The sequence below is a fragment of the Akebia trifoliata genome, chromosome 2 (assembly GCF_017979445.1).
Source record: "Akebia trifoliata isolate Shusen 1 chromosome 2, ASM1797944v1, whole genome shotgun sequence".
NCBI classification, from domain to species: Eukaryota; Viridiplantae; Streptophyta; class Magnoliopsida; order Ranunculales; family Lardizabalaceae; genus Akebia; species Akebia trifoliata.
Genome location: NC_141376.1, coordinates 8,350,088 through 8,453,366, shown reverse-complemented (window position 1 = coordinate 8,453,366; position 103,279 = coordinate 8,350,088). Strand labels below are relative to the sequence as shown.

The window sequence follows — 103,279 nt, the reverse complement described above, 5'->3', positions numbered from 1 at the left end:
TTGTATTTGCTTCTTGCACTGTGGTTAGTTATTTCAACCGGTCAGTTTATTTTAATATAATTGATATCTATAAATAAAACAATAGAAAAAAAGAAGATAGTGACAACATATATGAACACAATTGCAATGAAGGAAGAAAATTGATGAATGCTGTAAAATGTGGCGGGATAATAAAAGAGTGATGCTAAATGCATGTTGTTTTTGGACAAAGCCCCTGACACCCTTTTCTCTCTCCTACCCATAGTGAAAAAAAAAACTTTCTGATTTGATCACCTTGTGACATTCAAAAACATGATCAGATGCAATGAAGTTGTAAAAGAAAAAATTATATGAATTTTATTTTTAAATTTGGGTGCTCGGTAGCCATCCATTATCAACACCTTAAATCAAGTTCGGAAAATAATACTTTTTTAATTTCTTTTTATTTTTAAATAGGAATATTTTCATGGAATCTAAAAGACTGTGTTGTTGGATTGTCAATGTGATAGTCAATGTGGGCCCGACAACCCTTTTTAAGATTTGAAATATAAAAAAATAAATATGTGGGCAGAGGGCGAAAGAGAGAAGCTCTCTCTATTGCTGATGGCATTGAACCACATGTCCAATATTTGTTGGGATGTGAGCCAACATGTCATAGGGCGTTGGCCAAAAATGGCGTCCATTTAGCATTTTTAATAAAAAAAATGGAAGAAACAAATAAATAAAAAACATACCTTAGTCCATGAGTAGGGGTTGAGCTCCAAAGTTGGTAAGCTCCCATTAATTGGAGCAATCTTGAAATTCAAAGGACCTACAGGAATCAATATCAAACCCATCGACTCTTTCAACTGGTTCGATCCAGCATAAATATAATACCCCAAACTTGCACAATTTAGATTCACCCCCATCACTAATTAATATGGGTTCTTTACTTCTTATATACTCATCCTCTAATTCTAAAAACTAAAGTTACCTCCCCTTCCTATTTGACTTAATTAGTCAAATTTGAAATAAAAAAAATACTGAATTTACAATTTAGTGACAAATAATTTCGGAAAGGGTCATGAAAGCAATTCTTAGGATTGTCGATGGGCGGGTTTGGAGAGGGCTTGCTTGAGTTCTATTCCGATCCTGAAGAACCACTAACCAGCCTTGCGTACCTATCAGGTTGGCTATGCTCTAGTTGGATTATAATGGGTCTTGATCGGGCTTGGGTTGATTTCCAGATCCTATAAAATTAAATAATTAGTACATTTATTAAAATCATTTGGTAATCACTTGATATCAGTTCTTTTTCCCTGCAACTCCATATAGTATATGATCATGATTTGGATTAAATTTAAAAAAAAATTAAAAGAAAAACTTCTTTTTAATCAAACTAGATGGATTGAAAATGAATAGGCAGTGAGTACCCCAACATTTCAACAAAAAAGGATGTTGGTTTTATACTACATGAAGCACTCTTAGCTGTTTAACTGAACTCCAGAAAACAAGCACCATAGAGGATCCGCTCCCATAATATGTTGAGATCATCCTCACAAAAAACTGGCAAATTCTGAAACTTCTAACCCACATTGTGAATAATGTTTGGCTTTCTTTAGGGCCTCCAAACGCTTTCCTATATATATGAGTCACATTGGAGTGACCTCAAGATTGGACCTCATATCGCACATCTTTACATAAAAGTCAATATGAACCATAGATTGTTTTTACTCATATCTCGATGAAAAATCTATGGTTCCCATATACGTTCTCGTCAGGGTGAGTGATGTGAGGTCCAATCTTGAGGTCACTCTAGCATGACTCATATATATAGGGAAACCCCAAGGGGTTGACCTAGTAGCAAGCCGTGCACTTGACAAGCCATTGAGGTAGGTCATGTGATCGAAACCCCATGAAGCTATGAATTTCTCGAGGCCACCCTCTAGGGTCATGTTGACCCTTGACTCAACTTGTTGCATGAAGGATTCTTTGAAAGGGTGTTGCGTGTGACCGTGGGAATAATACCATCCGAAGGGTGGGGACACCCAGGATATATATATATATATATATATATATTATATATATATATATATATATATATATATATATATATATATATATATGTTAACGTCCAATACTTCATGGGGATATTAGCATTGTCCAACACTTTTTTTTAATAATATCAAGTCTCATTTTGTCTTTTAGTGAAAAAGACAAAGGTATATTGGTCTTTCATACAATAAATACTTGTTTACATAATAAATGTAATAAGTATTTAAGTATTTTGAATTAAATACTTTGGCAATCAATGTCAACATAATAAAGGCATTTATTAATTTGTAGAAGACTAAAATGCTCTTACCTTTTTTTACTAAAAGACTAAATGAGGAGGGATATTATTGAAAAAAAAAGTGTTGGACAATACCAACGTCCCCATGAGGTCTTGGACATTAGCATTTCTTTTTTAATACTAATGTTCAAGACCTCATGGGGGCATTATATATATGTATATGTCCTATGTGGCTTAAAAGTTTCGGATAAAGCTAATTATTGGTGAGGATGATCTCTATGGTGAGAAGATCATGTAACAATTTCTAATTTATAGTGAAACGGCTTCTCGAGCCTATGGACATAGACACATTTATCGAATCACATAAAACCTCTTATTATATCTTTTTTCCTATGTTTTTTCAATTATTCTATAGATTTAATGATGAAATCGTAATCGATTTCAATTTATCACAAAATCAACTTCTACAATTGACACCATTTGTGAGAACGAAGAGGAAGAACCAAAAGAAACCATATGGTATAATAGGGGTCTCAATCAAAAGAAGGGGTTGTCGTGGATATTGGCCCTTGCGAGTTTAGGGTTTGAGATCTATTTTGTTTTGTGAAGGGGAAACTCACAATCAGATCAAAGAAAAGAGAAAATCGAGATAGGGGAATCATGGATCAGGGGTGATTGTTAGTTCGGTTGGGTTATAGTTTCTTTTATTTTTCTGAGTTGCAAAAGGGGGTGTAAAAAAGGGAAAACACAGTGGAGATGAGTGGTCCATCATTTTATATGGTTTGGGGGACTCGGATGAAACCCTAAATTGGGAAATGGATGAAGGGTTGTTGTCCAAGAAAGTCAAGGGGAGAAGAAAGAGAGGTCTCCATTCCAAAAAAAGAAAAAGGGAAATTAAGAGAGGGTGAGATTGTGGTTGGTGTGGGTTGGCCGAAAATGTAAGAAAGGAAGGAACTGAGAGAGGGAAGTCGATAGTGGAAGGAGAGTAAGAAGAAGGGATTATGCTGGTTTAGAGGCTCTATAAGAAAGAAAAGGGGACATGCATAAAGCAAGAGAAACAGAGATAGACAAATGAAAGCTCGAGGTAAAGAAGTTTGAATTCGATTTTGCCATTCTCTTTCAATCGATTGGTGAGATTTGTTCATGATTTTTACAATAGAAATCATGACGATTTTGGCGGATTGTTTAGAATCTAGGAGGATTTCAAGCTTGAAATTGGTGAAAATGTCAGATAGATTGAATTTCTCGTAGACATGTAATTTGTTGAATCAGTATTTGAAGGTGAAAGGGAGTTTTAGAGACCTGAGGTTTGGAATGATTAGCGATCCAGAAAGCATAGGGAAATCCTCTTTAATTTAGTCCATTGTTGATGGTCGATTCATATGGCCTCCCCAATACAAATCATGACGCGGAAAATTGTGGCAACCGTCTATCATACGCCTTTGATGCTAGATTCTTATTCGGCGCACACCCTCCTAACACGCCCTGTACCCTCAATATAGATGACGAAGAAGACTCTTCTCCCCCTACGAGTTCTAACTCAAAAAGTAGTTATTCGTTGGGAGAGTCAAATAGGTGGGCGAATATGTCTAGCAGCATCCGAACGTTCTTGGGATTGTTGTTAAGGATGGAGTTAGCAAATATAGAGATGTTGAAGGCGAGGGAGGCTTCACGTGTGGAAGTTGAGAGCGGAGAGTGGAATCGGAAGCTAAGATGACTCAGATGTTGCTAAAGACACAATTACATATCGCATCTTTTATTTCAAGAAAGAGTCAAAAGTGATAGAGAAAGAGAGTCGAAGAAGAAGATTCTTCAACTAGTGAAAGACAGTGATTGGGCCTTCTCCACTTTGGAAACTCCACTTTTTTCGTCTACAAAGAAGTGGAGATAAAGGTAAAGAAGCAAAGAAGATGAAAGTAAGGGAATAAGGATAGGCTCAATATGGACATGCCTTTTATTCTAAAACCAAGTTCAAAGCAAGGTATTTTGTCAGATTGGTGTATATGAACATTGATATCGTCAACATGGTGATCTTATGCATCTAAGTTAACTCGGAACACCTACGTTTACTACTCAGAAAATACATTTGTCAAACCACGTAAAAATCCTTGTGTTATCTTTTTCTTATGCTTTTTCAATTATTCTATAGATTTAATAATGAAATTGTGATCGAGGTTGATTTACCACAAAATCAACCTCTACATGTTATATGCCAATATTCAAAATCTCAATAGTTAAATACCTATCTCGTAAGAAAGTCCAGTGAAAGCAGAGCAACCAGGACCTCCTGAGGTCCAAAGTATGAGAGGGTCCTCTCTTGGGTTTCTCTCAGATTTGATGAAATAGTAGAACAACTGCACATCATCATTATCATCTACACCCACATACCTGAAATTAAGTAAATTAATAAAACCCATCACCAAATCAGCAACTCTTATTAGCTAAGGATTAGAATTGACCGATACAATTAAGCTCCCTGAGAAAATATTTTTCTTAGAAACGAATTTCTGGAAATTTTTTGAGGAAAACTTTGTTAAGATCTATGTAGGAACTAAAGGTGCAACTTGGCAATGTTTGGCACCAAATGGCCGGCCTAAGTTGATTCCACTTTTAAGAACCACTTGGACCGAACTGACCTTAGAACCAAACCAAACAAAACAAATTGGTCGATTCAATATTTTCTCTAATCCAAGACAGAATCGACTTCGTTTGCTTCTTGGTTTGAACCGGACCAAGTTGCACACCTAGGAGTAACATAGTAGTAGTAGTAGCAGCAGCAGCAGCAGCAGCAGCTAGATGACTAACCCAGTTTCTAACTCGAAGGGGAGAGGCCCATTAAAACCCGGAAGAGTTCTGATTAGTGATCCAGATACCAAGAAGATCCTTGAAGTAAAAAGCAATAAAACAAGCATCTGGAAACTAAGAGAGATTGAATACAACTTCTCCGTAGCTGCTGCCATAATTTAAAATGCACTTAGAAAATAGGGAGGGATGGGGGGTATTTATACCAACGAATGGTCAAATCATAGATCAATTGGAACAATATAAAAATACTCTAATGTTTTAAGCCACTTGTGTTTTAAATATTATCAAACCTAACCTATTATTATAAAATCATATCATAAGAGAAATTATTAATTTTTTACAAATTTATATAATCTCATTGTCAAAATTTTGTTATGTTTGAGAATCAGCGAACTAATTAGGAGATTGTTCTTCGCCCTGTATCAATTGGTATCAAAACTTGTGTCAATCGCATAGCTTGTTATTCTCATCGAGATGCCTTCAAGAAAATGATTGATTCAACGCAATGTTATATTAGAAGATGTATACAAATTGAAGAAGTTTGTTGGTTCACTCTTTACAATCAAAACAAACTTCATATATAGTAAATCGTGTAATGTGGATGGTTTTTTTAACTCTGATCGTGTCTATGATGAGTATGATGATGAAGTTGAGGAAGAGGAAGTTACTTATGAATATGTACAGGAGAATCTTACACCACAAAGTACTTTTTTACATCCTAATAAATCTAGTGATGGTTGGCTTTGCAACAATGTCTTTCACAATGTGCATAATAGGCAAAGAATTAGTTTGCGATATAGTGTTTGACAGTGGAAGCTTAAAGAGAGTTATGTCAAATAAAATCATTTCAAAATTATAAATAGGATCTCAAATTCATCCAAATCTTTACACTCTTTTGGTTCGAGAAAGGCGGAGAGAAAACAGATTTCAATTATGTCCCAACTATGATCATAATCCTATTAGATGAGTTCATTGATGTGTATCCCAACAATCTACCACTCGAATGGCCTCCAGATTGATGTACAATTTTTAAGTACAACAAGTTGATCCTAAAAGCAATTTGATCATATGCTTCAAACAACGACGTCTTGAACTCGAGGACGAGTTCTTTTCAACCCGGGGATAATGATGTAGTGCAACAAGCCCAAGTGAGACCACAAATCTGAATGAGCGACGGATTTGGAATAATTCGAGGAGACCTATTCTTGAATGAAAACATCAAAATCTTCAAGATCCCATAACAATCTATGGAATTTTCATTTTTAGCCCCGATTATTTTGTTTATCTACTTTTTAGATATTTTTTCTATTTTAAAAAAGTTTCGTTTTGTTAATAACTTTAGTTATAGAAGTCAAAATCGCACACTGTTGATTCTCTCTTATTTCTAAGGTCAAATACTATCTATTTTCATCCCTAGGTCATTTTTTCTATTTTTAATAATTTTTCTATTTTGGCTATTTTCATGTTCTTCTAGAAATAGAACATTTTTTTATTATTATTATATAAATAGCATTGTAACTCCAATATGGGGGAATAACCTTGAATTAATAAAATTTCTATTTTTTAGAGATTTTTCTCTTTCTTTTTCCTATTACTTGGTATTCTGTGTGAATCAACAAGATTTGATGCTCAATTCTTCGATATTCTTTTGAGAATTAGTGAATTAATTGGAAGATTATTCTCCATCCTGCATCAGAAGAGAAGTTATCATCAGCCATTGGAACCCAAATGAATTTATACTTTTCACCAATCTTCGGAAGTCTCTGAGAATAAATTAAAGGAGCCATTGATCTCATATTTGCATTATGTTGGTGACCCAAGATCCATCAATCTTCAGTTGCTATTGAAGCTACTCTAGCACTTGAATGTCTCTCAAATTGGTGAATAATACGATTACTAAATTAAGGTAAGCAAACTTCCTTCAAGCCAGGGATTTTTCCAAAGAAAGATTGAAGATCCATCTCCCACAAGACATTTGATATGATTTTTTTTGCTAATTCTCTGCCATGAATAATACCTCTCCAAGCCCATGAAGCATTTTGAATAGATTGATAAGTTCAAATATTGTTATTTCCAAAATATTTTCGACGAGTCCAACTTGCCCATAGGGAGTCATTTGTCAAAAGATTCTAAAAGACTTTCATTTTTCCAATATTGCTCCAATCCTTTGGTCTCCTTGAGCCAAGACCCCCCTCATTTAAGGGTTTGCAACAAGAATCCCACTTAATCAAATCATGGGAATGCACTAGGGAAGGTCCACTCCAAAGAAATTTAGTGAGACTGGATTCAATTGTTTTTATAGACTTTATTTATCTTTACCTGCAAATACCAAAAACAAAAAAACAAAAACAAAAAATTATAAGTAATATGGGTTAAAAGATGTTCAATCCCACTATCATATTCTTATTTAAATAATAAAATTTTAATTATCAAAACATTAGATATTTTTAGCAAAAATGCAAAAACAGTTGACTCTAAAAAGTTACATTGACGCAGATGACTTGACTTGAGACAATATTTAAGTAGCATTCCCTTTTTTTTGGAAAAATTACTTAAAAGGACCCTCGCATAAGGGTTTCTTTCTAAATAATCCCTAAGTTTTACATTTTAGCTTGATAGAACATTTAGTAAACTTCTTCTTTCTTAATGGTCCCTCGTATTGTTGCGTTCAAAATATTTATTATCGAATTCGACGCTTTTTTATTTAGTGTCGATTTCACATTTTTATTGTCAAACTCACCACTATTTACGGTCGAGTTCACCACTTTTTAGTTATTGTCGAACTAGAAGCCTTTTTAATTATTGTCCAATTCACCATTTTTTAATTATTGTCCAATTCACCATTTTTTAAATAAAAATTGGTGAACTCGATATTGGTAAAATCCACCCAGTTTCAATTTTCGAGTTTTTCTGACTGAAATACATGGAAAGATTGACTAAAAAGTTGAGACAACGACTTTTTAAAATGATTTCAACCCAAAAGAACCATTATTGATCTATTTTCTTCCCAAAATTAAGAAAAAATAAAGTGAAAACCCCCTAATTTTTTACATACATCTTCAAAATATTTGAAAAAAAATCATTGAAAATGATTTCTTCTTCTTTCTTAAATCCTTTATGATAGAATGAAGTCTCCAAAACTCAATTAGGATATGAAAATTTTAATTTTTGGATGAAAATGATGAGTTCTAATGGTTAGGGCATTCAATCATGAGAAATGTGAGAGATGAGGTCCAAGGACCATTTAGAAAGAAAAGGTTTATAAAATGACCTACCAAGCAACTGCTGAAAACTTAGGGGCTATTTAGAAAGAAGTCCCTCCGTAGGGTCGTTTAAGTAATTTTCCAATTGTTTTTGTGTATCCCAACGGGAGTGGTGGGAAAGATTGAAATTGAATTTAAAATTAGGATCTAGAACGATGTCTAAGTGGCAATGATTGGTTGGTGTTTAAAATGCGTTGGACTCCTAAACAAGTTGTCTATGTAGCCTATATGTTTTAAATCCAATCAAAAGGTGCCATGTAGGCACCTTAAAACGCGTTGGACTCCTAAACAAGTTGAATCTCATTCCTCTGAGATTATCCAATCCTAGTCCTTAGTAGGGGTACAGTCCCTCCTTGAGAGATTATAAATAATCCATCCCTAGTCAAGAGATGGTTCACAACGTGAAAAAAGCTTATATTTGACGGCCCAAGGCCGTCGAATTTCATAAAATTTGACAGACCATGACGTCAAAATTTTCATTGCCAATTTTTTTTTTCAAAGGACCAAAACCATTAAATTAATGGAGGATGAGAGAAATTTGATGGTGATAAGGTCCCAATTATTCGATTTTGGGACCGTAATTGCATTAAGATTACCATTGCATAAATGTTAGTTCCTTTAAATAATTGCAAAATTATTTTATTTATCCAAATTAATAAAGTTAATGATATATTAGTGTTAATTGTAGCGCACGTGGAAGCCAACAAATCGCGAAACAATTACGGTTACAATACACGAGTCGAAGGGAAGTTTCCAGAAAAATCTCAGTCGATTTGGGCGCCACGTCACCGCGCCGCGGCTAGGCATGACCGCGCCGCGGTCATCTCGAAGAATTTGTCTTCAAGATTTTTACAGAAACTTCTAGAAGCTTCGGTGGTTGTAACTGATTGGGTAGTTCGAAGCAAATCATCCGAAAAGTTGACCTGATTACCCGAATACAAATGTTATAAATTGGGGGCTCTTCTCTTCTTCTCTTGTTCCATAAGTTTTGATTTTTTTCTTCTTTTAATTTTCTATAATTTTTCCTTTTGGTGAGATCTTGAGAGTAGTGAGAACATCAAGAGTAAGCCATTGGCTCTATTGTAACTCTTTTGAGAGATCCATTCAAGAAGGAATCAAGTTGCATCTTCATCTTCTTCTCCCATCTTCTCTTTGCTTTTTAGTATTGTTGCAATATGATCCTTGCGATGATCGGCTAGATCCTCTTTAGAGAGATCAATGATGCCGAAGCAAGTTTATCCCTCTAATGTAGTTTTAATTCCTTATTTTGCTTACATGTTTACTATTCTAGAAATTCTACTTTGATTAGATGATCTACTTATATTTTTTATTCAAACTTTGATAGCCATTACTTAGATAAGCTCAAGAACGGCTATGCTTTGTGAAGAATCTGAATATAAGCTAGGCAATCTCAATTAAATCTGAATTTTCATGAATGTCTCTTGGTTACCTTTAATAATTAAACCGCTCCACCTTCCGATCCATGAGCAATGACTTGCTACATGGATTGAGTTATTCTTGGAATTGATCTACATTATGGATAGTTTGCAAAAGCTGATTTGATTTCTCTAAACCTCCTTTCTTATATCTTCAATCTCTACTTTCTGTTTTTATTTCAAATTGCAAGTTAATTTCCATTTCATTTATGCAACAAATCTGTTTTGTTTTTAAGAAAAATCTGTTTTCCAATTCTGTTTTGGACTTCTAACCGAATGAATCTTTGAATCTTCATTGTCCCTGTGGAACGAATTCGACTTGCCCAAAGTCTTAATTCACCTCTTAATCTCTGCATCTCTATTGCAAGCTTTACAACCGATCAAAATGGCGCCGCTGCCGGGGACAGCGAGTTGATTCATTCTTCAATTCGGAAAGTATCCGAAACAGAACCGAATGTGTTTTGCTTGAAACAGAAGCCAAACGAATAGAAAAAAAATTGAAAAAAATTTTATTACAATCCTCAGCATATCAGAAACTATTTCCAATTTGAAAAATCGATTTTCATCAAAATTTTACCGCGCCGCGGTTGTCCCTTAGTGCGCCGCGGTGACGTGGCAACATTTTCTGCTGATTTTTGTTGGACAAGTTTCTGACATCATGGACATTGTAATGGTCATATTTTTTTTTCTTAGTATTCTGATTTGAATAATTTTGTTCTGTTCAGGTGAAGGACTCGACGGAAATTGACGGAAGGCGACACGTGGAATTTTTATCCACTAAATTTGTTCTATCACCAAGAAGATCAGAAATTTTCAATTCTCTGCATTTTATTTTTTTTTAGAAACCAACTTGTATTAGGAACTTGAATTTGTATTAAATTTTAATTGTATCCGAGAGGGCTCGGATTGTAATAGAATTAAGGACGGACGATAGTGGGACGAAACTATCTCAGCCCCTCGGGTTCGTACACCAAGTTTGGTGTTGGTGGCCCGAGTCGACTCAACTCGATCATCCCCCGTCTAGAACGGGAGGTAAATTTCGAAACACTCACGCATCACTCGCTAGTGAGTTTCTGTATTGCTTTTGAGTGACTAATTTGTACACATTAGATTGCACTTAGTAACAAGAGCACCCTTACGAGGATGGCACCATAAGATAAGAATCGGAGTTCATTACCGATTTCTTGCCCTTCTAGGAAAATCAAATTTACAGCAAATTAATTAATTAAAATTTGATTAGACTGGACTCTAGGTTCCATCGAGCTCATTAAGCAAAGTTAATCAAAAGTTGCACCAATTGCACTTCTTGATCGTGAACAGTGCCTAGCGCAATCTTGCCCTGTAGTTCTACGTGAATTCAGGGGATAGACTACGTCTATTCAAGACGAGAGGTGATCTAAGAGTGCCCTTGCTCAGCATTGTGCGCCACCTCTCCTCTGGAGATTAAACTGGCTGTTCCGATTTCAGAGATTTGGGTTGGAGGCTTTGATTAATCCTTTGAACCAGTTAGGAGCTGTCTAGTACTAGGCACCCAGTTCTCACGTGTGAATTTCTCCCTCCTATTGTGTGCAATTTGGTAGTGTATGTTAGGTAGGAGATCGCAGAAAAATCCAATTGTATTTGATCCGGAGATCACAAGGTCTCACCCTCTACCTAAGGTTAGAAGAGAAAGCAACACCGTTCTCACTCCACCAGTCCCAGAAATGGATCCACATCCACTTCCACCTCATCACATCCATGAGGATCAACGAACGCTCAATGAGTTGTTCGCACCTATTACTGCCAACCCTCTCATGTATAATTCTACCTGCTGCTAACGTGGCACAATTTGAAATTCGGGCAGCCACCATCAATATGCTGCCCAAATTCCACGGTTTTGAAAGCGAACAACCGTACAATCACCTCAATAAGTTCTTGACCTTATGCCAAACATTCAAAAATGGTCACCTCGACGATGAGAATGTCAAGCTTAGGTTATTTCCTCTTTCCCTCGAAGACCATGCTGCGGCTTGGTTAAATTCCTTGTCCTCCAACTCTATCACTACATGGGATGAGTTGTCGAGAAAATTCATGGCCAAATTCTTCCTATGGCGAAGACGGAACAATTCAAAAATGCCATTCGGAACTTCAAGGGAAGACCGGATGAAGAATTCTCCCAGACTTGGGAAAGGTTCAATGACCTTCTTGTCAAATGTCCGCATCATGGGATAGACAAAGCCCAATTAGTTAATTTCTTTTATCGAGGTCTCCCCACAGCCCAGCGTATTCTTCTCGAGTCTATGCATCAGGGTAAATTCATGAATCAAACTCCTAATCAAGCTTATGAATTCTTAGTCGAATTGGCTGAGAATGCTCGAAATTGGAGCACAAACATAGGGGATTTTGATAGAGGAGATTTAGGAGTCAAGAAGCCGGGCATGTATGAGGTTAAGTCTGATCCTGAACTTAAGAGTGTCATGAATAGCCTTGTGAGTAGCTTACAAAGTCTCAATAAGAAGTTCGACGCTTTTAGTGTCAAATCCAATTTCCACGAAGCCACTCCAATTCTACAAGTTGCCACAGAGACATTTTCATCATGTCAACTGTGTGAGAATTTTAATCATTCTACAGAGAATTGTCCCACCTTGACTCTCTCGCAGTCAGAGCAAGCCAATGCTGTTGGAAATTACAACACGTATAGGAAACCCACTCCTAACTCCTATAGTCAGACGTACCATTCCGATAATAGGTTTCACCCCAATTTCTCCTATCGACAAAGTGAACCTATCCAATCAGGAGGTCCTCCAGGGTTTCAGAAAAATTTCAATCGTCAAACTCATGCCAGTGCGAACCTATCTTTGGTTTCGCAGCCATCCTATTCTTCACCTCAAAATTCTGATCAACGGGCGATCGTTGTCGACCCTATGACCAATTACTCTCCTCCTGTTGCTCAACCAAACTCAGCATTGGAATCAATGATGGCTGAGATCTTAAAGCAACAACAACAACTCATACATCAACAAATCCAATCTACCCAGAACCAATCTCAGACCAACCAGGTCACTGCGCAAGCAATCAAAAATTTAGAGGTTCAGATGGGTCAGTTAGCTTCATCCATAGGAGAGAAAAACAAAGGCCAGTTTCCCAGTCAAACTGTGCCTAATCCAGCAGGAACTGTTCCAAGAGGACAGTATGAAATCAATAGTCAGGCAGGTCCCTCTAGTTCTGTCCAAGCCGTCCACACCTTACGATCTGGTAAATTGGTGGACAATAAAGTTGAAATGCCTGAGGAGGTTCTATCCAAAGAAACAACCTCTAGTGCACCTTCCACAGAAAAAGAAGACCAGTCTAAGGAAACACCTCCTCCTCTCGAAAGTCGAGTAATCATTCCCAAAGCTCCGTTCCCTCATAGACTTCTAGACAACAAAAAGGGAAAACAATTGAAAGGAATTCTAGAAGTATTCAAAAATGTTCAAATAAATATTCCCTTCCTTGACGCAATTCGTCAAATTCCCTCATATGCCAAGTTTCTCAAAGATCTCACCACAGTGAAGCGAAAAACTCATGTGCCAAGAGAGGCTATGATGACAGCCCAGTCTTCCTGTCTGATTCAGCAGACAATTGTTCCTAAATTCAAGGACCCAGGCTGTCCTACAATTTCTGTGCACATTGGAGAAACGATGATTGAGAAATGTCTATTAGATCTTGGGCTAGTGTGAATCTTCTTCCTTTCTCAGTCTACCAGCAATTAGGTTTAGGTGAACTTAAACCTACGGATATCACTCTGAGTCTAGCAGATAGATCGGTGAAGATTCCCAAGGGAATAGTGGAGGATGTGATTATCAAAGTGAAGGATTTCTACTTTCCTGCTGACTTCGTGGTTCTTGACACTGAACCTGTCATTAACCCAAATTCTCATGTTCCAGTCATCTTAGGAAGACCCTTCTTAGCCACTTCCGATGCAGTCATCAAGTGTCGCAATGGTATCATGACCCTATCATTTGGGGACATGAAGGTCAAAATGAATGTCTTCCAAAATAAGTTTCAATCTACTGACATGGATGATTTGGAAGAAGTCAACATGATCGACACCCTAGTCAGTAGCACTTTTGAGAAAGTGGAGAACAAGGATCCGCTAGAAGAGTATTTTGGCCAATTCGGCCTTGAGTTCGATACTGAGAAATCCATCCGGGAGGTGAACTCTCTTCTTGAATCTGTCCCTATGACGGATTGGCAGCCAAAAATTCAGAGTCTGTCCTCTCTCTCGTCATCTCCAATAGTGGAAGAAATTCCAAAGCTCGAGTTAAAGCAATTGCCTGATACGCTGAAATACGCATTTTTGGGTAATGCTGAAACCTTTCCTGTCATTATCTCCCCTACTCTAGAAAAATCACAAGAAAATCGGTTACTTGACGTTCTGCGCGAAAATCGAGAAGCTATTGGATGGACCATAGCTGATATCAAAGGCATCAGTCCTTCTGTGGTCATGCATCAAATTCATCTTGAGGAAAATTTCAAACCATCGAGAGAACCACAGAGGCGACTCAATCCGGTGTTACAAGAGGTCGTCCGAAAAGAAGTCATCAAACTTTTAGATGCGGGTATTATATACCCCATCTCGGATAGTAAATGGGTTAGTCCAGTTCAGGTTGTCCCTAAAAAGTCAGGTGTCACAGTTGTGACAAATCAGGATAATGAACTCATACCTACTCGAGTCCAAACCGGATGGAGAGTGTGTATAGACTACCGAAAACTGAATACGATGACACGTAAGGATCACTTCCCTCTTCCATTCATCGATCAGATGCTTGAACGTTTAGCCGGTCATGCTTATTACTGTTTTCTTGATGGATATTCGGGATACAACCAAATCCCAATTGCTCCTGAAGATCAAGAAAAGACAACGTTTACTTGTCCATTTGGGACCTTCGCTTATCGACGTATGCCCTTTGGGCTATGTAATGCTCCTGCCACCTTTCAAAGGTGCATGTTGAGTATATTTTCTGATATGGTCGAAGACTTTCTTGAACTCTTCATGGACGATTTTTCTGTATTTGGGTCGAGTTTTGATGACTGTTTGAATCATTTAAAGCTAGTTTTGAAAAGATGTCGAGAGAAGCACCTCGTGCTAAATTGGGAAAAGTGTTACTTCATGGTTACCTCTGGGATAGTTCTAGGGCACATTATTTCCCACAAAGGAATTGAGGTAGATAAAGCCAAAGTCGATCTCATCGCAAACCTCCCTCCACCTAGAACTGTGAAAGAAGTTCGTTCGTTCCTAGGGCACGCAGGGTTTTACAGAAGGTTCATCAAAGACTTCGGAAAAATTTCAAAACCCCTGTGTGATCTGTTAGCCAAGGACATTTCTTTCGAGTTTTCTACCGCTTGCTTATCCGCCTTTGAGAAACTGAAAACTGAGTTGACCTCAGCACCTATTATCCAACCACCCAATTGGGATCTCCCATTTGAGGTGATGTGCGATGCATCCGATTACGCTATAGGTGCTGTATTGGGGCAACGAGTTGACAAACTCCCCCATGTCATCCAGTATGCCAGCAAGACGCTTAATGATGCCCAGCTCAATATTTTCCACCACGGAAAAGGAACTACTAGCAGTAGTTTTTGCCTTAGATAAATTCCGTTCCTATCTTATAGGGTCCAAAGTAGTCATTTTCACTGACCACGCAGCGCTGAAATACCTTCTTGCCAAGAAGGATGCAAAAGCGAGGTTGATACGATGGATCCTTCTTCTTCAAGAGTTTGATCTCGAAATTCGAGACAAAAAGGGATGCGAGAATGTGGTTGCAGACCACCTATCTAGGCTAGTAGTTGAAACTCTCTCTGACTCTCTTCCGATTTCTGAAAATTTTCCTGACGAGCAAATCATGGCAGTTTCTATTTCTGACACACCTTGGTACGCTGACATTGTCAACTACTTGGTGACAGGTCAAACTCCCACCTCTTGGAGTAAACAAAATCGTATGCGCTTCCTCGCCCAAGCCAAATGGTTCTTCTGGGATGATCCGTATTTATTCAAATACTGTCCAGACCAGATAATTCGTCGGTGTATTGATGAGAGAGAACAAAGTGGTATTCTCGAGTTCTGCCACAATCATGCTTGTGGTGGGCATTTTGGAGGAAAGAAAACAGCAGCTAAAATCCTACAGTGTGGTTTTTATTGGCCCACAATCTTTCGTGACGCTCATCTCTTTGCTAAATCTTGTGATAGATGTCAACGTCTAGGAAAAATCAGTCGAAGAAATGAGATGCCCCAACAACCAATTTTAATCATCGAAATCTTCGATGTTTGGGGCATTGACTTCATGGGTCCTTTCCCCATTTCACACGGATTCCAATACATTTTAGTTGCAGTCGACTATGTGTCAAAATGGGTTGAAGCCACAGCTTGTCGAACAAATGATCATAAGGTTGTTGTTCAATTTCTCAAAAACACAGTGTTTGCCCGATTTGGTACCCCTCGTGCTATCATTAGTGATGGAGGGAAACATTTCTGTAACCGAGTTTTCGAAAGCTTGATGCGCAAATATTCAATAACTCATAAGGTAGCTACTCCGTATCACCCACAAACCAGTGGGCAGGTCGAAATTTCTAATCGTGAGATCAAAACCATTCTTGAAAAAACCGTCCATCCGACTCGTAAAGATTGGTCCTTACGATTATCTGATGCCTTGTGGGCTTACAGAACAGCGTTCAAAACTCCAATAGGAATGTCCCCTTATCGGTTAATCTTTGGTAGAGCCTGTCATTTGCCAGTCGAACTGGAGCATCGAGCTTATTGGGCGATCAAACATTTAAATTTTGATCTAGCGAAAGCCGGCGAGCTTAGAAAACTCCAACTCACTGAGTTGGAAGAATTAAGGAATGATGCTTACGATAGCGCAAAACTTTACAAAGATCGAACGAAAATCTGGCATGATAGGCACATTCAGAGAAAATCTTTCCACGTAGGCCAGAAAGTGCTTTTGTATAACTCTCGCCTTCATTTATTTCCAGGGAAATTAAAGTCTCGTTGGACTGGACCATTTTTGATCCACAATATTCACCCTCATGGAAACATCGAGGTACTCAATCCAGCCAATGGAAATATCTTCCAAGTCAATGGCCAAAGGCTGAAGCCATTTCAGACTCTCCCTCATTCATCCGAAAAAGATTCATTTCTGAGTAATCCTGTGTACCAGGATTAACTCCAGTTCTAGGTCTGGCTGAAGACATTAAACTTAGCGCTACTTCGGGAGGCAACCCTTGATTTCTGTACATATTTTTGCATGACCATGTAGGATTTATTTTTCAATTCTTTTTGCATTTACTCACTTTCTTTCACGTGTACACCCTGTGTAGTGTGCTTTTCACTTTTACACCTTGTGTGGAACACTTCTTTTGGTTGTACCTACAACTTTTACAACGTAATGACATCCGCCTTCAGGTGTACTCTAAACCTCTACTCTTTAATCATTGAGGACAATGTTAAATTTAGGTTTGGGGGTGTGGATAGCACATTTCAATTAAAAAAAAATTAATTTTACATTGTTTTCGGTACATTTTTCAAAAATACCTTCATCAAAATGTTTATATGTACTGTCATCATACAAATTTTTAAAACTAAGCTCATGTCCAATTTGTTTATAAATTCTTATTCCTCAAAAATAAGATATTTTGAAAAACAAAATTCACGTCACTTCTGATTGTAGTGAAAAAGTTATTTTGGATTAAGAGTTGTCTTCTTCACTGTCTAGAATGAGAGGGAAAGCTTGAAAAATAATGAACTTTGACCTCCTTGTCCTTTGGTTGGCTGAATAGAAGAAAAACAGAACTGTAGTTGATATTTTTGAAGACAGCAACCATAGGATTAGACTGGGTACCTTGAAAAGGGCTACCTGCTTTTTGAAAAAAAGAATATCAGAAAAATGATAAAGCGTGAAAATTTGAAAAGAAAAGCAGAAAGATGTGAAGGTTAGAACTGAAAAAGTGCAAATTGTAAAAAGAGTCCAATGGGACCAAAATAGTTCAGTAGGGTGAAAGCCGTCAATGGTAAAAACGTGAGTACACTGGAATATCACAGATAAAACCCCTTAGAGGTATTAAAGTGAACATCCATACTTCTCACAATCCCAGACAGGAGGCTCAGTTTCGAGTTAGAATTTAGGCAGACCCATACATTTTAGTAGTTAAGAAGGGAAACCTTGTTCCGAAAAATTTATGTTACAATCAGAAAAATTTGTGCACACACTCAAGATATTTCTGAAAATGAGGAATAAAAAGAATTTTTACTCAAATAGACCTTTGACTGGATTCTGAAAATTGGTGTGAGGCATTATATACAATAATTTTGAAGTTGTTATCTTTTAAAATGTTAGAATTTTGTGGGTATATTCACTGCAAACCCTCACGAGTCAAACTCGTCCACTAGGGGTAACCTAGGGGTTTAAGGGCTTACTGCATAAGCTAAATGCAGTCGGGAACCTCACGAAAGAGGAGTTGTTTACATTTAAGTTTTGCTCGGGACTAGCAAAATTGAGGTTTGGGGGTGTGATAAGGTCCCAATTATTCGATTTTGGGACCGTAATTGCATTAAGATTACCATTGCATAAATGTTAGTTCCTTTAAATAATTGCAAAATTATTTATTTATCCAAATTAATAAAGTTAATGATATATTAGTGTTAATTGTAGCGCACGTGGAAGCCAACAAATCGCGAAACAATTACGGTTACAATACACGAGTCGAAGGGAAGTTTCCAGAAAAATCTCGGTCGATTTGGGCGCCACGTCACCGCGCCGCGGCTAGGCATGACCGCGCCGCGGTCATCTCGAGAATTTGTCTTCGAGATTTTTACAGAAACTTCTAGAAGCTTCGGTGGTTGTAACTGATTGGGTAGTTCGAAGCAAATCATCCGAAAAGTTGACCCGATTACCCGAATACAAATGTTATAAATTGGGGCTCTTCTCTTCTTCTCTTGTTTCCATAAGTTTTGATTTTTTCTTCTTTTAATTTTCTATAATTTTTCCTTTTGGTGAGATCTTGAGAGTAGTGAGAACATCAAGAGTAAGCCATTGGCTCTATTGTAACTCTTTTGAGAGATCCATTCAAGAAGGAATCAAGTTGCATCTTCATCTTCTTCTCCCATCTTCTCTTTGCTTTTTAGTATTGTGCAATATGATCCTTGCGATGATCGGCTAGATCCTCTTTAGAGAGATCAATGATGCCGAAGCAAGTTTATCCCTCTAATGTAGTTTTAATTCCTTATTTTGCTTACATGTTTACTATTCTAGAAATTCTACTTTGATTAGATGATCTACTTATATTTTTATTCAAACTTTGATAGCCATTACTTAGATAAGCTCAAGAACGGCTATGCTTTGTGAAGAATCTGAATATAAGCTAGGCAATCTCAATTAAATCTGAATTTTCATGAATGTCTCTTGGTTACCTTTAATAATTAAACCGCTCCACCTTCCGATCCATGAGCAATGACTTGCTACATGGATTGAGTTATTCTTGGAATTGATCTACATTATGGATAGTTTGCAAAAGCTGATTTGATTTCTCTAAACCTCCTTTCTTATATCTTCAATCTCTACTTTCTGTTTTTATTTCAAATTGCAAGTTAATTTCCATTTCATTTATGCAACAAATCTGTTTTGTTTTTAAGAAAAATCTGTTTTCCAATTCTGTTTTGGACTTCTAACCGAATGAATCTTTGAATCTTCATTGTCCCTGTGGAACGAATTCGACTTGCCCAAAGTCTTAATTCACATCTTAATCTCTGCATCTCTATTGCAAGCTTTACAACCGATCAGATGGCTCTAAGCTGTTGAATTGGGGATCATCAAAAATTTCAACGGCCATAGGCCGTCAAAATTTGCTTTCTAAAATTTGTGGACTTTGGGCCATTGAATTTTCTTGTCAAAATTGTCAATTTTCACATAGTGGTTGTTGACCGAGTACCCGAATTCCTAGTTGTGCACTGAAGGTAGAGGTGTACATTAGGGCTTACCCAAACCAATTTTTCAGATTTGGTTTCGATCTAGGTTTTTATACACAACCTCAAACAAAACAGACCTAACCCAAAAATTTCGGGTTTTCTTCAGATTAGGGTTCAGATCTATTAAAACATATTTTTCAAAAACCTCTAAAATATAGTTTTTAATTATTATTCAAGTATTTAATGTTATTTTTTGATTTATGAGAATTTACTACCATAAAATAATAATTTTGTTCTTCCCAGTTGTATAAAATATAAAATATAAAGATAAAAAAATGATCAAAGCATAGATCAATTGGAATAATATCAAAATACTTAAATAATTCTAACCGCGCGTGTTTTAAATATTGCAATGTTACCACACCTAACCTATTATAAAATCATATCATAAGAGAAATTTTTAATTTTTTTTAAATTTATATAATCACATGCACCATTTTTTTTAGGACGAACCTACTGCACCATTTATTTGATTCTGATTCTGATTCTGATTCCTTATGTTGTTTGTTTTTGTTTTTACAACCTTTACTGCCATACCAATATTTTATCATAACAAATCAGTTATATTGTCACTCAATTAACTTGAAGATTAGATATGGGCATTTCATGTCTTCATTCATCTCAAGCTCATTTGTCTGGATTTTTATTATTTTTTATTTTTTTAAGATAAAAATGTTTTTTAAATATCAAATCTAAGCTGTAGTGTTCCGAGGGTGGCCTGTAGTCATGTTCAAAATGAAGGGGGATATTTCTAATTTACACCTAACTAAACACCATAGGCTACCCCAAAAAGAACCCAATCATCAAATTTAATAAGAAATTTATAATCTTAAACTAACTTTGAGCCCCGATGATGAGAAGTTTTATAGGAATTCCTAGTGAAATTGACGAAGACTTACTGATCCCAAGGAAATTTGTGTTTTCCACCAATATCAATTCTCAATTGTAATTTTGATGCTGTCTATTGAGATTGAAAAAGTGAATTTAATACATAATTTAGTCACACTCTCACCCTTACTAAGGCTTGTGGGGTCCACATTGATTCCAACCTCCAAGGCCTAAATTAGAATGTTTTGAAGAAAAAATTCAAAACATTTTTTAAGGTTTATCAAAAGCTTTCAAAATAGACGGCTATGGAAGTTCCAAATTAATTGTTCGATGAAAAAAAAAACCTTATAAGTTTTTTTTGGAAGTTCTTACAACTTTGGGCTCTACATCCCATGGCATCCGTTAGGGGTACAACTTGGGTTGATTCTATTCGGGAACCAAACCAAACCGATAGCTTTAGGTTGGTTTTTTCTATTTAGAACAAGTTGCAGATCGGTTTAGGGTTAAGAAAGTGGATAAACAATTAATTTGGTTCAGTTCTCAGTTCAAAGCTTGTATAGAACTGAATCAAACTGAGAACTGAACCTCTTTAGAATAAATATAAATATATGGATTTATTATGAATTATTTAAGAGTTAGGACATAGACTACTGATTTTTTTTAAGAATAGGTCAATGACATTTTTATGGAAAGATTAGTGATTTATTATATGAATTATGAAATTTTATTTTTATTATTTATTTTTTGTTATAAATGCATTGCTTCCAAGCAACTTTATAGGATATTGGTGTTGAAATTTTAGGGTTGAATTTTAAAGTCCATTAATATTCATTGGATATTAACCTTAGGGTAAAAACATAATCCCACTTTTTACTTTATACTTTATGTTTTTTGTTTTAGTTGTTAGTGTTGTTTTTTATCTTGTGTAATTTTAATCCCACATTGACTAGGAGTAGAATTGATTTGCAACTCTTAACTAGTTTACTTTTATTAGTTTTAAAGTTGATAGAGGTAGTAGACATATTTACGCACACACGCGAGAGCTAAGAATAAAACTCAATGTTCCAATTGGGATTTAAATCCACTAATCTAAAAACCTTAATGCATGCACGTAGGGGGTGCAAATTTTAGATTTAAACCTCACGTAGGTGAACAGTTACTTACTTTTTTTATTCTGAACTAATACATAACGAAGAGGTTTGTGATTATTTGAACAGTCACTTCCTCTCTTTATTTAAACACTTTGCTTAGTCGATTTTAATATACAATTATTTGATCTCCTCCTCTTGAATTCTCATTGTTTAATCGTTATTACTATATATTTACTGTATTGTGAGAGCACACAATTTTGTCAAGTTCGAAGTTACGTTCTAATTAGAGTACCATCATTGAACATGAATTATTGTTTCATAGACAGCGAACGCTTATAAACTGTGGTACCGTAGCAGAGGTGAAATTTGCTTTAAGATAGTGCTTCATGAATGCCTCAGTCTTCAATTTACAATTAAGTATTTTCTATTGGATCAAATTTCGAAGTCAGAATTTTTTTCAAACTTCTTCTCTCTTCTCATAGAAATCAGTATCCAATTTTCAATAATTAGCAACCCATAGAATTAAACAAAACCAACTTTAATTCCATTTTGTTTTGTTCGGTTCTAATGAAAATTCGGTTCGATTCCAATTCTAATTTAGTGGGACTGACCTATGTTGGTTCGATTCCAATTTTCCCTTGAACCGAACCAAGTTACACCCCTAGCATCGACGATTTTAAAACTCATATCTTGCCTCTGAGTCATCTCATCTTGAATTAGATGGATCAATTAATTCAGTTATAATTTTCAAATATTTATAATTTTTTTATAAAATACGGTGGATTAATACTAATAGATGCTTTAATCAAAATATCATATTTTTCTAAAACAATAAAATTTTAAATTTTCAAAAAATTAGATATTTATTTATAATAAAAAAATACTACAAATTAGGAGACCGACTTTGAAGTAGATAGGCCATTTCAAAATTTTAAAGGAACCCTCCTTGTTACAAGACACGTGGCATTTTGAATTTATTTCACACCCCTATACTTTTACCAAAATTTGGAATTCCTCCTTGGAAATGCCACTTGTAATCCAATGGAGACGGTTCCTTCAAGATTTTGAAGGGGTCTACCAGCATCAAAGTTTTTTCCAAAAATTAGTGTAGTAGGAGTTGCATTTGCTTGAGCATATTTTCAAAATATTAGACGAGTCATCCTTAAAATCAGACAAGTTAATCCGAAGATGTTTCACATTGAATCTCTCTTTCCCTCGTTTAAAAATGATAAAGAGATGACTTGTGACAATATTTCAAGGGTTAGGATTCGTATACACATAAAACTACTCTTATCGGCACAAATCACATCCTTCGTCAGATTAAACATAAATTCAACAGTTGCGATTTTGCACTTTTTAAAATACAGCACGTAAGTTATTTCTTCACTTAATTTTGATATCTACTATTATCTCTCTGTGTTAAATAGCTCGTGAGTTATTTCTTCACTTAATATTTTCGATATTTGCTATTACCTCCCCATGTCATAAATACGAGGTCGTCTTTTTCATTTGTTGCCCGAGCTATTTTCTTCAAGCTGAACTCGTTCTCTCGCTTACAGCAGCTAGCAACCAACAGCCATCGATTTCCTTCGATTTTTCATTTATTCATTGAGTAAATCCCATGGAATTCTTCCATTTGGATTATTAATTCTGTACTTAATTAACTTATGGATAAGCTTGCTGAAATCCTAATGAAACATTGTTTCTTGCACTTCAATCGTGTAAGCTAACAATAGTGAAGATATAGCTATGGAGTAGTTAAACGTTAAGAGGAAAACACACAATAAGATCCAAGCCTTGAGAAAAATATAGTATCCATTGTTAAAAAACAAAAACGGTGAAATAAAATATGTCCATGGAATTGAAACACCAAGTATTAAAATCTAATTCTTTACCATCATTAATGTAATAAATAAATAAAAACTAATTCATCCACATTGATTGGAATTGCAACCCTTATTTCAAGCATTAAAAAACATCCCAAACACACAATAAATTAAAAAATCATGATTAGGCATGAAAGTGGATGGGAAGAGGAAAAACGGAGGAAGAAGAGGAGGGGTTGTTGTTGTGTGGTTTAGGAGATTGATGGAAAATGCGAAGTTGATTTCGTTTAGTGTATAAGACGAGTGAAGAAAGGTCTGGATTTTGTTTCGTTTATGGCTCACACTGGGAGGAATAATCAAATACTGAAAATTTTAAGTAATGAAATAGAGCATGTTGCTCTGTTTTAGAAAGTCTTAAATCGTGACCGTTGAATCCATATTTAATCTGAGGAAGGATGTGATTTGTGCAGATATGAATAGCTTTATGTGTATATGGATCCTGACTCATATTTCAAACCATGATAGCATCCCACTGATAGAAAGAGTATATATAGGGTTCGTTCAGCAACAAACATTTTGGCAAAACATTTTTCAAAACATGGGTTAAAGGTTTTGGAATGGGCTGATTTTTTGTGAGGATGATCTCTACGGTGAGGAGATCATCCTCACCAAAAATCAGCCCATTCTAAAACTTCTAGCCCCAGTTACAAGTTGAAAAATCGTGAACCGTCCATTTTTTGTAAATCATTTTTTATGGGGTTAGAAGTTTTGGAATGGGCTGATTTTTTGTGATGATGATCTCCTCACCGTAGAGATCATCCTCACAAAAAATCAGCCCATTCCAAAACCTCTAACCCATGTTTTGAAAAATGTTTTGCCAAATGTTTGTTGCTAAACATTTCCCATATATATATGTATATATATATTTCTTCTTTTTCTTTCTGTTAAAATCTTTCATTCATAATGACCCCTCATCCCGTTAAAACAATGAACTCAAATCATTGAGACCAACAATTTCCCTTTTTCCTATTTTTCTAATCCTCCACTAATAAATGTTACAAAGAGACAAAGACTATTAACTTTAATTGATCCCCTCATAAATTAGGTTCACGAGCTTCGAAAATCTGTGACGTGCTCTATGCCTGTTTCCACTCTTTGGGGCATGCAAAAGAGGTTATCCAAGCTGAATTAATTTCTAAAATAAGATTTTGTATGTTGGGTACCTAGATATTAGCACTAGGGAGTACAATAATATAATAGGTCATGTTACATAATAGTATTATTAATTGATATTTGGAGTAATAATTCCAACGCATGGTTTTAAAACTCGGTTTCGTGTCTCGCCTCGTCCATGTCAGATATAGAGTCGTCTCTGGCGAGTTTCCCGATGCAATTGAGGCGTCTCGTTCAAAAATAAATAAATAATTAATGTGAGGTTTATATATTTTGTTCGAAAAATTGACTTGTCCGTCTGTCTCGCTCATGCCTGATAGCGAGACAACTCGAGCGATACGTCTCGATCTCGGATAAGTTTCGAAATCATGTTCCAACGACTTGGAGATGGAAACAGTTCCGATGACTTCGAGTAGCTAAAATACCTATTTTAGAAAGGGAAAAAAAACAAATTGAATTCCATCTATTAACATCTTTGCTTGCCAATCTGGATAATCGCTATTTGCAAACATATTATAAACTGCCAAAATTTCATTTTTCTTGATCAATGGGAAGGCCATCAGCTTATTCTCACCAATCCAATCACTTATTGCAAATCTCTTTGAACATCTCTACAAGTTGGAGCATCTTTAAAATTGTAAGACCATAGAAAATCAATTCTACATAAATTTATTTTCACTCTTTACAATACTAACAAGATTGATTAGAATACGTATCTTGAAGAATTTTTCTAACATGTAAACCTCAATTTAAAAGTTGAGGAAAGGATTCCTTGTGCTATTGAGTCAATTAACCGGGCAATAGAAAAACCTTTTAATAAGCACAATGTGAAAAAAGGCCTAAATTTGACAATCTTGAGCAGTCAACTTCCATAAAATTCGACGGACAATGGGGTTGAATAGACGTCAAATTTGTCATTGTCAAACTTTTTTTTTTACGAGTCGAAACTGTCAAATTAATGAAGGATGGGAGAAATTCGATAGTTCTAAGCCATCTAATCTAGGAATATCTAGAATTTTGACTGTCCTAGACAATCAAATTTTAGTTTTTAAAATTCGTGGGCCTTGGCCTATTAATTTTTTCCATCGAATTTTTTAGTTTTTCACATAATGAAATTTCAATACCCGAAACATTTTAATCAACTTGATTCACCCTTTTCCTTGATGCTAGACACACATCTCTCTCTCTCTCTCTCTCACACACACACACACACACACACACATACAGTTTGGACTTTGGAATGGCTTTAGAGTATTAATGTCTTCAATGATCTATGATTTTCTGATTAATTGTATGATAGGAGTATCATTCCACTTAAATAGATGAAAGGAAAGGACCTAAAGTTCTTCTTTTAGTGGGATTCTTATCCATCAAGGTTTCTTTTAAAACTTCGACAAGAATCTTTCTAGTTGTGACTCAACTAGAATTAGTTAATTATTGATCTTGTCTTTAATGTATAGAATCCAGTCAAAATAAAAATATCAAAACGTGAAGCCATGGGTCAATCATTGAAAAAGGATGCACTACCTTCTACAATTTTTTTAATTTTCTATCACAAAATTGTGGCACGATACAAACTAATGCAATTAGAAAACTCTCATCATGTTATTTACAGCATTCTATATTCTATATTTTTATTTAAATATAATTTTTTTGTAATACCTTAAAATTTGATTTTTTTTGTAATACCTTAAATTAAAAAAGCTATCTTTCAAATAAATGATGTGGGAAATACATTAAAATATTTAAAAGATTCAAGCTATGTATTAAATATTACACAGTTGCCAATACACCTACCCCAAATTTACAATACAGTGACTGACCATCTATTATGAAATGACTTCATAAGAGAAATTTTTAATGAAGTTTTATAATCACACCGTTTATTTATATATACTTATATAATCACATCATAAGCTATGTTATGTCGATGTGTTTTTTTGTTTTTACCACACCAATATTTTCTCTTAACATATAAATTATATATTCTAACTCCAATATCTTGGATGATCAGCTTAGAACACAATTTTAGTCGATCTAAATTCTCTACACCACAAAAAATAGTCCAGTACGAAACTTTTAACCCTATCAAAAGTGGTTTACAAATTAATAATAAAAATGGATGGTCTACAATTCTTTCAATTGTAAATCACTTTTAACTGGATTACAAGTTTCGGAATGCGCTGATTTTTTATGAGGATGATCTCTATGCTAATGACCACTAGTAAAATGGGTTGTAGTAGTGCCAATCTAAAACTTCGACGTCATATATATGTGGGCTTTATGGAGAGAGATTTATGAAGAAGTGATCAACTTTTGAAGAATTTACAATTTTGGCTCACTATTCATATTAATTACCAAAACATGAACGATAACAAATTCGGAAGTTTTTAAAATGACTAATTCCGTAGGTTAAACATGACAATTTTACTTTGAACCTACGAAATGTCATTTTAAACCTGCAAAATAGTAACTTCGCTCCGAATTTTTTAAATGAAAATGTGATTGTTCACGTTTTGGTAATTAAATGATAAGTGGCCGGAATCATAAATAACTCAATTTCAGCTCACAAAATAGTAATTCACTCGTATATATATTTCTTTACTAATATAATGAGAGAAGGCGGAGTAGAAGTGGTTGGACACTAAAATTTGGATAGCAAAAATACTAGTACCTTAACTTTTACATTTAATATAATCAGAGTTATTTTGGTCAAAAATCAATTAAATTGCATCACACATCCCTAAAATCACATGGGTAATTAGTCTTCAAAATTATAAAAATATCCGTATTACTATCTAATGGTCACACACCCTGAAAATATTGTTTCAAATTACAGATAAGCTCTTTTGATACATGTGCGCTCGCGCATGCCACCTTCTAGTAAATTTATAGGGAAAGAAAAAATAGTTTGATTTGAAAGAGAATGTTAAATATTCTTAAAGAGAAGGAACAATTGAGCATGTTATTATTTTCATTAGATCTGGGCTGTTCATCTCCTCATCATCTAAAGTTCGTACTGTTCTGAGGGTGGTATGTCATCATGCTCGAAACCAAGATAATACTTCAAGAAGAACCCAAAGAAAAGAGAAAAGATAATAGTAATCTCCAATCATCAAATTTAATGGCAATTTATAATCTTAAAAAAAATGTTCAAGATTTATACTTCTTGATGAAGCTGTATTGCTCCATAAGAAATTTGTGTTTTTCCATCAATGTCAACTGTAATAATTTTGTCGTTTTCCATTGAGATTGGAAAAGTCAATTTAATATTAGTGCGACTAACTTTAGCCGAACTCCCACCAAGTCGTTTTTTGTCAGACTCCTCAGTGTTTGCAGTGTCAAGTATACAAGGGTAGTATTGTAACTAACAAGGGTACTTTTGTAAATTAAGAATGCCATTCAATACATGTGACTACATGTGATTGGTGGATCCTGGATTTCTGTGAGCAAAATAATTTTCATGCCATAGAAAAAAAAAAACAAATTTTCTTTCAAAGATTTATGGAAAGCTTTGAAAATGGATAGCTACAGTGGTACCACTTCCATGTCCCTATGGTGTATGACATACACCTTATTACAATGATTTACATCTAATATTCTATTATTTTTCCTCAAATTTGTTGTGATCAAAGATCAACATAATTTTGTTGAAAACATCCCAAGGCCAACAATGTCTCATCCCTAGCCCTAGACTCCTAGTCTCAAGGATACTACATCTAAAAACGTGGGCCTAAAGCCCTAGTCCCATGAATCCTAGTCTTTGGCAAACAACATATTCCTAGTCCAAGAGATCAAATTAGCGTCGAATTTTTCATTTTTCGAATTTTTTTCGACAAGACAAAACTATCAAATTAATGAAGGATGGGAGAATTTTAACAACTCTAAGCCATCAAATTTGGGAAAAGAAAATTTGTTTTTTTTAAAGCATATATGACATCATGTACATAAGGTATATCACAATTGCACCTGATCCATTTTGGTATTGTCCCCTATTCATCACCATAAACATTATTCTAATGAGTTATTTGTTGTTGTTATTTAAATGAAATTTTCATATCTTACATATGTTAAGTGACTTTTTGAATGCTTCCTTCTCTTGCCCAGTAATAGGAGAGGACATAACCACAAGTCTGCAACAAAATGGAGGCATGGTACATGTAAGTGTGGGTGTGTGTGAGCGTCACAGAGAGAGATAGAGAGATACCCTACACTCGAGCCCGGGAATGGGGGATGGTGGAAGGATAATTTTTTTTTTAATTCTCAACAAGTGAGCTCTTATCTCCGGTCATCTCTTTTCATTTCGGAGATGCAAACGAGCATTGGGGCTCCAAAATGTGTGAAAAATTGTTGGGAAAACTATCATACAATGTGTAATATAATCACAACGAAAAATTAAACCCTTTCCCTCTTTGACTGACAAAAATGGACTAAAAATATCCAACCAATATCAACACCACCATTATACCGAATAATGTCAATCTAAGTGCAAGATAATTCAACTAAGTAAAATAAACAATTATAAGCAACACAAGATTGTTAGCGTGGAAAACCCTTCAAAGTGAAGGTAAAAACCACGGGACTTGTCTCGGTAGTCCACACCAAAATCTTCCACTATCAACAATAATGGGTTACACCAAAGTTTTCTCAAGATCAATCTAGAGGCTCACAAGGCTACAATCATCATCAAGAATACCTATTCTTGGTTCAACAATACAATAAACATCATCTAATAAAGATAGATTCCATAGGAAAACAAAAAAAAAGAAAAATTTAGGTCTCACCAATGAAATCTGTCAATAGAGATGAAAAGAGAAGCTAATCTGAAAATATAAATCGATAAGGTTGTACAGATTGTTGCAAAGATTCTCCATATCAAATTTGAGCCAAATCGAATAAAGTTTGCCCTTTAATCTTCTTTCCTTAACTCTCCAAAGTCCACCCATTTTCTTTTATCTTTCTTTCAATCTTGCTCTTTTCTTTTATCCTTTTTGTAACCCAAAAACAACAGCTCCAACTAAAGAATCTGCCCCTTTTCTTTTTAATTTTTAAGTTGAATGGGCTTTTGCCCATATTTCTCTTGGGTGGCCCACATGAGGTGGACCCAGCCCAACAAAAATTAATGTCCGAAGTAGACTGTAAATGCAAATCACTACAATTATCAACTAAACCCTAATATATTTTTGATAATAGAATTGTAAGTAAAGATCTGTTATGGTATGAGCAACATCTACCAAAGATGGATAAATTTTATGCTTTGAAGTATAATATGTTGACCTCCTCTGTTATGATATTTGTTTATAAGCATCACATACATACCTTAAGGTTGATGATTGGTTTGTGCCCAGCTTTGATTCCTGTAATACCATGAAAACTTCAAAAGACTTTAGATGACAAAAACCTCATGATATGCTCAAAAAGGCATTAATTCTTTTTAGCGGGGAAACCCCATAATTCTTGATGAAGATGGCATTTTGTTTATTAATCACGAAGGTGAATTTATTTGTTTCTATATGTTTCATGCCTAAGCTAGTGATTGAGTTCCCTGGAATGATGAATAGTCGTATATGCGATTACCAATTGTTGTGAGGTTCGGATGTAAAGCCCTTGAAAGAAATTTTCCCAAGGTTATTTTTGTAATTTCACTGATATTATGTAAAATCCAAGTTAAGTTTCCTTGGGCCTATTTTCAGTGACAAGATGTAATTTGTAACTGCAAATTTTCTCTTCATAGTAGAATCAATGTGATATGTAGACGTACCTCAATCTTGAGGTATGTGCACATAAAAATCTCTGTGCTTTGTATGTGATTACATCTAACTTTACTTTTCTTCATATATTGTTCTTGGATCAATTTCTCTACAACAAATCCACTAAATTTCAAAAAATTAATTAAGAAATATGTGATCTTTGAGTAGTGAAAACAGTTTCAACAAATTCTAGTAATTAATTTCAATATCCATGGAGCTAAAGGTTTCATAAAATGGAGAAAGTAACTTCTGTTTTGATTTAATTAAATGATCACTCCCTTCTTCACTACTTAATGTTTAAGTTAATCAATTTCACATAAGGAAGGGCATAAATCATAAATGGAAACAAATAAGATATTACCAACCTAGAAAGAAACACAAATTTGATCAAACATTTGATAAAAGAGATTGGATTGAAGGATTAATTACCATCTGATATATCTTGCACGATGACTGGAATTGTCCTGCTAGAATAGGAATCACCACCAATGTAAAGAGGATTTGAGAGGAAATCTGGGTGATCAATCAACCACTGCTAACACCACAATTCAAAACTGGTGATGAGAATGATTATATTCTTCATTTGAAGCTATCCAAATTTTGATTGCATGGGCATTTGGTACTTTGATCGTTTGCTCTATATATCATAGTTGGACCTTGGTGAGAAATGGGCCCCATAAATTCCACATGTTTTTTCATCGCCCCAATAGGTCTTTGCTTCCTTACCTTTCTAAGAAAATTGTAAACTTGTTTTTGCTGATTGTGTGTTTCCAGTTGTGGAACCTTTCAAGCTTTTTGAGTACCAGAATCCAGTTCATACAGGTGTGTCTAAGAAGATTATGCTGGAAACCTGAAAATTCTCATAAAATGTAGTAAAAAAAATATAATATGGTTAAAACCATTTGATTTTGTTGATTTTTATCTAGGAAAATATTTAACAGGGGCCCAATTAATTAATAATAGATCACCCAATCACCTTGAAAAAAAAATACATTGGGCCTTTTAGAAGAGGTCTCCTAATCAATGAAAGTATTATTCTCCAAATTATCAAACTATTCTAGATAATTCATTCATTTTAAGTTAAAAAAGAATAAAATGCATTTTTTTTACGAATTTTATAAAACTCAGTGGAAAAAACAATGCTACTGGAACTTGTTGTATGATGCAAAGTGTAAACTTGTAAGTTGTGACATGTAGCACAAGTCGGCTTTGAGGCGACCATGCTTCAAATTTTTTTAGGAATCAACCTTTTTACTTCACAATTGTCTCTTTTATCTTAGAAAGAAAAATTAATGACATGACCCTCTATAATTATTTGAGATTACACCTTAATTTTCTAAATTGATGATTTGTCTCTCGACTTTGGTCTTATTTTGTAAGCCAATGGAACAATAACTTCAATGCCCTCATTATCACTATCATCATTATTATCATCACTATCAACATCACCAATTTCATCATCAATATCATTAACATCACTATCATAATACACGTATGAAGCATATGCTGCATATTTTCTATTTATCGAATTTTTGACCGGATTTTTGCAATCCAAAATCAAATAGAACTTGAATTTTTCACTAATCGAATTTTTGCCGTCTTCCGAATTACAACAATGGCTTGACCATACATTTGTTGGCTCAAGACCAAGGCCTTAACTAGTGGTGCAACTTGGTTCGGTTCAAACCAAGCACCATATAGCTTTCGATTGGTTTTGAAGAAGTTGTGGTTCGATTTTGTGTTACGAAAATAGAAAATTGATCAATTTGGTTTGATTCTTAGTTCTAGACTGTATAGAACCAAACCCTTCTTATGTAATAAATAAATATTAATTTATTATGAATTATTTTAGGAGTTAGGAAATAAATTAATAATACTTTTTTTATGGATAGATTAACGATTTATTATATAAAATTAGAAGCTTGTACGTGCAAGCAAACATGTATCAAAGGGCTTAATTGTAATTTAAATTATTAATTAAAGGGTTTTGAAGTTTACATAGTAAAAAAGGATAGTTTTGTAATATTGAAAACTAACCGTGATTACAGCATCGCGCGATTGCAATTTTCTTAGTTCTTGACTAGAATGACCCTATTTATAATAAAGATTTAAAGTAAAAGTGGAGGCATCTGTGAGATTGAAATTTTGGAGTCAAACCACTTCTACTCTGCCTTCTCTCATTATAATAGTACAAATTTTAGTTTATTATATATATGGTGGCGGTTAAAGACCCCAAAGAGAACCAAACATTGTGCCAAACATTTTTTCAATGTATGGGTTAGAAGTTTTGGAATGGGCTGATTTTTTGTGAGGATGATCTCTATGATGAGGAGATCATCCTCATCGAAAATGAACACATTTCGAAGCTTCTAAACCCATCAAAAGTGGTTTACAAAAATTGGACAGTTCACGATTATTCAACTTGTAAACTAGGATTAGAAGTTTTGAAATGGACTATTTTTTGTGAGGATGATCTCTATTTTAAAAAATGTTTGGCTCCCTTAAGGGCCTTCGAACGCTTCCCATATATATTCATTGAAAATATGTTGCTTCCAAGTAGGTTTATAAAATATTTGCAGTTCACAAAATCTAAGCAAATTGATTTTACTTCGGTTTGGGATTATTTGGTTCTATTGGTATTTTGATTCAATTCTAGTTCTTATTTAGTGAAACCAACCAACCTATGTTGGTTCGATCCCAATTTGGCCCCAAACCGAATCAAGTTGCAACCCTAGCCCTGATGGGTGTAAATTGGATCGAGCCGAGAATCGAACAAAACCAAGGCATTTTAGATTGGTCTAGCTTTTTAGCTCATCAATTTGGTTCTGGTTTATAATTTGGAAAAATCGATTGATTTGATTTTGCTCTTGATTTAGGGAATCCAAGAACCAAACAAACTGAGAACCAAACCAAATTCATTATATAATATAATATAATATATATACATTTATAATAAATAAAATTAAATATAACCAAAAATAGCTCTCACTATTTGTTTTCTGTATTCTAACAAATTTAGTCACTAATCTAAGTGGTCCAAATGACATGTTTCAATTTTCAAAAAATCACTCATGTTATTAAGTAGATAATTGAGATTTTAGATATATTAATATTATATTGCCAATGTCATTCTCTTTGTTACACCTTTTAACTGAAATCATTAATGGTCGTAAATATTTTACCTGTAAGATTTGATAAATAGCGTCTTGATATCTATATTTAGGAGACCTGAGAGCTGAACCAAATCAAATCGAACTAAGATTGATTTGGATTGGTTTGATTCGAGGGAGGTAGTAGGTTCGATTTCAATTCCTGAATTGTAGAACCAACCAAGATTGGGTTATTTCCAATATTACCCCAAACCAAACCTTCTTTTATTTTTTATTTTTTTTATTTTTTTTTTTTTGGAGGTGGGGGTTGGGGTTGGCGCGGGCCAGGTTGCGGGCTAATGGGCTCATTTGACACCCCCTAACTGGAGATTCTAGATGCGCACCTAAAGGGACACGTGGTTGTTTGTTATTCAATTAGCCTCTTCATTTGTATACTACAAAACTTGATTGGGATCTAAGCAACCAACGTCACACGTCACAAAAGATAAAAAAGCAGTGGAGACAAAAAGGGAAGCATCGTGGAAGCAACGAACTAGCAGTTATTGGCAACCCAATCTTCTCTCTCGCCAATAATTGTTACAAAGACATTGGCTTTGAATAACTGATCCGATCCCCTTGTAAATTACAAGGGTTGAGCTACCCTTTAATAAGAAGAAGTGATCTTAGAATTACATCTCTGGAAAGATAAAAGGGTGCATGGGATATTAATTGAAAAGGTGGAGATATGTTGATGAAAATCTGTGATGGGTTGAGACTCTGTGTTTCTGCTCTTTGGGATCTGCAAGAGAAGAGATTTTCTATGGTTTTCGAATCTGCAATTTCTACAACAAGATCTGTGGTCATGGCTCTTGCATTTTTTTTTTATAACTATGAGCCACACCAGAACTAATGTAATCTTTCTTTGATTTTTTTTTTTTTTGTTTTTTTAACTTTCTGCTCTGTATCTTCTTTAACATTATATGAAAAGGCGAAGCTTAGAGACAGAAATCTATGTGTTTGTTTAATTGCATTTTCTTTTTGGTTTTGAATTTGATTAAAAGAAAAAAAAAAAAAAAAAAACCCCCAAATTTTGATAACTTTTGACATAGCTGATAGTGTGTAATTTATCTGGGGCAAACTACAATTTGACCCTTATAGTTTGGCATAATTTCATTTTAACCCCCTAATATTTTGATAATTGCACTTACCTCCCATAAGCAATGTCAAAATTATTGTCAATCTAATAGTTAAATTCCTTTTATAAAGATCATTTTCCCTTTTTTAAAATGCTTTTTCTTTATAAATAAAAACATGCCCAGTGAAAGAATGGGTTCAATGAATGCTTAGATTGGGGCATTTTAATTATTATTTAAAAAAAATATTAATATAAAATAATAGGATAAAATAGTAAAATAACATCTGAATTTTAACACTGTCAGTGAAAGAGGAGGTAAGTGCAATTGTCAAAATATTAGGGGGTCAAAATAAAAAAAAAATTGTGGGGACACAACTAACCGTGAAAAAAAAAATAGTTGTGGGACTAAGAGTGGAAAAAATATTTGTAGGGCAATAGTGATAGATTTTTTTATCCACTGCTAAAATCTGTTACAACAGTTCACTAATCGATATACTTTGAAAAATTCTTGTTGGGGCAAGTGCCCGCACTGTAAATCCATCCCTAACACGAGGTTATAGCTTGACGTCACTTCAGCATATTCTCGTTGGTTTTTGAGTGAAATTTTTTTTAGATCCCTACAATTGATGAGATAAAAGGCATGTGTATCCTGCGGGTTTATGAGTAAAAGGTAATTTTCCATTTTTGAGTAAATTTTTTTTTTCAGATAACTATAAAACCTGGAATTGCTTGCATGTGTCAAGATATAATAAAACTTCAATTACAACAAAGTATATGCATTATTTTTATAATATTTCCAATTCAACTTCACACTAGTAGTTCGGCCCCACAAATGAAATTCTCTAGGTCTTTTCATGGTGCCAATAGAAGCTCTCTCTCTCTTTCTCTCGCTAAATTTCTATACTTTGGGGTTGAGTCTGACTCTCCCGTACTCATTTGTGTGGGAGAGAAGTATAGAGACAAGTGTGGGAACCATTGGATTTCGAGGCATTCCACTTCAATACAAACACTCAAGTGATAGTTCCCAAATCAATATGTATTTTCTCTTAATTTCCTTCTTCCTCTTCCTCCACCAAAATCTTAGCACTTAAACCCTCAAGAGAAAATCCCCAAATCAATTTATATTTTCTTTTTGGGACTGACTAGTGGCACACCACCCACAGCCAATTGCACTTCGTGACTTTAAAATTGCCCTTTACACTCTATTTGAATGACTACACTCAAAAAATAATTTGAGCCAAACTTTGTACTGTTGGAAGAGTGTGTTTTAATCTTCAATTGGGATGTGATAAATAATTCAAGAAATTGTGGTGTAATAAGTAAAAATTGGGGTGACAATAACAACTTCTTTTTTTCTTTTGAGTAAGTCAGATTTTTGTTGTTGTGATCTTCCCACTCCATTATGTTAAGAAGAAACATCACAAGTGATTTTATTGTAAAATCACACCATATATATGATAAAATCAATTAGGGTGTGTTTAGTAATTCATGATAAGTTGGTGGGATTTTTATTCTTCATATGTTTGATTATTTTTTTTATTATTATTATGAAAAATGATTTTTCACCCTCGTCCAAAAATCCAACAAATAATGGACATCATTTTTCCATCTATCCATAAGGAAAAATGAAATTCAAACATAAAATTCATCTCTACTTCTTCTTCTTCCTCCTCCTCTTCCCTTCATTGTTGTTGCCACCCTCTACCACTTTCACCACCATTGTTGTCCCACAAGATAACCATTTCCATCCTTATCTCTCTTCTTCTTCCCTTTACCTTTGTTAATTGTAACTAGGGTTACACAACTTGGACTATAAGACTTTCTCGATTGGATAAAAATATTGGAATATTTGGTTTTCTCTTCTGTAGGATATTGTAATATTTGGTTGTAATCTTATCCTTCGTTTTTTCGTAAAAGAGAATATCTTGTTCATACTTTAGGGGCATATTTCTCTCATTATAATATATATATATATTGTAAATACATGGACTTCACAGTCTTTAAGGGTTCGATCTCATCTACATGGGTTTAGGAGTCGTCACCATTTAATTAATGTGTGAATGGGCACCATAAAAATATTTTAAAATCTATTTTTCTTTAGCTTGTAGCGACTCATACATCCAAAGATAATAGGGAAAGGTCCACCTAGAGATTCTATGGTAAGAGAGTTCGTTTGAGGGACAAGGAAGGTGTTAGAAACATTGTCCATCTCATCCTAAGATGGTTACCAATGATTGATCAAAGGTGAGATTAAAATTTCATTTTTAGGATTTTTAAAAGTAGATGGAATTATATAGAAAATTAAGCAAAATCAACTATGGTTTAATTTTGAAAAATGAGCAAATTAAGACAATAAGCAAGCCACTACTAGAAGTAGGTACTTACTGGATTTTTTGTGAACTTGGGAGTTTGATGAAAATCCACATGAATTTCATCATTTGGGGTCACAAAACTTCAAAACTAGCTTATGTGCTCCTTAAGAAGACTTTATTTGTTAGTTTGATCCTTAAGTAATGTTCATGGATTGAATAAAATCATATTGGAACCAAACACATGCATAAAATTTTTATCGATTTTTAAACTATTTTTGTTGGCTCTAAAGGTTGGACATAAGCCTATGAAGACCTACATCCTAACTTGTAGTTATTTTATAAGTGAGTGTGTGTACAAGATATATGCATGTGATGGACTTATCAAAAGAAGTTTACATCCAATGAAGGTTTACTCTCTAGTTCTATTGCCATCAAAGAAAGCAAGATAAAAAAAAAATTATTCTAGAATTAAAATTTCAACAAATTGAAAGCATCTATGCTATAAAAATTAAATTTCATAAGAGAAAATAAATATAAACAACCTAATTTAATACTCTCAAGAAACTTATTGAGGTCTTATTGGAAGAGATAACCTCTAGGAGAGATTACTCTCTCGCTCTCCCCAATCATCTAAATTAAAAATTTAGGAAATTATATTAGAAAGCATGAAATTAAACTTGTAAATAGAAAAAGTGTTTATAACAAAGATAAGGGGGTAATAAGAAAAATGAAATTAGAAGAGGAGAATGGAGAGTTTAACCCCACATTGGTCTTCTTCTTCTTCTTGAGTTTTTTTTTTTTATATATGAATTTTGAGAGAGGTTTGAGATAATTGAAAAGCTAAAGAGATTTGGGAGAAACTTGGGTATAATTTTGAACCACCAAATGAGGTCTTTTATTTTTCTTGAAAGGATCTCCTATTTATAGGATTTTGGGAGAAATATGAGATCCTTGGGGATAAATTAATTCTAATTTTTCAAGTTTCCAATAATTTCACTAAAACCTTCATAAAAAATATATTTTCCATTTTTTAACTTTGGTCCTGATGGTCTTTATCCTCTTGTTGAGTCTCACCAATCTTGATAATCAATAGCTAGGATGATAAAAATCCCAAAAATTCTAAAGAATTCTTGATGGAGATTAGAATGGTCTTAAGACTTTGACCTTGAGTCAAATAAGAAAAAATCAAGTTAAATGGCATGTAATTAGATGATAGATTTTTTGCCTCTTTAATCACTTCCCTCGAAAGAATCTTTAACAAATTAGGGATTAAAGGGTCAATAGGCAAAAATTCCAGAAAATTCTCTTGGGTGGAAAAAAATGCCATAGACTCTGAAAATTGGTCAATTACATTGAATGCCATAGGAGTTATGTGATCTTTGAAAAATGTTAAAATGGTAGAAGATGGATTAAGAAGGGATTTCTTGGAAAATAAACCACTAAGAGAGAGGGTTAAGGAGTTATTTTTCTTAAGAAAAATCGAGTGTTCATGAGCTTCCAAAACTGTTCTAACTATCTAGGCTAAATTCAAGGTTCGGCCAAACTAAATTTAACCCTGGCCGAACTTGGGATTCAGCCAGGCAAAACTTTAACCCTAGTCGAAACTTAGGTTTAGCCAAGCTAAAAAATGGTAGTGCCGAACTTAAGGTTTGGCCATACCAACAATTTACCTTTGGTATGGATGAGGTCATCATTCCAAGATTAAATATGGCTTGGCCGAAGGTAAGGTTCGGCCGAGCTTAAATTTTCTCTAAAAATGACCTTCGAGCCATCTGATTTCTTGAAAGCTGGGTTTTAAAACTTTTTCAAAATTCATTAGGTCAAGCCTATTTTCATAAGGTTTTTAATGCTCTCGAGCTCAGCCTAGAAAAAAATGGGGTGTCTACATATATATATTCAATACAATCTTTTATTCTCTTCCAGATTGAGGAATAAACCTTAAAGCCACGTTCAATATTTTATATGGTATCAGAACCGACCTATTGTTCAAAGTATTCCTCCTAAACCTTTTCTCCAATGGTCAAAATCCAAATTGAATTATCTAAGTCATTTGAGAACAACGAAAAGCAAGAATCAACTAATGATCCTCCTTATCTTCGTCACTTGGATAATTTGACCATGATGCTTGTTGCACCCCCTCTATCAATTGGGGATAATTACAACACTTGGATTCGTGCCATTATTATGGCCTCACGTGCCAAAAACATACTATGTTTTGTGGATGGTACTTTGAAGAAGTTAACTACACCCAATGAACTCTCTCAATGGCAGAGATGCAATGATTTGCAATATTATTTCCTATGTTGATACTGCAAGGGAGATCTGGTTGGATTTTTATGAACATTTTTCACAATCTAACACTCCATAGATTTATCAATAGAAGTAATTACTCTCCCCTCTCAAACCAGAAGACATGCCCATTTCTTCTTATTTACAAAGCTTAAATCATTGTGGAATGAACTTATGTTGTGTTTGGTAACATTTCTGAAGTTTGAAGTCTTGAAACAAGAAATTAGACTTCAGAAATTTCATCCAGCTTCCCCCATCACTAATTCAAAACTTCTTAATCTCAGTTATGAAGTCTGAAATCTGAAAAAACAAATAAAACAAATGAAAATAAAAGTTTTTGAAGTTTGAATTTTAAAGGTGGACCACCTTCATTCAAACTTTAGAAGTATTACTAAACACACACTTAATTCTTTTGTCAATATCTGACCATGCACTTGCAAAAATGGTACAACCTTGTGGAACGACTCCAGAAAGATAGGATGATGGAATTTTTACAAGGTCTTCATAACCAATATACGGCATTTCAATGTTAGATTCTTCTCATGGAAATATTTCCTAATACCACCAAAATTTATTCACTTGTCCGTCAAGAAGAAAAGTAACAAAAGATACACTTTTTATCTTCTCTAATCCCAGATGTCACAGCTCTTACTATCAAACCCACGAACCATGGAGATAACCTTACTCTTGGAGGTTTACATCTTGGGATAGTGTTAGCAAAAGTTAATGTGACAATAGAAACTCTCTGATTTTATTATGAATTATTAGAGGAGTAAGATTATAGATTAATGATTTATTATATGAAATTTTATGTTTATTCTATATATTTATTTTTTCATTAAAAATATGTTACTTACAAGTAGGTAAATAAAATATTGGCAACCCATGGGACTAAATTGAGCCAAACCGATGTAATTCAATTTGAGCTGATTTGGTTCTAGTAGCATTTGGGTTCATATTTAGTGGAAGCCGTCTTTGTGGACACAATTTCAATTTAGCCGAAACTGAACCAAGTTGCGCCCCTAGCCCTAACCCTTCTTTTTAGGCGGGCTAACTGGCTAAATTTACGCACCTAAGTGGAGATTCTCCAATAAGCACGAAAGGTATAACTGCTGGGACACGTGGCTGTTTGCTATTCATTTTACTGCTTCATTTGTCAACTACAAATCCAACGTCACGAGTCACAACAGATAAAAGAGCTTTGGAGTTTGGAGACAAAAGGTTAAGGAAGCATCGTGGAAGCAACGACCAACCAATTATTTGCAACCTTCGTCTGTTTCTAATCTTCTCTCTAGGTAATAAATGTTACAAAGACATTAGCTTCTAATAACTGATTCATTTGTAAGTTAGGTTCATGAGCTTTAAGAAGAAGAAGAAGATCTAGAGATCATAGAATTTCAAAGAACTTAAAGAATTCTCTGGAAAGATAGAAGGGTGCATGGGATCTTAATTAAAAAGGTGGAGATATGTTGATGAAAATCTGTGATGGCTTGAGATTCTGTGTTTCGACTCGTTGGGCTTTGCAAGAGAAGAGATTTTCTATGGTTTTCGAAGCTGCAATTTCTACAACAAGATCTGTGGTCATGGCTCTTACATATTGTTTTATAACTATGAGCCACACCAGAACTAATGCAATCTTTGTTTGATTTTTTTTTTTTTTCTTCTCTGTCTCTCTTCTTTAATAAGATATCTATATGTCTGTTTGTTGCATTTTCTTTTCCTTTTGGTTTTGAATTTGATAAAAAAATAAAAAAGCCAAAATTTTGATAACTTTTGACATAGTTGATAGTGTGTAATTAATCTGAACACTTCCCTCTACGCTAAACAGTAACGAATTGGAATTCGGAACTCACCACTAAGCCAGGGACTTTTCTAGCCTCAATGCACTGGTGAGGAAATATATCAACCCAATGGTTATGATAAACCGAATAACACAGATTTCCTAGAGATCTACACCAGCTTTCTAGTGATTATTTTCTCCTAGGAATACATTTTTCAGGGGAATCCCAAATATCTCAACAGTCTATTTGAGGGAGAGCCTCAGCCAATGTTTTTCCCTTTCCTTATTCTAATCGTATGTTTGGATACACTTAAAAAACAAAAAAACAAAATTACTTTTAAAATTTTAAAAAATTAAAAAGTTTGTTTGGATTAACTTTAAAAAATAAAAATCTAATTTTTTTGAAAAATAAAAGAAAATTATTTTCTATTTCCTTAAACGCACTTTCTCCCAAAGTTACATTCTACTTTCTATTTTATATCCAAACAAGGCCTTACCAAGTGACAAAAGATGAATGTGGTCGAAGGGGCATTATTAGTAATCGATTCATTTATAAATTATGTAAGTGTTTCTTGCATGGGTGGGTACATTTTCTCGATTGTATTTTATTTTTAAATTTGAGATTTTGGTAGCCCTCCATTTTCAAATGTTTTGATCATTACAAAATAAGTTTTTTTTTACTTCTTTTAAAATCAGATGTGCCGTTAAATTTAAAGGGCTGTGCTGGTGTTATATGAACATGGCAGCGTAATGTAAGTGACAGCTTAACTTAGTTGGTAAAGTCTTTAGGTGATGATACCAAAGACTTGGGTCCAAAACAATTTATGGTTATGTATATCCCAAGACTAATGATCTACGATTTTGTGATGCCGGTGTAGGTCAAGGGAGGTGTCAGAAAATCATTATTCAAAAGCAAAACATATGCTTCACTAAAACGTACATTTAAAAAAATAAAAGGCAAAAACATGTGGTTTTGATTAGAATACCAAATTGGTACTTCTTAAATTTGCTCCAATGGCGAGCCACAAATCACTATCAATTTATAGGATTTGACACATGTATGCCCCTTGTTAATTTCAACAATTACACGTAATGCCCTGATCAAATTTTCTCTTCTTGTTTCTCTCTAACCCTACCACACAAAATGTGCTTCCAACAAACTCTATCAATCTCTCAAGATAAAATCTATCATCTTCTCTTCATTTTTGTTAAAATCTCTCAAGGTAAAATAGATTAATTTTTTTGTGTTAAAATATATTGTTGATCAAGAGACTCTAACCCTAACACAACCATGGAATCTCTCATCTTCTCTTCCAACTTACTTGTAGTTGCTCTTACGGTTGGTTTGGATTGAGAGAAATGAAAAGAAAAGAAATCTTGTTTCTCTCCAACCTCTTTGGTTTAACCATAGAAAAACATAAGTTTGGAGAGAGAAAAAGGGTAGAGCTGTAGTTTTAAATGTTTTATCTTTTATGAACTTTTCTTTTGAGCCATGATAAATTAACTTGCTTAATGTGTGCACTTGATGTAGTTTGACGTGGATACAAAGTGTAGAGATCCAAAACAGTGTGTTGTACCTAACAAAGGTCACGTTGCATCCCATTTCATACCACGTGGTATTTTTGGGACCCATAGACCATATGGATATGTAGTCCATCTGTTATTAAACCTATCCACAAAATATCAGTTTAATTGGTGATGTGCATCCATTGATTTTAGTATTGTCTTATGAATGATTTCAAATTGTTGAATTCAAACTCTTTTTCAAAAGCTAAGATCCAGTGGATACAAGTTATCAAATACTATGATTTTTGGTATGTAGATTCACCAAAAGATGGATCTGATGCCTATTAGGTCAGGGTCCCACAAATATTTTATGGCACAAATGAGGTACCACCTAACCTTTGGTAGTTAGGACACACTATTCTAGATCCCTACCCTTTGTATGCACCCCAAATTGCATTAAATGCGTGCGCAAAAAATGAGTTAATTTATCACGACTCTTTTCTTTTCTCTCCATTTCTCTTTGGTTAGGAGAAAAAAAAATGAGAAGAAAAACTGGCCCATTTTTCCTTTTCTCTCCCCACTTAACAATCCAAACAATATAAGTAGAGAGAAAGTCACGTTTTTTTTGTATCTATTCGTTTCAGTTCTCTCAATCAAAACACACTGCTAGTCTGGGAATTGGGGTTTGTTGGGTTGAAATGTGGTTGGATCTTCATTTAGAGAACAAAAGGGTTTGAATTTGAGTTCTTCTTTGATTGATTTTTGTGGGATTCACATTGGGTTTTCTACATGAAAAAGAAGGATGGGTTTTGAAAGTAAAAGGTCTGGCATTTAATCGTAGGTTTCGACTTCTCTTTAAAGGGGGGGTGGAGGGGGGAGGGGTGGTTCCCCAGAAAAAAGAGTATAAATATTGATTTTCAGAGAAAGAGAGAGAGAGAGAGAGAGAAACCAGAGATTTTGAAAATCTGAAATGGGTTTTAAGGGATTTTAAAAGATTGAAGATTGAATTTCCGAAACTATGAAGTGGGGATTTAAAGGATTAAAATAATACACCACCGCCCCCGCCCCACCCCCCCAAAAAAAAAAAAACACAGAAACAGGGGACTTTCAATCAGAACTGAAAGGGAAGAAATAAAGATAATTTCGCAAGTTCTAAACATGAAATTTCATGAAAGAACAGAAAAAGTTAACTTTATTTCTCAAGTGGGTTTTCTCGTCCCATGTGCCAGAAATCATCAAGAGAGAGAATAAAATTGAGTCTTGAATCCAGGATGACCTTGCATTTAAGCATTCTATTAGTATAAAAAGTTTCTATATGTACAGGGTTGTGATTGAAAGTAAAGTGTGACGCAGGATTGTTTGTTAATGGTGTGTTTAAAATTGGTTGATCTATGTAATTGGTTGTTCATTGGGTGTACTAAGAGGGGATTTGATGTTTTTATTGTCAAATATATCTCCTTTTTAGTATAAAGGTGGAAATTTTCCAATTTACTCTTCAATATTTTAGGAAATCCTTGTCTCCGGTCCATTTGATTTGTGAGTGGTTTAATGTAACATGTGACTATCGTATGGACTAGTTTAACTAATTTCTTTTACTATGTTGGACTAATTTTTGTACAATTTTCCTTAGCAGTCTTTACTTTTACCTAGCTCATCTATCTTCTTACTAGATCAATAATATTTCTACAGGTTTTTTTTTATTTTTAATATATCCAATTTTTAGGTGAGGTTTTGTCCAAATTTTGTAAAACAATAATTATAATTTGAGTTTAAATGAGAGCATATGTTTTTTTAATGGTTAATGACTCATAAAACATAGGGATATTTAAAAAAAAATGATCAACTTTTGACGAATTTACGATTCCAGCTCATTGTTTATTTTAATTATCAAAACGGAATAATAATGAATTCGGAGGTTTTTAAAGTGACTATTTTACAAGTTTGAAGTAGAAATTTTGCAGGTTTAAAATGTCTAATTGGAAATAATCACTTTGAACCAGCGAAATAGGCAGTTTAAAACCATCAAACTTGTTATCGTTCTGAAATTTTTTTAACGAAATCGGGATCATTCACATTTTGGTAATTAAAATGAATGGTTAGCCGAAATCGTAAATAACTCATTTTCAACTCACAAAATGGTAATTCACCTTAAAACATATTTTAGGGGATAATTAATGGAGTTAGAATGTTAAAAATGGTACACTACCAAAAAAAAAAAAAATTGCAAAAATTGGGGCGTTTTTAAACAACCTGTGAAGGGTATTTAACCGCTATTGAAGTGGATGCCAACAGTTTAAAGAATTTCCATTAATTTCAGGGTCGGTAATTCTATTTGGGGGTAATTTTTTCGACAAGTTTATGACCTACTACTAATATTCTACCTATTCTAGGTCTTGAAAAATCACCCGTAAAGAAATGGTTCCAATTGTTTTTTTAACTGTTGTGGCAATCATAAAACCACCAATAAATACAATATTCAAATATTATAAAATGTTATTACAGGCAATTTAATAACAGCCCCTAAAGTCATTTTTTTAATTAATTAATATTATTTTAAATACAGCTAGTGGTTGTTTCAGAACCACCGGTAATGCATTTTTTTATAAATAAATAAAAAAATGAATTTCACACCCCAATTTCTTATATTTTTTATCAACACCAATTAAATATTAGAACATACTAGTTGCTTATAATTGTGTCAGATTATAATCTAAACGTTACAAAACTTTTTAACACTCTGTTCAAACAATTTCAATAGTTGCTTATAATTGTGATCAGGATCATATAATCTTGAACCAAAAATAATTTATAGTGGAAAATTTCAAGCTTCATACACAGTAGTAATCTTCTTTCCTACATCTATAGTCAATATAGAGGTGTGCTTGAAATCAGTGAGAGATACAAACCATTGAACGCATCCTTGTTTTGTTTCACAATTCCATTCAAACAAGTTGAACTTGGTGCTGGCGGCCGACCATTTGAGACACACAAACTCTTGGAAAGCAAAAACAAAATCTTTATATAATAAAATTAATCTTGCTTGCTTAATCGGAAAATAAATAGATAGAAATTATACAACTTTAAAACGAATATATGAAAATACAACATTGATATCATAATAAACAAAATGAACCAATTTAAACTTAAATATTTATTTTGACAAATGATACAAAAAAATGGGAGTAGTCCAATCTGAAACAATAAATGTAAGCTCAAAAAATTTATGACATACGACAATCATATGTGATTTAAATGGAGTAATATAAGAAAAATGCAATGTGCAATGATATTTGATAATAAAAATGTGAGTATAATTCTGAATTAATCAAACATGAAACAAATGAAATTGGATTGTTTTTTAAAATAATCCAAATGTTAAGCTTTGAACATTAGTAACTATATTACCGTGCAACAATAGTTAGAAGGGCAATAGATCTTCCAAAAGTGCCATTAGGAGAGCCTTTGACCTGACTTGTAGGAATCTAATGCATAGAGTAAAAAAATCTAGTTTATTAAAAAAATTGTAATCTGACAAACATGAAATTATAATAAAAAAAATTAAAGTTGACTCCAAATGTCACACACGTTGCAAGCAAATAAGTGATCCCATAGGCGAGACAAACACACTTAGAATGATGAATGATCAAAAAATTTCAAATAAAGAACAAGCTTCTTTTAACGAACCACTAGTAAGATTAGACCATGAGCCCAAGATAAAAAGAAAGAGAAACCCTAATAGAGCTTAGGAACCATAAACAATACATTCAAGAGAGTATTCTAAAGATTCTCGTTTAATTAAAGCAATGGATAGGCGAGCTATAAACGCTTGAACTTAAGGGAACACAAATTAAAAAATATAATCTAAATCAAACAAAAAAAATGGGTGGAAAATTATTGCAATTGGGCTCAAGTAAAATTAAGGAAGTATAATACCCGAGCAAGGTTACTACAGAATTTGGAAGGAAAAAAAATTAAGTCTATGTTCCTCATCACTCCCATCCTTTGGGAGAATGATTTGTTGCTTATTCCCACATACCCTCCATTGACTAATGATTATTTAGTTGGGAGTCATTTTGCCTATGATCCCAGTTGGTTTGCTCTTGTGTATTTTGGCACTTGGAGAACAATATTAAAAACAAGAAATATATATCCAAGATAATTAGCATATATTTTCTCTCAATATCCACTATCAAAAGAGATTAAGTAAATAACACTGCATTAATGCATTAATCAACAAATGAACATTTCATGTCAAGTTATAAGGAACTGACTACTAGATTTGATGAAATGATTTTTGACCAATTTCAAATCATAAATAAGGTGAATAACTTCCTCTTACAATCCCCTATTGTTCTAATAGAATGTAGCTTTTGAATTTGAATCTCATTGAGACTAATTAGTTTCTTAGCAAGATGTTCCAATGCAAACCACCACAAAGAAAACTGCAAGATCTATGTAATAATTTAAACAAAATCTTCAAAATCACACATTTTATTTGAGAAGTGAGCGGATTAGAAATTAAGAAGCATTACAGCTTTACATAAAATCTCTTCTCCAGAGTTCAACAACAACTTTATAGAAATCTATACTCCAGATTAACTCCTTTATGTTCTCTTCATTAAATAATGGTTCTCTTCATTAAATAATGGTTCTCTTCAACTACTCGCAAAATTTTAAGATAGGTTTATGAGACCTATCTAATCTTAAATTTGAAATCAACTCATGATTATAAATTCCAAAATTTTTTGTGAAGTGAACTATTAGGATCCAATCCAATAGACATCACTTATGCCTTTACAATTACACAATAAACCATGATTTAAACCAATGTTTTTAAAGGCGTATGATACTTAATCCTCAAGACACGACTCAATTTGAACCAAGACTAATGTTTTGGATAGGGAATTCGAACTTTTGTATTAATCTCTTGTAGTAGTAATGTAAAATGCTTGAGCTCAACTTAAGTGAAAATTTCATTTTACTTGAACTACGATGAAATAATAAGCGTAAATCTAAGTCATATGTTTTAATCTCTTAAAAAATTAGAAGCACAAAGAAGCCAATTAAAATTTCCCGATAATTTCAATTCCTCTCTAAATCACTACCAATATACACTACGTGAAAAAAAAAAAAAAAAGTTATTAAAAATAAACAAATCTTGTTTCAAAAAAAAATATAAGATAGTAAGGAATACTTTTGTTGGACCTTTAACTTAAAATTAATTAGAATATTAATATTGAAAAGAAATAGTATGTGTCAATAACCAAATAAGTTAATCCATTAATCAAATTGGATCTCAGAATCAATCAACAAAGTTGGCACTAATATTTCCATAAGTATGAAGAAATATAATAAAAATAGTGATATCAAATTTTATAATTAAAAAGAAGAAATTTCTCTTGCATTATTTTTTAAGAAATATCTTCTTGCCCCCTATAAATGACATCAAAACAAGTTTTTACACGAATTTCATTTACAATTTAGTTGGTTGACATGTTGCAATTCAACTTGTTGAGTTGATTCATTTACCTAAAAATATTTAAATTAAAATCCGTATTACAAAATCCAAATGAATCAACAAAACAAGTTTATATTAATAACAAAGTTATATAATTCTACAAATAAATTGAATTAAACAAGTTTCCTGCAACTATAGTTGCAGTATTTTATTACCTATATATAAACAGGTCAATGATTCTAGTTTTTTTTAATGGGAATGGTAATTCTATCGCATGTTGCTTGATCATATTCAGGCACAAGGGTGATTAGAAAACCAACATTACTTAGTTTTATATATATAAAAGAAGGCAAAAAAAAAAAAAACATCTGATTAATAAAAAAATCAAGTAAGAAATTATTTTCATTGGAATTGAAGCATGCATAATTAAAAAAACTACTAATGCATTAAACATAATTAGGCAAATCAGCACTATGTAACATATTATGAGTGTTTATATAAGATGCCATTACCATCTCACAAAAAAGTAACCATAGAGGTTACTTTAGATTAGGCAAATCAGCACTTTTTTCTTCTTCTTTCTCGTCCTCCTCTCCCAGGCTCCATCCCTGCTCGTCTTCATCCTCTCTCTATCCCATGCCCCCAACCTTGCTCTGCTCTCTCTCTCTGATTTCTTTTAAGACGTAATCAAACATCAAAAATCATTTTTTTCATGCAACCCATTTTCCCTTGGTTTTTGATTTTCATGGAAAATGGATTACCATATAATCAAACAAAGCTTTACAGTATTTATGCATGTCATATATAATGGTGTTTTAATATCAATGTCCTTTTTAAAATCTTCTTTCACCTGTTTCTACTCCAATTTTGGACACATATTATTGAACTTGTGAAGATTTATTCCATAAGTTCAAGATATCGATTGGCATCACAAAGATCAAGTTTTGGAGGTATCACAGAATTGACTTTCGAATAAGAGTATGCTTGTTCTTGTTGATAAGATTCTACATTATGGTGAAGATACTTTAAAATCCAAGAGTTATTTTTTCTCTTGATATTGGTTTTCTCTAACTTTATTTAGAGAGAATTTTTGTAACTCAATTATTCACATAGTGAAACTTGTTGACCAGACTAGGTCCAAGGATTTTTTTTTTCCCTCCATTTTGAAGGGTTTTTCACTTAAAAATTGTAATGTTTTTCATGTGATTTGTGTTATTTTGATTTCAATTTCTTTGAAACTTCATATTTTGCATTTACAAATGGAGAGAAAAACGTCTGGTTTCCTAACAAGTGATGTCAGAATATGTTGATTATGGCATTCACAAATCAAGGAGGGAGCACAACTCGTATGATTAACTTAATGGAATCAATTGGATGATTAGAAAGTCAAAATTGACTTGTTATATTGTAAGAACTTGTCTTCAATCATAGAAGTTGATGAAGTCAAATTGAGATTATGGATGACAAAAAATCATTGGATTTATCAGACAAAGATTTGTTGGTATAATATTTTTCATCCTGTTTCTAATGAATCATCGATACATGGTGAAAGTCCGCAGGTTGTGAGTTTGATACCCAGTATGAGTAATAATTTATCGGGGATGAGTGCACTCTCACTTACCCGGTGAGTGTGATGTCCAGGCGTTGCACGTGCCCAAAGAATGGAATCCTCACGCCTTGGCTCAATCTCTAGCTCTTCCAATCCCGCTAATCAAATGTAAATTCAGATACCTCAAACTTAATAAAAAAATAAAATAAAATAAAAGGTTACATAATAGGAAGACGGAAAGTAATAAAGGATTTTTAGAATAGAAAGCCAATGAATTTGAAATCTAAAGATGATATCTAATTCTATTACAATTTTACAAAACATTTGAATATAGTGTAAAGTATTGTGAATCAAATAACATCCGTGAAGATGGTTCTTGATGATGAGTTTCAATTCTTAATACTTCTTAGTGTGTGTTTTTATCCCCGTATGTGCATAAAAGAATTCAAAACTTAAGACTGTGCTTATAATATTAACCACCACGACCTTGTTGGATATTGATAGCCAAAAGTAATGTTGGATTTCTTGTTGGACCTCCATTTTAATGACGGGTATCCAAACTTAGGTCCGACTAGTGGGATTGAGTGAGTCAGGCACGTGCAACTCCCCCACATCGTACATACCAAGTAAGTGAGGTTATGCAATGAAGAACAAAGTCCTTAAGGATTTTCTTGTTTTTTATATTTTACATTTTTTTCAATGAAAATGTTGAAAGTATTTACTACAATTCTCACAAGACTGACGTGAAATATGTACATAATTATAGATGTATTTTTTTTTATGATACAAGTAAAAATCATCTACGATTATGTATGCATGTCCACATAATCGTGGGAATCACAATAAATCCTGTGTCATTCCACCACGACTCTTTTTTCAAGTCAAAAGGAATCTTGATGGAAAAAAATAAAATGACGCCCTAACTTTGAAGGCATTACAAAGGAGAAACCCTACAAGATATTAAATAAAAATAAAAAATTCTTATTAATGTTAAAATGTCTTCATGCATACCATATTTGGGCCCACCATCCCACTCAAGTGGTGTCCTTTATTGCTTACTTGGACTTCAAAAATGTCAAGAGTCAGATCATGATTATATAATTTTTTTTTAATGCAGATAGAATATTCGCCACTGTAGAACTTCCAGATTACCTCAGGAAGACTTTTATCAGGTTCAGCTATTGTCACAAGATCGGAGTAAGGGTTTAAATCAGTAAAAAGAAAATTATATTAAAAAATTATAAATATATATATATATATATATATATATATATATATAATATATATATATATATATATATATATATATATATATATATATATATATATAAATAAAAATTCATAAAATCAAATTAATATCATCAAATCCCTTATTTTTACATTTATGAATTATCAAATTTTAACGTTTAAAAAACGAAAGAAAATATTTAAAAAAATTTTCCTCATAAAAAAATGAAAAAAAAAAAGTAAAAAAAAAAAAATTTGAAAAAAATCGACAATTTTTATTACACAAGGAAAATTTGCATTTTTTTAATTTTTTAATCGTTAGGGATGCTAGTCGAGTTTTAAACGTGATTTTTTTTTTTTTTTTTTTTAAATTGGGAATTTTTGTTACTATGATTTCAGCTTCGTCAAACGTAACACTAAATAGGAGCGTTGGAGGAGTCGACACATTTACTCATCATTGACATATGGGATGTGGAACACATGTTTTGACATTTTAGTTGGGAAATCCCTTAAATATCTTACTATCTCAATTGTCGTTGGTCACTATCCGTCAATCGTCCCCGCAGATTAAGAAAGTTCTTTGGCCTATCTAGCTCCACTAGAAGATGTTCACTTGGTCTATCATCTATGTAGAATTCTTGTTTGTCTAGAAAAACCCTTATTCATCATTCTAATCCTTCGTTGGACACTAATTACGACCATCAAGACTAATTACAAATTCCACGTGGAGCATCCCTTGGTCCAACTCTCCATTGGTTCTAGAAACCCAACAAACAAGAGTCAAATCTCTGCTTTAGAGCTTCTATTAACACACCATTATTTACTTATAACACACCAATCTATATAATTATTAATTTGAAAAGGATTGGTGTGTGTTAGAAGTAAAATTTAGTGCGCCAATAGAATATCTCCTTTAAAAAGGGTCGACTGAAACAACAAGAGAGAGTCAGTCACATATCATCAAGAGATGCCAACAATGGAGGTGACGAGCTCTACAGCATCACCAACAATGGAACCTGAAATATGGAGCCAATTGCCTGAAGAGCTTCTAGATCATATATTGGTTTTTCTTCCTCTCAAAACCTTTTTCAATCTCCGCTCCACTTGTAGACGATTCAACTCTCTCATCTTCTCTCCATTTTTCATCTCTAATCACACCTCTTCATCTTCTCTCGCACCCTTCTCTTCATTTCTTCTCCTTTCGCACCCACAGTTCCACCACAAGTTCCCACTGTACGACTCTATCCTACGCCGCTGGCGCATGTTAGACCTCTCCCCATCCTCTTATGGATCTCCAACCAATCTCCTCTCTGCCTATAATGGCCTCCTCTGCTTCTCTCTCCCCACCTCATCTTCCTCCTTCCTTGTTTGCAATATTCTTGCCAGATCCTCAAGACTCATCAAATTCCCAATCTACCCTTTCTCTTTCGATTCAATTTCTCTGATCCCTTCTCCACATGGGTACAAAATCTTTATCCTCTGTTCTGGGTCTCCATCCAATTCGGCTTTCGTTTACGACTCTAGGGTTCAATCATGGACTCGATTCTCTGGATTCCGCCCAATTTTTATCGAAAATTTTCATCAAGATGGGGTTTTTTCAAATGGTTGTCTATATTTCACAACTCCTGAGCCCTTCTCGATTGTGGGATTTGAATTAGAGACTGGAAATTGGGGGAGACATTCAATAGATGATCTTCCAGGTCAAGGAGAGTTGACTTTTGTTCGATTGGTGAGTGGCGGTGAAGGGAAACTGTGTTTGATTGGTGGAATTGGAAGACATGGGATATCAAGGTGTTTGAAATTGTGGGAATATGGGGGAGAGAGGAGGAGAGAATGGGTGGAGATTGGGAGATTACCAGAGATGATGTTTAGGAAGTTTATGTCTGTTTGTTACCATAACTATGAACACGTGTACTGTTTCAGTCATGAAGGGATGGTGTGCGTTTGTTGCTACACGTGGCCAGAGGTGCTTTACTATAACATTTGTACACAAACCTGGTCTTGGTTCCCCAAGTGTCCTTATTTGCCCGAGAAGTGGAGCTGTGGCTTCAAATGGTTCTCTTTTGTTCCCAATCTCTATGTTTCGGTTTGAATCTCTTTCTCTTTTCTTACTTGTATTGTAAGCGAGCGACAACAAGGCTAGCGTAACTGCTCCGCCTTCGACTTTGATCTGACGTGGAGGTGTGCTTAGAATCAGAGATGCATTTACTCGTATCTGGAGGGAAATCATCTATGATTCAGAGGACACCTTCACGTCAGAACAGTGGAAGTCACTTTAGCATTTTTTATTTTTTTTCCTTTTTCTATTATGTTTGGTTGTTAATATAATATTATGAATATTATTTCGTTTCATTTGGTTTTTATTACGAGAAGTGCTATTGGCACCCCAACTTTTACTTATTACATCCCAATTATAAAAAATAGAACATGAAGAATAAGTAAAAATGTTAAGCTGCCAATAGAATCTTTCTCTCCCTCTCTGAGACTCAGATTTCTATTTGTTAGATTTAAGATTTTATCTGAGTCTAATCCTAATTGTAAACAACTGCTGGTTGTTTGAATGTGTTATAATACTTTGTAATATTGAAGTAATAGCTTGAATCAAACTTTTGTAATGTTTAAATGGCGTGTTTTAATCTTTAATAAGGGTGTGATAAATAATTTAAAAAATTAGAGTGTAATTAGTTAAAGTTGGGGTGCCAATAGCAGCTCTCTTTACTAATTCTAATAACTTACAAGTATGGTGTTAGAAAGAACTCTTAGATCCGAAGTATAAATCAATAAAAACACAAATAATCTCACTAGACAAAAGATATACGTAGTTCGGTCAAAGCATCGACCCACGTCTACGAGCGAAAACGATAATTTTACTATAATAACTAAAGAAGAATAGGATTACAATTTCTCTGCCTCTCGTATATTTTTCTAATCTTTTTAGGATTTCATATCTTACCTTTTATATATTTAGGATTACAAAGAGAGTAAACGGGTTTGATCCAAATCAATTAGGTCAAATATTTTGTTCAGGACGATTCCTGGTATTAAATAAGTCATTAACGGATCATCAAAATATCCAGATTGAATTCATGACAACTCTTCATATATCAAGAATAAAAGACATAATCCAACACATGGTTTAACACCTTGTTTCTTTTCGTAAAATCTTGTATGATTTCAATTTGTATCAGTCTAATAATGCTTTGTAATTGTTTCGAAGGAAACCTTTAAATGGTTTTCGAGCAATTTTGGCATTAAAAATAAAAAATTGAGTCGAATTTGAGAAGGAGACTATTTTGATATACCTCACCCCTGTTAACTCACCCCGCCCTGCCTATATATATATATACATTTGAGGATGTAGAACATCCTCTACAATCTTATAAAGATGTACTTCGATTGAAAAATTTTAGATTTTTCAATTTGATTAAAAAAACAATTGTGTTAAACAACAAAACAGGGGCAGGTTTTAGAAATACCATTACGGGTGGGCATGGGTTAAAAATTCACACCCGAATCATGGTCAGAATAGGTTCGGGGCGAATAATTTTAATCAAGGTTGGATTAAGCTAAATTCGACTCAAATCCGCCATGTAGCCATTCCTAATTTAAGAAATTATAGCGCTCTGTATTTTGTTGGTCAACTGATTCTAGTTATTGAATTAGAGTTTTATGTTTTTAAGATTTCTCAAATGAAATTTCACATCCTACATAAAACATATAGTTGAGATTCGAGAAAAAAAAAAATACAAGTTCACTAACGATGAATAATTGTTTTTAGGAATTTGTTTCATCAAGAATCCTATATAAATATTCTTTCATCTCAACGGCCATCAGAAGACCAGAGAGCTTCAAATATGGTTTGAGGTTAGTAATTTTTTTCTCTTTTAATAATAAAATCTAAAGATTAAAATAGTCAAACACCAAAGAAGTGAACACAGTTGGTGTGGCGTTAGTAAAAAAAGTGTGTGTGCAATAACAACTCTCTTATTTTAAAGTTGACCAATTCTTTCAGCATTGAAAATTGCGTGAAGGAGAATGCACTTAATCTAAAGATGAGATAACGTGAAAGGAAAATGTCAAAATCATGACAAGTGGTTGGAAGAATTTAATACCAAATAATTACAAACAATTAATATATTACTTGCATTGTTACATGTAATCTTCCAAATACATTATCTTGAAAGTAGTATAGAGGTGTAATAAGGACATAAACGAATATAGAGCAACTAAGAGTGTTTTTAAAACGATAACTCCGTTTACTGTGACTCAGCCAACAATAGAACAGAGTCGATACAGATTTATTTGACCCGACTAAATCCAGGTGTTGATAAGAACACATTTAATTTGCTAAGTCAACACCCAATAACCATAACTAGGAAACAATCAAACTAATATAATTCTGCCCCACTTGAGTATTTGAAACATGAAACCAAAGCCTTCCACCTAAATAGTGATGTTCAGCCATGTGTAGTAGTACTGGGGCCTACTTAATAGAATCCTTCATGAAATCAAAAGATGAGATAGTACCTAAGATTAAGGCTCTAAGATCAGTTTGGATAACCATTTCAAAGTTTTGTGATGATTTAAGCTCGCATGCAATTGATGAATCGAAACCCACATATTTTAGAGCTCAATTAGGATTTGCCAACTTCAATTTTTTTTTATAGCTTGTTGAATCAAGTTTCAGTGTGTTTAATGTTGTGAAACATGTTGATCTCAAAGCTGGTAAATTTGATGTTCTTTATAAACCTTATTAAAACGATTTTTAGATCGTATTTTAATTTAAATTTTTTTTGTATGATTTTTTTAAATTTTACAATGCTCAACCAAGAGATCACAAAATTTTACATTGACGTACTGAAGGGTCTACCAAACATTGGAATCATGATATCCCACGAAAAATAGGAAATGTAAAGTTTTGCATTTCCTGTCTTTCACGGGATACCAAGCAAGGCCATGTTTTAGAAATGGTCAAATATTACTTGTAAAATTTATCAAAAAATAAATAATGCAACATTTTTTAATTATTTTTGAAGTGTAATCAGTCAAGTGGAAAATTTTTAAGTGATGGGATATAATTAATAATTTGTGGTGTGCAACTAGTCGATCCCTTTTAATTTGGATATTGTTAACCTGTGCCTAAGGGCTCACATTAAAGTGCATTAAATACACTTAGGAAAAAGGTTTTCCTACCAAAGTTACCCTTAAAAAATAATTTCTTATCAAAAATACACTCAAATGCTTATTCTCAAGGTGTATTTAATGCATGCTCTCTTGACTCAAGAATAACACAAAGATCCCGATCGTGCAAGTAAAACATCCAACGGTTGGAATTTTACAAAATCTCGATGACTATCTTAAGAATTTGACTTTTACGCATATAGAATACTGCGATGCCACATGTGCATAAAAAAGAGTAAAATACAATCAATTAATTGTTTAACTTGTGTTTCAGCTCACTACCATTTTTTATAGAAGGCAAATTTTTATTTTTAACTTTGTCACCAATGTTTCATAAATGCACGTTCGTGTGGCATTCAAAAACATGATTTGATATCACACTTATGTAAAGTATAAAATTTGAAATTTTCTAAAAAGAAAAGAAAGAATTTCTCATAAATGTCTTTAAATTTTAACTTTGGGAAGTCAATGCTTTCCATTTTAAAAGCCTTTAATCAGGAAGATAATAAAGTCTGGAGTGACCTCAAGATTGGATCTCATATCACACAACCTGATATGAAAATGTGTGTGGACTATAAATGTTTTTGACTCATATCTTAATGAAAAACATTTATGGTTTCTACACACTTTCATACCAAGAAGTGCGGCATGAGATACAATTTAGAGGTCATTTCATTATTATTCAAAATAAAATTATTATTTGGTGATGTGATGCCCTCAGTGGGCTGATGTGATTGTCCATATGAGATTATGTGAAAATTCAAAATGAATGTTTTTTACAACCAATCATAAATATAAATATAAATATAACCAATCATAGCAAAACAGCTGGAGGTTTTTTTTTTTTTAACTTCTTCCAGTTGTATTTTTTTTATTGGTTACACATATTTCAGTTTATTCCGCGTGGTAAGCATGAGCTCAACTTGTACGATGTTTGTGGGCAAGGCCTGGGCTTAATTTGTAGTAATTTCAGATTTGGCCTGACCCCGAATCTCAATCTTAGATAATCCAAACTAGGACCATGGGCCCAACCCATTTAAACCCATATCCACTCAGGAAAATAATTTGTTTTGTGGGCACAAATAAGGACACATGGCTCAGCATATGCCACATGCCACACCTTTTGTATCAAAACTACTTGAGAGCTGTTCATGCATACAATGTGAGGCCCACATATAACCAATGTCTCTCTTTGCCACGTGTCTTAATTGGTAAAAATTAAAATATCAACAGCAGTACAGCACTGCAAATCATCCCGCACTTTGGGTGCCAAAAGTAAAGAAAAATGGCAAATCTGTACATGGTTTCAAGTTCAAGAATCTCTGTTTCAAATCCAATACTACTCCAAGGGAAAAACCACTTCAATTCTACTTCTCATAAAAACCCAAATTCCCAAATTTTACCTCTTTCTTCAACACCACAACATCCCAACCCAATTACATTAAAACCCCATTTGAATTCTCTCACTAAAGCCAGTAATAGTGAAGTTGAAAGAGATGACATAGAGACCATCATACCAACCATGTCTGAAATCATGGATTCCTCAAGATCCCAAAACCTTCATCTTCAACTCCAAACATTGGGACCCTTCTTCAGAATCACAGTCAGAAGCTTGGAAACAAAGAGTGAGCTTGGGAGAGCAGAAGGAGTGATAAGGGTCTGGTTGGGAGGAAGAATTCTACATTTGGATTCCATTAGATTGCGAAAAGAGACGCTTGGCATGGAGAAATCGATATTCGGTATTGGTTTGTTCGTTGGAGCCGTCGCTATACGCCATGGGTACGACTGTGGTTGCAGAACAGCTGAGCTTCTTGCCATCAATGACACTGATCTTTACCATTCCAAGGTTCTTGCCTATCTTACTTTCCTCTTATTAGTCTCTTTTTTTCGCTATTTTTAGAATTACCATACTAGAACTAGAGAGAGGTGCTATTGGTACCCAATTTTTACTTATTACACCACAATTTCTAAAATTATTTATAACACCCTAATTAAATATTAAAACACACCATTCCACATTACAAAAGTTTGGTTCAAGTTATTACTTCAACATTACATTGCATTATAACAAATTGAAACAACCTCAGGGGTTGTTTACAATTAGGATTAGGCCGATCTAAAACTCTAAATCTAACAAATAGAAATATTAGAAATAGAAATTCTATTGGCACCCCAATTTTTACTTATTCTAAATCATTGCCTCTTTTTATTTGGGTGAATCTCCAAATTGTGTAGTGAATATGCCAAAATTCCAGTTTCAGTACACTGTCCATTTTAATTCCCAAAACATGCCTGGTGTACACTGTTTACGCATCTACGAACTCTTAAGTTCATCACTTTTAATATCTACGAATTCGTAAGTTCACTTTTAAACTTAGGAGTTCATAGATGTGTATAAGTGAACAGTGTACTGTGTGTATGTTTTCATAAATAAAATGAAGAGTGTACCAAAATGGTAATTAGAACAAAAGTTGTGCATGTTTTCGTAAATATCTCTTTTTATTTTTATTGGGGTGTAAAAAGTAGAAGTTGGGGTGTCAATGTAGCTCACTTGGTTTTTAATCACAGAACACCAATATTTTGATTTGATCTTCTTCTTTCTTAGATAACAAACTACATACAGTACACATCCATTCTAGTTTTTGGTAACTAAGTCACCAAAGTGATTTCATTTTTTTTAATGATTCGTTTGGTATTGGTGTTTGGAATTCATTGTACTGGTGGTTCGAAATTGGGAATTCGGTGTTTCAGCTTGTTAGATTCTATAAAAGAATAGGATTCAAGGCAGTGCATGAAGTGTCTGGATCATCCTTAGAAGATCTCGCTCACATGTTGGTCTGGGGAGGCAGGGGCACTCGAATGGATGCCAAGATCAAAGAGCTGATGATTAAATGGTGCAGAAGGTTTAAAGCGCGGAATTGACTTCTTCATTTTATCTGGACTCAACAGACCCAAACCAAGAAGTCTCTACTGTTGAGTTTGTTCATGGTGGTGTATAGCTCCTAGCTTTCCTCGGCTCGGAACAACCCATACAAGAGTGCTGAAATTGTGAACCGATGCAGGTTTATCTCAGCATGGCTAAGGGGTTCATCCACATCAGACAGTGGTAGTAAACCTGTGTTTTTTTTCCCTTATAAAACTAAACCAACAGCATTGATCTCTACTTGTACAAAAAAACTTATTTGTTTGTCATCCCACTATGAAGACCTCGGTGCCGTCAATATCAGATTCTTCTACTTGTGCTATTGTGCTTATGTGTAGAAATAATGGCTGTCCAGCTTCAAAACTTTAGTTCACAGCATCAAGGCAAAGAAAAGGTAAGAGCTATAATTTGGGCCACCTCAATTCCAAAATACATTATTAGATTCACTCTTCATTTATCTTTTTTAGTGAAACTAACCACTAAATTGAGAAGTAGGTCTTAACTGTGTTTGGGGCCTGATTGAACAACAATGACATTAATGAGGATACACAATTAATAATTTCTCAAACTAACTAAACGCAAAGCCTCCCTAAAAGGTATAAGGTATTAATCTCTAACAAAAATACTCCAAAAAAAGAACAGTACAGGGCATAAGCATTCAATCAATCAACCCACAGTCATCAAAACCCAGAAAAGAGCTTATCTGTGGAAACATTTATCTCTCAACGAGGGTACATGAGTCCCAGCAATTGTATTATCCTTGACACTAATAGCTAAATCATTCAAGGCTTGAGAGCAAGGGCCAACCCAAACTTGGGATTCTTGTCCAAGGCCTTGGTGTCAAACTCGCCAGAGATTGTCAGTATTGACTTGGGTTTGAGCTCATGTTGAAGTAGGGCCCCAAGCTTCCCATGGTTGTTGAGCTTTGCCTTCACAGTGGTAAGAGGATCGACCGCGAAAGACCCTCCAACTGTGAATGTGTTTTCATTGGTGGAGAACCTTCTGACAATCTCTGCCACCCCAGCACTCTTCTTCAGTTGATCGAGATGGTGCACATATGAAGCCTTCAGAGTGTCTCCCTTGTCAGCCCTAGAGGGGGTAAAGACAAGGCGAACTAGGTGTTAGAACGCAATGTAGCTCTTTTCTTTTTCACTTCCATGGAATTTGAATTGCTATGAACATACTTACAGAATAATGGAAGCATTATAATCTTGATTTGTGACGCTAAGGCCAGCATTGTACTTTGTAAAACTACCTGAAGAGGTCTCATAACCAGTTTCTGCACCAAATGCAAAGCTAGGGGTGCCAATGGTTGCTGAAAGATCAACTGCAGGGGACTGGTTCAAGGCAACTACGGTCATGAATGTTCCATGTTCATGGAAGTACTGCAGATCCACCTGTAATAGAATAAAAGGATTTAAGTGTCTTATATTTCCCAGTTATATTTATTTTTATAAAATTTGCGTCCAGTTTAAAAGCAATGAAATGTTACCTTGCCAGATTTATAATCCGGAAGCTTGAGTGAAGTGATAGCCTTTGTGGATGGCAGAATATCTGTGAAAGTAAGGGTTGTCGAGATCTGCTAGATCAGGAGAAAGGGAGGGGAGGTGCTTATTATTAGAAAAATTAAAATGTCACTTGAGGTTTTTGAGATTGAAAAAGGAAAGAAAAGAAAAAGGCAAGCAACGAACACTTGATTCAGTATCAACTTTCACATCAATGACAGTATTCTTGTATTTGTATTGCACCGCGACATCATTGGTATAGAGACTTCCCTTCTTTACTGCAGTTGATGTAAGGGCCTGAATATAAATCAAAGATGAAAAGGAGGTAAGCGCTTTGACAAAGACAGCTAAAGTTTACCAATCTGCATGTACAAATGTCTGTCAAATACTACCTTTTTTTTATTTTTGAATGGCAAAGATAAATTCATTAGAAAATAGGAAAAATAATACAATAAGAGCAAATCATGAGAGATCTCACTGCCTCTTTGGGTAGAATTCTTACATTGGATAATTTGATCAAACGGGGGTGGATCACTCCAAATTTTTGTTTACTTTGTTCGAGGGATGGGAAGTCTGTTAATCATATTCTTATACATTGTTCTTTCTCCTGTGTTATTTGGATGTTCTTTTTATCCCGTTTCCAAGTGGATTGGGTTCTTTCTTTATCTTTTTTTCATCTTCTAGAGAGGTGGAGTTTCAATATCTTCTTTTCTACAAAGAAGCATCTTTAGGATATCCTTCCATCAGCCATTGCTTGGAGTCTTTGGAAAGAGCGCAACAACAGGGTATTTCATAGCAAGGAGAGCTCGTCCCACACAGTGATTTTAGAAATTATTGGCCTTCTGTTCTTTTGGTCAAAGATGAACAAAGCTTTTAAGGGAGTGTGCTTCCAAGATTTCTTGTTTAATTGGGAAACCATTTGTGATTAGCTCCCAGCCGTGTAATTTTATTTTCTTTTTTCTTTCTGCTGGTTCTCTTGTCGTGTTGTTGGGGGCTATCTCAGCCTCCCCTTCCTTCTTTTCTTCATTAATAATATTTTATACTCATAAAAAAAAAAAACAGTAAAGGACACAAAGGAAGATTATAGCATTTAGGTCTTCCAAAACCTGCAAGTTTCCTTCTGTCGTTAGCCTATACAGACCCAACAAAAGACAAGCTGACATATGAATACTTTCTTCAACCAGTGAACATCACAATTTCTAACCAAATGCTATTAAAAGATCACTAGAACCCTAAATGCTTGACAATTTGATCACTTAAAAAACCCTTCAATTTTCCTCATCACTTAAAAAATGGAGTAGAAACTAGAAAGGAGCATGGCACTGATGAAATACACATATCAGAGTTGCTTCCAGCTTTTTCCAATTGCAATTACACCTTACCAACATTTCCTTCTGATTTTCAAGTTTTTGAAAAGAAAATTAAAACTAATTAGGAACTAGCCATAGAACAATTGAGATAGGCTAGGTTCCGACTTCTGATACAGCATTTTTTTCACTCAGCTAACATTCAACATTTTCATACAAACTTTGAAAAACAAAGGCATAGGAAAGGAGGGAAAACAGATCAAGAGGTAATACTAGGGACCAAAGGCACTCCCAAGTGCCTTTGAAAACTAAATCATTGATGCTTGAAAGTATTCTGGCCTATTACTTTTGGATACTTGAATAACTAGATCATACCCAAAGGTGCAACATTTCCATGACATATTTTACCTTTTTTTTTTTTTTTTTTTTTTTTTTGGGGAGGTGGGGGGGGGGGGGGGGGAGAGGGGGGAGAGATAGGCAAGAGAAGACCTTGGGTGTTGAACCCCAGGTCTGTAATATTACCACTCAAGACTTCACCAACTCACCAAGCTGGCACCTTCACATTTTCATCCACATTTGTTGCATACAAAGTGTCTTTCTCCTCAGATGATATTATTTGGTATGAATGACAGAACCATGACATTCAAAGAAACCCCAAAAAGGAACAGAGAGAACGTTTAACAAAGAAGAATTCCTCATTATGTACATTGAATTACATGTGTCTGAGATAAATGTTGATGCTCCATGCAGAGTCTCTTAACAACTCAAATCACAAGACTCATTAAGTGGTACTTGGAAGAATAACAAAGAGCCACAAAGGCAATCCGAACACTAAAAATTATTCAATATCATTAAAAGATACAAACATACCTAACCTTAGAAAAGAAAAGAAAAAAGATAGGAAATGTGAAAATAGTCAAAAGAAACAAGAGAATGACACTTTTGATCATGAGTGAAGGTCTCAAAGTTGCATCTCCAAACACCAGGTTACATAGAAGCTCTACTGACAATTTTACCACACCTAAAACAAGCTCATCAAAACATTGCCCCTAAATTTACTCAAGATAGAAATCCATTAGTATAAAAGTGTTTTGTTCTAAGTTAGACGCAACCAAAGAACACTCCTTATTGTTAAAAACACAATCAGTTGTCTATTCAAATTGACCGTATGGAAAAAAGGAGAATTATCCAAAGAATGTTGCCTCTAGCCAAGGAAAATTTAACCCACTATCCTTGAAGAGAATTGAATAATTATCTTGGAAACACCCAAGACATCCCAAAAAGTTGTAAGAATGTGATCCATACTCCACTAGCAAAAGGACAATGGATTAGTAAATAACAACTCTTGCACCACTTTACACAATAGGAACATGTTAGGAAATTGAAAATCCCTAGTACATATATAAATATGGAGGATGCTAGGTCAAACACAAGCATTAGATTAGCAACCTCCAATATCCTTTTTCTTCCCATAAAAATACCTTTTTTTTTTGTCTTCTAGTTGAAAAGACGAGCTTTGTTATCATTGTACAATGACATTTTCATAAATATCACAGATCCTCAAAAAGTTATGTACAAAACTGCTATTGCATGATGACATATCTTTCTTTTTTTTTTGATAAATAAAAAAATTGTTTTTTGCCACGAAAAGACAAAAAAATAAGAATAACAATTGCAGTTATACTTGAACTTCTTCTCGCTGTTCTATTGGAATTGAGTTTCTTCTTATTATTATGTTTCAAACCCTTATTTTATTTGCGAGCCCTCGGGTTGAATTTGAGTCATAGTTAAGATTTAGTACCTTGCTTATGTTTTTATACTTTTTGTTTGAGATACGGGGACTTCATTGTTGATGACATATCAATTTCCAATACCACTTTTCTTGCTACCTGATTTGGCCTCATTGGACAGCCAAGAGGGGCAACTACTAAAAAACTATTACAACATAATCTATTGGTTAATATCTAGACATCCATTTCTTGTTTTCACTTATTTGTTGTTGCAGACAACAAGTGATAAACGGTACTAATTGTTCCCCATGTTTGAATAGAAAACCTTAAAAATTAGGAAAGACACTAAAAAGGAGAATAAAAAGAAATCCCTATAGATCTCATAATTTTCAACAACAAAAAAAACTCAAATTTATTAAGTATGGCCCACTTCTAATCCGAGGTCATATCAACCTAACCCCTTCATATAAAATTGAATCCCTAAATCACACTTGCTGCCAGCAATAACTCGTTTAAAAAGTTGTTTTAAACCACAATTCTCTGTTTGTTATTATTGTTCTGTTTTTTTTCTTTTTTCTTTTTTGGTGGTGGTGGTGGGGGGTAGATTACACTCCTTCAAGTCATTAGAAAATTCCCTTGACCATACCATCAAACAGTGTAAATTAAACAAATAACATACAAAATAAAGAAAGAATATCAAACTCTGAAATTTAATTAGAAACAACAAATCCCCATAATCCAAAATTTACATTATGAGACAGTAATACACACACAACATAACCAGTTGCACCAAAGCACAATGCACATCAAACAGATCTACAGTATAAAAAAATTGAATAAATAGCTGGATTGGGAACAGAAATCTGTAAAATATTTCAAAGCATACCACTCCTGCATCGCTGTAAGTAGAGACCGAGAACTTCTGATCGTAGATGTAGTCCTTCGTAAGCAGATCTGCAAATCAAACTTGATCATAAGTTATTAGAAGTATACAAAATCAAAGAGAAGAATCCGAGATTCCTAGAGAGAACGATCCATGAAACAGAAGGTGAGATCAATTACAGATGAAATTACCTTTCGATTTCTTCCCGATTTCGGAAAACAGTCCCGGTCCCTTGGTCATGTTGAGAGAGAGAGAGCGAGACCAAACGAGTAGACTTGTAGAGCTGCTGAGAAAAAGATTGTATCTTCTTGCCTGCCACGAAAATGTAAGGGCCGCCCAAAATTTGGGAGAGTTCTTATTATCCTCTACTCCTGGTCTTGACTAACGTTACCCAACTCCACATCTGCTTTTTGACACGTGGTATGAATTTATTTATTTTCTTTTAAATTACTTGATTGTATAGTTGAAACGTTTTAAAATTAAAACTTAACTGCCATGTTGGCTCTTTAAGACCAAAATGGGTGTCTCCAACGCACAACTTATCCTTTATCAGATTTAGGATCTTGACATTTTTAATATTGAAAATGGGTGGTTCCTCATTTTTTTTTTTTTTTTTTGAGGGAAACAAAATCATATAGTTGGTATATAGTTCGTCCTTAAACATTGGTTTAGTAATAGGTTTTCGATCATTGGAAGATCATTTCTCTTTAATAAAAACATTGGGAAAAAAAAAAAACTTAAACCTTCATTAAGCAATTACAACGCATGATTGATCAGAACTTCCTAAGGTCTCATTAGGCCTCCCTCTTCTGAGTTTTAGAGTTATATTGGGAAAGAAGAATAGAATTTTAAAATCCTTTCATTTCGTGGCTATTGTTGGCGCTTAGCTTTTACTTATTTACATCCCAATTAAAATTGGTATGAGTTGAATAAAAAAAATATTTAAAAAGTGATGAATAATAATTATAGGTAACACGGTTGGAGTGCATGCCTCATGTATATTCAAAGTAGTTATGGAGTGCATGCCTCATGTATATTCAAAGTAGTTATCCACAAGTACTTGATAATCTATAAATGGGTATGGATATCTTCTTTGGAGTTGCTCTTAAAACACCTAATTAATTGTCTGGCATGAATCCCCTTCTTCCATACTCACCACATAATTTTTGGGTTAAATTATCAATTGAAATCCCTAAAGATGATTCAAACTCAGCAATGCCAATGACTGACAATATGATTGGTGCCAATCTCTTGAAACTCATAGTCATCACAACAATCATGATGTTTTAAATTAAAGTAATCAAGTACATAACAATGAGAGGAGAGAAAAAAATTACTAATGCAGAAGTGACCTCAAGATTGTACCTCACAACACACATCTTCACATGAAAGTGGATAGGAATCATAAATGCTTTTTGACTTGTATCTCGATAAAAAAACATCTATGACTCCTACACACTTTCACATGAAAATGTGTGATATGAGGCACAAGCTTGAGCTCACTCCACCACCACTCACCCAAAAAAAAAAAAAAAAATCAAAGGGGGAAGAAGAAGAAGAAGAGGGATTGGCAATCATAAAAATTAGTGATTGCATAGTCAATTAACTAGATCAAATAGTTTTATATTTACAATTTTAGTTACGATTTCCATAATCCTTCTTAGTTCTTCAATCTTTACCTTGGTTTTATATTAATGTTTTAGTAGTATCATGTATATGACCACATAAAAGTATTGTAACACACTTTAGTAGTATCATGTATATGACCACAAAACTTGGATTTCATTTTCCCACTTCTATGTATGAAAAAAATAAAATTCACCCTTATTTTTCATGCCCAAATCAAAATCTTAATTTCATCTCTTCTTCTTCCCCACCACCACCATCACATTCACCCTCTCTGTCGCCACCATTTTCGTCTTTGTTTCTATCGTCAATCACCTCTCTCTCTCTCTCTCTCTCTCTCTTCTTCCTCCCCCTCTTCCCTCCACCCCAATCATCTCTCTCTCCTCCTCCTCCTCTTATTCTTCTTATTCATATTTTTTTCCCATAATTTTATCTAAATGAAATCAAACAATGGAATTTGATTTTCCAATCCTACCCATTTTACTTACTATTTTTTCATGGATTTAAAATTCCATGGAAAATCACTTTTTATACAATCAAACATACCCTATGTAATCTTCAAACTACCTTTTAAATAATATTTTAAATTATAAATAAATTTTTCATAGACATGTGCTTTGCACATGCCACCTTCCAGTTTACATTAAAAAAATATTTATTTACCATAAAACTAAACTAATATTTAGATTCTCCAATTTTAGATAAAAAGGCCAGTGATATCCGAGTCCGAGATAGTTCTCTTGAGTCGTTTCAGACTCATTTGATTTGCAAAATCACTAATAGACTTATAATGCAATTTTTTAAGTTAGATAATGGAGGCGCCCCAATTATTATCAGGAGCAACCCATACCATAGCCAAATTTTTTATCTTATATGAGTTTGAAGTTTTAGAATAAATTGATTTTTGGTGAGGATGATCTTTATGATGAGAGGAGACCATCCTAGAAAAATTATTCCAAAACTTCTAACCCCATCAAAATAATTTGTAAAATAAATAAATAAAAAAAATAAAATTTGGACGATTTATAAATACTTTTAACCCATGTAGAAGACAAAAAAATTTGTCTTTGGTGTGGGTTGCCTCTGATAATACTTGGGGTGGCTATAACAGCACCCTCTGAAAGATTGGTTCGTTGAACTCATAGGACTTTTAGTCCAGGAAGCCAGGAACCCTAGTTTTATATAGCTTTCAAGGTCCAAGAAACGAAGAAGTTTATCAAAGAGAGAGAAAAAATATAACAATGTCTCGACGAGAGGGTCGAGAATACGAAACCAAGCGCCCCAGTTCAAAGCTTGAAAGAGAACCCAGGTTTTTCTCTCTCTCTCTCTCCTCTCCCTGCATCTCTCTTCCTATATGAGATTCAATCTCCAAGATTTCATGTTTTTTTCTTCGACGCCGAATTGCGATTTCTACCTTATATTTTATTTCCTTCTTATGGATTTTTCTTTTTTATATAAATAATTCAAGTTCTAAGCATCTTGATTTCTTCCTTTTTGAGGGAAAATATGTTGAATTACGACTTCTATTGTCCCTATTTGACCCACTAAAAAAATTGATTGAAAAAACCCACAGAACAAATAAGTGAAGAAAGAGAGAAATACTGACCAGTAAATGTTCTTGAGGTGGCTTATAAAGGGAATTGTGTAATTGTGGTTCGATAAACCAGTCGAGTAAGTGTAGTCTTATGGAATTTTGACAGTAGAAAGCAGAGATGCTGCAGTGGAAATTGGCCTATATGTTACTTTAATATTAGAGAAAGAGTAATTTGGTGCAAGTTTTAGGATCTAAAAAGGATAGAGGGCGACGGAATATGAGTTTGATTGAATTTGTAAGAAAAAATTGGAGGAGACATGTGTTCTTGAAGATAATGCTCTAGATAGAGTTGAATGGAGAAATAGGGGTTATTGTTACCAACCCCAATATTTAGGGTAAGGCATAGCTATTACTGGGATTTTTATTGTAACAGAACTTGAGAATTGCTCATAGTTTTTTGCAAATATAGGCATTGGGTTTGTTTTGTCATCTAAAGATATTTTTCGCGAAATGTAGTACTGTGCAATCAATCATATATCAGCCCCTGTTGTCTTTTTATTATATTATTTAGATGAGATTTTGAATATCACACCTGACCTAAAGGAGTAGGACTTCTTCCATGTTGATGGAGGTGACCTTTGGTTTGAGTAAAGCGCATTTGTTTGAGAGGGTTGTATTTTTAGTTCTTTATTTCTTTAAGAATGAATAATGAGGAGGAGCTTAATGAATTATCATTACTTATGAAATGCAAAGTCATACATCGAATTGTCTTATCAATTTTTTATTGATGAACATTTTTTTCTTTAAATATTATTAAAATTTTCTTTGATGCTACGGGTGGAGCTTGGGCAGGTTGGGGTGGCCAACCCAAGCATAGAGCCTTGGAAGAATCAACCCAATCCCTACATGATCTGAACTCAAGCTTGGTGTCACAACTCTTGTTGAGTTGGTCAATTGGGTAGGGAAGAGGAGAATGGGAAGAGAATGACAGAAGAGAGGGGAAAGAGGAGAGAAGCAAGATGAGAGCTATAGGAGGGAAGAAAAATAAAGAACAGAAGAGAGAGGAGGGAAGAAAGGGGGGGGATATGAGAGAGTAGAGAGTTAAGATGAGAGAGGAAAGAGAGTGCTGAGGAGGAATAATCAAGCTTAAATATTATTTAGTCTTGGTGACGGACAACTTGATGATTGAGTGGAGGCATTTTTAATTTTTTTCAATAGTAACCCCAAGAAATATATTTATTGGCAGCATTTTTTTCGTTTTCTCTTACAATGTTTACGTGAAAGTTCTTAATGCCTTAGTAGCTCTAATATACACTAGAAAGTTGATATACCTTGACCTCTAGAGTCTAGATGAAGGAAATGGTTTGCAATCAGTGTATGAGATTCGTGCTATGGTTTTAATATTTTCTTCGTCTTATTTATGTATGTTTCATAAGAGTTAGATATTCTCCTTGCACTTCAAAAAGGAAAAAAAAAATAAATAAATAACAAAAAGAAAGAAAAGAAATTGTTCTTACCTCTAACAAGGTTCGCATTTGTCATTGCCCCGGGGCCCAGTCCAAAGAAACCAAGGAGAGATGGGAAACCAGCAACAGAGAGAACATCTTCCAGCAATCATAATTTGGACATAGATCGTACAGATCAGGATCAAAAGTATCGCAGGCGGTTGCAGGATGCTTTGCCACTCGAGGCTCCATTAGAACCTGAATCTAAGGTGGGGTCTGATGGTGCAATTGGGGAATTGAGCAAGAAGACTGATGGACTAATAGATGACACCAAACATTCTTCTGATCCAACCAAAATCCCTCGATCGCAATCTTATTTTCAGGTTTTTTGTCTCTTCATCGAATTCGATTCGCTAGTAAATTCCTTGTATATGTTTTTAATTAATTGTCAACGTTTTAAGCATTCTTTCTCTGGTAGTCTGGTTAATAGATCTTTGACTTGCATCTCTCTCTCATGCTTTGCTTTGGTTGTTATTTTAGTCTTGCTCCTTCGGGTATAACTATAAATTCTATAGAATTATATAAATTTTGGTTGCTGCAATTAGTGCAACTGGACATATATTACAGTGTTCATTGTAGATAGGGGTATCTATGATTTGGAGTTGGAGTATTGAGAGATGGCAACAACTCCCTATATGATTTGGTTGTCCATGGGTGTTGGAGTCATCATAGGGTCCTTAAACACAGGGTGTCCTAGGCAGCAAAGATGACTTGGGCATGGTCGCTATCAACCTAGAAAACCTAGGATTGGACGACATGGGCATGAGCAAAGTTAGGGATGGAATTGTAACTCTACCCTTTTGATGGTAGTGGCGGCAACACCAAATTTTATTTATTTATTATATGTGTAACATTTGTGTGTGTGTGTGTGTGTGTGTGTGGTGTGTATACACTAGAGTTTGCCCATGCCTGTGGCACATACATTCTCTTTGGGGTAAAAGAGCAAAGATAGTAAAGTTAGAGGGGTATTCTTGAAAAAGGGGGTAAAAAAGGAAAAATAATAAAATTGGAGGGATATTATTGTAGAGAGAGGGGGGGGGGGAAGGGAAAGGAAAGACAATAAAGTGAAATAGTGTGGACTCCACTCCACTGCAGTTGGAGTGTGACATTTATACCCTACAATTGTAGTTGGAGTGGGATTCACCATTGTGTTTTATTTTATATATATATTTGTAGGGGGGGGGGGGGGGGAAGGGAAAGGAAAGACAATAAAGTGAAATAGTGTGGACTCCACTCCACTACAGTTGAAGTGTGACATTTATACCCTACAATTATAGTTGGAGTGGGATCCACCATTGTGTTTTATTATATATATATATATATATATATATATATATTTGTAGGGGGGGGGGGGGGCTTTCTCTGTTTCAACTCATGAGAGTTTATGATTGAAATTATGAAAGTGAAATTGAGTCACAGGAGTTGCAACTCCAACTGCCTCAATTCCATCTTGGAATCATGCTTTCTAAAACCTTTATATCTATAGGCCTTTAGAGTATTTTAAAAGAGATTATTTTTCCTAGTAGCAAGAGGCGTTTACTAAGCATGACGCTCCCACTTAATTTTTATATTTTTAGGACGCTTTCGCTTCCAACATATTTTATAAATATTAATTGTATAAAGCGAGTGGACATTGAAAAGACCTACCACTAAATAACAAGAATACACAAGGAAAACCCAAGTCCCGCCTTACATGCTCTCCTTACAAAGCAAATCCCACCTAAAAAGAAAGTCTTCAAAGAAGCCACCCTTAAATTCCTTAAACACCAAGTATCAATTAAAAATAAAACCCAGCACACTAATGATGACCTATTACAAAGAGTGCAAATTCCTTTCAAATGTCTGACTATTCATCTCCTTCAAAATACCCCTACACACAGTGAAAGTAGTCAAACACCACAAAATCCTTTGTCTGAGCCTAAAGTCCCTGATCTGCCAAGTCTGGAAAAGCAAATAAGCAAAAGACGGAAACACCAAAGACCATTAAAAGGAGGCGGGAAATGAGACCCAACTTGCACAACATACAATGGATGAACAAGTGGTTAACTGATTCGCCACTGGACTTGCAAAGGAAACGAAAAACAATGGAAGTGATACCCTGATCAATTATTATTTATCAAAAAAAACAAACACCCTGATCAATTATGTTTTCCATAGTTAAGATTTTCTACCAAGGGTGGCAGATCAAAGGGCCACGAACCAAATGAAGAAATCAGCTCTTCATATCTATATGTAGATTTTCTTGCTCAAAAATGGCACAAGACTCACATTTCATATCAATGACTTATACCTCCAAAGTTTTACGATAATATATACTCGATTAACTCATAAATGTTTGCATTGAGTTTTGATTACTTGATTGTTATTCAGTGCATAGAAACTTTTCTTTTCTGGCCTTATATAGAGGGGATTCTTGTTTGGACCCGTGCGTTCAAGTGCCTCTCCTCGCTATGCATAACAATCTTAGGCCTACCTATGCATGTTTTATATACAGCACGACGAGCGTAGCGGTGCTGGGCATGGTAGTCGAAGCTTGGGTCGCAGAATTACTTCTGGTACGTTTCCTCGTTCTTTTCTCTCTCCCAGTAGTGTGGTCCCATTTTCCTACGTCTTCTCAAGAGAACCGTCTCTCTTGCTATTGTATACCCTTGCTGCATCATTCTGTTCAACTTTCTGTGTTGTTTTTCCTTATCATGCCTTTTGTCTGCATAGAGCGTGGATGGAGAGGCAATCCGAAGGACCGATCCAATGAAAGGATTGGAGCAAACAAGACGGATGTGCATGACTTGCAACAAAGAGAAAAGAGAACGCAAGCTCGGGGTGACGGCAACAACCTTTGGCGTCATGATGGGTTTTTTGAATTGGAGTCAGATGCACCACCTCCTGTAAGGAAAAGACCAGCATTTAGGGAGAAGAAGATGGAACTGGAGACTGAAAATGCTGCACGCATGACAACTGTAGATTCTGGAAGACCTAGCCGTCTTGAGCGAACTGTTTCCGGAGATGCAAGAAGAGAAGAAAGAGGTGGTCGCCACCTACATGATTCAGACAGATCCGAGAGACCAATCACAAGAGACCGGGCACCTCCACAAAGGGGAGAAACACAGAGAGTTGGCTTCCCTTCAAGGGATTATTTTGGTGGTGGTAGTGGTGGCTCTAGGGGAAGAGACGGATTCAGTGGAAGATATGGAGAAAGAAACCAGCATCATCCAAATGGTATCCGTGTAGAGAAGTGGAAGCATGACCTTTTTGATGAGGCTAATAGGAGTCCAACTCCGAAGAATGAAGAGGATCAGATTGCAGAGGTTGAAGCACTCTTGGCATCGTAGTGAAGTTTCTTGGAGGGTATCAATTCTTAGATGTTCCGATACCAATGATTGATGTTTTTGTTCTGTTTGGTTGATGTTGTTATCATTTGACAGTTCTAGCACATTTTCCTGATTGTTTTATGCTCATGTCAGTTAAATATTTACTAGCCATGTGGTTCTGAAAAACTTTTCTGTTTGCTTTGGAAAGTTGGGTTATGACACCTACAGTTGACAAGAACAAAATTAGAAATATATGGAGATATAATTAGCAAAGAAATTTACGTGACAGATGTTTGTAATAATCTGTTTGGTATGGGCTTTTGCACAGGAGATTATTATTTGTCCCAAAGACCCGAAACTCATTATCAACTTCAAGCCAACTGCACCCAGGTTCTTTTTTCATCTTTCTTTCCTTCATCTCTTCCCTAAGTTTTGCTGCTTCTTCCCACCTCCCCGTAGCTGCAAACACATTTGATAAGAGAACCAAAATTGGCGACTTAACAGGCAGACCAGCCTTCAGGATCTCCTCCGCAATTATCACTGCTATCTCCCACTCACCCAAATTCTTACAAGCAACTAGAAAGGTCTGCCATAACAACTCTCTGTGCTCTGTTGGAGATCTTTGAATCAACTCCTTGGCTTCCTCAAATCTCCGTCCTCCCGCTAACATGTGCACCATACAGATTAAATGGTCGGTCTCAGGTTCTATCTCCATTGAGTCAAACACACTCCGCCCAAAATCCAAAAGCCCACCATGGCTGCACGCGGATAAAACACACGTGTAGGTTACCTTGTTAGGCTTCAACGCTTCTCTCCTCATCTCTTCAAATAGTTGGATAACCTCCTTTGCTCTTCCATGGTTAGCCAGACCTCCCATCATAGCTGTCCATGAAACAAGACTTCTCCCTTCCATGAATCTGAAGGCCTTAATCCCATCTTCAAGACTTCCACACTTTGAGTACATATCAATCATGGAGTTCTCAACGCGAGTTCTTCCACTAAGGCCAGTTTTTATAGTTAGGGAGTGGATTTGCTTACCATATTCGAGCATTACTAGATTTGTACAGATTCCAAGAATCGATGTAATGGTAATTTCATCTGATTCTAGTCCAGATCTCTGGAAATCAGCAAAAATTTGCAGACCCATCTCTCCTTGATCACTTCCAGAGTACCCTTCAATCAAAGAATTCCAAGAAGCAACATCTTTGAAACCCAACTCTCTGAAAACCTTAATCGCGTCTTCCATGTTATTGAAAATTGAGTACATTCGGATCATCGCACAGCCTGTGAAACTCTCTGAATCCAATCCCAATTTAGCTGCAAGTCCATGTAGTCTCTTCCCATCAGTTTCATCCTCCAAACAGGCTGCAATGGCGGTGGAGAGAGCAAAAGAAGTTATTCTCTCTCCCGACTCTCTCATTCTATGGAACCTATCAAGTGTAGCCCGTAAGAAACCATTCTGTGAGAGGCCTGAAACTAGTGAGTTCCATGAAACTTGGTCTGGTTCTGGAATTTCTTGAAAAACCATCTCGGATTCTGCAACCCAACTGCAAGCCATGTAGAGAGAGACAAGAACGTTGGACACCAAGACGTGTGAAAGGAAACCTCTTCGAAGTGCATGGGAATGGAGCTGGTAGTAGGAAATAAACAACAATTAGGCCAGCATTTTCATGAGGTTTAGAAACGCTATATATTACCACACCAACTTTTTTCATAACACACCAAAAATTGACGGCCATGTTTGGTAACACTTGTGAAATTTGAAATCTGAAACGAAACAAACAGAAATAAAGTTTCTAAAGCCTGAATTTATAAAGGTGGACCACGTCCATTCAGATTTCAGAAGTGTTACCAAACACACACTATGCAGAGTCGTTAGGGCACGCACATAGTGAGGAATATCGTGTAAACGGTTTCTATAAGAACATCATTGTCCATGTCATTATCCTTTGATAAAGGGCATTGTAATCTGATCAAGATGAAGGCTCCCATTTGGCAAGCAATTCTTGATGGGAGTTGTGACTGATGGTATGTGGTTGAGAGTTACCTTTGAGTACATATTATTAAATGGTGTAAGAGAGTGATAATAACCCTTGTGTTAATGGATGTGGGCTCATGAAAAATGCACCATAAAAACACAAAATCCAACAATCAAACTTATCTTAGGATGTTATTTATGAGAATTTTTTTGCTCAGAATTTTTCTACACTATGTGCTTGTAATTTTTGTAAATTCAGGGATGCCTTCAATACACGTGGGCTAACGTGATTGATCGATCCTGGATCCTGTGAGGAAAAACTTTGAGCAAAACAAATTCACTATCCATCCTTGATTTTTTACACTGTGTTTGGATTGAGAGAAATGGAGAGAAGAGAAAATAATTGAGTTTCTCTTCATTTCTCTTGTTTGAATTAAGTGGAGAGAGAGGAGTGGAGAGAAGAGAAAAAAAATGTGAGTTTTCTATCTCTTCAAGAGTGGAGATTTCGAAACCCTTTTAAAATATTTTATAATTCCATCTACCCTAGATCTCTTTTAAGACATTTTACATTTTCAAAGTTGTCCCAATTTCTCTCCATGTCAATCCAAACATGGTGGAGAGAAATGGAGTTTCTCTTCTCTTACTGGGTTTCTCCTCTCTCAACCCAAAAATAGTGTCGGAGAGATTCTATTGGCACTAACTTTTACTAATGCCACTCCAATTCATATGCAAATCACCAAAGAATTAACACACATCTTGGGAAGGCGTTAACAAAAGTTGGTGTGGCAATTGAAGCTCTCTTTATTTATTCTATCCCAAGTCCCAATCGTGGCATTTCCAGTTTTAATGGTTGGAATTATGGGTTTTATGAGTCCACGGATCGTGGTCCTTATTAAATAGTGTGTTTTTTTTAAAAAAATTGCTCATAGAAAAATTAATTCGGATTTCATATGATCCCGGATTAACCAATCACATGAACTCACATGTGTTGAAGGCATTCCCAATTTACAAAACTACACTCGTTAGATTTTGTGATTAACCATATGGGATTCTATGAAATCCGGAATCAACTTTGCTTGTGAGCAAAAAAAATCTGTCCTGTGCCTATATCCTCATAGACATCGACATCAAAGCCTTAGCGTATGTCTATGTCCTCATAGGGTATATGTAATTTCATAAAATGGTGACTTGTAAAAAAAAGTTGGCGTGGCAATAATATAAACTATCTTATCTTATAACGGGTGGACCCAATTCTCTTTTATCTTATTTCACAAACCTGCATTCCTTGTCTCAACCACTCTTGCTTGGCGCAGGCAGTGATGGCGCTGGCGTACGTGACTTCGTTAGGAGAAGAATCCGAACCTTCAGTAACCATCAGCGAGAATATATGGAGAGCTCTATCGCCTCTGCCGCACTTATCATACCCTGACACGAGTGTGGTCCACGTCACTGTGTCCCTCATAGGCATTTCGTCGAACACTTGCTGCGCCCATTCCATTTTCTCGCATTTCGCGTAAAAGTTAACAATTTGGTTTCGCACGTATAAATCCTGGTCCCACCACCAATCACGTTTGAGAATATTAGCGTGGATTGAACGGCCAATATTAAGAGACTTTTGCTTCGCACATGCGCTTAGTAGTGAGCCCACTATTGAGGGAGTCCACTTCATAATAGCCGTGGAGGGCATTTTGGTCATCTTGATAAAATTCGAAGTGCGTCTAGTTAACACCAACTGCATTCTCTCATTGCGGGGGAAGAAAATTCGATATCCTTACGACAAAGGGAAAAGATTCGGTATTGCACATTAATGTTCGCCACGTGTCTTGGGCAAGGATTAAGGACACTAGATGCATTGTAATAAAGTGCTCGAGATGTATAATATCATTGTTATATGCATTTGAACCTAATGTACGCTAAACATATTTTAATTAAGTTGGTGGTGAAGCAATGAAGTTTAAGAAATGATGATCAAGTCAGCGATCCCCAATTATATAACATAAAGTAGGGATTTACTTTACCTTTTTATGTTTTGAAACTTAAAGTTATCTAACTTCCCAAAGCTTATAAAGGTGATATATATATATGTAACCTTTATTCGTGGTGTTAGATTTGAATTTCAAATTGTGGAGTGCGGGGACCTCAATGCCTCTTTTTCGGTTATGTGTCGTCTCCTCACCAACATTGTTCTTTTTCATAATAATTTGGTTCACCACTAACGTTTAATTTTTATTTTTTATTTTTTTTGAGTTGTGCTCAAGTAACATTAAACTTGACATCGATTCTCACATTGCTAATGTGGAAGTGCACACATGGCCATAGATGATTTTCACTTGTATCTCAATGAAAATCATCTATGATTCTATGCATACATCCACATCAGCAACGTGAGAATCGATGACAATTTTAATGTTACTACGGCATTTTCCTTTTTCTAATTTTTTTTTTTAATTTTTAATTTTACTGTAAAATTAACTAAAAGGCAAAATGAGCAAAAACACATGTATATGAAGGATTTATTTGTAATTTAAAATATTAGTTAAATGTAATTTTGAATGTTAAATAGTAAAAAAAAAATATTTTCGAAAATTAATTAATACGATTTTAGAGATCTGTGATAACAATTTTCTTAATCTTTTTTTTTTTTATTATCAAAATGACTATGATTCTATTGAATTTAAATGATAAGGTGGGGGCATTTTTGAATTCCAATATTTTACTTTCGAACCACTTCTACTATGTCTTCTCTCACTAGAGAAGTAAAATAAGTAAATAGGATCTTGTTCATGTGACATGATAATTAGATAATAGGTAACTTTTCAATCTACGGTCATTGGGTTAGTAGCTAGGACATTCCAAAAAAATGGACGAAAGATTATGAGTGAGGAAAAATAGAAGACAGAGAAGAAAGAGTGATAATAACTCAGATATTTTTGTAAAGAAATTTTTTTATGTGCATTTAGGACTTTGGGTATTTATAGAAAGATATAATGGATAATATCAAGAACAACCCTAGTTATTGCCCCTATTTCTCTCATACTTTTGGTAAGATCTAGTGTGTCAAATGCCCATGTAGATCCTTGCACATGCAACGAGCACAATTTTAACAAGCAAACAATGTATGCTTCCTCAAGTGATATGACAAGGTCTACCAACCATTTGACGGACAAACGACATCATGTGATGGCTACAATGGCACTTTGTAGATCCTCCTCATAGTTTTCAAGTACCTTTTATTCTTTGTGTTCTCCCCTTAATAATTAGTCTTACCTCTAGACGAACGGTTGAGCCTAGGTCCTTATTGTGAAAAATCAAAACAACAAAGATAATATAAATCGCACAAACACATAAAATTTACATGGTTTGACAGTGTGCTTATTATATCTACGAAATATGATAAGAACAAGAATAATCACTATTTTCTCTTGAGTTTTATAATTCTAAAGACGTCTATTTATAAAATCAAGAATTGTTAAAACATACTATCTCCCCAAAATAGAATCCCTCTAAATAAAAAATCCTTAAGAAAATATTATATAATTATTTTTTTTGTACTCCTAAAAAATTGATAGGGATCCTGTTATCTTTTTCCCCTTCTTAACTCTGCATAGTGCAACAAAATACAAGACATTTACACAACTCTCATATGATTGAGCGGCTTCCTATTAGTGGTTGCAGTGTGAAGTCTTGTAATGGTTCATATCGACCTAAGTAGATTTAAATGGTGTGTAACTCCTATTGGCTACGAGATCCCGTTAAAATATATAAATAAATAAATAAATAAATAAATCCTATTTTTCATACAAAAATATCTTCTTCTTTTTTCTCCCTCATTTTTGGCGCAAATGGCAAAAGCTAATAGGTTGGCATTTTCTTTACTCTTTCAATAAACTTATAGTTGAACTAAGGTAGTTGGGGCAATTTAGTCTATGCCTACTCCCTATTTGAATTTCTCTTTCATTGTCCACGTGATTTTCATGTAGACCAATTCAATTGTACTGTGAATTGTTGCTGTCATGAGATTGTATCCACAAAATTCTGTCCATTTTTATATTTTTACCCTATTGTAAAATTGACTTGATGTCGGCCACACTCTCACTCAGCTTTTTTTTGTTTTTATTTTTTATGATTTAGAATTGGTCTTCCACAATTTAGTGAATATTAGGCCGGGTTTAGGTCAGATATGTGTCAATCTATATTCATGTCCGAATTTTTTATTTGGATCCAAATTCGGATCTTACTAACTCAAATCATATCCGACCGAATTAATTAATTCAACTCCGAGATGAATAATTTCAAATCATTTCAAAGTAATTTATTAAAAAATGAGACTTAAATATAATTTGAACTCAAAACCTCTCCCTTTTTGTAAAGAAGCTTTAACCACTATTTCTAATACTTATTTGTTGATGTATGATATAGACTAAAAAATATAAAAGAATAACATATAACATATAAAATAATATATCATTTAGATATAGACGGATATAGGGATGGATCTGTATCCGACTCGGGTCAAGGGACATCAACCCATATTTTAATTCGGATCGGTCGCTCAAATTTTAGATAAAATCAGACCTATTTTAAATCCTTAGAGCGAACAAAAAAGTGAGTCAGATTATCAAGACTCTAATATAAAATGACATAAATGTTCCCACCTTCGACCACAACCTCACCTTTGTTCTTTGAAAGAAAAAACCTTGGATTTCCACCTAAAATACTATCTATCTTCTACATCTCCAAGAATCCAATCATGAAGGCAAAAAGAAAATATTTATATGAAAGGTGAAAGGTGACTAATTTTGAGATTAAAAAAAAAAAAAAAACTTTCAATTTACCTACAAATTGAAGATTATTTTTCATTAGTTTATTAAAGTAGACCAAAATCAGGGTACATGTTATCAGTTTGAAACATAGAGGGTATCTCAAATATTTACCAAATAATAATATTAAATTGACTCAAAAAAGATACTCAAATATACTTCACAAATGTGGAATGTGTTGAGAACCATAGATTTTTTTCCTTTGTGTATATCGAGGTCACAAGGAAAAAAAATCTAAGATTTTATGCACAGGCCAAGTCCATTTTAAATATTTTAGTATTTTTTTATAGATAATTTATTCACCAAAATATGGGGTATCTCAACTAATAAACCTATTTTTTCAATGTCCAACTAGCCTTGCTAAGTTAGTAAGGATTCCTCACTTACTAAGGGTCATTGACCTCATCTTGGTGCATCAAAAAACATGATCTGATTCCACAATGTTGTAGAGTATAAAATTCTATAAACTTTGAAAAAAAATTATTTTTCACTATTAAATTTTAATTATAAATTTGGGAGCTCTGTGAAAGTTCAGTAACTCTCCAATTTCAAAACTTTTGAACAAAGTCATTTTTTTTTCTTAGTTTTTTCATAAAATCTAGAGGAATGTGGTGTTGGATTGTCAATATGGTAATTCATTTGGGCAAACCAACCCTTACTAAGTAAAACGTTTCTCTTTTCTTAATAGGTCTATTATGTCATGGATCCTCGTTGCAAGGGATCACTGATTGGACCTCCCTAAGTTGCTTTCAAGTTCTTTTTTTCTTTTTTCTTTTCTAAGTAGGAAGTTTTAAATCATTTCTGTGATGCACGTTAAAACATCTGTTTCACAGTAATTTGACTGATAAAATAGTTTCCATACATATTATACATGTATGAGAAGAATAAAACCTTGGTGGCCACGCACCGCTCCACGTAGTGGAGTATAGCCTGAGTGCGGGGCGTAGGGACTAGTCTGGTGCGCGCAAGCTGGCCCGGATACCCTTCGTTATAAAAAAAAAAAAAAAAGAATAATAAACTAATGTTTTACTACTGATTAAAACTATAATTTTAAAACTCTGACTCGACTTCACTTGAGTCGGTCAAATAAAATAAAATAGTGAAATCCTTCCTTTACTTACGTAGTAAGATTTTGAATCTTACTAAGTGTCTTTTTACTCAAAATAAATGGATTACCACATCAGAAATTCAAAATCACAGTCTTCTAGATTTCATCGAAAAATTCATATATGATAGACTATCTAGGACACTGAGCTGACATGGAAGTATGCACAAAATCATTAAATTTTTGAGATACGAGTGAAAAGTATCAACGATTTTATGCATACCTCCACGTTAATTCAATATCAAACGTAGTGTCCTGCGCAGTCACTATGGGATGATTCTATTTTTTTTTTTTTTTTCAAAAATTGAACATGAAGAAGATTTATAAAATTTGCTGGATACGTTCCATTCGATGTGAGTAAGAGAAGAATCTGACTCGGTATTACTGAGTCCATATGACAGATGATTGAGTTCTGAATTAACTCAACGAGTTTTAAAACTATGTTTAAAAAATGCTTATGTTGGCTAATATAAAATAACAATAAAAAAACTCTCACCTCCCAGAAACATTTTTTTAAGTTGGATTGTGACGCCACAACAATACGATTGTAGGCCATGGCATTTCAAGATGATGGGATAATTCTTCTTCTCTTATCTTACCTAATTCAATAAGACCCAATTGTCTTGACGTTTCGGGGTTTCTTCTGTCAGTTTCGAAGTATCGGAATGTTACGTTACATTACGTTGCGCCCCCACTTGGGATTTTATCCAATTGCCCAACCTTGGTTCACACGCGTACAAAGATATCCTCACATGTGTTCACGTTACTGAGATTCTGTGCGATCTCCACGAATGCACGTGGCGTTGCCTCTAATTTTCTCGATCTGACTTTGTTACTTTTCGTTTGGTTTCTAGATTCTAGAAAGAAAAGAAAGCCAAAGCAAAGCAAACAGAAACTGAAAAACCAGAAGAATAAGTCATCTTCAAGCGGAGAAGTTAAACGATCCTTGATTTTTCGGGCGACTGGTTTTTGATGTAACAGCGAAATTCCGACCATGGAGAGGGAGATTCCGGAGAAATACACATACAGAGAACGGAGCTTCGGCGATCTGAGCAACGGAGATGATTCTTCTTCAGCCTTCAGTGATTGTAACAGCGATAGATCTGGAGAATTCTCGACGGCTTCTTCGCAGAGCCGACGAGTTCTGATCTCTTGTGCTTCTGAAAATTCCGAAGATCTGATCCGTCAACTTGTCTCTGATCTTGAATCCTGTTCGATCGAAGTGCAGAGACAAGCAGCTATGGAGATTCGTCTCATCGCGAAGAACAAACCAGAAAATCGCCTCAAGATTGCTCGAGAGGGTGCAGTAAGACCTCTCATTTCTCTCATATATTCTTCAGATTCTCAACTTCAAGAATACGGAGTTACAGCGATTTTGAATCTCTCTTTATGTGACGAAAACAAAGATCTGATCGCAAATTCTGGAGCGATTAAACCTCTTGTGAGAGCTCTCAAGATCGGAACAGCGACAACGAAGGAGAACGCTGCTTGTGCTCTGCTTCGCCTCTCGCAGATCGACAAGTACAAGATTACAATCGGACGGTCAGGAGCTATTCCACGCCTCGTAAATTTACTGGAGAACGGCGGATTTCGCGGGAAAAAGGATGCATCAACGACACTTTATTCGCTTTGTTCAGTAAAAGAGAATAAGATCAGAGCCGTCCAAGCAGGGATCATGAAACCTCTTGTAGAATTAATGGCGGATTTCGAATCCGGTATGGTTGACAAAGCGGCTTTCGTGTTGAACATTCTGGTTTCTATCCCTGAAGGAAAAACTGCTGTGGTTGAAGAAGGTGGTATTCCGGTGTTGGTCGAGATCGTGGAGGTCGGATTACAGAGACAGAAAGAGACCGCTGCCGCGATTTTATTGCAGATTTGTGAGGATAGCTTGACGTATCGGACTATGGTTGCTCGCGAAGGAGCAATACCGCCATTGGTTGCTTTGTCGCAGTCAGGCACCACTAGAGCTAAACAGAAGGTTCGTTAGCTTCCGTTATTAATATCTGGTTTTCCGTTAACAATTCCTGTTTTCCGTTAACAGATTTATCGTTTATGATAACTTTTTTGAATTTTTATTTATTTAAATGAAAAAATTGTTTTCTTCCTTGGCTGCTTTTGTCGTTATGTTCGATCTAAATGGCCAACTTTAACACAGGCGGAGGCACTCATTGATCTTCTACGGCAACCGAGATCCAACAACAATGCCGCAAGGATGCCAGATGTATCAGATTAGGGGTTCCAAGTGTGAATTAAATCAGAAAACTAATTGAAGAAATCAAGAAAGAAACTTCGTCTACTGTACTACATTATCGATTCGAAGATGCAAAGGGAAAACAGAGGAGGTAGTTGGATAGAAAAAACTAAGCTCAAATGACGTTTTGAGGCAGAGCGTCAAACGTACGGTTAAGATGGGAAGATATTCCTAGGGATTCCTCTCACACAAAGTTAGGGAACCTTTGTTGGTTTTGAACTGTTGATGCTCTACGCCAAACGTCGTTTGAGGTTAGAAAAGTCCATTTGTTTATAGTTTAGTCATCTGAGTCTAAATTCTTTACCAAGAAGTAAATGTAAAATTCGTGATAAAGGGTTTCAGATTCTCTCTCTCTCTCTCTTCTTTCTTGAGTGTGTGGCTGAAGTGTTGTTTAAGAATTTTAGTTGAGTCTGAGGTCGTTTTTTTTATCTAAACCTTCAGATATATAATGTGTGTGACCGACTGTGATGATGATATAAACCGTACATATTTGGGAGTTATAGTGTGCTAGTGTGTTGCTTGCAGTTTTCATATTTCTATTTTAAAAATGCGAACGAAGAAGTGAGAACAACTTGGATAAAGAAAGGACTTTCGTTGGACACAAGAGCGTCCAGACTCCAATCATGGCCGAGCGGGATAAAAAGTAAGGTTTTTCTTATTTCCATGGATTTTCAAGCTTCTTTTTAGGTCATCCAAACAGAAGCCGAGAGTTTTCTTCATATGAGAAACATTTTCCTTATTAAAATTGTAAAGATTTTAAGTGTTAGTAAGGGTCGTTTTGTTCAAATGAATTCCTAAATTAGCAATCTAACACAAAAGTCCTGGAGTGGATCCTCTATACTACTTTTTCCTATAGTTCATTGTAGTTAATTTTAAATAATAGAGAATGAGATGTTGAAAAGGATTTATCTGACATCACATCCATGTTGTAGATTAGATCTTAAAATATAATTGAGAAAGAAAAAAAACACTTTTTAATCATGATCTTAGGCTTTGAAATGGACAATTCTCCAAATTTCATTTTGTGGGGGTGGGGGGATGATTAAAATTCAATGGTGAAAGATAACCTTCTTGTTTAATTTATTTTTCAATGTTCATAGAATTTTGTCCACTACAGCCTTAGAGCATCCAATCTTGCCAATTTCCTCAATGTTTGCTCCGGAGTTAATGGACTCCTTTTTCATGCTAGTGTGAATCTACTACAAATGGTGCTCCTATGAGTTCATAATAATAGATGGTATGAGCCTAATATTTTTATAAGAAATAAAATTTCTTGATCGTATCACCTTGTAACATACAAAAACATGATCCGATACTATAGAGGGGTCAGGAGATGTAGAAGATAAATTTTCAATTTGGGATTTGGATGATGGTCCCTTTTCAAAACCTTAGATCAAATCCATTGATTTATCTATTTTGAATATGAGTTTTTCAGTGATTTCTTGAGGGGTGTGGTGTGGTTGTTGGATTGCTTAGTCAGCTACCATGACAGACTTTTATCCAGTAGTTTTCTTCCTTAGAATGCGTAAGATGTTGATTTAATTTTCTAGTAGTGAGCCAGGTTAACATATTCTCTTCTAGGGAAACTATATAAAGTCAAAAAATCATTGTCCTTAGTTAGAAAAAAATAGGAAATAGTCTTCACTTAACTATGTCAGCAATCTCTCAGAATTCTAAATTTCTCCCTATGTTAGGCCAATTTTCTTTATTGCATTCCACCATGCATGGGAAGTTATAAAATTTGTTGATTCCAAAAAGTAACTGAGATTTATAGGCAAACCTTAACCACCCCTAAGGCCTAACCTTTATATTGATGAAAGCATCTAGGGTTCTGACACACATTCACGTTAGAAATGTCTTTCACGGTGTACATTTTAATATTACGTCAGAATTATCCTTAAATAAATTTGCTTATTTTCTTTAAAAAAATTATGACTAAACTAATTAACGACTATACATTTACCATCAACAAAATTTTGTATTAAACTGATGAACCAATGGCTTTATTATAAAAAGCAAGTGTGATTGGTTGGTAGGGAGAAAATTTCTGCATAATTAAGAGTTTCTATTTTAAGTAATTTTTCAATACACCTAGCGTCATGCCATTGGTTCATCAGCTTAGCACAAAAATTTGTTAACAACTAATGTGTACCCTTAATCTACCAATTCATATGGTCATCAATCAATGTCTACAATGAATACTTTAATTATTAATGCAACTGAAAAGTTATATTCAATTCTAAGGAAAAATTCCATAATAGTTTTCAAAATCGAGATTAATATAAATATTTTTTTAGGTGAAGCATATATATTAAATAAAAACAAAGGATAACTTAAAATATTCATCAAAACTGGGAGGGTTATAACTAAATCATCCCTAAATATAAGTTGTTGTTGGATCTTAAATAAAATGGGAGTGGACCCTCTATAGATCTTTATTATTGTGGTGCCATTAATTGGTTTAGAGAGCGTCACTTGACAAACACAACAAATTCCCTCTGTTGAAACATCAGAGTTCAGTGATCATTCAATTTCAAGGTGACAGATAAAATTTAAAAAGGATTTTTTTTATTTAATTTTTCTTTTTTCAAATCTAGTCTAAATCATGATATTTCGTGTACTTGACTAATTGTGGACATTTGAAAGATTAAATATATAAAAAAGTTTGGATCTTTTGATTAAGATTAGTCAAGGTTTGAAAATATCAATAAAACCCAATTGTATCAATAAGTGAAATTACTTCTCCTTTGATGTTGAAAGGTTGAAGCTCAGTCCTTGTTGTGGGTTATCTGTCGATCTCATATAGTCATTGATACAATGATTTTAATAGAAAAATATATCTTTTGTATAAGTCGATTTTATTAGATTTCAATTTCTTATAAAGACCTTTGAAAGAAAATCTAGAATTGGATCCCAAATTGACGGGTGAAGCATGAGCTTCTCCATGCGTTAATGAGTCTGACCACGTCACCGACACGTTTCCCTATTTGTTTGACCAACATGGATCCTTATCCCTTGCAATTGGATTTACATAATTAACGTAACTTTGTCCGTTCTTCCTTAAATTTGTTCAATTTTGTAGAAATTTGTTTATTTTTGTAGTTAATTTTCCACTCAAGCCATTCTAGGAGGACCCACAATGACAAGGAATATGGGCTGAAATCTAATCTTCCCAGCTTGGCCTCTTCTAAGTTTTAAGTTTGGGACGTGGGCCTGTTTATTGGGACTTCTTTAGGATCTTAACTAGAACTTGAAAAGGAAGAAATTTAAATTTTGGGTGTTCAAATTGATTCATAAAAATCGATGAATCACTTGGCTCAATGGCTGAACCATCAAGTGGGAGCATAGAAAAATTGGCTCGAATACGAGAATCTATATATGTTAACTAGCATAGTTCATAGAGCATGACCATGTTGACGAGATCGTCCCAACAATTCTAGGCCCGAAATCTAGAGTTCATAACAGCAATGCGTGCATTCTCCAGTTAAGCACATTGTTGAGTGTATATTTTCCTCCACTCTTGGGTGTGTCATCCCCTAGTTTAAGTTTTGTGACCCTTCTATATTAATAGTTCTATTGTGATTTGTGGAGCCTAATAGTACTAGTCAACAAGGAGGTAATGTAAATCAAGCCATACCTTCACGCCAGTTGAGTTAATATTATGTAAAATTTTAGTTAGGTTTCATGAAGTATTTTTATTTATCGTTTTTGGTGAAAGGGTGTAATCTGAAATTGTGAGTTTTCTCTTCATAGTAGAATCGGTGTGATCCGTGGACGTGTCTCAATCTTGAGGGAATCACATAAAAATTTGTATTTAATGTGCGTGATTTGTTTTTTGTTTCGATTCGTTTCTTAGTTCAATTATTCTTATTTTTCTCAACAAATTCCCCTTCTCCAACAGATTGATCTTTTGGAGTAGCTGGTTGGTTAAAACACGTGTCATATTACAAATAGATAGGTGGTGACATTATACTAACATGTCGATCGCCATGAGGAATGGGTTGTGCACAAAACTTTGTAACAAAGATGTATTGACACTTCCAAATACGATACAAACAGGACAGCATGCAAGGGATTTGGAAAACAATTTATATAAAGACATCCGATACTAACTGGAAAAAAAAATACTCAGACATTATTTAAAATTTTCACAGACTTGGTCATGAACATTATAGAAATTGAGTTATTTAATCTTTAGATATTTTTCCATGTTTAGATAAAGATAAAGCAAGTTCTATTTGCTTCTACTAAGAAAACTTCTGCAAATATCGTGATTTTGTGATTAAATTAAGGAGTAATGCTGGGGTGACATTGGGATTTATTGTGATTCTCATTTTTCTGAAGTGGAGGTGAGCGCATAACCGTAGATGCTTTTACTCATACCTTGAGCAAACGCATCATGACCATCACATCAACACGGTGAGAATCATCGTGAAAAACAAAGTCCTCATAAGATTTTCTTAAATTAAGAGTCATCTTGAAGTGACCTCAAGATTGTACCTCAGATCACACATCCTGACGTGAAAGTATGTAGGAACCATAGATGCTTTTCATATGTATGTTAAAAAGCATCTATCGTTCCTACACACTTTCACATTAGAATGTGCTTAAATTAAACATTGGTAAACATGAACATAAACTACTTTTTGTGGTCTAGAAAAAAGACTAAGCAATTGGCAAAAAAATGTAACTAAATCAGTAAATCGGGTGTGAATGACAATAGTATCCTTTTAAGAGCATGAGATATGGGTTTTTTAACTTTTAAATGCCCTTTTTTACTTTTCAATAAAAAAAAAAGGGGTCTTAATGTCATTATGCAAGTATTTTAAACATTAGAAAATCTCAAGATATTATTTACAAATTGCTATTGAACACTACTTCTAAAACCCATTTTTTTTTCAATTAATAAAAAGAATAATATAAAATATGATTTTTTTTTAATTATAATATAAAATAAGAATAATATGATTTGTCCAAGCCCTGGTTCACCCAGTCCCACTAGTTAGACATCAATTCGGATACCCCGTTAACGAAAAAAAAAAAAAAGAATAAAAAGTTTATAAAAAAAAAAATTCATCGGCTAACATTTTATAAGGGTATTTTAAGAATTATAAAAAAAGAAAAACACTTTCCTTGAGAAGATTTCAAATTCTAAGGCTATGTTTGGATTGAGAGAAATGTAGAGAAGAGAAGGGAAACTCAATTTCTCTCCGCCATGTCTGGATTGAAAGGAGAGAACTTAAGACAACTTCGAAATTTTAAAATATTTTAAAGAGTTGAAATTATAAAATATTTTAAAAGGATTTCTCTCCATTTCTATCCTCTTCTCTTCAATTCTTTTCTCTCCCCACTTAACAATCCAAACAAGAGAAATGGAGAAAAATTCATTTATTTTCTCTTCTCTCCATTTCTCTCAATTCAAACTCGGCGTAAGGTTCATTTAGCCCCAGATGCATGGCTACACATCAACCTTCTATATTTCATGGAAAAACTCATATTAAAATTAAATTAAAAATAGCCCAAATTCATCAGCTAGACTGATTCTATAAAACCAAAATGTAACGATTTTTTACGTGGAACATGATGGTCCATGCCTAGAATCTAGAGATCAGTAAATAAATCATGATAAAAACTGATATAACATAATAATTCCGGGTTCCCCAACCAAGATCATTGCATTTTGAATTGGGCTTCTTATAATGGACCTGTACAAGTGATGGATCATTGGTTTAATGGACCTGATCCATAGATCACAGAATTATGAATTATTGTAGTACAGTGATCCTTAGAACATGTAATCATGGGCTAGCATCCAAAACTGCTGCAGCTTTTTTTTTTCCTTCTTACACCACTTGCTCAAAAAGAGTCGTAATCATACTCAAAATACTCTCCTGACATGTTATGTCCTAGAGCCATAGATTTTCTACCTTGGGATATACATCTGAACATCCCCATAAATATATTCAAGTCTGTAGCCCGAGGAAAAAAAGATTTATGATTCTAACACATGTCACGTCATAGAGTATTTTGAGTATGCCACATGAGGGAATCAGAAAATCATTACTTGCTCGAAAAATGTTTTACTTATGGAACACGCATATATCAGGGTGTGTTTTTGAGAACTTAGAGTTAAAACAAAAAAATTGTTGGGGGCAATAGTGGCGAATCTTTTTATCCACCACTATTATTTCTCTCAACAGCTCACTAAACTTTAGATTTTGAAAGTTCTTATAGGGGCTAGTGACCGCCCAATGTAAATCCACCACTGGATTCTCAACCATCCAAAATATGTTTGATCTACATAAATCAATCAAAAGTATATAAATAGCAATGTAATTGTGTCTCTTTCGATTACAGTACTTTCTAAAATAAGGCATAACTTTAAGGTGGAGCCCATGGCATAATGGGTTTAAATTTCCTTGGATTTATATGGTTGAGTGACCTGACTGTGTGCTTTAAGACATGTATATCCAATCAATTCACAACCACATATATTTATAATTGAGAGAAAAACACAAGTGACGTGTTTGGATTGAGCATAGATCGTACTGGTCTCAAAGCTGACTGTTGGACATGAAGCACGTAGTTGAGATATGGACACATGACTTTAAAATCCGATGTCTCTTCTTGTCAAGGTCCCCCATCAATATTAAGTCGAATTATAAATCAGTTTGAAATTATATATATATATATATATATATATATATATATATATATATGGGAAATGTTCAGCACCCTAAGTTTTACCACACACTTTAACAAACGTTTTTTGTCCTACATGGGTTAGAAGTTTTGGAATGAGTTGATTTTTGGTGAGGATGATCTCTATGATTAGAAGATCATCCTCCCCAAAAATCAGCCCATTCCGAAATGTTTAGCCCCATGTTTACACGTTGAAAAATCGTGGACCGTCCATTTTTTGTAAATCAATTTTGATGGGGTTAGAAGTTTTGGAATGAGCTGATTTTTGGTGAGGATGATCTCCTCACCATAGAGATCATCCTCACCAAAAATCAGCTCATTCCGAAACTTCTAACCCATGTAAGACAAAACGCGTTTGTTAAAGTGTGTGGTAAAACTAAGGGTGGCGAACGGGACCCTATATATATATGCCGTTCAAAGGCCCTAAAGAGTTCCAAGAATGAATCAAGTTTTGAAGACTGTTGGATATTGTAAAATCGGACGGTCGCGATCTGTTTGAACCAACTGTGAACAACTTTTTTAAAAGATTTCAAAAATAAATAGTGAACCCTATTAGATTTTTTTATTATAAAGAATCTCTCTCTTAACTTAGTCCTTCTCTCTCTCAAGTTAGAAACCAACAACATAACCAACTTCTGTCGATCTTTCTATCTTCTCCATTTCTCTCACATTCACTCGATCATCTCTCTCTCTCTCTCTCGTCTTCTCCACCCTCCCTCACTTGAACGAAACCCTCTCTCCTGTCTTCTACATCTCAAGATCGGACCTCTGTCTTTCTCAATCTCTCAAATGTACAATAGAAAATCATGGATCAGACCTTCCAAAAATCGTAAAATTTCAGCCACACATTCTCACAACCATTTCTCTCTCGTCTTATCTATTTCTCTCACATTCACACAACCAACTCATTCTCTCATCTTCTTCGTGCGAAGCTCCAGGTTTCTTGGCAGAAGCTCCAAATTTGTTTTCTCTAAAGGTATATCTCTATCTATCTAAATTCGAACTCTCTCATGTAGGTCGAAACCCTAACTCTAATTCTCTCTCCCTCCTATTAGCAATCGAAACTTGAACCTTATTTATTTGATGTTTACTTATTGTTCGTTGGAAAACATTCTTCTAATTATTGAGTTATTTCGTTGTTACAGGAGAGAACATCTATTACCATTAAAGTTGGTTGGTAAAACCTTGGTTGAGCACACATTCTTATTCCTTTCTATTAGAGAGATGAGTTTTTTTACTTTCTATGACCCTTTTTTCATGGGGTCTATTTTAATGAAAAATGATTTGCATTTAAATTTATGTCTTGTAGGCGTCTTGTTATAAATAAAGATGGTGAGATTGAGGAATAAAATTTTATTTTCATCCAAGTTTTTATTTGTTTGACAAGGCAATAAAATTTTATCAAAACGGGAGTCTATGAATATCACATAGAAGACTACAAATATGAATATTACATAGAATATTGAAATGACAAAATAAACTTTTGTTTAGGGATTCTATGTATGTAGGTTGATATTTTTCTTTTCCGCATTGAAAATTCTTTTAACATTATAATCCTTTAACATTTATAATGAATGGTTGATGAGAAAAGTAATGGGAATATGTTTGGGTTTGAGATTTTGAGACACGCTTCATAATATGGAAGCATGATTCAATGTTGTAGCCTTTTAGATGGTTATGTATCATGATATTCTATTAATAAATTCAAAATCATGGCTTTGTTCATATTTGAATAGTCTTTTGGCAAATCAGGTTTCATAATATATGAGATTATATTTTTACGCATTTTTTTAGTGGTATATCGATTGTTGTTATGCATTCCTAAATGAGATAGGACCCTCACCCGTTAAAGATGGAGAAAGTGTTAATAGGAAACATTATGCATTCATGTGTGTAATTTGAGAGGTTTATTGGTCTTTTATCAGTTAAGGCAGTTCATCATGGATAAGATTGGTGTTGACAAAGATAAGGGAATGTTTATTGATAACATTGTGGGATCATCAATAATCAAAGTAGATAGTGGTGAATATGTTGATTGTTAGAGTCCTAACAAAGACAATGAAAATTTAAAAGTACCATATGTGGGGATGTTGTTTGACTCAAGTAAAGAAACTCCAAAAATATTATAAGGATTATGGACATCGACAAAGATTTTGGATTCGATTTCGAACCACTACTAAGTCACGATGGGGTTTAGATGAGGCGATTGGAATAACATACGTTTGCTCATATCAAGGTAAATTTAAATTAAAAAAGGTAGAAGAAGAAAATGAAATCTAGAAAAAAAGTATAAGTTGTTCTATTGTTAAATGTGGACGTAAGGCATGTGTATTTTAAACTATAGATAGACCACTAGATGGAAAGTATCGATTTTTAAGGAGGACCATAATCATTAAGTAATTACACAAATTAGGAGAATGGAGATGAAGTTAAATCGAAGCATGTCAAAAGTAGTTAAGAATTTGGTCGAAGCATTCTATAAAGAAAACATGTCAGTTGGGAAAGTTTTAACATTTTTGGGTGGAGACATGATTGCTTTCGATGACAGAGATTGTTACAACCATTTGAGAGATGTTAGACACATGAAAGTAGAAGGGGGTGATGCACAATTAGTATTCAACTATTTAAAAAAAAATAAAAAATCCATAATTTTTTATGCGATGACAAATACAAGGCAATTAATTTTTTTTGGGTTGATTCTCGATCACGAATGACATATGAGTATTTTGGGGATGTGGTGTCATTTGACACAATTTATTGGACAAACAAGTACAATATGTCGTTTGCCCCATTTACTAGGGTAAATCATCACTTTCAATCAATACAATTTGGGGGTGACTTTTACAAGATGAAACAAAGGTAACTTTCATATGGTTGTTTGAGACCTGACTAGAAGCAATGGAAGGACGTTATCATATATCCATAATCACAGACAAAGATTTGACAATGAGGAATTCTATTGTCGAAGTGTTTTCCAACATCCGTTATCGTCTTTATATTTGACATATTGAGAAGAAGTTCGCTGAGAAATTATCACATATATATTTTAAATATACTAACTTCAAAGGTAAAATAAGAAATTGTATGTAGTAGACATATACGATTGAGGATTTTGAAAAAAAATGAAAATCAATGATCGTGATGGATTGAAACATAATGAATAGCTTCAATAATTATTTGAAATAAAGGAGTCATGGGTGCCAGTCTATAATCACCACGCTTTTTTTACTGGTATGAATACCACCGACCGTAATGAAAGTATCAATACATTTTTTGATGAGTTCATTACTTCGAGGTCAAATCTTAAAGAATTTAATGTTAAGCATGAGCAAACATTGCAAAGAAATGTAAATGAAAAGAGTAAGGAAGATTTCATTTCAGAGCATAAGTTCCGATGGTCAATGAGGGTGAGTTACTTATAAAGCACACAGCAAAAGTACGCACAAAAATGTGTTCGAGAAATTAAAACAAGAACGAGTCAAAGTAATGCAATTTAGAATTGAATAAAAATGGAAAATCAATTATGGATATCAATTGTATATGGTGAAAAATAAGTATGGTGCACTTGAGAAGTTCGTGATAAAGTTTAATTTGAAAACATAGGAGAGTACCTGTGAATGCAAAAAAATTGAATTTATTGGAATACTTTATCGACATTTTCTAAAAGTTTTTACTCGTTATAACATTGATATGATACGGTCTCACTATATTCTTAGAAGATAGAAACAAAAAGTCAACTGTAAATTCAGAATCACGAGTTCACATACAATGAGTAATAAGAATGAACAATTTGATGCAATAAGAATTAGCTACCTATATTAATAGATTACTACATTGGCTTGTATTGCAAAAATTTCAATCGAGGGATACAAAATCTTCTTGAATGATTTAAATGAAACATTAAAAAAATTGAAAAAATACAACTTCATATAAACCAAATCTTACAATTGATGCATCTGATAATAATCAAATGGATTTGTTATTTTTGGATCTAAATGTCTAATAAACAAAGGGTAAGAAGAAAGATGAGAAGGGAAAAGAAAAAATTCAATATCTTAGTAGATTGAAAAGTAGTGTTGAGTTGGCCCAACAGAAGAAAAAAAAAAAAGGAAGTGTATATTATGTCAAAAGCTTGGGCATAATAAACGGATTTGTCTTGAAAATTCAAATAGAAAGTGGATTAGATCTATCGAAGGTAATTAAATTTATGTTTGTAAGATAATGTGTTTCCTTAACGTATTTATATCTTATGGAATATAACATAAGGTTTTTTTCCTTCTTTGTTTCTTTTAGTGAATAAGGAAGCACAAGATTTAAACCAAGAAATTGATAGCAATTACAATGCATTACTGAATTCAATGGTTTATATAATTTTTCATTAAATTTGGTTATGTTATTATATTTTGTTTTCAGGTGAACAAGTTAGCATAAGATGCACCGATGTGTGAGATTGAAGTGAGTACCTATCATTCATGTGGAAGATGATGTTGGCATTTTGGCGACTTTCATTATATTATACTTCTGTTGAACTCCGAAGTAATTCTTTTTGGGTGAATAACCCCTTTCATTAACGATTTTGATGTCTACTCTATAATGGCTTTCACTCTGGTACACTTCTTTTTGGATATGAATTAACTTTTTTCCTATGTCATTGCAAACAAGGTTTGATAATGAAACATGGTGTTATTTATTTTGTTAGGGAAACTGTATCTACTACCAACAATGGTGTGTGACAAAGCACATTTGGAGGGAGGCAAACTCTATGGCTGGTGTTCAAACTTCGAACCCAAAGCTCCTCTAATTTTTCTCCTTTTTATTCTTTTGTTGATTGTCAAAAAATGCTATGTAGGAGACAAGCATTATTTACCTCAATTAGACTTATAAAATATTGAGAGCATCCCACTTTGTACATTTGCCTTGCATCAATATACGTGTGTGATAAAAAAAACTGATGAGACAAGTTCTCATTTTAGTACTGTTATCTGGTCTGGTACATCTTCTATATCGTAATATAGTACTACCCAAGGTTTAAAATCTCATCCCCAAACATTCAGATCAATCTTTCATTTCCGTCTCTCTTTCTCTATTATCATACATCAAATGGAATATGCTCAAGTACATAAAGATATTTCTAGAAAGGCAAAAAGAAAAAGGTTTCAGGACTTAAAACACATTTTGCCAATAATAATAGCTCTCTATTTTTCTATTAAAAGAGAATTGTGATCACAAAAAAGGTAGTATTATGATTATTTTTCTCCTTAATTGTTATATTTTCTCAATTTGTTTCTTTTTTAATAATTGATAATTTTTTATTATTTGAATTTATTCTTCTTCTAGTTTGTGAGAATGTGTAGAAACACTTCCTTGCACTTCCATGGGAAGGAAAAAGCATCTAATGAGACGAAGGGGGGAGGCACAGTAAGCCTAATTCAAGTTTAAACAGTAATATTTTGCAAATGTGAATAAGACCAATTGATGTTAGATAATAACAAGTAGAATTGAAAATGGTGTTGAGATAAATGTGTGTATAAGATTAGGAATTGAGATGATTTCGAATGAGGAGAAATATATCATGAACTTTGTCCCCATCATAGCAAACAATAAATTCGAATTTTGTGATCACCCAAATAAATAAAGACTGGTTCTAACACACATCATTACCCTTTCATCTCAAAGTTTTATCAAACCATCAATTAAAATATGGAAGGTGCAATAAAAAAACAAAGAAATAGTAAAATTATTCTTCATTTCATAATGATAAAAGACTCATCATTTATTGGACCATTAACTATACTATTCAGGATGACAAAAGAGTAACCACACTTAGTCTTTTAAATAGCACTACCAACAGACAAACTTATATTAGATTAATCTCTTTGTTGACCCTTGACTTTCTTCAAGGATTTGTAAATTCTTCCCTGACCGTTGTCTTTCTTAAGGAAATTGTGTTGTGTTTCCATAGTGAAGTTAATTTTAAACCAATAAATGCCTCTCATCTTCTCCAAATGTGCCAAACTCTTTAAAACAACTACCCATGTATCCATTTGTTAATTTAAGTCATTCTTTCCACATTGTGTAAATCCCAGATCTACTCCCAACAAAAATGACATAAAACTTTATCATCCTAAATACCTGTAAAAATAGAATATTTCAAATAAATAAAATTAACCTAGGGTGTACTCATCATCAAGAGCCATATTATCATTTCAAAATTATAGAAGTATCTCAAATATTCAAAGTCATACATAATCAAATTAAAAGGGATTTAGCTCATTCAATGATTGTAGGATCTGTGGTGTGGGTTGTAACCTTCATGTTGTTGTTTGTCACTTGAGGAAACTAAAACTTAGTTGCATGTCTTGAAATGAGTGGAGATTCTTTTTTCGATGGCAAGTTGTAGATGCACTTAAATATTGGATGGTATGTATCTTATATGGGGTTAAATACAATTGAGATCACTTAAATACATAAATATGTATCTTCGGTTGAATGTATACTATGTTTGTTTTGTATTTTGAAATCACTTAAAGACACAAATATTTAAACAATCACAGAAAATATTGTCTTTGCTATAGAAATTTTTGGATGATGTTTACTTTTAACAATCACATATATCATCAACTAAATAACAACAAATGAAAGGAAATTTACAAAATAACATAGAAAGCATTTTTAATAATAAAAAAATATAATTCCAAAAAATGAACAAAAAATTTAGATTTTCCATTATCTTATTTAGCTCCAAATATTATTTGCTACTATACATAATAAGGTCCCAATAATTTCATTTTGGGACCGTAATTTCACCAAAATTATCAAAAGTTTAAGTACTAGTTCCCTTAAAATAATAATAAATTTTATTAAATATCAAATTAATGTGGCTAGCAATAGTTTGTTACTAATTTTAGGTGAAAAGGGTATATTCGGAAACCAACAAACGGTGTAACAATTACTGTTACAACATGCGAGCAAAAAGAAAGCATCCGGCAAAATCTCGAGGATTTTGAGCGCCACGTCACCGCGTCGCGGCTAGCCAAGACCGCGCCGCGGTCATTTCGAGGAATTTGTCCTCGAGATTTTTACAGAAGCTTCGGTGGTTGTAACTGATTGGGTCGTTCGAATCGAATTATCCGCCAAATCACCCCGATTACCCGAATACGAACATTATAAATTGGGAGGTTGATTTCAAAGGAAGGGGCTCTTCTCTTCTTCCATAATTTTTGGTTTTTCCTTCTTTTAATTCTCTGTAATTTTTCCTTTAGGTGAGTTTTTGAGTGTAGTGAGAACATCAAGAGTAAGTCATTGGCTCTATTATAACTCTTTTGAGAGATCATCAAGAAAGGAATCAAGTTGCATTTCTATTTTACATTTTCTTTTCATCTATCATCTTCTTGCTTTTAGTATTGTTGCAATATGATCCTTGCGATGATCGGCTAGATTCTCATTAGAGAAGTCAAGAATGCCGGAGCAAGTTCACTCTATTAATGCTATTTTAATTCATTATTTCTATTTTATATGCTAAACTTATGAATCTCTTCATGATAAGATCTTCCAATTTAAACTTCCATTTCAAGCTTTGATGAGTGTTACTTAGATAAGCTTAAGAACATTCATGCTCTGTGATGAATGGAAGCATAAGTCGGATAATCTTGCATAAACAAGAGACCTTCATGAAGACTTTTGGGTTCCAATCAATGGTTACACCGAATCATCTTTTGATCCACGAGCAATGACTTGCTACGTGGATTGAGTCATGTTTTAGAATTAATTAGCATTTTTGGATAACTTGCAATGGTAAACTTGAATTCTCTAATCTCTCTTTCTTTTATCTTCAATCTTTATTTTCTGTTTTTAATTTCAATTGCAAGTAATTTTCATTTCATTTGTGCAACAAATCAATTCTGTTTTAAAATCAATTTGTTTCTAACTTGTTTTTGGTTTCTAACCGAATGAATCTTTGAATCTTCATTGTCCCTGCGGAACGAATTCGACTTGCCCAAAGTCTTAGTTCACATCTTAATCTCTGCATTTATTTAGCAAGATTTACAATCGATCAATACATTAACAAAACTATATAAAAGAAAGGGTGTTAGAATTGAGATAAAGAGAATGAGGGTTAGAGTTTTGACAATGAGAGAGAGAGAGAGAGTTAGAGTTGAAGTTACGGTTTCGATCAGATTTGGGTTTGGATTTAAAGGAGAGTGCGAGAGGGAGAGACTTAGGGTTTAAATAGAGAGTGCTAAAGAGATACCTGCAAAGAGATTGAGAGTACGAGAGAGATACCTCTGTCAGTCAACCATTCAAAAGCTTGTTCGATTGAGAAAAAATTTGATGGAGAGAATACGAGAGAGATAACTTCGTCGGTCTCTGTTCTAAAGCTTGTTCAGTTGAGATAGAGTTCGATCGAGAGAGATGGAGAAAACTTGTTCAGTTGAGAGAGAGTTTAATCGAGATATGGAGAAGAAGTGCAGATTTTTAACGATTTTTGGAAGGTATGTTCCATGGTTTTCTATTGTATGTTTGAGAGATCGAGAGAGACAGAGATCCAATCTTGAGATAGAGAAGACAGGAGAGAGAGAAATGGTCGAGTGAATGTGAGAGAAATGATGAAGACAGAAAGATTGAACAAAAGTTGGTTCTGCTGTTGGTTTGTAACTTGAGAGAGAAAGAGAGAGAGAGGTTGAGTTAAGAGATGGATTCTTTAAATAAATAAATAAAAACTGACAGGGTTCACTTTTAATTCTCTGAAATCTTTTACAAAAAGTTATTCACAACTAGTTCAAACAGATCACAACCGTCCGATCTTGCAATGTCCTGTTGGTCCTCAAAACTTGGTTCGATCCTTGGATCTCTTAAGGGCCATATATATATAAAGATAATCTCTCCCATAAATACGAATCTTGATGAAGTTCTCCCTCTTATTTCCTACAAAAACAACTCTTAAATTTGAGAGAAATTTCAATATCAAGACCGTCCAACAATCAAGTTAGCAAGAATAATCAAGGTTTGAGTTTGAAAATGAGTCTAAAAGTTCTTTACAAGTGTGTTTATTCCCTTATTTATAGATTGGAAGAATCTTGCTCTTGTTGGTAACTTTCTTTATGGAAATCTTGCACATATCTTGTATCCCTCTTATGATGGGAAATTTTCCTGTCATTATCCTTTTCTTTACGTATTAACTTACAATTCTTCCTTTAGTTAGTCTTTTTTTTAATTTGATCTGAGAACATAATTATAATTAAAATCTTAAAATTTTACGGATATCTTTTATTAAGATTTTTGAGATTCTGTTACTATATCCATGACTTTACATCAACGAATCGATCACTCGACTCTGCTTAGTCAAGTGCTTTAACTCCCACGTGTCACTCATGCTGAGTGATTTCCAAGACTCAATTGGTCTGACACATGGATGTCTCGACCAAAATCACTCATCCACCAAGTCATTCTCAAACATCAATAGTATAACACGTGTGTTACTGGACTCAGCCTTTTCGTACGTTACTGACCTCGTGGAAGTCTGCTATTACTCCATATCATCATACATAATAACTGATGCACCCATATATTTATGTTAAAAAAATTATATTTTTTTCTGTGAAAAAATGCATGACTGGATCCTTAACTACAAAATCTTATTTGATATTTAAAAAAAAAAAAAAAAAAAAAAAAACATTAACTACAATATATCTAAAATCATAAAATCCAATTGAGTCAACTGGTTACATAAACTCGAGGATATTTTAAAATTATCCAACAAATCATCTTGGATCTTTGATGAGTCCATGTCATGGACGATTTACATTGACAATCTCTTCTAAGCCACCTGCGAGACTCATAAAGATTTGACAAGTTTTAAAAACATGAGTTGGCCTTATATCCCATCCTCTACTATCTTAAAAGCAAAAAAGACCTTATTTTTTCATCTGGTCGTTGGTATGTTATATCTCCACCTAAAAATTGGTGATGCACCAATGCAATTTTCAACTTGTCAACTTTTAAATCCAACAATGATGACACTAGGACCCATACCAATTGTGTGAGTAAGAAATAGAAATGCACCAAGACCGTTGGATTGAATGCACAATGATTGAGAGATGCGCCAACAACATGAGAGTTCACCTTCTCGATCGACATTCAAAAAAATGATTATTTCCAATTGTGGATCATCACAATGTTGGAATGAGTAAATACCTACTTATACCTAAACTCACTATTCAAAAAAATCTACCTAACTTACATCGGAATGGAAGGTGGGACAATACCCACCATTAGGGATAAATCCTATCTTGTATAATGGGAATGAGATTTGTAATGGAAGAAAAATAGCATTGTAAACATAATCATAAGCGACAACCAGATTACAATTATCACAAATCAAAACCAACAAATATCCTAGGTAGAGATAATAACTATTCATTGTTGTAGGATTCATAGTTTATTTATTTGTTTTGTGAGGGGCAAGACTTGAATTCAAGACCACTTGCTCTTGTGTGTTATTTGTGGATGCAAGACTAAAAAGTTTAGTCCTATGTAGGATATGAAAAAAGTTTCACTTGAACTTTTAAAGTCCTCACTCTCTCTTGTTTGATTGTATGAGAAACTAAGTAGACATCACGTTCACATGGAGTCCAAGACACCATAGGATTGTAGTCCATTGTATTTCGAAACAACCTGCTAAAAATCCTTAGTGCATGTGAGTTGGTGACCTGCATAATAACACATGCACATCGATCTGGGTTTGGTCTCTATGTGATGAAATACCCACGTGTATAGGATATGAGATGCACCTTCCCCAGACTCAAACACTAGCCAGACACATTGCTGATATTAGGTTACAGTTGCAAAATTCAAGATTAAGTTTACCCCTTGACCCAAAGTCAAGGTTCATTTTTATTGATTAACCGATGGTGGAATTTTGATATGGTAATTTAAGTTTTTCAAGGATTTTTTGGATAAAATTAAAGTGTCAACGTCAATTGATCCACACAAAAAAAGGCACTTGGACAAACCCTAGGGTTGGTGAGATTGCCAAGGCCACGCCTCAAGAAGCGGAAGTCTAGAGTTGGATCCCCCTTTAGGTTTGAGGCCACCTCAAAAGGATATATCCCAAAAATTACCTGGTGTGTGTGTGGGGAAGAGGCTTGTCTCGTGCCCTTAGTATTAGTTGGGTGCTTTAAGAGGTTCGAATATATACTCAATTATAATATATAAAAAGTCAAGATAAGGGAAGATGTTGAGTTCCAATAAAATAGGAACAATGTCTATGCGAATTTTTGTGGTTAGTGCTTAAAACACAACGATCTTGTAACCAAGCAGTTTTCTTCATGACATCCAGTCCAAAGTGTTTAAAAGTGTGCCATGTAGACATCGGATGTTGCTAACAAGACACAATTAAAAAAAAAAAGGCTAAGCATTTTTTGACTAGAGTATTTTCACTCAATCTAACGTGGCAAGGGCACAAAACCGTTGATTGATTTCTTGTGTATCCCAAAGAAACCAATCAACGATTTTGTGCCCTTGCCACATCAAACCGAGAGAAAATACTCAAGTCAGAAAATCACGACTCTTAAAAAAAGAGTAGGGATCTAGAACGGTGTCTCGTTCCTAACCAAGATCAAGTGACACCCCATTTTATGCCACATGGCATTGTTTGGGACCCACTGACCATATGTATATCTGGTCCATCCCTTAGTTAATGTACATACCAAAAATTATAATATGATAACTTATATCCTCTAGATCTAAGCTTTTCAAAAAGAGTTTAAATCCAACCATTAGAAATCATTCTTAAGATAATGCTATTATCAATAGATGCACATCACCAATCAAACTTCTTTCACGTGTAGATTCACCAAGGATGGACCACATATCCATACGGTCAATGGATCCCAAAAATGCTACATGCCATAAAATTGGGTGTCACCTGACCTCGGTTAGCAACAGTACACTATTATGAGTCCCTACTCTTTAAAACAAAAAAACAAACATCCAGAATGTTAGTGTCCAATTCCTATAGCAAGCAATGGTGTCTATGTGGAACAATTTTTATTGGAGATTAAACACATTATGATGCATATGCAATTAGAAAAGCAACTTAACTCTTTTAAACTCAAACCAAACACATAAGCTCCCATCACAGAACTGTAGATCATTTGCCTTGGAAAACACAGACCAATAAATCTTTTTCTTGTATATCCCGTGTGGCAAATGATCTACAATTCAGTGATGGGGACGTAACTATATAAAATGAAAAAAAAAAAAGTAAAGCTGATCTTGCATTTTAAAGAGTGTAAACATAATATCACCAATTGTTTAAGGGTTAATATTAAAATACCCTTAATTTTAATAAGATCATTTTGGACATTTTCGCTTTAAAATATGAGGTAAAATCCAAATCCCCAATAATATTGAAAGCACGCCTCATAAAAAGGTATTCCAAAGGGTTTTCTTCAAAGATAGCTGCGGATGAACGAATCTATATGGAGAATGGAGTTTTCTCAAGATTCATTACCACTGAAAATGACAACTGATCTCGAGGAAACTTCCCACATGAGAAAAAGAGATTCTTAATCTTATCAGTCAATTTCTCCATCCATATATATATATATTATTATTAATAAAAGAGAAGAGAAAGTAGAGGTTGGATCACGTGACTGGTCACGTGGGAGATTCTAAATCTTATCCTTGTAAGATATAATATCATATGTATTATATAATAATAATAATAATAATCTGAAACGTGAGGACTATAGTCCACAAAGATGTGTCGACATCTCTAACATTATTCCATATAATAAGGTGTGTCAGATTTCCGATTTGGTTCTCCTCCTGAATCAAACTCACCGTCATAGTACTTGCTGGAGAACACGAAGCAGCAATATCGGTGCACTTAGATGTGGCAAGTGTCCTTCTGTGTGTAATATCTTCACCGTATTCTGTCCACCCAAATGTTTTTCCAGGTAAGTCGCAACATTAACGGGCACCGACACATCTATCTCACTCTGAATTATACAACAAGGTACCTTCACTAACCCTAAAATTCCCCTCAAATCGCTGTTAAAAACCGTTCGACAAACAAAAAGAGAGATATCTGGCCTCATATTAAATAACGTCCGACTGAATTCTCTAACGGCCGTTGGTACATCAGCTCCAACGGCTAACGGCGCAAATCCTTGAACCCAAGCATGGTAATTCTTTTCCATTGCTTTGAAAACTTTCTCGATCTCTCCTCTCTCGAATCCTCCATGATAATCAGTATCATTTAAAAACCTGTGTTTTTTTTATTTATTTATATACAGAGATTTATAAATGCAAAATGTTCTATTAATTCCAAATCGAATTTCTCAATCTAAATCTGAATATTACCTTGGTGAGGCTCCAATTAAGATGAGTTTCGTGAAGAGATCGGGACGACGAATTGCAGCTAAGATACCGATCATGGCGGATACAGAGTGACCAACATAGGCGCATCTGGTGAATCCATAGGCATCAAGAATGTAGAGAAGATCATCAACGTAGGCATCAAGAGAAGTATAGCGACGAAAGTCGAAGTAATCTGGATTGACGCTTCCAGCACAAACGAGATCGTAAAGTACGACTCGATGGTTAGGGGTGAAGTAAGGATGGATTCGTTGCCAAGCCGATTGATCTGTGCCGAAGCCATGTGCGAGAACGAGAACATTTTCGCCATTACCGATAACCCTAACGTTTAGGGCTTCTAAGAGATTGTTTCTCATTTGGGGATAGTGAAAGAGTAGGAATTATGTGTTGTGTGTTTTTGGAAGAAAGATTTGTGTATTTGTAGAGGACTCTGTATATGGGTGTGGGGTATTTATAATTATATTGTTGCCAATAAATTTGTCTACAAAAATACTTTTTTCGATTTTAAACTTGTATGACTAGTCTTTCTTTCTTTCTTTCTTTTTTTATCTTTACTAGTGAAAAATGTGAGAGGATGGGGTAGGTCTTCGTCAATGGATCGGGTATGGATTGGATTAAAGTGGATTGTTTTAAACCAAACCGATAAGAGCTGGATAGGATTGGATTTATATATAACTCAGTGTGAGTTTGGTGACACTTCTAAAGTTTGAATGGAAGTAATTCATCTTTAAAATTTAGAGTTCAAAAGTTTTATTTCTCTTTGTTTTGTTTCAGATTTTAGATTTCAG

The 103,279-nt window shown here is 34.3% G+C and overlaps 8 protein-coding genes across 8 annotated transcripts in view; 4 read left to right on the top strand and 4 right to left on the bottom strand.

The window, feature by feature from the left end:
- Positions 1-5,189, bottom strand: part of LOC147409326 (serine carboxypeptidase-like 7) — a 21,735-nt gene extending 16,546 nt beyond the window's left edge. The window contains exons 1-3 of the mRNA XM_086417700.1: positions 5,057-5,189; positions 4,494-4,639; positions 714-790 (exon numbers count right to left, since the gene is read on the bottom strand). Of these exons, the coding sequence (XP_086273826.1) occupies positions 714-790; positions 4,494-4,639; positions 5,057-5,163 (330 nt within the window). The 5' untranslated portion in view covers positions 5,164-5,189. The remainder of the gene's footprint in view (positions 1-713; positions 791-4,493; positions 4,640-5,056) is intronic.
- Positions 5,190-51,611: 46,422 nt separating this feature from the next.
- LOC147409325 (Galactose oxidase/kelch repeat superfamily protein) lies at positions 51,612-56,713 on the top strand. Its single transcript, XM_086427632.1, has 2 exons — positions 51,612-52,805; positions 54,529-56,713. The coding sequence occupies exons 1-2, from the start codon at positions 51,718-51,720 to the stop codon at positions 54,611-54,613; spliced, it is 1,173 nt and encodes a 390-aa protein (XP_086283758.1). The 5' UTR covers positions 51,612-51,717; the 3' UTR covers positions 54,614-56,713.
- Positions 56,714-56,748: 35 nt separating this feature from the next.
- Positions 56,749-59,176, top strand: LOC147409324 (uncharacterized). The gene is made up of 2 exons (XM_086427651.1): positions 56,749-57,777; positions 58,683-59,176. The coding sequence occupies exons 1-2, from the start codon at positions 57,217-57,219 to the stop codon at positions 58,851-58,853; spliced, it is 732 nt and encodes a 243-aa protein (XP_086283777.1). The 5' UTR covers positions 56,749-57,216; the 3' UTR covers positions 58,854-59,176.
- An 85-nt stretch (positions 59,177-59,261) lies between these two features.
- LOC147409323 (mitochondrial outer membrane protein porin 5-like) lies at positions 59,262-64,626 on the bottom strand. The gene is made up of 6 exons (XM_086427642.1): positions 64,471-64,626; positions 64,283-64,350; positions 60,546-60,656; positions 60,347-60,433; positions 60,043-60,251; positions 59,262-59,943 (listed from the first exon to the last, which is right to left on the bottom strand). The coding sequence occupies exons 1-6, from the start codon at positions 64,517-64,519 to the stop codon at positions 59,637-59,639; spliced, it is 831 nt and encodes a 276-aa protein (XP_086283768.1). The 5' UTR covers positions 64,520-64,626; the 3' UTR covers positions 59,262-59,636.
- A 2,422-nt stretch (positions 64,627-67,048) lies between these two features.
- On the top strand, positions 67,049-72,438 carry LOC147409322 (cyclin-like protein). The gene is made up of 4 exons (XM_086427619.1): positions 67,049-67,214; positions 68,997-69,267; positions 71,439-71,499; positions 71,657-72,438. Exons 1-4 carry the CDS (start codon positions 67,147-67,149, stop codon positions 72,271-72,273), a joined length of 1,017 nt encoding a protein of 338 aa, XP_086283745.1. The 5' UTR covers positions 67,049-67,146; the 3' UTR covers positions 72,274-72,438.
- A 68-nt stretch (positions 72,439-72,506) lies between these two features.
- On the bottom strand, positions 72,507-76,226 carry LOC147409321 (pentatricopeptide repeat-containing protein At2g33680-like). The gene is made up of 2 exons (XM_086427607.1): positions 75,507-76,226; positions 72,507-73,882 (listed from the first exon to the last, which is right to left on the bottom strand). The coding sequence occupies exons 1-2, from the start codon at positions 75,966-75,968 to the stop codon at positions 72,518-72,520; spliced, it is 1,827 nt and encodes a 608-aa protein (XP_086283733.1). The 5' UTR covers positions 75,969-76,226; the 3' UTR covers positions 72,507-72,517.
- A 4,564-nt stretch (positions 76,227-80,790) lies between these two features.
- On the top strand, positions 80,791-82,902 carry LOC147409320 (uncharacterized). The gene is made up of 2 exons (XM_086427599.1): positions 80,791-82,133; positions 82,311-82,902. The coding sequence occupies exons 1-2, from the start codon at positions 81,150-81,152 to the stop codon at positions 82,386-82,388; spliced, it is 1,062 nt and encodes a 353-aa protein (XP_086283725.1). The 5' UTR covers positions 80,791-81,149; the 3' UTR covers positions 82,389-82,902.
- Positions 82,903-101,789: 18,887 nt separating this feature from the next.
- Positions 101,790-102,950, bottom strand: LOC147409319 (alpha/beta-Hydrolases superfamily protein). Its single transcript, XM_086427586.1, has 2 exons — positions 102,477-102,950; positions 101,790-102,380 (listed from the first exon to the last, which is right to left on the bottom strand). The coding sequence occupies exons 1-2, from the start codon at positions 102,845-102,847 to the stop codon at positions 101,957-101,959; spliced, it is 795 nt and encodes a 264-aa protein (XP_086283712.1). The 5' UTR covers positions 102,848-102,950; the 3' UTR covers positions 101,790-101,956.
- Positions 102,951-103,279: the final 329 nt, after the last annotated feature.

Coding starts and splice junctions, on each gene's coding strand:
- LOC147409325 (XM_086427632.1), top strand. CDS start 51,718: ATGCCAACAATGGAGGTGACGAGCTCTACAGCATCACCAACAATGGAA. Junction 52,806..54,528: donor TGGAGCTGTGGCTTCAAATG/GTTCTCTTTTGT, acceptor AATTGTTTTTAG/GAATTTGTTTCATCAAGAAT.
- LOC147409324 (XM_086427651.1), top strand. CDS start 57,217: ATGGCAAATCTGTACATGGTTTCAAGTTCAAGAATCTCTGTTTCAAAT. Junction 57,778..58,682: donor CTGATCTTTACCATTCCAAG/GTTCTTGCCTAT, acceptor TCGGTGTTTCAG/CTTGTTAGATTCTATAAAAG.
- LOC147409323 (XM_086427642.1), bottom strand. CDS start 64,519: ATGACCAAGGGACCGGGACTGTTTTCCGAAATCGGGAAGAAATCGAAA. Junction 64,351..64,470: donor AATCGGGAAGAAATCGAAAG/GTAATTTCATCT, acceptor TTTGATTTGCAG/ATCTGCTTACGAAGGACTAC. Junction 59,944..60,042: donor TATAATGCTTCCATTATTCT/GTAAGTATGTTC, acceptor TACCCCCTCTAG/GGCTGACAAGGGAGACACTC.
- LOC147409322 (XM_086427619.1), top strand. CDS start 67,147: ATGTCTCGACGAGAGGGTCGAGAATACGAAACCAAGCGCCCCAGTTCA. Junction 67,215..68,996: donor AAGCTTGAAAGAGAACCCAG/GTTTTTCTCTCT, acceptor CCCGGGGCCCAG/TCCAAAGAAACCAAGGAGAG. Junction 69,268..71,438: donor GATCGCAATCTTATTTTCAG/GTTTTTTGTCTC, acceptor TTTTATATACAG/CACGACGAGCGTAGCGGTGC.
- LOC147409321 (XM_086427607.1), bottom strand. CDS start 75,968: ATGCAGTTGGTGTTAACTAGACGCACTTCGAATTTTATCAAGATGACC. Junction 73,883..75,506: donor GGTTGAGACAAGGAATGCAG/GTTTGTGAAATA, acceptor TCCTACTACCAG/CTCCATTCCCATGCACTTCG.
- LOC147409320 (XM_086427599.1), top strand. CDS start 81,150: ATGGAGAGGGAGATTCCGGAGAAATACACATACAGAGAACGGAGCTTC. Junction 82,134..82,310: donor CCACTAGAGCTAAACAGAAG/GTTCGTTAGCTT, acceptor ACTTTAACACAG/GCGGAGGCACTCATTGATCT.
- LOC147409319 (XM_086427586.1), bottom strand. CDS start 102,847: ATGAGAAACAATCTCTTAGAAGCCCTAAACGTTAGGGTTATCGGTAAT. Junction 102,381..102,476: donor TTAATTGGAGCCTCACCAAG/GTAATATTCAGA, acceptor AAAAAAACACAG/GTTTTTAAATGATACTGATT.